Source organism: Limanda limanda, chromosome 18 (assembly GCF_963576545.1).
Source record: "Limanda limanda chromosome 18, fLimLim1.1, whole genome shotgun sequence".
NCBI lineage: Eukaryota > Metazoa > Chordata > Actinopteri > Pleuronectiformes > Pleuronectidae > Limanda > Limanda limanda.
Genome location: NC_083653.1, coordinates 15748713 through 15870202, shown reverse-complemented (window position 1 = coordinate 15870202; position 121490 = coordinate 15748713). Strand labels below are relative to the sequence as shown.

Below are 121490 nucleotides of genomic sequence, written 5' to 3'. Positions count from 1 at the left end.
CAGCACAACAGCATTTCTACAAGTCTTCCCCACCTAACTTATTTTTGTGCAGTGAAACATTTTCCTTGGCCCGACGCTTTGTAAATATTTGCAGTCTAAAACAAGAACATGCTTCTTGAGTTGCAGCGCATGTTACAGAATCCTTAGGGAAAGGCTGTGCACGTGTGTCACACACACACACACACACACAAACACACACACTCACACACTCACACACTCTCTCTCTCACACACACACACACACACACACACACACACACACACACACACACACACACACACACACTCCTTTCAGAGATTTAATCAAACATGTGACCCATGCAGTTTTATACTAATTATACTCAGAACTATTCAACAACAGTTTTTCTCAATGATTGTATATGTTTGATCATATCATTGGCAATGATATGCTGTATATAAGGATTAGTGGAGGACTTGATACTGAGTATTTTGCAAAAAATATTTAAGGTTATGTAAACACATTTTTAATGTTACCGCAAATGGATGCTTTCTTGTCAAAAGCGTTCAACTTTAGGACAGAGTGCAGCACCACTGTCTGTTCTGCTGAGTCACAGTAGATTACATTCAGTTTGATGGGAATATAAATAGCACATTGCGATTGAATCGAATACATGGAATGAAAAAATAAAGCATAAATGTCAAAACCAAACTTGTATGGCAGGAAACATAACGTCTTGGGTGGCATGGCATGTGATAAACAAAAATCTCAGCTATGATGATGTTGTAGTCTCAGATATCTCTGCATGAGTTCTTCAAGAGGTTGCTAAGATTGTAACTACAAGGGGTGAGTGATGTTTTTCCCTGTGATGCAGTAACAAAGTTTGGTTAGAGTTGCCCAAATATTGTTTAATTCACCCGACTGCTGCAGGTCAGCAGTTCAACCACCTTAAGAAAACCACAAAACTTTTCCATCACTGAAACTTTGACCACAACTTCTGATCCTGTCTATAAGTCAGTCTAAAGCCCCTGATCTCAAACGCTAAACTTAACCCGAAATTAAAGGTTTTGATTTTGTTTTCTAGAGTATAATATTTTTGGGAAATTTGGCAAGGGTATTTTTACAAAGCTATGCTAAATAAACTACCATTTTATTTATCATCCCTTTAAAGTTAGACATATGGATCCCCACACTCGTTCTCAACAACACATGGCCATTTACAAACCCTACATGCACAATGAACTGTGTAAAACTGCATCGGATACCATTCTCCTCATAGTTGGAATAAACTTCAGGACTCAATTAGGCTAGATCATTTTTTATCTATCTATCTATCTATCTATCTATCTATCTATCTATCTATCTATCTATCTATCTATCTATCTATCTATCTATCTATCTATCTATCTATCTATCTATCTATCTATCTATCTATCTATCTATCTATCTATCTATCTATCTATCTATCTATCTATCTATCTATCTATCTATCTATCTATCTATCTATCTATCTATCTATCTCTCTATCTATCTAAAGATTATATTGTGACAGTAGCTGATTATGTTGTATGTATATAGTTTTGGCCAGCCTCCAGATAGTTAAAGCTTCAAATAATTATTCTTCTTAGACGGGTACAGGCTGAAAGGGGTTCAGGCTGCTGGGACCAGGTAACAGGACGAGTGAGACGGAAGAAGTTGCACTGAGGAAGATAGGCCTTGCACTGTCATGTTCCAAAATCACATTAACATAGAATAGAATTGAAATGGACAGAAAGCTAATACGATATAGTCTCTGACTTTTGTTTAAGTTTCTAGTGTTGGCAGACAATGCTGTGGCACATTTCTGAATTCTTGTTAGTGTTAGCTCGAAAAAAGAACTTCTTTTAAGTTAGGGTTGGGAAGTTGTTGCTCCAGCACTTCATATTTGTTGAAATGCTCTTCATGTCCCCAAAACAAGGCCGATCTGTGGCTCTTTAACACAATAAAACACACAATAAACAATGAAACATACAGCTGAGTCCTGAGAATCGCTCAGAATAATTTACTATAATGTAGCTTGATAATATATATTAAATTACATTACATGTCATTTAGCTGATGCTTTTGTCCAAAGCGACTTACATTTTTAATACACTCAACATTTATACATTACATTATATATATATATATATATATTAACAAAAAGAAAAAACTGTCAGATATTCATATTGAACAGTCAACTCTGATTAGTCTTAGTTACAGACCCACTATGTGTATTTAGAGTGGAGGGAGTTCCATAAAACATCCCATGGAAAGAAAAAACACTTGAGGGAGGTACTGCCAGCTTCTTCATTTTGCTGTAGAGACAATTTTGTAATATATGTACAGTTGTACTGCTGTCATAAAAAGCCTTTATGTGAATGTAATGATGTTAAAGGCTGGAATATGATGTGGAATATAATATTTCATTCATTACGGCCTCTCCACCGGTGGCCGTATACTTGCTGTACTTGAGTGTGTGTGTTTGTGTGTGTGTGTGTGTGTGTGTGTGTGTGTGTGTGTGTAGCTGAGGAGCTTGGCCATACTCTGAGCTCTGGCCAAGGTCTGCCCCGAGGACTGTGGTCGATGGCCCACCCTGCCAGACACTTTCTCTCTCCTACCACTCAGGACCACACACCTTCACATGGAATCACTTTTGTTATCACAAGCTCTCATACAAACATAATAGAGGTATCATGTGTTGGAACATAATTCAAATTATACATGCTATTAACACAGTGTGTGCGTATGTGTGAAACGAAGTGCTGCTACAGTACGGCGGACTACTTCCCTGCTTTGTCGCAGCCGATGAAGTTCACACTCGACTGTGTATTTCAGGAGTATTTCAGGAGAAATATTGGTGGATAATGACACCTAAGATGAGTTAAAATTAAATCAGACTGAGGCTGTCTGTGTTCGTCTCCTGGCGTAAGCTAAAAATGAGGTGACATAATTAGACCGGAGCAGACATTACACACGTAGAGGTATTACAGTATTAGAAAAGGAAGGGCTTATTAATAGCCCTTTTGGCTTGTGTTGTGTACTCTTTCTGGCGAGGCATCAGAACGGCCCAGCCGGGCAAACAGGCAGGTACAGTGATTCACTTTAACAGGCGACATCTGTAAAACGCCAAGGTAGTTTACACTGCGGCCGAGCCCGAATTAACGTGCTTTCATTGGAAACAAACACCACTTGCAATCAGCTTCTGTTGGCCGCCGTGCTGCATGGTGTGAACGTAAATATCTCTTTACAGCACTACCGAGGCAGGACGGTGACCTGGAGCCGTACAATCAAGCGAGAGGCATGGAGAAGTTCACTCCGAAACTCACAGAGTTGCAGAAACTTAATCTACGACGTCTAGTCGCCAAGAGGATGTTGATGTTGCATGTGAATTGTTTGGTAATGTACTGTAGGGTATGATCTTAATGAAAAGTAGATATTTTTCTTCTGGACTCCAGCAGTGGGATCGACATCTTCCAGCAACTTCAGGTCCTTTCTTGTGGTGTCTGGACAGCTGCTTTTGGAGTCACAGCTTTGAGGGAAAATAAAGTTGGTCTTTAAGTAATAAGGGGAAATGTTTAATATCGAATGGCGGGCGCACAACCTAAACACACATTAAAAATAACTCTCGGAGTTGTGATCACATAAAATAAAAAAAAAATAAAAAAGGGAAAGTCAGATCATTGGTGGAGGCTGCGACAAGGAGGCTGTGGCTGACCACTGAGAGACGGAGACGGTTCTTTTTTCCCCCATTCCTCATTTTAATCAAGGGCCCAGTCCAGCATAAACAGTGCCTACCTACCTACACTGCAGTTCAAACAGCCAGGCCCGCTGAGACCCAAGCGATGATTTCTAAATGTTCACTGACAAGCTGGTTTAATTTGTGTGCTAAGTAGATGGAGGTGGACTTATATATATCTTTCGGACTTGGCATGCATACTGCTCTCCCGCTATGTCTCAACCTCAGTGAAACACTATGGCACTTCTCCTTATAAGAAGTATACTGGCCCTCCGCAGCTCCGGCTGTCTGGTTTATATACGACATGCTGTGTTAAAGGTGAGGACAGGTCCGGCCGCTGAGACCTGAGCGGAGACCTAACAGCGGCTCCTTCATACCCAAAACTCCCAGACCATGACTGAGGACCTCGGAGAAGTTCCAGCTTCAACTCTATCTCGGCTCTGACTCACTTAAGCATGAGTACAGTGAGGTCGGTACAGTATAACCACTGGAAACCCTGTCATTGTGTGGTCAGTCGTCAACAGCTGAGAGACTTCACAATAGCTGCTCGGGACCGAGGTCGACAGAGTTCAATTGGCTGAACTGCTAAGTCAGCATTATAATCAAATTGCACTGATGATACAGCAACGCAGCGTCACATGACGCCCCCCCTGGTCACATGATGCCGTCACCCTGAGTAAATGTCAATAACACAGATGACTGTGTGTCAGGGATACAGCAAGCGTGAGGAGGAATACGTTAGCATGCGCTGGCCGTGACTCAGATATCGGGGTCACGACAGCCAATCGCAACCTGAATGAGCTTACACATAGGCGGCCCATTATGTGTCTCAGAAACTCGGTTTACTCGCTGTCGAGAACAAAGTGTGACTGATAAAGGCAGACGGCTCGCTGGAGAAACAAGCCATTATGAGGAGGAGTTCGGCACTGTGTCACTGACAATGGGGCAAACAAAAGGCTCTGTTGTCCCTTCCAGCCGGTGGGTTATTTTTTTTCTGTGGGGCTTTTGTGATGGATAATTGCCCTCCTCACATGATTTCATAATGCTGTGACTCTTCTTTCAGTCCCTGTGTAACACAATAACAAGATAAAAAAAGGAGGGGGGAATCTAAATCTGAATTTTTGACATTGTTTAGAAGTGGCCGCTTTTCTTCATTGTGGTGTATAATTTTAGAAAGATGTACGAGCTAGGACGCTGACTTGAACCAGTCATAATAGAGCCTGAAGCGCAGGCAGGCAGGCGGGCCAGCTCCCAGAGTTCACTGGCTGTATTGTCTCAGGATAATCATTTAAAAGTGCTCACACAACTGCACCATAGTTTTACGGCTTTATATCTTATTGCTGTCTGAATATCAAATTCAAATCAGACGAGAGTACTTCAAGCAAATCCAGATTTATACTGGAAAAATAGGAATTGCCATACTTCTTTTTGTAAATCATAGTAAAACTATATTACATCTGACATTTATACTGATCGGATTAATTTCAACTCTAAAACTTCCAAACTGCAGATGAGATTTTTCACCTGCACCTCTTTTTGTTGCGTACAGGAGTCTGCAGAAACACAGCACAAATCAGTCTGTGTTGCCACCCCAAAGTCTGGGCTGAACTGTAAACATATTGTTCTCCGCTCAAAGTCGTCTGCACATGTACTGAACGTGCACAAGAGTAACCCCGGGGGCATTGTCTATTAGATGCTCGGTAGGTATGCAATCTTTCCTCTGAGTCAGCAGAGATCAATCCGGGACAAGCCAGCCGAGGAATGTATTTACTCCTTGCAGGAAAAAAAAAACACTTGACTTGAAACAGAGAGCACCTATCTTTTTATAAAATATGCTGGAATTTGACTAATCCAACAGCATATTGGCACATAGGAATGCATACATTACAAGACGCCGGTGAGGTAGCACTTGCAAACACGTTCTTAAAAAGACCCTGCATTCCTCGCCGCGCCGGTAAAACATGCAAGCGGATTAAATAAGCTTGTAAAAAAATTAGAGGCTTACTGTGCTGCTGGGAGTGAGTTTAAAGTGAGAGCAGGACACTCAGAAGCCCGGTTAGAGAGAGGTGGGTGTTCTGTGCTGCGGCAAAATACAGCACGGGAGAAATTTTGAATTTGCATGCATACCTGAATTAAATTTTATAAACCTTGTGACTGTCTGATCACTGGAGCCTATCCTTAAATCAAAGTTTATAGAGTTCTGATGTAAAAAAAAAGGCTCCATTACAAGTTGAAGTCCTGTAGGAAAACTGAAAGCCTAAAATGATATCAAGCTCAACATTTTAACATCAGTCGATATCGATAATTATTCAAAGTGTCAGAGTAATATTTCTTTTAAGTTTATTAAAATCTGCTATAGATGGAAGTTATATTAATCGTTTAATTGAACAATACTAATCACAAGAACAAAAAGTCTAAGTAATTTAAATGTAAATGTAGTGAATACTGAGGTATAATATACTCCAGCTCCAACACTGGGTTTCTTTGTCTCATCAGTTTTTTCCAACCAAATCTTCTGCAGTCATATCACAAAAACAGGTATTGCTGAATAAAGGTATTCTCCAGATTAAATAACACCAACTACAGTTATGTGAAAACAATTAGTGACTGAATGTAATATATATTTGTATGTAATATACTTAAACCTGCATTGAGGCACTTTCATGTTGATAAAGTCTTACAATGATGATGATGATGATCTATTTAAATCCAAATTAAACCAAACTAAACCTTAAACTTAAAAACTTAAATATATTTTTTGGCTGGCCTATAATAACAATTAATTTACTGCTACAGCATAATATCTAGCACATGTCTTTTAATGTTTTTTAAATGTATTTGTGAATGACCGTCTGCTGAATACAGCTTGAAATCATTCTTGGCCTGTAATGTAGTAGCTTTGACTTATTTTATAAGCGTTTGTCTCACTGTAGTAAGAGTAGGAGTTTTATTTCCCAACAAGGTACAGAATTAGACACTTTTGGTCTGTTTTATTACAAGAGATCTCAACCGTTCCAGAAAGAAAATGAAAGGAGTGCAGCTGCAGTTAAATGCGGCTTTTAATACGTCTTCCTTTGAATGGTACACTCACATATTGTTGCTGTTCCAACACTATTTCACAGATGGTGGTTTTGGGATGTGTATTTGTGAATTACAATGACTCCTTTTTTTGCTTCTAAAAACATTCCAGCAGCCTTCAAGATGAAATGCTGGAATCCGAGGCATGATGCTAATTTGAGGACAGAATAAATCTATAAATCTGACTTAGTCTCTCGCCCGGGGATATAGAGCCATGATAATTACAGGTTGACTTTACAGACATGCAGACATCTCTCATCTGTATTGCTAATAGTATAACCAGCAGGCTGCTACGTGCTTACTCAATGTCTAGGAGTAGGGGTGAGCAGAGGTAAGCTGCAACAATGATATCATTATAAAGAAGAAATCAGTCTTCTCAAATTGCATGTTGTTATGACAAAGATTTACTTCAGTCAGAAAAAATGATCTGTTTGTGGTTACACCGTGTCAGATGTAGGATTATCCATTAATTAGCCCATCATTCATAAATAATTCTGAAATCAGAAATGGAAATAGCATTTGCAGAACTGCAAAGCCAGATGTTCAGCGAGTGCCATGGCATTAGCTGGCCGCCAGAATCAAAACGGATTTGTGAGCACTTTGCAACCCTGTGATTGTCCTTGACAAACAAACAGGCTTCCCGTTCCACTGGCAGCACCACTATCTGAGGAGGATCTAACACAAAACATAACGGATGATCTGGGAGGACAGTGCTGCATCTGGTTGTAGTTAAATCCTTGTTTTGCTGTGTCCTTCAGACTTGGTACCATAGGCCCTACTGCTCAAGCAAGTAGAGTTCATATGGACACAAAACCAACATGTGGTGCCTTGAAGACTCCCCACAGAGGTCAGCTCTGGGACTCACTGGCCCAGGAGACAACGGATCAGGGCACGGTGGGTTGTATCGCTGGTGCAGGCCATGAAGCGAACACTGCAGAAACTCAAGACATTAAATAGAGCGTCGGCCACATGGGGAGCTTTATTGAGCTAGAATTTGAGAGACAAGGAAAAATGAAGCCCTGCTCAGATTTAATCTGCACTGTGAAAAAAACATCTCTGTTTCCTGTTTCGTATTTAATTTCGCCATGAAGTTCTGACTTCCCTCGGCTGAGTGGGTGGGCTGGATGAATGCCACATTGGTGTCCATTCAGAACAGGTGAGTCTTCCGTCCAAATCAATCAAAGCCACTAGTTCTCTTATACGTGACGAATTTCTATGCGCAATGCTAACTTGGCCTGTCAGCTGACAACAGTTGCACACCCTGGATTGGTCGGTGTTTCTGCCTCTCCTCCTGCGTTCATAGGAGTTCATCAGAGGTAGTAATATTATTTTTGCACGGTCAGAGTTTTCCGGGTATTTTTGCGGCCTCCTGTTTGCACACCTGCCGGAATTGTGAAAGTTTGTCTTGGGTCATGTGTGTTTACACACCCCGGGCCCCAAAGGTGACCCCATCACGCCACCGACAGAGAGGCCAGCGCTTGCGTGTGGCGATTTCCAAAGTGGACAGGCTTGGAGAAGGGCCACGCTGCCTGTGCTGCCTTTCTGCGATCTGGCCCCACTCTGGCTGCGCTGGGAGGAGAGAGGGTGCGGTGGTGTGGGGGGTGGCGGGGACTTGTTGGCAGGGGCCTGCAATGTTTTGAGAAGCACAGACTTCTGGCAGCATCGCTCAATATGATGGAGAAAAATGCCTGCTGCTAATGAAAGCCAGCAGTGTCTCTCCAATTGGACTACAACCCAAAAGGCATTATGTAACTGAGATACCATAAACATTTCAAATTTGTCTCTCAACAAATTATCAGTGTTTATTTTTTCCACATTATATCTGATATTTTTGAAACAGTTTGTAATTGAAGGAACTGCTCAGAATCGAGGCTACATTTCTTTTTGAAACCAAGGACATTTTGTCTGCTATTATTTTTCCATTTCTCTATCAAATGGTCCTTTGGCCAACAAGTTTCAAGTTGGCAAGTACCAGCATGTTGAGATGATCTTTTGATAAATCATCAATAAATAATGAAAATGAAAAGTTCGAGTTTGTGGTTGAAGGTCACCATCAGATGTTTTATTTAGACAGGGTTAATTTGAAGTCTATCAAAATCTAAATCCTGCTTATCTGAGGTGTGCAAACACTACATGTGCAATAATCAGCGACTGCTGAATGCTCCTCTTTCACTCCTGTTTTGATAGCGGTGTGTTTGGCCTGAGCCCAGTACTGCACTACACTACGTATTAGACAAATATTTATCTTGTTCAGAAATACATGGCTATATTGAGATGGGAATAGGGTAAAAAGATTTAATGGGCACACCAGAGAGCCTGCTTAGGTGCCAAAGTTTTGCAATTTTGGTGGTCCTCTCTCGCAGATCAGACACCCAAAGGGTCGTTTAGGGAGACCACGAGATGCCATGATTCAAGACCCACTGAGGGGACATGAAAGTGTGCAGAAGATGGAGGGGTCTGCATGGCAATTACTGCTCATCAAGGCAAATTTCAAAGGGTGACTAAATTGTTGAAAGTCTTGCATATGATAGATTTACAGTTTTTCCTTGTGGTGTCTTCCCTAAAGAGTTTAGGCTGTGGAAGCATCAATTTTATGTTCTCACAGTCTTCATCACTGCATAATAAACTATAAGCTCTTCATCGCTGGAAGAGATTTTTTTCCTACCCTTCTGGGGTTAATTGAGACTTACATTTGAAATGTGGACACATTCAAGCCTGTCCAACGTACATATTTGCTGTAGTGTTTACTGACTGCTGCTCAAGCAAAGTACAGCATAACCATTTGATCCCGATAAAATAACAGAAACGAGACTTTAAAGACAGAATCTGTCTCCGTCTTTATTTGGAATTCTAAATCTTCCTCGCTTTGACTTTTATGCTGCAGACCAGCATAGAAAATGTGATTTTCCAGTATGTTTAACGAACCGACTTTCACTCAAAATAGATTGGAGGAACATTTCATCCTGAAAGACGTTTCCTCTGGACGATTACTTGCCATATTTGAGAACTGAAGAAATTTCGAACTTATACATTGCACTTCATATATCATTGTTAATGTCAACTGTCATATATTTAAAATAATATTTGTCTAGTGTTATTTTCCCTATGTCATGATATTTGATGAAATGTTCTAAAGTGTCTTTTTGTGTTGTTCTTTGGACAACCAGCCACAGGAATAGATATTTCCAGAAGGCACGACTAAGGTTACAGCATGAGGGGAATGAATCAATACACCAGAGTTCTGTTTTTTCACTTTAAAATGTTGTAACACATAACCACTATAAAAGTCATGGTTTAAAAGTATTTTCAAAAGTACTTGTGAATGGTATTTATTAACTAATAATGATAAGTATATCATTGGTTTAATGTCGTAATTTGGAGCCAGATAAATGTTTCCCCTCCTAGAAATACTTAACACATGCATTCGTTCTTCTCTTTAGGACCTAATCATTAATCCATCCATCTATTATCAGTTCTGCTTATCCCAACTGACATTGTATCACGGCACCAACATACAGAGACAAACAACCATTTACACTCACATTCACATTTAAATAAGATCAGATAATCCACCTAACATCAATCTGCCTTTCTTGGACTATGGAAGGAAACTGGAGCTTTTTAGGATTATTGTTATGATGTCTAGTGCAACATCTTTAGTGAAGTATTTAATTTACGATTGCCAACTGTAACCTCACAGAACGACAGTGGCAATGACATGAGAAAACCAGCGGGAGGCAGCCATGGGCAAAGTTATGCTTAGTCGGAAAAAATAAGGAGAAGAAGAAAGAAAATTGCAGCAGGAATTGTCAACACCAGTATGTGCAAGCGAATTGTCTTTGAAAAAAAGCAGATATTACGTGTAGGCAGTCTGCAGACTATTGCGATAGGTCATCTGTGCAGCAGCTTGTTACAACCCACAGCTATGTTAAACAGTTAGGCAACCTCTACCTCTACCACTTATTATAACAGGAGCAAAGAAAAGAGCCAGGTATAAATAGTATAATAGTAAAATCATTGTACAAAGAGCAACGAAGTCCACGTTAAAAGAAGTTTGTGGTTGCTTAGATGGATGATTAGCTATGGATGGTATTGCTGAATGTAACTGCATATGTAGCTCAAACTTGAACCGCTACTACATTATTTTGGAATCGCTACCAAGCCTAGCTTAAGCTCGTCCTTCATAGGAGGAAGTACTACTACCGCATTTAGGAAACTGGCTAATTCCTCTTAACGCTTTTACTTTTGCCGTTCTTTGCTCGTGTGTTTGGTCAAGAAAAGACATAGCCAAGCATTTTGATTATCATCCGTAAACGTTTCGTAACATAGGAGAAACTTGGGTGGCCTTGATAAATGACATTTGACATTTAGAACTGCTTGCATTCATAACAGTCATTACATCAGTGTTCTCTAATGGTGGTTCTTATTTTAACGGGCAGGAATATGTGAAAGGCCATGACGTTTATATTGAATCTGTTGCACCTAATTAGAGTGGAATGGTGGGATGGAAGCGGCTGCTTATTCACAGGCACAATCCACCCGTCCAGATTCCCAAACGTAACGCAACCGCAATTCGTACATGTTGTTTCAGGTACAGTATCTCCATGTTTCATTATACTCAGCAAACCTCAAAATTAATTAAGTACATGTCATATTATTCAAGCATTAAGTCAAATTTGGCGAGAAATGAAATCCTCTTACATGCTTTCATTTTCCACAATACAACAAGGCCTCTGGGTGTTCAGGTTACACAGCATCAAGGCTCTAAAAGGTGGCATTAACTTTTGTTGTAAGACCTCAAACGCCACAGGGGAGCCACGGGAGGCCCAGTGTGAACCGCTCCACAAGCAGCGGCAGCTATCTGTGTTGACCTTCTCGTATAACCACCATCGGGTTTCCCTAAATCATACCTTAAAGTTAATCTTGAATTTCCCTATGAGTTTAAATGCAAACATGATCTCAGCGCAAATTGTTTTTAAGGAGCTTCACGGGGCCAAGTGTCCTCCCGCCACTGGTGCGTTTATATCAAACAAGGCTAAATGGTTTACACAGAAAATATATAAACCATAACTGCAGCTTCACAAAACAGTTTCATCAGATAGCTCACTCTTCATGCAAAAACACGCCTCAAGGGAATTGGCTGACTGTTTCCACCCACTCATTTTCTCAGTTGGAAAGAACAGACAGGGAGTCGCAGATGCTGTGTGTGTGTGTGTGTGTCATATAACTGCCTGAATGTGTCCGTATGATATACTAGTGACTCATCTCTTTCTAACAAATGCCTTCATTTTAATTTCAATTTTTTGTCATGACAGCTGAAGATAAAATATCACCAGAGCAGATATCAACTGCTCGCAGAGCCGCATCAGAAGACACGATGACTCCCCACCTATTGATGGCATGACTAAATCTCAGGGATGATGCCAAGGGAGGGGGGGGATCCCCTGCACAAACAATATGATATCACATAATCCCGCTCCTATTCCCCGAGCAGCCAAGCCCACATCAGCTTTCCACTCAATAGTGACGACCTGGCCCTCTGATGAAAGCAAGCACAGGCCCATTAAAGCTCATCGACTCATCTGAGTAATGTGGAAAAGACACACAGCTGGGGGAGTGGGTGAAGAAGAGGGGCAAAAACGCACAAGTACTTGGAATAAAAATAAATAAATATATATGTTCTGGTTCAACTTATTTTTAAAGAGATTGTATAGACAGTATATCATTGGTGTTTGGCTGGTACTGTAAGTAACCCCCTTATGTGTGTACTGTAATTTGATTGGTGCAATATTTGATTTAATTAACTTTGGTAATTACTAAATGTTTCACAATTCATATTGCTGCATCTTTTGGCTGGGACTTTGACTATTTGGTTTACTGGTAAGTTCAGTCTGCTGCTGATACAAACTGTTACTCTTACTTCAGAAACAAGACCAATACGAGCTTTCTCTATAGGTGAATAGCTCAGCATACACAATGTTTTAGTCGATTTTATGGTCTTATACTAGACTTATACTAGACTTTTCATGTTAAAGATTAATTTTCACATGTACTCATCACACCAACTGCTACTTAATGACAATGGGTCTACACCTGCTCCCACTTTGCAAAAATTAAGCAAAACTATCCCGCATGTGGCTGCTGCCATTGTGTGCCAGTTTCATCATTATGTGCCGGTCTCACAAATCTGCGGGACCAATCGTGAGTCAATCTCAATTGTCATTCAAAATGCTTCACTGCCTTACAGACCTAAATTTGCTATAACAAAAAAAAAAAGATTATTTGTTATGTTATTTGACTTTTTTTACTTTGGTCCATTTCCCTTCTGAAAGAAGATGGGTTTTACGACCTATACTTGTGCCAACCACTAGGGGGACAATCAAGATGCTTTGACTTCACTTTCGGGGAGCTGCTTTTTCAGTTTTTTCCATTCCTTTTAGTGTGATCTAGTTTTTAAGTGTATGTTAAAGGTTTGCAAAAATGTAGTAAAGGTTAAAGTCTGTGGTAAACAGACTTCCTCGCCCCGACATAAATGTCTGCAGCTGAAGCTCCTGCAAGGCCTCGTCAGTAATCAGGCTGCTACTTCTTATACCTCTGCATTTGCATAATGCAGCACAAGCGGCTAGTCTGGCACACACCCTGACAAAGAAAGGTAAAGCAAGAGTGGAAGCTGGAAGTGGTTGACCGATCACAACATGGTGAGCCAGCTGGCCAATCCAAGCAGACTGGGATTTGTCAGGGGGGTGGCCTTAAAGAGACAGGAGCTAAAACCAAGCGTTTCAGACAGTGGCTGAAAAGAGGAGCCGCAGCAATGGGACATTATGAGAAAATTGATGTTTTTTCTGAACATTAAATAAAAATAAAAAAATAAAATAAAATGATAAATCTGAATTTAAGCATTTATGTCTTGTTCAATGGAAAATGTTGTAAATGGTCATGTGAACAAGTGTTCTTGTTTAAATGTTCATAGGCTGTACCGGGTAATAAAAAAAGCTGCAGTTAATAACACACAAAAGGAGTTGACAGCGTATTTCCTCACATTAGTTTTCAGAGGGCAGTCTCTGCCATAGAAAACGGCCACACAGAGATGTATAGACGCTGTTTCCACAGTTTTGTACATAAATGGCTTTGTCCTCTATTGGTAAATGTAAAACATAACAGAAGTGTGAGGCTCCCTGGTGGCCAAGGAGTTGGGGCGCCAACGGCAATGTCCCTGGTTCGTGTCCAACTTTGTTTTATGCCTTCGTTTAATTCACGTCTTTTGTCAATCATCACCATCAAATAATGGCATGGCACGCAGAAAAAATAGATGCAGTAAAATAAAATTTGTGACTAAATCAGAAAAGACCTTTCTCTGACAAACCTTGAGAAATTACACTTCTTGACTTCTCAGTGGTATCGGCTTTATTGAAACTCCAAATGTGCAGTACAGAGCATCTACTGTGGCTCATTTAAAAGTTGAAAGACTTGGTTCCGCCTGCAGTTTCTCCAACTTCCGGACTATATAGGTCAGGGAAACCTGCCAAAAGGCTTCCTACATATTGGGCACATGTGTTTCTGCCACACATCACTGGATGACATTTGATGTTTTCTGCCTCTCCACTTCCACTCCTCCCATCCCTCCCTCAGCCTGTTCAGGCTCCTCTCACCTCTCTGTCTTGCTCTCCTCTCCCGCTTCGTGCCTCCGCTTCTTGTCTTCGTATCCTCTTCCCCGGGATAGTGATTGTGATGGAGAGGTTAATCCGGCAGGCATATGGTTGCCATCGGTGGCAGATCTCCCCATAATGGTGGATGGACAGTGCAGGCTAATCACGATCTTTGATCTTCCATGAAACCCTCAACTTGCGTGGCTCTGATTTCCCTGCATCGCTGCCACGCTGAAATGAGGAGGCCCTGCTGCTCTGGAAGTCATTTTGGGCTTATTACTTAAGCCTCGTCGTATCCCCATTGTCTTTGCGAGCATTGGAAATGACTCGAGGCTGTGCTTCTGTGCAGTGAGCGGTGCGGGTAGCTCCTCTAACTGGGCTGTGCTGTGCGCCAACTTTGTGCCTTCTCGCCCTCTTTCCAAGGCAGCCAACTTTTGATGAGAGCTTTAATTTGATGTTGTTAAGGTTGTATGGTTTCAACTTTGCCATTTCTTTGGCTTATAATAGTCGAGGTTTTTTTTCCCATGTGAACTCATAGCCTGTTAGGCGACGTCCTAAAATGGCCTCCAGATTTATTGGTGAGTTGTTTAGTTTTTGGCCTTTGAGCCAAAGAAGGAACATTACTCAGCAGCAATTACTTCAGCAGTTGACAGGGTCGCCGCTCGCCACGACCTACGCACATCCGAACGTCAAGGTGTGCAGTGATTGAGTAATACAGCACTTTTGAAAATACACAATTACAGCTTAGGGCCTTGGGTTTTGTGACAGTGTCATCTTGGCAGGGCTGAAACAGCACACCGGCTGAGCTCGGGATTGTCACCAGGGCCATCACAGACACCTCAGCAGTAATTAGAGTAAGACTTAGAGAGGGCATCAGTCACGTACCCGCTTCAGTGACTCATGACCCCCTTAGTGGAGCTGTTGCACACGCATACACACACACACACACACACGCGCACACACACAAACACACTCACACACACACCTCAGTGCCGCCTGTGCACACGTGGAACCAGTCAGCGGACACTGAGCCTGGGCTGGTCTTAAGTAAAACGTAGAGCCTTTGAATGGATGATCTGTTTACAGGGAGAAGAAAGGCAGGCTATCAGGTTGCCAGATCTGGAACACATTGATGTTGATGCTACTCCCATTGTCAGATGAAATTGTGGATCTGTTTCATAGACAACAGATGATTTACAGAATATATAAATACTTTGACAGGCGACAGGAAGATCTGTGAAATGTGAATGAGCGTAAGGTAGCATCTGCAATATTCAGCAACTGCCTCCACATGCTCGATTTCATTGCATCCATTACGTTTATTTCAAAGTGGCACCGCTAATTACAGGACCAATTTCACGTCAATATTTAGACGATAAATTCAGCATCAAACAAACCCCAACAAACACAGAGAACTGAGTGACTGTTTTTTCTTATGAGGTGAAGTTTTCCGTCAAGATTGAACCAAAAGTTACAGCTTTGGTCCAAGTCACAACTCCGAACAGCTCCCCAAAAGACGCCAACAAGAACTGGCAGATCCTCTCACCCATAAGAACCAGAAACGGGAGGGAAGTTTGCCGCAGCCGGTGTGTCGGCGTGTCAGCTTTTCTATTTGAGCCGGTTTGAGGCACACCTTTGTGTGTTGCAGTGAAGTAAATGGATATTTTCCTCAAGGATTCCTCGCAGCAGAGTTTGTGTGTTCACCGGGTGCTTTCAGTGCGTGGTTGGAAGACAGACTACACTGCAGACAGATCTCTGGTTTAGCTCCGGCCTTGCCTTCTCCCCCTGATCCTGGCCAAAACTATGCAGATGAAAGTTTGGAGTGTAACAAAGTAATTAACAGCGGTACGGCATGAATGGCTGAGGTTTGCCGTATTTTTCCTGCTGGGTGGTAACCTAATGGCCACATTAACATTAATTTGATTTTCTCCCATCCTGTATTTTCAGATTGGTGCTTCATTATGGCGGGGACATTCCTGACTTTTACAACACGGAGTGGGAAAACAGCAGACTGCTGCCGGTTAGAGAAGAAAACATTTGAAAACATCACAGCGACACAGCAAAGTTTCCCAGGAAATGGGTGGCTGCTCTGTGACTCTTTGTCTTTTCCTTTTTTTATCAAACAGAAGCTGTGTTTTATTTTTAAGAGCTGTTTGTGCACATTTTCAAAATGAGAAATGCAGACCATATCCTGTTATTGAAGGCCCGGGTGTCTTTATTGCCTGGTGAGGAAGCAGCAGTGTCCCTCTCTGCATATCAGGGTAGCTTGGTGAAGGGGCAGCATGTTTAGTCATACATTAGGGCGAAGGACATTTAAGTGCTACCTGATGTTAGCAGGAGTACATGTGGACACAGTGGGGTTTTTTGGGCGTGCCTCAGAAAGTATGCACAATAATTTTGCCATTTACTGCGGTCTTGTGATGGTGCACTGCCGCTGTTATATTGGTTTGGAATGTACCATTCTATTTTTGCGCGAGCCCACTCGGTGGGTTGTGGGCCACTATGGCCACTGCCCCACTCGTGACTTTTACAACAAAGCCTGGGGATTGGGCCCAAAGCTGCCTTTTTGACGCAGGACATTTTTGAGGCGATTGTGTCAACATTTCAACACTGCAACATCCTTTATAAAGATATATGACTGACAGAGTAGACGCTGAATTTTACCGCAGTGTTTTCCAACAAATTGCCCTGTTGGGATTTCCAAGGTTTCCAGCTCAGTCCTGAAATTTGCAAGCAGATAATGATGCAAATTGGATGACTAATATGATGAGGAAAATGCCTTCTGATTGCAATTTCACCGCAATTTGTTATAGATCTTAAGGATGTGTACGTCTAAAGAACAATCCTTGTTCTGTGGCTGTCTGTCCCATTCATCTGCGTGAATGGAGCTTGTAATTACAGCCCACAGCAGTTGTGTTTAAAACGGCAATACAGTTTGCAGTTTTTCACATAAACTGTCAGAAGCTTGAATCTGAAACAAAGCAAAATAAGCAATATTTCTGTGGAGAGCCGCTGCCAATAGCGCGAACAAAATAACAACTCCCCAATCCGGGCCAACTGCTGTGGCGGCCCTGTTTATTTTTCTGGACAGAGTTCATCGATGGAACTTCGGAATTAACTGACAGACTTAAAAATATTTATTAGAGGGCACCATAGCAAAAAATGAACATCGGGGAAAAAAAGAATCTAAAAGCATCCATCATCACCGGGCGAGTATATGACCGTGGTACGGCTGTCATTTCATTTCCACTTGCGCTAGATTAAATAAAGAGTGAGCTGGAAAAAAGTCCCTCTGTACTCCGGAGTTCCAAGCCCTCTGGCACTCCATTTGACTGACCACTTGTCAAACTGAGGATGAAAAAAAGGTACTCTGTAATTATGACTTGCCACAAAACTGAGCAGTTATAAATGAAAATAAAATATATTAGCCTATATTTTATCTCACTGGAGCCTAATTAGCACAGAAATGCAAACATATCATTGATATCTGAGTTATCAGTTGCCAGAGGACGACTGTGCCGGTAATTCGGTACGATTGTAATCATGCTTTAATATTGATCCATCATGCAGCGTTGGTAATAGTAGCTGCAGTAGTTGCACTAGTGGTATCGTTAAGCTTCAAACCTCAAAAGCATTTCATATGTGTGCTGGCTTTGATTTGGAGCTCGGATGGGGAAATAATGGGAGGCAGACAAGTTGGGGAGTGCAGCCACACAAAGGCACCGTGCCTCTCTGAGGGGTCTGGCTGACTGGCGGTCTCGGGGCTTAGGTTGAGGCTGAGGCTGAAGCTCTAAGACTGGGGGTTTCACAGAAGACAGAGCCGCTCGGGGGGGTTTGGTAATGAGAGGCCTGGATGGATGAGGAGAGTCAGAGGCGTGTCATCCTCTCCTGCAGCCTGACCCTCACCTTGCAGATTAGTTCATCGCTTGAGCAGAGGGTAGACCAGGGTTCCACGGGGACGGGCTGGGTTGCGATGGGACGTCGGGCAGGGTGGGGCGTCTAAGGGGGTTGCGGTGGCTCCTTTCTAAACATCGCTCCTAAAAATAGATCCTTCCACTATTTAAGCATCCAGTCATGAAAGGATGAAAGGCTTTTCTTTATAAATCAACTTAAGCAAAGCAAATCTTGAATTTTATGCAAGATTAAACTTTAGTGAATGTACGAAAAGTGGAAACATGGAATTTTCCACCTCTTCTGCAGCAACGCGGCTTGACAAGGAACTCGCTGTTGTACCTTCAGCGTGCCTGAACAGTCAAACAGGAGCTCTAATAGAGAAATAAAAGAATATCTGCAGTAAGTTTGAGGGGAATGACGCAGCCTAATACAGCTGCAATAAAGTTAGAACGTCAACTACGTCTGATTTATTTGAAGTGGAAGGGAAGTGTTTAATACGAGACACATGGTTTCAATAGATAGCTTCAGTTTCAAGCCACGGATTGCAGAAAGATGTAAAACGGACTGAACAGGGATCGGTCAGTGATAAGTACATGATATAAGACAGACACAGATTGATGCCATAAGAGCTCATACTTAAAATGACTATCCACTTTAATTTTAGTTTACTAAAGTCTAGGGTGATCTAATGCTATTCAGATGTTTTATAGTTCTATTGGCGTTGCATTTAAAGAGTTTTTCACTACATTGCAAAACTCTTCTTAAGTTGTTCTCCCATCTAGACACTTGCATCTTTCTTGGTTATATCTACACAGACAGACAGGTACAAACAAACACACACCACGCTGGGCTCCAGGGCCTCTACTGCACACAAGCGTGGATGTCCAAATATACTGAGGCCCACACCAAATCGGCTTTCGCAGTCTTTGTTCATGTGTCTTGCACTAACACTTGGTGCCTGCGTTGCCCAAAAAAATAAACACTATCACTCAGGACGGGGACACAAATTTGAAACGGTGTCTGGCACAGGCGGAAATGCTCAAGTGCAAATCCAAACATTTTAGAGTGAATTCTTGAGAATTGTGCTGATTATGTACATTCATCTGGGATTAGGAGATTTATAAAATATACCTGAAGAGTCTGGAGTCAAATAGGATCCGGACTTTTCATTTTTGGCCAATGTTTAATTTGACTTAAAATTTAGTTTAATCATTCACTATCGGTTTTAGTCTTAAGTATTCAAGTGTTTTTTCAGTACAGGTTAAGTCCCATGTGCTTTGTGTTGTGTTGAAATTGTAATTTTTCATGTTTTGAGGCTACAGCTGTATTTTCTTATTATATTAACCGTGGTTACATATTTTCTTGTTGTTTACTCATTCATGTCATTTAACATTACCCAGTAAATATATGACATCACCTCATGACAGTTCTTGCAACAATATTAGCTCCATAAAAGTTGTTTTTAATTATAGTTCTTATTTCAGTTACTGCATTATATCCACAAATGTTCTACTGAAATCCCTATTTTTGAACAAAATAAAAGATACAAAACTTAATTCCAGTTTGAAATGTTTATACATTAAAGTTTTCTGACCTTTTTGTGTTAATGTCAACATGCTGGTTACCCTTAGTCATTTTATCAAGTGAGTGAATCAGCAGGTACATTGAATAATTCCTAAAGCAGTTATTAGTCAAAGTTACTAAATTATCACCTAGTTTTAATTCATTGAAATAATGTTTGAAACAGCTGGAGCGGATGGTGGGACGAGGGTTGAAAACCGTGAACAACAGCTCTCCCAACCCCTTGAGCAACTCTCTGGTCACAAATCAGCTTCTCTTAACTTCTTCTGCTCACAGTTTAAATGACCGACGAGACGCTAAATCAAACGCTTCTTTCTTGCTGCTCAGCATTACGTTGTGGCGCTGAGGCTTTATTTCAGGGACTTTTAATGGATGTTTTTTTGGTGCTTGTTTATGGGCATGGCTGTATTTTTTTGTGAGTGGAGAGAGAGAAGAATCCAAGAGGGAGGCAGAGAGAGAGAGAGAGAGTGGGAGTCCTCAGATGAAACCATTAAACGCTGACATGGAGTTTCCTTATGGTGCAGAAACGGCCCGTGAGTTCGGAGGCGTTGTTGAGACTACAGAAAAACGCTTTCCTCATTTTTGCTGCGGAGGAACTGACTGATCAGTGGCCAGTCTGCTTGGTTTTTCGAAAGGCCGTTGTCTCTGTAGTTTCCTGATCCGGACCAAAGCCCTTTGTGACTAAACAAATGGAATAAATTACCCAACTGGAGTGAATTATAGATTTTCCCTCAAGAAGTTGCTGGCATTTATTATATTACAAATGCCTTTATGTTAGGAACAGAAATTAAATGGGGAAGTCGTAAAAGTGCACTCCCAGACTTATGGCAACAGCCTCCATTATTCTGTTGAACAGAAAGGCTCCTCTGGAAGGGTCAAACATTTATACTTCTGTATATGTTTATATCATTTTGAAGATCTCGGTTATTAGTTCAACCTGGTGACCTCACAGACGCTTTGCCTTCTGTCAGAGACGACATTTCCTACAGTGTCAGATGGGCTCCAGGCGTGAGCCTTTGAATTTGGCTGCTACATCTGCTCTACATATTCATCCCAGGGCCTCTTTAATTCTCGCCCTGCGCCCACACACGCTCTCTCTCTCGAGCACACACAAACAGAAAGCACACACCTACCTACATGCACTGTACATGCACAGATGTGTGCACATGCACGCTCAGGATTGACCACACATATAAACATGTACTGTGATTAAGGAAGTGCAAAAAAACAGTTTATTTATTATGCCAAGATTGAAAAGGACAGGAGTTAGCGATCTTCAAGCGAATAGTTCTTAATAAGCTGTGACTATTTTGGTCTAGAGATGAAAATACAATCTCATTTCAAACATGCCCACATGTAAATACATGAAGTGACTGGCAGTAGAACTAAATGGATGCAACATCCACAAATACAACTGTGATTAAGCAAAGTTTAATTAAATGCTCAGGACCATCTATAACCCAATGTTTAATTTGAATGGAGCCTCCTATACATATAACGATTGTCTTTATGTGGAACACATACCTATGTTATCTTAGTGGCTTCACTCTTGGCAAGTGTATCCTTAAAGGCTCAAAGAACTGCAGTGTAGTGCGGCAACAACTAATCAATTTAATCAATTATTATCGATTACAAAATTTGTTGGCGACTAATTTAGTATTCCATTAGTTGGGTCTGTTATAGGGTTATCAAAAAAAATGATTCTCAGATACTAATCGATTCTAAAAACACAGCACCGCTGCAGACAGGCAGGCTCGCAGCCCCTCCCCTCACTGGTAGTTTAACACATGAACACTAGTTTAAGTTAACAACACTGGCTGGTGTCGCCAGCATAGAACTAACTTAACATGGCAAGTTCTGCTGCTGAAGGGCCTTCGCGACCAGTTTTAGTTGAAAATGAAAAAAAGCAAATGTGGCATTTGGAAGTATTTTGTATGCTGCTGGAAGAGTAATTTGTAAATACAGACTTGAATTCAGGTCAGTGCAGCTTGTCTGCTGTGAGAGACAGGCACACCTCTGTGTCTCAGACACACTCACCACAACAAGACCTTTTTACTTTTCTTAGCCAAGTTTGACAATAAAGGATTAACTTTACAGTATTAATGTCATTTTGACTTTTGCTGTTACTAGTGATAACTTTTCTAAAAGATATATATATATATATATATATATATATATATATATATATATATAAATAAACCATAATTTCGACTTCAGAGCAATATCTTTAATTTTACTATTTGAAAATATCTGTATAAACCATAGACTGTATGGTATTTACATAGTAAGATTACTTTCATTCATGTGTGTGTGGTTTCTTATTATAGAAATCTACAATTTAGTTATTACACATTTATTATATTATATTCTTATTTTTAATTCAGTTAATGAGATCCACAACACCACACTGACAAGTTGTAACTTAATTTAAGGATCTTGAATTAAGGCAATTTTTATCTTGAACTTGGAATATGACTAGGGTTGCAAAGGGGCGGAAACTTTCCATGGGAAGTTTAGCTCGGGAATTTTGGGAATTTAAAAAAAAAAAATACGCAAATTAAAAGCTGAGCAATAAAAACACCAATCAAAACTCTATTTTCCCTCCACCGTGCATTCTTTCATCACATGCACAGATAATTCCCAGCATCCTGCACACTACAGCACTATTGAGGCGTGCTGTAGTGTGCAGGACTAGTCAGGTAAGTTTCGATGATATTACTGGGGAAAATATATAAGCATGCTGATTGAGGATTGTTCATCTGTTCATCTAGCCTATTTCCATTTATTTATCCATCAATTGTAAAATATGTTTACAGACGATTCCAATTGTTTGGCTAACTATTTATATCTCTGGCATTGCATTAGTGTTTTTTTACAAACTTTTTTCTCATCTTATTCTACAGAACAATGCCATGTGCACTATCTCATGTGTGGAGACATTTCCCCCCATCCAATGTAGAAGGAAAGGCTGTGTACATTTGCAAATACTGTGCAAAGACCTATGTTAAGAATGACACAAAGATGCAGAAGCATATAGTCAAGTGCCCAAGGTTTCCTCAGGGCTCAAATCAGACAAAACTAAATGTTTATATTTATGTTTGTATATGACAAGTAAATACAGTTTGTATAAATTACCCACAACATTTCCAGTTTATTCCCGTATATTCCCGTTTATTCCCGTTAGTTCCCGTATATTCCCGTTAATTCCCATGGAAAGTTTCCAACTTTGAATATTCCCGGAATTTTGCAACCCTAAATATGACTGATCAAAATTAAATTGTAGGTATCTGGAATTATCATCATAATTAGGTTGCAGATGTCTGTAATATATAAACAAACACATTTTACAAGAAGATGACGTTGAACATGTATTCTTCTTCGTCCTTAGATAAGTTAGAGCAATAGTTGGCAACTGGCGACCTGCAAGCAATGATATCTGTCCTGTCAGATCATTTTGCTAATTTGATCATTTTATTACCCTATATCGGACCGTATGCGTGAAAACAACGGTTGAATCCTTATTTTAGGAAGAAGTCACCAAACTGTTGAAAAAATTGTGCAAGTGTGGTGATCTCCTCATTCATTAAGATCAGCACCTGATCTTAGTGTGACATAACTATCCGGCTGCGTGGCCAAGATGGATGCAAAGTGGGGGATTTTCCTATTAGGTCTTTGTGTTTGACCAAGACATTAATGCCGCTTTTACAAAAAAATAAACAAGTATACAAGTTAGTTTTTTAAACACTGCCTAGCCTTTGAGTCCTTTCCCATCGCCAGGAGAGCGTGTCTGTCTATGTTTCCTCAGTGAGTCATGTGCAACAACATGAACATGCCAGAAACTGAGAAGCTCTCCCGACTTGCTCTCTTGCCATTATTGCATTTTGCACAATATGAAAAAGAAAAAATGCTGTTGCACCTCGTTCCCAAGATGTCAAAAACAATAAGTCCCCAACCTTCCTGAAAACTTCAACAAATCAATGCCAGGAAGTTCAAGGCACGTCAATATGTTGCGTCAGGAAGGAGATAAAAGTGCAGTGACTACTGCAGAGTCATTGACCAGAGAGTGAATGTGGATTGTGTCCATTCCCACTGCAGAAAAACACCAGATGTTAGTGGGTGTTCGTGGGTTTTTGACCAGTGGAAAAGGGACTTTAAAGTTTAGTCCAAAAAATTAAATGAAGTATGTTCCTTTACTTACTCATTTATGCCCATTACCTAAAGCATGACTATTCTCCAAATAATAACTTATCATTAAACACTGAGAATCTGTCGGCCATGTTGATTCGCCAATGAGGCCAATGTCGGCATCAAGGGGCAAATGATTAAGTAAATGGGATTTGGAATTCAATATTGGTGTTTGCATCCTAATATAAACACTGGAGATGTGAGTTTGTCCACAAATAGGTTTTGAAGAAAAAAGATAATGTAAAAGAATTTAATTTTAGAATTAATAAAGAGGAGAAATGTGCAGCAGATGTCCATAATCAGATTGAGGCTATAGTAGAGCAATAAAACAGCAAGCAGCCATGAGAAAAAATATTTACTCTCCATATGCATGCTGCTTAACAGCTCTTAATATGGAAAATATAGACAAGATCAGGGAAGGAATGTCGCCGGCTGCAGCGAGAAACACCATAAACATGCAGCCAGTGGCAGCATTGACAGAAGGGATTCTGCAAATGAGGAGTGAACTAGCAGTATAGCAGAGCAAGAATGCAAGTAGAGTATGTTTTGTATAAGTTGAGCATACTCGAGTTATCAATCTGAACTAGTTCGCAGGTTTCAGTCCATTTGATCTAAGTTTGTAATTAAAATGAGCTGCACCGTCTTTGGGAAAAACATGCACATTCCGGCCATCTGGACCACAAAAGAAAAAAAAATCACATGAAAAAGGATTATGGCAAATTAGATCCATACCACATTTGGAGGTGGTTTTGAAATTTGATTCCCATCTGATCTCAAGAGATATGTCTCAGTCTGGACTCTCACATCGGATTTCAAAGTTTCTTTGCAACACGACACTTAGCATCTTTAAATCCAGAACAAAGCTTTTAAAGGCCTGTTGCACACAAACTAGTGCATCTCGACATTCTGACCTTTGGGGTAACAGAAATATCAAAGTCCGAAACAGAGAGAGCTATCGTACCTATCTATCGTCTATCTATCACCAAGCTTCAAATGCCGCCTTTGTCAGGAAACATAAAATAATGATCTGGTTACATATTAATCGAGTCGAATATAATATTAGCAACATTATATTGGGCCCTTGAGTCTTCTCAGTGTTGATGTTGGCGTCATGGTTTGTTAACAAGTTTCTGACTATCTGACTAAGAAGCAAATAATCAACAATTAATAAACAAAAGCTCCTTACATGTGAGTTTGTTGTGTGTTATTTTAAGTGTTTTAGTATAAAAGGGAATAGCTCGATAAATGGCCAGAGCCTGAGGGACCTTCAGGTTTGAATCTGTGAGATAAATTTCTTCTGGTAAACGATGAAGGAACCCAGTGATCATATAAATGAGTGACACCAAAGGACAATGATCGGTTTTGCCTTCAAAACAAGTCTCTAGCTCTCTGATGTGTCGACCAATCTTTGTCTCTATCGCCTGCCGATCTTGTCTCTGTTACACCCCAACGTTCCCACTGAGTCATATTATTTCCATATTTATGTCGGCAGCAGCAGCCCCTCACTTTGATCTCCAGCCTTGTTCAGAGGCTGATCCTGTTATGGCTTGTTTCTGTAAATACTTTGAAGTGCTCCAGGATTAGACGATTGTGGATCCAATGAAAAGACAAACAGCTCTTTACGCAGATTCATTTATGAGGCCCCCTTAAAACACACACACAGAAGAAAAAAAATCATTTGGTAACAGTAGATGGAAGTTTACTCTGTAATTGTTGGTAATTGTGAAGCCACTGTTTACAGGCTCTGACAGAGTAAGATTGTGAGTGATTGAATTTGGAGTGTATTCCTGCCACACACAGCATTTAGCCTTTGAAATGTTACAGCAGCTGGGGTTTCCACACTCAAACCATCTATCCGGTGACCGTTTGCTCCATGTGGGTTAGAAACTTAAGTGAGCAGGATAACACTGAGCATATGTATAATGGTCCGAGCTTGACAATAACAAGATGGGGTCATGACAGCGGCTTTGTCAGTGCACAATAGTGCTAGAAGCTACAAGCTAACTCATGTAATTTAGCATGTATGCTTAATAACATTAGCTAATGAGTATGAAACATTAAAATATGAGCTGAGACTGATGGGTGCACCATTAGTTTTGCATTGAAATATTCATCTTGTTGGGGAATTTGAGTCAGAGATGAGGTGCAGACCAATCAGGTGTTTATATCACATATTTAAAAAAAACATGATAAAATCAATAAAACATAAAATTGTTTGCAAGAAATACACAGGCATGTGATCCACCGGCACAAACTACAACCCTCACAGCAGTTCAGAGAGGTCTGAGCCGAAACTTCAAATCAGAGCTACAAAAAAACATGACAGACGTAAAAATGTAATCGATCCGATAGATCTTCAAACTGTTCCAGCTGAGAGGTGCCTGTCTATTTACTAAGCCCAGAAATCCATTCGTTTGAACTTTATTTTTTGTCTGCTTCACACTTGGCATGTGTATTGTTAGGAAACCAAGGAAGTGAAGTGTAGAATTCCGTGCAATGTGGACTTACGCTCAGTTCAATATTAATAAACTTTGGATAAACAGACGACCAGCGCTCTGTAGCAGAGGCGGCTGGGACTCATCCTCAGCGAGGTTCACAACAACAACAACACATTGTGACAACAACAAGTGATTGTCCAGTCCAGGATTCAGGGTTCTGTGGTGTGAATCCAGCTGTTGGTCTTTACTTGCCAAAGCTAAACTACTGCAGGTCACTTTTTCAGAGAGAAAACTGCAAGCAGCATCACCACAGGTCAGGCAAACAGCCCATTCTAAACCTGCCTGTTTGGACTAGTCTACTAAACACATCATACCACACACACCACATCATGTGGACAACAAATACTCAAAATATACTTATGACCTAAAAGTTTTTGCAATTATTTCCAACCCAAAGTTATGTCTTCAAATTGATTTAGTGCAAATATAGGATGAGTTTCCACTGGGAGCACTGTTACTGAAAAGGACATCTATTGCAGGCCACCTGATGATGGCAAAACCACAAATGTCCACTAAGCACGAGGTTAGCACGAGGAGAAAATCACCAGGATCACCAAAGTCATTACAGTTCATCATCTGCGAATCTCTGCAAAATGTTGAGCCCGTGGTGCTAGTGCTGTTCTGATATTTCCAGGTAAGTAAAATGTGCTGATAGTGCTGAAGGAAAAAGGGAATTTATTCAGGTTGGTCCTCTGTTTCCACAGTCGCCAAGTGCTTGCTCTTTGTGGGAACCAAGGGATGGCGTCTGAGAAGAGCAGGGTGGTAGAGACTGTTGTTTATAGTTTTCTGCCCAGTGGACGTCGCTGTGAGCAGGTGCGAAGTTTTCCTTTGTTTCAGTTCTCTGAATCAACCAGTCATCTCAACGATCCAAAATTCCCACAGAACAAAGACACTCTGGTCCTTTTAAGTAACAGAAAGGCGAAAATAAAAACAGAAAGCCGAGTTAAAGAGGAATGTGTGGTGGCGATGGCTGCTCCACATCCCCTTGTAGTTGTCAAGATATGTAAAGCGTTTCTTCTCGTCCCCATTTTATGAAAGCCTGTTAACTGTCGCGCAAATAGTGACCGCAGCTGTTTCGTGACACTTATTTTCTTGTCGTTTCCCCCCCCCAACATTCTTTAATTGGCTTCTGTTTGGGTCCTCCTCTCATGTGGTCTCTCTACACTCAGCTTAAATCAATGGACGCCCGAGCTCAGTTCGAGGAGGGAAAAAACAGTCGAGTGTAAGTTTTTCATCCTTGTAAGGTCGCAGAAATTATTATCTTTAATTCCGGGGCGGCGAGTCTCTTGATATGGGTTGCTGCGTGTGGGTGACCTCATCCACTTCATAGCACATTTCATCAGATATTTCCTGTCCTTTTGCCACTTGGTCTGTGGTCTATCGCCCTTCATCGTGTGGTCTCCAGAATCTGACCAAATCACCAAGCTGTGTAAATTGCACATTGGGAAAGACAAAAAAAAACCCAGTAGGGTATCATTTCGACTACTGTATGCTGCAGCGCAGGGTAAAATGAATGACGTGTACTTAACCATATGAAGGACACACACGCTGCCTGTTCAGTTTGCATATTTAATCTCCCTCTGAAGTGCCTCCAGTGCTTTGATATTCGAGAGCGTGTCTTTTTACGTCATGACAGCTTGTCAAAATGACCTCTGCTTCGCTGCTCTTCAGAGTAATCTTTGAGAATTACCTCTATTACGCCTGGATAACTTACAAAATCGTTCACCCCACACTCAACTTTACTTCCAGTACATCTCTAAATCTCATTTACATCATCATTTTCAAATTTATTATAAAACGTATAAAATCTGTTTTGTCGTAAAAAAAAAAAGAAAGACAACTGAAAACACAGTGGTGGCTGAACGCAGAGGCACACACTGTAGATATCTACCACAGCAAACCACAGAAGCTAACTGTTTTTTATAGTAGCTTTGTGAATAATCTAGATAAAGGGATAACTCATAGTCCAGAGGTTACGCATACAAAGTGTAACAAGCATGGACCTTATTGTGTTCTTTGGAAATGTGTGACTACACATTCCAACTCGCAACCCGAGGCTTGTAAAGATAGTATAACGACAAACACAGACAGCAACTGGAATAAAAACAAACCTCCTTAAAACTCAGACACACGCACACACATGCAGACACACACTTACTGGAAGAGTGACAGAGCACTGCAACGCGAGAAACAACACGGAGAAAAACAAGCGGGCAAAACCACTTTGGGAGAGAAACACCCTATATTATCAGGGGTGGAGATCTGCCACAAGCACATTCCTGATTGAATACTCACTTCATCCTATTTCAATATTGGTAAATACTGTAGTAGATCCACAGGCAAGGGACTGAACTGCGTTAACACTACGCAGGGCGAGACACTTTGGTTGTACTGGAAAACAGGAGCCGAGTAACTGTAGAAACATTTAAATAATCATATCTATCCATCCATCTATTTATCTATCTACCTCTACCTCCTCAGAGGCAGGGGCGAGGCGGGCATAAGCCTGAGTTGAAATTTAATTGGCCCCTTTATAATACAAACACAAAAAGCATTGAAAAACAAAACTAACAATAAATAAACATGTTAAGAATTTTTATTTTCAAAGCTTTTTTGAAGTACCCAATGTGTACAAGGAACGCTTTTTATGTGTTTTAACATAGTCAATAATGTGTGGCTTGGAATCAAAGCTGTATAGAGCTAGCAGCAAACATGGACTTAAATGTGCACAATACTGAATAATGATTTGTGCATGGGTGTTGGACATATAATTGGTCCCTCTGTTTAAATTGTGGCCCCCTCTTTACGGCCCCCCGATTTAGAAAATCCTACCACAGCTATCCATCTATCTATCTATCTAAAATCGTTCTTCCTTCTTCTTAGGTCTTGCCGAGAGGAAATTGAACCACAGACATTAATTTGACGTCAGTTTGTGGTGGTCATTTAGCAGCTTAAAAGAATAATTTGAAATTTTGGGGTTAGATAAGAAGATCAGGACCACTCTCGTATCTGTACGGTAAATTAAAGACTACAGTTTGCGTGCCAAATAGCTTAGCATCGGAAGTCATAGTTTAGAAATTAAACCACTATGTATCATTTTTACCATGACATTAAGCAAAACAGATAAAAATGTGTTGATTGTCGAGCTTTATTCCCTGGTCTTTATGCTAAGCTATATGCTAACCAACTGCTTCATTTTTAACATACAGATATAAATTCCATCTAACTTTCAGCAAGATTGCTCTAATCCATTACTACGCCATTGGACTGATAACCTGCATAAACACAACCCAGACAAAATAAACAGAAAACTGGGTGGGTCAGGTGGTTCCTAGGAACTCCATTCTGAGAGCAATTAAACATTACACCATGCACAACCCATGACGTGTGACTGCATTGTGTATTTGCAAAGCTTCTGAAGAAAAGAAAAACAGTAATTTTCCCAGCCTGTAGAATGCACCTCTGGGAGTCTGTCTAGCCAAAATAAGAGCTGAATACATCTTTGATTAAACTGCAGGGGGGGAAAAAGTATTTAAATAGAAAACTAATCTGTGACCAAAGAGCCCAAAGTGAAATAGGCAGAAAGACAGAGCATCATTAAGTGGTATAGGGAGGAGGAGGAGAAGAGTGCTGGGGAGAGAAAAGCGAGAGTCCAACATGCTGAGGGGGTGAAAGGTCAACACCCTGACACGTGTAGCTAGTTGAACCTTTAACTTTTAGCAGAGGTCACCGACGGGAGGCTTGGAGGGGAAGCCCTTTATTGTTCTGGGTTACGAGCTCTTCACCAGCGCTGTTAGGAGCTCCTAAATCACACACACACACACAGCCACACACACACACATCCACAGACGAACACACTGCAGGTCATTCAGGGCTGCCTGAGCCAGATACTGCTTGCTTCTTGGCCTAAGCAGATTTTTCCCCTGGTAAAGTCTTTATCCGAGACGCCTCACCAGTCTATTCCTAGAGGCTGCCGAAATGGAAAAGACGAAGAGGGTTTTATTTCAGCCCGTTTTATGATATGAACTAATGTATATGAAAAGACATCACCTCATAAACCAATAGAGTTCCCCAGCTCGTGCACCTCCTTTAATGCATCAGGCAGAATATTTCACGTGAAACACGAGAGCTGCTGAATCTATTCAAGTAACGAGTTGAACGGTGAATACGAAACGATGGTTTGTGCGACTATATTAAGAGAGCAAAACCACTTAGTTGAATAATTGATTATTGATGACAAGGAATGAAGATTCTTTGGTTCTTTAAGTTGCGAATTTACTGTGTCTTTGTCTTCTACAACACTAAGTGATTATCTTGGGTTATTCTTAACCCAAAATTATTATTTAATTATTTCACTTTTTGCTGGTATTGAATATAATCAGATAAAATAATATATTAACCTAGACTGATAAACTGGTAACAATGTAGATAATCCGATATTTGATCAACAAAAAAGCAACATTACATTCAATTCTATAATTATATTTTTAGTGGTAGAAAGCAATTATATGTAAATGTTAATTTACACAAATACTGTGCTATCATGTTACTAGTTTTCAGATACTAGTAGTTGAGTATTTCTACAGCACCACATTTATTATCTGATATTCAATGGCCCCTTTTAAATCTATAAAATGTATGAGTACAATGCATAATATAGATTTAAAAAACATTATGTGGTCCACCATGAGAAATTTGACACTTTAAATAATTTGGATACTGTTCGGTTGATTAATACTTTTGAATTTTCTTATAAATATGAGCATTTCTACTTATAAGATTTTTCCTTATGTCCTGAAATAAAATTAATAAAATGATCAAATAACCTGGACAATAATCAGCAGATTTACAGATTATAAATATGTGATAGTTGCAGCGGCAAACATTATATTCAATAAAATAATCACATTTTCAGTGGTTGAATGTAACTATATGTAGGTTTATTTACTTAAATACTGTCGTATAAGATAAGATAAGATAAAACTGTATTCATCTCACACCGGGGATATTTCCTTGTTACAGCAAACAAGTCAGAATGAGGTCAACAAGAGAAAATAAAAAATATGACACAAGTCAAAACAATACAAAAATATTCAGAATATTGTTTGTATGGAAAAAATGTGCAGCGTAGTGGTACAGGATGATTGCACAAGAATGTAAAGCATAAGATGATACTTTCAAATATTTAGAATTTTCTATCATTAATACTATTTTTCTACTTAAACAGTATATTTGTGCAGGACCTTAATAATAATAATAATGGCTTATATTCATATACTGCCTTTCACGGGACCTTGACTTGTGATGATAGATTCTGACTCTATGGAAAGAATTTGAGTATTTCTACCACCACTGCATATTATACACACTGTTTTGCATGTTTTACTTAATACAATTAACAGAAATGTGATTGGTTCACATTTAAATGTATAGTTTCGGTACTTCTGATCAACTCACTTGAACTTGAGTTCGACAAACCTTGCAAGCGATGTGGTGCTCTAGTGTCCAATCCAAAGCTATAAAGCCAGATTCAAATCTGATTTGGCCATAATCTGTGTCTGAACGGTAGGTGTTCCTCACTGATTTATTGTAAACTCTGGTGAGTGTCAGTGTGAGAGGTAGCAGAGAGGAGTTGTGATGATGATAACCTCAAATGAATTCTCCTCTCTCCACCCTCCTCCAGAGTTTATTAGTTTAGGCCAGAGGCCACTTGTAGCCTTGCAGAGTGGACGGTAATTGTGTGCGTGCTCCTTAAGCACCGACCGCAGCAATAATAGACTGAATTATACAATAAATTCCCTCCAGATGTGCTCCCTCCGCTCCCACCCACCCACCCACTCCACTTTGACAGTTTGCACACCCACAATCTGCGCAAGGAGGCCTCCGTCCACGCGCGCACAAACGTGCACTCATTCACCCATGCACACAATTACAAATGTACATACACACACACGTGGAGGCTAAGTTGCAGTGTTTGCATTGTCAGATTGTTTCCATACTGGTGTTAGCTTGCTGCGTTTCCTCACTGCCCGTGTAATTACAGGTCGTATTAGCTGATAGTGTTTTGCTAACCTCCTAATAGATGTCCTCTTGCCTCGGAAACCTCACAGAGAGTCCATTCAATAATGAGCAGCCTTTCCAATACCTAATACCATTAGACACACACGCGCACGCACACACACACACACAGTCTGATGTTTAGTCCCATACACATGTCCCATTTGTTCAAAGCCAAAAAACGAAGCACAGCTCTACATATGATGTGGAATTTTCTATAAATTTTTGATTAGAATAATAAATGCAGCACTTGGAGGAGAAAATGCAGTGAAAGTACATCCTGAATAAAAACCAGAGCCACCCTGAGTTGGAATCTAACCATCTATTTCTGTCTTATAGCGGAGGCCAGAGAGCAGGACAATCTGGACAAGAGGAAGAGAAGGGAGGAAAAGAGTGGTCAGACTAATTATTATGTACATTTCTGCTGAAATGTGGCGAGTTCTTTCGGGGGGGTTATTTCTTTCAAAATGTTGTAATACCGGGTCTTTGCATACTCCAGTTCATACTGTCGTAGAAACAGGGTTTCATATTTTCTCATGGCTAAGTATTGCCCAGCTCCCAGCCGGCGTTGTGCTGATGCAGGAGGATGGAGAGAGAGAGAGAGAGAGAGAGAGAGAGAGAGAGAGAGAGAGAGAGAGAGAGAGAGAGAGAGGACCCCCAGTTTTGACTGCTACACTTTCTCTCAATCTTCAAGTTTTGTTACCCTGCTTTGCTATCAAGCTGTCAGCATCAGCCTACACAGTGCCACCCAGTGTTCAACCATGGGGCTTTACTCGCAGCACAGGAGATCAGATACACACATCAGATAAACAAAGGTAATTGTGCACAATAGTGTCAGTGGTGTAAAAAGTATTATCAACATTTATTTTAGTAAAAACTCCTACGCTACTTCAATACAAATTTAAATTTTTGCATTATTTACTAGTATTATTATCAAAATAAAAACTTAATATGTACAATGGCCCGGGTGACTAATAAATAACTCTTTATATTATTGAAGCACAACATGTATACAGTGTACTTGTATTTAGAGCATTGAATGTTTTATAAACAAATGCATTTAGAGTACTTACGATTACTGCTTTAAAAAAAATACAAGAGTAGTGTCCTTTCTTTGTGTACTGAACTTGTGTTTTGCTTTCAACAACTGGTAATTAAAAATTTAAAATGTTTTTGTTGTGATGAATTTAGAGCACATTCCTCCTGTTTCTTGAAGCAGAGAATGACAGAAGAGAAGAGAAAATAAAAGCAATAATATGAAGTGCAGGTCTTTGAATTAACATTAACAAATATAATGTAAAATTATACTAACAAAAATAAGAGCACAAAGGCATATTTTATTATTCCTAATAGGCTTGTCCTACCAAAATTAAAAACTTCAATCATTCCAAATTAATGTGTGTTAATAAACCAAGAAAACAAAATCAAAAACTATCATATTTATGTCCATAATAATAAAGCAATGATCTAATAAGCTGAGAAATGCACAGACATTGTGAGGTATATAGTGTGAATAGCTCTGTTGTATTATCTATAAGGTGGAGTTTAATTCTTGGTTAATGAAGGCTTTTAATTAATTATGTAATCCAGCTAATGGAAATCCGTCACTAGACTAGCACTAATAATAATATTAATCTTGATGTGATGGAAAAACAAGCGTGTTTGACTTATTTTAACTGACAGTGTTACCTGTGTTACACTGTCACATGGTGATATTGTGTTTGCCAGCAGGGAGACTGGCCGCACTAATGAGTAAAGGCAGAGTAATTTGCCTGCAGACATGTTCCAGAGCAAAGAAGAAAAAAAAACCTCCCCTGGTGCTTTGCTCAACCTGCTGCTCCCAGGTGGCTGCAATGCTTGAATGCCCCTTTTACCTGCTTCAAACAACATGGCCAGAGGAGAAAAAAGGAAAAGAGAATAATTAAAAAAGAAAAGAAAAGAAAAAACACGTCATAACAGGAAACAGGAACAGGAAAGAGAGTTGGCGGACACTGCAGAGACCAGGTGCAGACTCTGGCTCCACTCCCCCCCCCCCTTTCTGCTCTCTGCCTTGTGCAGGCAGGAGGGTGGCTACTGGTAGCGGAGGTCTTTTCATCGCCAAGCTTCTTTATCAAACCCCTGGGTCTAGTTTGTTCTCCTGTTGCTGCTGCTGCTTGGTGGGTTGCCGTTATAAATTAGACTGCAGGAGATGTGGGGAGCTCCCTGGTGGATCCCTGCCTTCACACGGAAGGTCAAATGAAATATCAGCTACACCGTTGCTTCTTTAAATTACAAGACGCCAACTCGTAAAATCAGCCTCATGGGCCAGGGTGGTACAATTTTCTTTAAACTCCCTTACCGCTTGCTGTACGTCTTTCCCAAGTTGCTTTTCTCAGGGATCCTTAATCACAATGTTGAAGGGAAAAAGATGGTCTATGTAAAAGCTACATCAGTTTACTTAACACCTTCAAAGGAGACACCCTCGCTAATGATCCCTAGCAACATATATTCTCTTCATCCTTTCCGAGCTTTCTCCTGGAAATTTACTGCTCGAGTTCACTGTCTGTGCAGCGAAGGGAACAAATTAATTTACAGTCACACTGACTAGTTTAGAACATGATGACGTTTGGGGGAAAGAATTACTTTCGGCTTGTCCCTGAAAGCCGCACAGTAAAACAGCGTGAAAGGGATGAAATTAGATACTAAAATTGCAATTTCCAAAAATCGCCAACCTCCACATTAGGGATATTAGCTCTGACAAACATGTACAATCAGTTATTTGCATAAACAGGGAGAAGAGAGCGTTGTTTTTTGCTTATTTTTCTTTAAGCGGTCGTCGGCTAAGTTCGTCATTCAGAGTTCCTGTGGCCTCCTGGGTGGTCGCGCCGTGTGCCAAAGATGCCCCTGCCATGTTTAATCGCTGACATTTATTTGTTTGCTTTTTGAATGAATATGCAAGCTGGAAAACACCTATTACATCTAGTGTGTCCTCTTCACAGGGGGCCGTTCATTCTGCCAGACTGTGGTTGGTCAGGTCCAGACACCGCCGCCTGGCAACCTTGCCTTTAAGCCCCCGCTCACTACCAGCCAGTGTCCAGATCGGACCTTGCGACTGTTGGCACAGCGAAGGTTGGCGTAAAGCAGCGCTGGAATCACAGCAGCATGGAACCTCGAACTAAGTTGAGGTTTAAATCAACATTTTCAAAATCCCAAAAACTTAAACTCTCAATGAACCACCTCCATCAGACGTGGGCAGTGATGCCTTTTAAATATTTACTTTTTTTATTTGCACATTTGTTGTTGTCTTTCATAACAGTTCCAGCGGCCGTGTGCTTGTTTGTATATGCATGTGTTCTTTTTTCATTCCTCCTCTATAGCATCCACTTGGCTTTTAAGAGCCGGCCTCACCTCATCTGGCAGCCATTACCTGCACACATGCTCCTGTCTGAAGGTTGATCTGCCGGGTTAAACAAATCCAGGCGGTGCAGCGTGGCCCGCCAGGAATCAGCTCCATACATCAGCTGTGGAACAGCCAACATGACAGGGTTAGAGCTGGCTACCGTTAGCCGCGTACTATCACTGATCTCCCAACGCCAAAAATGCTCGAAAACGACAAACTCACTTTGGTTCAGGTGCTGGATGTGGCAATCAAATATACTGAGATGTGCAGCTTCTGCTGAGGGGCTTTAGAGGAGGGTAAGGCTCCTGAGTTTCCCTCTGGAAAGACGTGACACGGATCATTTCTTATGTACCAAGTTCCAAACTAAACAGTTACAGGCATATAGTCTCGGTATTGAATGTGGAATTTGGTAATTATCTGCAGCAATACGCTTTATCCAGCATTTTAGTGCGAGACGGGGCATAAATGCATAACTGTCTCTCAGCGGGGATGGCACGGCATTGACAATTCGACCAAGTTTGCGGAGTCTGATTCGATTCCGCTCCCAATCAAAAGCGCTTGAGATTCCATTTATGTTTATTACATTTCCTGTTTCTCACTTCATCACATCGGAATTGAAACTGACAGGGTAATTATCATTTCATCCTAAATTGATCCCAAGCCATGTGGGCTGGCTCCATACACAGAGACACGAGAGGGGGAAAAAGAGAGACGGAGGAGAAAAAAAACACATTTTGGGAGCATTTGGCGATGGTTCAGTCATCTGCAAGACGTATCGCTTGAAGGGTGGGGAAGGATGGAGAGAGGGAGAGAAGCAGAGAGGGAGAAAAAAGGAAGGGGAGACTTTTGGAGATTGCATTGCGGGTGTTCCCTTGATGTCCCCCTGACAGGAACCAGATTGGGAGCCGCGCGGCGTCGGCGCTTTGGCTTTTTATTCGTCTGGCTCCGCCGGGTTTTTCCTGGCCTGAGCAAGCCGGGTTCGGAGACGCTGTGGCCCAATCGTGGAGCCAGCCTGTAGTTTAAGTGAGAATAACAAATGCTAGAAAAAATAATGGGCCTAAAAAAGAGAGGAGCAGCACAATTCGACTATTGTTCATGGTAGCTGGGCAGAAAGTGCAGTCTTAGGGACATTTTACTGGCTCTAATAAAGAGTGTGTGGTCCCTGTTGTGGAGAGCCCCTGCCAGACTGACAGATACGCTCTACAGTTGTATTGGATGGTTCCGTATCATGTATTTTGAGTTGTGTTACTTGGCACCGCTCAGACGAGTCCTGTCATTCATCATGCGTTTTGCCGAGCTGAGAGTAGTGGTCCGAGTTGCTTATGATGGCACGGTGTGTAATATGTTGAATAAGTAGTCATAAAGGCGCTTGCGGAGGGTGGCAAACTGGGAGAATTCACCTCCGTCTCTAAGAACTCACACATGAAATGACAAAATCCTCCGATCTGACTGACATGTTTTCACTAAAAGCAACAGTATATGAGCAGAAACAATATTTGCACATGTCAGCGAGAAATTAAGTTGCAAGTTATTTCAAGAAGAGAGACAAAGAGTATTCTGAATTAAAGGTTTTACTGATTATGTGTAATATGTGGGTCCACCCTATGGGGTATAACGTGAATATCTTTGTAAGGTTATGAATATGTCAAAGAAAGTCGAGGGAATAATATAAGATCTTTGTGTGTTTTCATGGAATTAAACAAATTCATTTCCTTCGTCAAATAAATGCAAAGAAGAAACTAGCATTTGAGATTATCGTTGAATAATTTTCAGCGTTAACTCCACCACACACACACACACACACACACACACACACACACACACACACACACACACACACACACACACACACACACACACACACACACACAGACGTCCCTGGCTTCTACTGTGTGGGGTACAGAAACACAGTTCGGTCTGTGCTTAATCAGCTCTGTTTTTAAGTGTTCGCTGCTTGGTTTTCCAGCGCAGCCCCTGTGAAAGAAAAACGTCTGGTCGTGGGTGGCTTCGCTGGGTCACTGAGCCCACAGAGTAGAGCATTTCATAAGAAAGAGCCCACTTAATTCTGGGCCATACATCGCATTAGCTGATTTACATGCGGACAGCTATCATTTTGTCAGGAGTCTGACATTGATAAATGAGGTGTTTTACCTAATAGGTAATAAAAACAAATTACAGGTCTTAAGAGAAAGGATGTTCTTCATTTGGCTCTGTTTTCTGTCTCTTGGAGGGCAAGGGCCAGATTGTTTCCATATGATTGTAGCCTTCATTTGTTAAAACTGGAGACAGAGATTAATAACGGCTTTTTCTGATGACCGATCCGTATTTCACCTTAAAGAGGAAAGAAAGTCTGGGCAACTGCACAAGAAGGCTGACTTACTATTTTTATCTAAAAGGAGCAGAATTGTAAGTCAAATATTATTAGTAAGTATTTTACTGTCATTTAGTGTTATTTCACTCTCTGTGATTCTCCTTCTCCAATAGCCTTTAACATTGTTTGGACAAATTAATCTTTATTAATTACAGGAAACTAAAATCTCTTACTACCACTATAAAATTTGAAATGAACACATTACTGATATTTATATCCCTCCTGCTCTATGTTGAGAGCAATACACATTTCTATGATTAGCAGGACACAAATAATACCACGCTTAAAAAAAACATGATGTTTTCACTGTGAGACTGTTAATTATGGAGGGCATAAATGCCTCATTGCAGTGATTATGTGGCGGCTGCCCTCGTCCACGATCCATCAAATACCCTAAAATCAAATTAGTGAAACCATAAACATCTACTTATGGTCAGCGGGGATTCACATTTCTTGGAGGGTGAAATGCTGACATACATCGTGAGATGACAAATGAATGTCCAGAGACAGGAACAAATCAGTGCTCTGACCAGGGAGGGCTTTTTTCTAAAGAGAAAATATTAGCCCAAACAGTACTTAGTAGGTGAGGGTGTGTTATTCTTTACCGGTTTCAATCACTACTGGACTCTGCGGGTCCCACAGAGCTCGTATATAAGCTCTCTCAAGTTCCTTCAGCTAGGCGTGAAAAGGCTTTCCTTCTGGTGTAATGCAAGTCTGACAGAGGACAAGTCCGCCTCTATTCCCCTCATCTCAGCGCTGTCAAACACAAGCTGAGAGGATGAAGCAGCCACTCCACAGTTTTCCACGATCCCAAAAGATCCTGACATTGTGGAAGCTGTTCAGTCAGGTGGGATTCCCCACTGACAGATTGCAATAAATCAGCATGTTGCACTAAATGACATCAAACATACTTGAATATTTTATCAAAACCTCCCCTCAGGTGCAGGTACAGTATGATATGAAATAAATACATTGAATGTCTGCCATGCTCTCAAATTGAAAGTCCATATGTGCGTGTTGAGTTTGAAAGGCCGGAGACGTCGCTTTTTAACCCTGAAATTGGAGAGTAATGTTTTGTCAGTATCCTGCAATCATCATATAGAGAAACAAAGACGATACTTTCCCTGCGAATTGAATTTTGCCATTCTGGCTTGCTTGTAAATGATGCAGGCGTCCGTAATGACTGTACAGTCAGACAGAGGTAATTTTAAGTGCCACGTCCAATCATCGCTATCACCACAAAGCATCACAGCTCGGAGCGCCGTCGTTCTCTGCGCAGGGCCCTCAACTGAGGTGATACCCCATCGCTGAAACCCAGTCAAAGTTACAGATACAGAGCAAAAATAATGGGTGAGGAAAGAGAGGGGGGGGGCAAGACGGATCAGGGGTGTGCGGAGGTGGTGAGGGGGTGAAAGAGTCTTGGATCCTGTGGTAAGTGCCAGAGGGACACATTTCGTTGGAACACAGGGTGTGCTGAGTGATGGGAGAACGGCAACAGCAGTGTTTAGAAACACCAGTCGGCCAGTCTATTGCCTAGGAGCCTGGGTGTCTGCGCTGAGCTCTCCCCCCCACCACTCTAAGTAGGATGGTACATGCAGCCTCACTGCATACCGCTCCTGCACGCCGCTAAAATTAGCCCCCCTGGAACCAGATGGAATTCTAAACAGAATAAACTTTTCTTGACTTGATTATATTGAGCCTTTCCAAGCTCCGACATTAAAAAGAAAAGAGAGAAGGCAAAGATCCGAGGGGGAACCTTAGAAGCTAATTGCCGTGGGTCTGGCGTGCACATTGGGCATTGTGTTGAGTCGAGGCACTGTAGTAATGCCAGAACCTTTTCCCCGGGCCGTGTCTCCCAAAGGGGGAACTGTCACATCTTCCATGCGTTTGCGGTGGGCCTGCAGCTCCACACGGACTGCATGTGAAGCCGCTAATTAAAAGCAAGTGATCCGTAACTGTCTGGCTCATGAGTCCGTGCTCATCCATGTGGCCCCCACATCGGCTTCCATAGACCCCCTGGCCCCTGACAATGGGTGCTAGGCCATTGCATCGGAGGGATTTTAAGAAAAAATAAAACATGTCTCCATTATAACGCAAAACTGGTAGTTGTGCAGTGCATTTATGATGTTCAATTAGAAGTCACTGACTTTACCTAAGTTGGCATATGAAACATTTATTAGGTTGAACTAAGAGATATTACATCTGGTATGAAGCAAATTCATGTAACTTTACCATTTTCATCATATTGTGATTGAAAAATAGTGACACTATGTTAGAATGTTTTTAATAAAACAATTTATTTTCCGATAAGAATACATTTTTTATATTGTTTTCTTTAAGACTTCAAGTGACATCTATCGTTAGCCAGACAAGGTTTAACACAACAGAAAACACTTGAGCTGAGCAGCCACTTTGTCAGAAATACAACAGCAGAGCAACTGGTGGATCTGCTTAGAGCGCAAACAAACAAAGTCACATTTGAACAGAAACGTTGGTCACTGAAGTGTGCGGTCTGTTGCTTGCAGCTCTGAGCTCACTCCGGCTGCTTTTTCTTATTCCATTACTCCCTTGTAAAAAAAATAAATAAAAAAGGTTAAATGGAGCCGATGACAATAAATGCCCCAATAAAACTTGTTTGGATAATCGATTACGGTAAGTGGTAACCTATGTGCATCGCATTTCCTGTTACCGCTACACAATAAACGTCACCCTTTATTTCACCATCTGAACGTATTAAATGTGAAGTGGCAGTAACTTTAACAGCTCTGATAATACACCAGTATCAATAATACAGCTGTTACACTGAACAGGGAGGATGATATTAATTGGATACAATTAAAAACAGTGATGCTGGATTATATGGCATTTGTCAAGTCCTCCGTCACGTGAAGGAAATTTTTATTCAGCATGGGAATACTAACTCACTTACCCACTAAAAATATTAACTAGACAGAGTGAAATTACACATTGTAGATACATTGAAGGGCCCTGACCATGAATGGTATTAAAAAAGGGGTTTGATTTCATTGATCGAAGATTTAAACTCAAAGGAAAGAGTCTTTAAATGGTCAAAATGAAAGTATTGTTTGTACTTTTTACACGATACCACAGTAATAGCGTAAGCAGCCAATTCATGGGAGCTTTAAAAAGGGCTTTAAAGAAAATAACAAGGAATTATAATGCCAACAATAGCTGGAGAATAACAGATATGTGTAAACAAAGGAACCTATAGAGCACTTAGAGTAGGCTACAATACAAATTCCTATAACAAAACAGCCCATGGTTTGTAGACGAGAGGGAATGGGACTCTGACTAGCTCCAAACAGCGACTTTGATTACAAAGATTTGTTTGTTTCTACAAAATGACAGCTAAAACCCCAAGTCCTTCTCTAAACCAAAGTCTCACTACACTACAAACTGGGCCTAGTGGTTGGCCACCTACAGAACAGTGAAAACAAGTAAGGCGAGGGGGAAAACCCCTTTGTATCAAAGGCTATCTGCTGGTGACTCCCTGGCTGGTGTTTATCGAACACTGATTTTAATGCTCCATTTTTATCATGGCGACTTAGCATTGTTTAGTAATCAGTCAAACCGAGACTTCCCCTTGTCCGTGCCGAGTGTAAACACTTGTCTTCTCAGAAGAGATTCATTTGGATAAAGAAAGGACAGAAAATGTCTCTGTGAATGTGATGGTATGTTTTTTTTTGTTGCATTGTTTGCTAAAGCAGAAGCGCATGATGCAATGCCAATGTTTACATGGGGAAAAGCAGTAATTGTAGTATCAGTCCCATGTGAGCCATGACAGTACGACCACCATGAATCAGCCTTTTCTCTCTCTGAAATCTGTTCCATCCCATTATAATTTGACCTACCATTCTCTAGCTTTAGCTCTCTGTCACCAATTTGATATGATCCATTTTTCCCCTCAAAAACCTCTGTTTGCTTTGATAACCTTTGTACCGATTGTGTCCTAGTTAGCACTGGTGCCTCACCCTTCTTGAATCCCAATACGGCCTTGGTCTTTCAGTGGGGACTTAGCATATTCTCCCTGTGTCTGCGTGGGTTTTCCCCGGGTACTCTCGCTTTCTCCCACAGTCCAACAACATGCAGAGTGGGGTTAGGTTAATTTAAGACTTCAAATTGGCCGTAGGTGTGAATGTGAGTGTTAATGGTTGTTTGTCTCTGTAGCTTGGCCACCTGTCTGAGTGTACCCTCACCAGTGTTTGCTGGGACTGGCTTCAGCTCCCCCCACAACCCTCAAGAGTAAAGATAATGGATAGAATGTTGGATGGTGGTTGGCTGGATGGATGGTGGATGGATGGATGGATGGATTGATGGATGGATGGATGGAAAGATTGTTGGATGGTTGAATGGTTGGATGGATGGTTGGTTTGGTGGATGGTTGGATTGTTGGATAGATGGTAGGTTGGGTGGTTGGTGGATGGCTGGATGGTTGGTTGGTTGGAGGGTTGTATATGTGGCTGGTTGGATGGATGATTGGACAGATGGATGGTATGTTGCATGGTTGGTTGGATGGTGAGACACTGAGAAGTGCAGGAGCAGCTCATATAAACAGGGCCTGAAGAGTTTCCTCAACAGTAGGAAGTATAACCTTTTGGGGGGAGGTTGGGTGGGCGGGGGTGGGTGGGGGTGGATGTAAGTAAAGCGAGGGAGAGAGTGAGGGAGCAACCCAGACGGTGTCTTGGCTGGGGTCAGGTGTAAACACATGCACAGCTGGCAGACAGATGTGCTCAGACAAGAGCCAGTGACCATGTCTATGTTTCCTTCCTCTTTATTCACCTGATGTTCGGCTAGTTCAGCAAGAAGAAACAAAGAGTAAGCGTACACATATAAAATAGTGTGCAGGCATCCACAAAATACACACAAGGGTCTTGCAATGAAAAAATTCCGAGGGGGGACAAAAAAATCAAAAGCTCTGGTTACTCCAGAAGTGGCCTCTGCTCCTTTGTTACTTAGCTAGTCGAACGAGTGTGTGGTCGATGAGAGAGCAAGTATAACATTTCCCATTTTCTACTTTACTGGAGTGGTCTGGGAGACTCATCGGATGGGATTTTAAAAAGACTTCTCTGTGTGCTAACGTCCATGAACGCACCATGATTACATTCCTTTCACCCAGCGCTTTCTCTTTTTTTCCTGTCTTTATTCAGCGTGTGCCAGGCCAAAAAGGACGGACAATTTTGTGCATTTCTGTGGATTTTCTGAGATCTCTAATCAAACCGTTCAAACAAATGATCTCATGATGTAATGGACTGGAGAGATGCAGGCAACAGCAAAACAATCTCTCCACTGCTGCGAGTGCTATAACCAAAAGTTTACACCCCGGCAAACACTTTAAATATTTACCAGCCTTAGTAAAACAGTCTGGGATTATCCTGTATTGTTATAAAACCGGGAAAAGATTCTCATACTTTCCATATTTCCGAGTGCTTCCATCGGGCTGAAAACACGGAGGGGGATCAGATTGAAATCTCTTTGTACATAAACTACCCATTGACTCACTGTCTTCCTGTCGGAAGGAGCAATTAGCTCTCAGAGACAAAGATCTCAGACATGTTAAATGGCTGAAAATAAATAAATGTGGGTATTTGCCGTTAGACTTTAGGCCCTGTTTCAATTAGAGCAGTGGCCGTGGTCTGTGTCTCTCACTGAGCTGCTGGCTCCGTCGAGCTCTGCTTCTTTGGGGACTTTTTAATTGCTATGACTTAGCTGAGAGGGAAACAGAGAGGGGAAATGTACTGTATTCATCTTGGCCTCCCACTATGCTTCACTCATGAAGGCCTGGGGTGATTTGTCTCTTTAACGCGGACCGCTGTACAGTGAAGTATAGTGCTGCTCAGACAATGCATTCATTCTTCCCGTCATGAATGGAGATTTTCTTCCACAGGTCTTTTTCCCCCCTTCGTTGCAGTGGATTGATTTATGTGACATAATTTATTATGACCAGCTACCCAAGCTCCTTCAATTTCTGGAGGTAAAATGATCTAGAGATTTGCTAAAATCACAACACCTTCTATTTAAAAGCTTTTGACAAAGTCTGCACTTGATATTCATCATTAGATTAGTGGTTGGCATCTGTTGAGCCTTATATAACTGATAAAAGTAGTCTGTGGCTCTTATTTTAAGGATTGCATTCCTTTTCAAACATTCCACACAATCTGCTGAAGTTGGTGATACTTTCGAAGGAGCATAAGATTTCAAACTCCTGTCTTTTCGTTCTTTTTTTTGGTTTTTCCATATCCAGCTGATGGCAGCCATGTCAACTATCAAAAAGCAGCGTCTGCTTCCTGAGATGACTGATGAGCGATGGTAGCCAGATCTGTGCTTGTGCGTCGGCATCCAGGCATGTGGGTCAGAGAGAGTTGGAGTCGGAGACCAGATACACACCTCCTGATCTCTGCTGTCAGATCAACACTTTCTGTCAGCATCTCTCTGTCTCTCTCTCTCTCAGTGTGCCGCTCTCACACTCTCTATCCATCCTGTCTATTCACTGTCCTCAGGCATCCCATCAATCATCCTCGTTCCGAGCTGCACAACCCCAGAATTCTCCTTGTGTGAATGTTTAAAGGTCTCTTTGTCCCTGTGAGAGCGGTAGCAACGCAAATTCCCTTTCAGATGCGATAATATGATGACGGTTACGCTATTTTCAGGGACGCCGGGCTCTCTTCTCCCGACTATCAACACCCATAATAAGCAGCGTGTGCCTTCCGCAGGGACGGTTATACCTTTCACCCTTCCCTCGCTCCGTGAATTGCGTGATTACACGCAGACAGACTGTTTGAGTTTGAGCCCTGCCGCCACGCGCTAATATCAGACATGCTTTGAATTTATCTCACATCTTAATGGACGACAGTGCAGACAGGCAGTTTGCACACTGCACAACCGTTTCTCTCACCCTATGTTTATTACCCTATTTATTTGACTGGATCCAAGGAATGTGGCAAATTGGCCCCTGTGAGAAAGAGAGCAAGAAAGTGAGAGGGGTAAAAGCTCCACGATGAAAAGATGTGTATTTGACTGTTGCGGTCATGAGAGCTGTCTAACGTTTGTATGTCTGATAATGAACTTCATTATGAAATGATCCCAAACAGTCAAACCATTCTCTTCCATTTCCTCTTGGACGGCACATGCCGGTCCCTCAGGTACTGAAGTATCTTCAGGCCTCTGGCTATTTCGGAATCAAAGCATTTTTTCCAGGAAAACAAGTTGATTAACGATTTTCAACATCCTCCGGCTTCTGTTAAAGAACATCTTCACACATTGACTTGAGCTCAAAGGCCACGGGAACACACTGAGATACTTGTGGTCATTTTTTATTTTTATGCAGGGCATCTGCAGTAGTTGCGGTATCGTATTTCACTACAGTGGCCCACTCACTTACTGAAAGATAAACTCCTTTTGTTGATGCAAAGTGGTTTGCTTACGCTTCATCAACTGGTCGGTCGGTCAAGCGGCAGTTTTTGGAGGGAGAGGCGCGGGCGAACAGCTCAGCAGAAGTGGCAGGGGGAACAAAGACTGGTTTATGGCGTGTGGCCATCAGACAGGCTACATCAACACTGTTCGTCAGGGCCCAAGAATAGTGTGGAGGGCTGAGTCAGCCTAGCTGCAGCTACCCACAGCAAGAGGAAGAGAGGCAGAAAATGTGTGTAAACTTGCGAGAATGCCAGATGCAAAGGGAGCGGAGAGAGGAAAAAAAGGGGGAAGAAAGAAAACAACCCAAGGTTCTTGTTAAAACGAAATTGTCAAGGATCCCTGCTGTGGGATTTACTCTTTAGCCGTTCACCATTTGACTCCCCGACTCCACTCTTGACCTCGTAGCACACAAACACAAATGGGGAACTTGGCCTCCGTAATGGCCCTGTTTACTGGAAATGCTGCTCACCAGGGACAATAAAGACTTATGATGCATAAAAGGCTGCTGCCGACCTGTTGTGTTCTAATGTAACTCCCATACACACAAACGGTAATCACACGTACAGGAAAAAGAGGAGGGACGGTAAACAACAAACACATGTCATACTACATTGAAGGACTGCTTCGTTTTAAGGTAAACCATGAATATGATGCAAAGGGATCAATTAAAACCCTACATTAAACATTCTGGAGATTAATGAGATTAGGTGTGCACATTTGGATAGATTACAGCGGATTAAGGTGTAGATAAAGCATCAACATGCAAACACATAATTTATGAAGCTACTGTTTATAGCAACAGGGCCCAGTGTTGTCATCGACCTAACACTTGGGGTGTTGTGCGGTGGGGGAAGAGCTGTTTATTTTGTTTATCGCTCTACTCTATCGCCTGCATGTGGCGTGCGTGTGTGCGAGCAAGGGAGTGTGTGTGAGTGTGTGCGCATGCATTTTCATTTGGAAGTGATCTCCTGTGTTTTTCCTGTTGCAGAGCACAGAAGCGTGTGGTGTGGAAGCTCAAAGCTCTCGCCCACATCAAGAGAAACCATCCGGCCTTACAGCCACAAGCCCTCCCTCTCCTCCCCCCTCTCAGCCGTAATAACAGAGCCATCAAATAGCCATATTTATAATCTCTGAACGGGCCAATTTTAAAGTGGTCAACTCCAGAGGTATAGGAATTGTTGAGAGCAATTTGCGGTTTTCATTCTTAAAGAGGCACCATCCCAGTGGCAAATGAAATAAAGTCGGTTTCCTTTTTTCCCCCATTTGTCAATATGAAACCTGGGTCCAATTACATCTCTGGCTTTATTTGCGCTATCACTTCAAAATGATTAATTTAATTAGGGTTGGGGAAAAATATATTTATCATAATTTGGCTCCATGATTGTGTGCCACAGAAATTAGAGCATTAATTGATTTCAATAATGTGGTGAGATTGTGCCAGCCTGATAAAGCATGCTTGGCGTGACATTCAGATGAAAGCAATTACTGTGTATCTTCAGTAGCAAGAACTTTTTGCAACGTTTGTTATCGCTTGTCTTAAGTTTACTCAGATGAAATAAATCAAATTATCATAAGGGCTTCTGCTCTGCTCAGCTGCACGTTTGTGTTGTTCAACAGCACTGAAACACCAGTCTTCTGCCGTTGAACAAAGGGAAGTTAAAGGCAAGCAAATAGCATCTGGTTTAGCAGCATATTGTGAGCCGGACCAGCCGTACATCAGCATATATGAATACATTTCGTGTTCGTTACTTTGCACTTATGGAGCCAAGCGCTCCTGCTAGTTTCCAGGTTCCTGTCACTTGCCGGTATCTGACACTGATGAAAATTGCAGCATGTTTCGATCACCACAACATTACCATTCCGTTTTCTCTATATGTTGAGATCCGATGACTCCCATGTGTTGATTTAGTATGATAAATGTAGTTCTGGGTAAAAACAACTTTTTTGTTTAGTCTGTATTAAGCCTTTTAAACTCTTCAGAGTAGATGTGTTACTGAGGTCAATCACTTAACACTGGGCCAGATTAACCCACTCAGAGGCCCCAGAGCTAAAAAATGGCAATGGGCTCCCTTAATTAGTTGGTGAATGGTCACGATAACTTGATAACAAGCAAACTGTTTTAGGGATCTGAAAAATATAATGAGCGCTTACGGTATATTCTTTCTGACAGAGCATCATTTTAGGAGACAGGGTATGAAGATAAGGTAGAACACAACACTACTGTTAGGTTTATGCCTGACATGATTTGGCATCCACACTACACCGGAGTTTTCAAGCCCCTTAAACTCAGTATAGTTTGAAAATGCTGCTGGCCCCGTTCACTTTGAAAACTCCTGGCCTGCATGTTGGAAGGACAAAAGCAGATGTTCGGAAACAATTACAGAGTCCCCCTTACTATCCTCCTGATTGGTTGTTATCAGTGAGGACTTGACTAGCGATGATTGCAAAACTTTGATAACACCTCGTCAAAATGTTTGCTAGCAGCGTTTTTCATTTGTAGTATTTTCTGCAACTAAGCAATCAGCTGTAGAGAAGAAAAACATGCACATGTACATGTCCAATTTATGTGAAGTGAGTTTTCAGGAACGTTTTTTTAGACAATGATACAGAGCTTGTCTGGACAGATATCGTATATATTAAAATGCCATTTTATAACTTCAACATAATGCTATGTAGCCTAAGGCTCTTAACAATTCAGTTTATATGGTGTTTTATGCCACGAGTATATTTCAACTACACATCCTTTGTTTCTTGGGAAGTTTGGTTATGCACATCCACAAAAATGTGTATTTGCATGATAAAATACAGGCCCATGGGTAGAGAATCAGAAAGTAAGGTCAGCAGCAGTTTTTGATCACCACAACAATGTCAGTAACTATTAGTAGCAGCTATAGCACAATAATATTCCATAAAAAAATAATAAGTTATATCTATCATATAAGTCCAGAAATCTGCTTCTCTCCATCTGTCTGAAAGTGGCTCGCGTATCTTGAGAATTGAATAGTCTCTACACTGGGCATGCGTATTGTTAAGAACCCAAAGAAGTGCAGTGTAGAATTATATGTGATTTGGACACACGATTCAATATTAATGAACTTGAATAAAGAGGTGAGCACTGGTCTGTAGCAGTGGTGGCTGGGACTCATCAAGGTTAGTGACGTTGTTGATCAGGACAAGACAACAGTAACGACAACTGAGTCAAGCTTCACTGAACTTCGAAAAAAAAAATGTTTGTGCAGCAGCGGTCGGGCGGCTTCATGGATCTGTTGACTGCAGCTTACTTACAAAGAAACGTTCATCAATTTTATAATAATAAAGGATGTGTCTGGCTAAATACCACTGTGCAGCATAGCTACAATACATTATCGATTAATAGCAGCACATAACCACAGAGACAATATTTCTACTGGGGGCCTGTTTTGAAAGTCATATCCACCTCCCTATGTTTCCTTCCAGCCTCAATATCGACTTCCCAATAAAGAAAACACGAGGACAAGTATCTGTCTAATATTCATGATGAGAGAGACTATGTGAGGCCCTGATGAATAAACAGTTCAGATAATATAGTCTTACAATCTAACAATCAAAAACTATCAACAAATGTGTTTTTACATTTCTCTTCCAGCTAAAATCTCATATTGAACTGTTTTGGAAAATAACTCAGCCAGTATATTTTTATAAACACAAACATCTGCAGTTTCAAACTACACCAACACCAGAATCTCAAAACTCCAGTCCACATGAAAAGGAAACAGTTGCAGTTGACCCGAGGGTCAATTATTCAACTCATTTTACCTTGACGTGAAAATGACAGAACTACTGAATATTGCAACCGTCTGAATCCCATTGTTTACCGATGCCGAGTCCTTTCAGGCCCCTGTTGGTCTCGACCGTGTGATATGCAATACCAGAGCCATGACTATTAACTCAAACCTTCTTTCATCTTTCTGTCCTTTCTTTTTTGGCTCTCTGGCGCTGAAGGGTTGTGCTCACGCATGCCACCCTCATAATCAGCCATTCTGATATTCAAATCGCTACGGAAAAGCATCATTCGCACATGTGCAGTCGACGACCTGAATACATCAAGGGACAGCTGGCATGAAAATGGCCTCTCGTTTTTCCCTTCTTTGTAAAACTGTAGATTATAATGCATCGATGTGAGGCATAAGGAAAAAATATGGGGGGGGGACAAACAGAGAGAACTGTAGAGCTGTTAAAACAGCCAAATGCAGCACTGTCTGAGCAGGAAGGAAACCGGGCTTTATACACTCCTCAATAACTTCCTGTTTAACATCCGCAAATCACAAACTCACAAAAGGATCACAAAGAGAGTAGACCAGGGACCAAGTGTCATCTAAACACTGCCTGTGTATTTATGTGACTCCACTTGTACGAAGCTGACCACCGCCGGGCTCCAGCGAGTGTATGAGCGCATGTGCTCGGTTGGTATGTGTGTGTTATGTAGAGGAGGATGTTATCAGCATTGCAGTGATGAGAGATGAATGGCGTCCCTGGGGACCGGCCTAAGCCCCTGCACATGTGCACGGCACTACCGCTCGCTAAAAATATGACTCCTGGATACTTTTCCGACTTCCAGCTCTGTCCATAAATCAGCCGCCGGACAGCGAGGCTCGGACTTGGCAGTGTATCAAACGTGCCTCCTGTGACTTGGCCTGTCCGTCATCCTGCCACTGCTGCCTGGAGCTGCTTAATTAATGTAGCAATTGAACACTGCATATCATAATGAACACACAGCCCCTCTATCTGAGCCTTCCTGGGCTTGTTATTCTTGGTCCCGGTTAAGGATACGTCCCTGTGTATGTTCGGATATTTATAGGTAATGGAGCTATTAAAATGCATGAGAACGAATTAAAAAACAAATAAATGCAAAGGTGCTCAAACGAGCCTGGAATGTTTGGAAAAGGGATTTTCGGTTTGATGTGTTTTCACAGCGTAGCTGTCGAATTTATCACTTTCACTTTTGTTGGTGTTACTCTGTCGCCTCATTTCATCATTGAGAACACACACAGGCCGTTTCTGCTCCAGAGATTTTTCATTTTCATGAGGATTCCTACTCGCTGCAGTGTAAAATATGCTCAGGAAGCGGACCGAGAGGAGTTGAGTGGCCTCGTCCAACAGCTCTTTTCAAAGAGAAGAAATACAAGGTTCACTTTCTCCAACCAAGCGATGACAGAGACGTGCATATGGGTCTTTTTCCACCGTCGACTTGACAGAATATCTAAACTTTATGGACGGTTATAACTACTGAAGCTCATTGCTCAGGTTCAGATGGTCGTTTTTCAACCTATGCTATGATGATGAATTGAAAAAAAGTTTCTATCAGGAGATATTGATAACTTTTGAACATTTAAAAATAATATTGTTATTATGGAGAATTTTTCTTATTCAAATACTTTATTTTGAAGTTAACCACTCATGGAGGCACACTCGTCATCGTTTTTATGTTAACACAATGAAAAAAGCCCCCAAAAAGTGTTACAAAAACAAATAAATAATATAACATGGTGAGCTGACCTGTCCTCTTTGTAAACAATTTCTAAACCGGCTGCACAAATTTTCTTATTTTCACACACTTCTGTTTGCGTATCACTCATAGCATGCTCACAATCTTATTGCTATTGATTGAAGTGTCGATCATTGATGGTTATCGCTATTATTTTATCCCTCAGGTCTAAGGGCAACCATACAAATCTGGATGTCAAAGGTCGAAGTGAACTCCTCTCTATTTGTAGCTCTTAACTATGCACATTGCCAACTCCCCTGGGTTTTAAGACTTCATCTATCATGTGCATCCATTATCTGCGCCTCTCAGACTAAGGACAAGCTAATTTACGACTACAACTTCTGCCAGACTTCTCATCCGTTATCCTCCTTTATTGCCCCCTCTCTCTAAACTGAAGCTGCTATTCTCTCAGGTCTCTTTCTCGCTCTCTCCCCTCCAGGTGCCTGGACTCTGAATTAGCACCACACTAGCCAACCATCACATACACACACAGGGAAAGGATCTTCTTTCAGGTTGGGCTAATAGGATGTGACATCATTTATGGCTCAATGGGGGGAAAAGTGTGACATGTCGACTCTACAGCGGGAGGTTTTTCAGTGAAATTTGTCAAACCTGCCATAATGTACATTATTAAATGGAGTCAAGCAAAAATAGTGAACAGGGCCTTGAAGCAGGGAAGCAGGCCGGAGAGCAAGCCCTGTGATTGGGGTTCATCTCTTGCAGGCGGTTGATAGACGAGAATCTCCCTCCATAATAAATCAGGCATTTTGATTGGTTTGACCCAGCACCTAAGCGAGGGAAGAGGGCTTGAATATAAATCTGGCGATGTTCCCTCTGAATTATGACCCAGGGATTTTGATGGCAACGTAGCTGCATGCACATGATGCACTTTCCAGATAACCGGAAAAAAATCAACATGCTGCACGTCAGATTCCACACTTGAGAGGCTTTTAGAGGGCCTAATCTGTAAATTTGAGGTACCTGCTGAGATTATAAACCTTTCCAATAGTATAAACCTCTTCCTCCTTTTACAGATTTCTACTCTAGTGATGGGTCTAAAACTCGGTATGTTTTCTTGTCTTTGACAATATGCCAATTCTCAAGCTTCACGACTCTCGTTGTACTAGGATGACCTTCAGTGAGCCGACTTTGAACCCCAATCCAATTCTCTGTGCAACTCAAAACCATAAAGAGTAATTTTTAAAGAGTCTTTGTTTTGGTCATTGAAGAAAGGAAGCAGTCTTTCTTGGATATGTTTGTACTCAAAATAGTGGACCCTTTGTTTTAAAAAGGCTTTCATTTGTTATGGCTCCATGTCTCTGTTTCTGCTGTGGAGTGGGGTAAAATGAAGTCTCGGTTGGCCTTTGAACGTGCGTGCAAATCTGTGTTTCTTTGTACATTTGCACGTCACTGACAAGCCTACAGGCTTAATCCTTTAGTCGTCTATGTTACAGTGGAGAGAAGGGGGCCACCCCAATAATCTTGTTTGACAGCTGGGAGCAGTGGCAGCGCAGCAATGGTGTCCCACAATGCACGTGTAAAAACAAACAGTGGGTGATGAGTGTGTGCATAAGGGGTGGGATACCAAATCATGAAGCAACGTACTGTATGTCTACACCCATATACTCTACATATTGTGTACCTGTAGGCCATGCGTGTTTCTCTTTGATCCTGTTCACTTCATACATTCGCGTTTTGACAAGCACAACCTCTCGCTTTCCCAATTGCTCTGTTGTTCTTTCAGAGCATGTTGAGGGGTTTTAATCCTGTTTAAACCTGTCAGGACTAATACAACGCCAGGTCAAACCACCGATGCCACACCAAGAACAGTGGTGTTGACACAGGAGAAAAGAGCGACTGTGTTGGCCTCTTTCGTGGTTAGAGTCAAACCATCACAGACCATTCCTGACAAAACAGAGAAAGAAGGAACTTCGACTGAGGCACCAAGATTCACATTTCTTCTCTATCCAGATGGCATTATCTGGCATTCATCACCTATTGAAATCTGTGCTCTTTTCATTGTAACAGAAAGTAACCTTCTCCAACCAACGATTATTACCCGCTTTCCACTGGCTTGATAGTTTAAAAAAAAGAAAAAAACATTCAGACTGTTTCTTTACACTGCACATCAGAAAAGAATGGACTTTTTGAGCACAAGATTTTGGTCTATTATTTTTCTTTGGCAGTATATTCAAACCTATTTTCATTCATCTAAACATTCCAGTGATTTCAAATCTGTGTGGGCTCGTATTGATGAGTCTCTATTGCGCAATGCATCAAAAGCAAAGACTGTTTTGTACATTGATTTCACACTTGCCTCTCTAGTGTTCAGCTTAGTGGTCAAGCTTCACCGCAGTGAGCAGCCATGGCCCTGTTTGGCCTAGTTTAACAAACCTCATTATTAGACAAGGGAATCTCTTTATGACGGCTACTTTTAACCAATGGCTCACTCCTCAGACTGGCTGGACACATAATGCTTTCAACAGCAGTGAACCAGCACTGCCCATCCTTGTGCTTATGAGCTGTTGAACAGACACAACTCACACAAAGTGCATATATGCGTGTGGTCATGTACTGTATTCAGGTCTGCCCTGCTGTTATAGGATCTGCAGGCACCGTATGTTGACCCATGGGACGGGGGGTTCACACTAATGCACACGCTATGGCACACAAACACACGCTGTGGTTTCCTCCTCATCCCCGTGGGATCACACAGCGTCGCTTGGCACTCATATCCTTGGCTGTGGGCAGAGAGCTAGCAGGTGGGGCTGAAGCAGGGGGACACGCAGAGGGCAAGGGGAGAAATCTGAGAGGAGGATTTATTAAGGAGGAAAGAAAAAAGGTGGATATGAAGAGGCAAGGGAAAGAGGAAAAGATGGAGGGGAGGTCTGAGGGGGTTGCATATCACATACTTTATCATATACAAAAGTGTGCCTGTCATCCTGGAGACGGAGGTAGGGCTGAGGGCTGAAGAGTAAACGTCTGTATGCTGATGGAGATGAGGCGATAGTGACATTTACATGGTCAATGTATGAAAGCTTCAGGGGAGTTTTCCTACATTTATGTTGATGCCGCCATGTAAATTGTATAAATTAAACAACATCTAAGCTGTATATTCCTGATTTAAAAAATCCAAAGTTTGTTCTGTGCTTGCTGACCTATTATAGGCCCCACAAAATGTGCTTGTTTGCAAAGTTTTTCTATGAAAACTATTACTCAGGAAAAAAAATCTCTGTGATTCAGCTTTGTCCACTATTGTTCTGGGCTCCCATCAAGGGAAAGAAAAGGCTGTGTCATCATGGGGTGAAGATGTGGAGGGACGGGAGGGTTTTAAAGTGGGAAATCTGGCTGGTTCCCAGGCTTCTGCCCTCTAGGCCCACTAATGCCTTCTCTTCCTGGACACACATCAGCACATCTAGGGTGTGAGAACCGAGGGAGAGGAGGAGGCAGAGAGGGGATGGAGAAAGGGACACATTGAGGGAGTAAAGAGATGGAAAGATAGTGAGAAAAGCAGTCTGTGAGGAGGTCAGAGGAAGAGAAGCTTTGCTCAGCAACAAGTCTGACTTCCCCCAGCATCCTCTGCTCATAGCAACGCCCTGCCAGCCCCACATAAACAACAGTGAACCCGTGGAAAGTTTCTCTCCACTCTGGTGGGTCCCCTTCTCTCCTCACTTATTGTATTTCTTTCTATCTGGCCTTGAACTTTTCTTTTCTTGTTTTAGGGAAAATTCCGTTGGTGGTGGTGGTGTGGGCCCCTTGCAGCCTTAACGTCTTCCATTGAGGCAAATTTCCAGTTTGTGTTTGTTTTAGACAAACAGATCAGTTGCCACTTCATCTATCCTAAGTTTACCGCTCTGGTTCTGGAAATTGAAGTTCTACCAGACACTCGCGTGGGCGTAGAGGCTCAAAAATGTGGCCACACCTCAGCGCAAAACTTCCCACCACCCCCACTGAAACCCGCTGCCACCCTCCCACTTTCTTTTCAACATCATGATACAAAATCTTTGTTATCAAGCTCGAGGCCAACAGGAAATGGGGATGGAGACAGGGTGATATTTTCGCATAGGCTTGGTAAAGGTCACCAATTAGGAAAAAGGCCTTTCACATGTTGGGCTTTTCCACTGTATGATCTCAAATCAGGTCAACACCACCATCTTCAGGAGAAGAGCAGGATTGAAAGTAATGAAAAAAAAGTCCTACCTTTAACATAATAACCCATTTACTACAAAATGAGGAACATTCAATTTTTTGACACCAGCAGGCTCCAGTTTGGTCCTGACACCTACAGTGTAAGGACATGTTTACATAAAGGTCTTGCTACCTGGCCTCCCCTGCTGCAGGTGGCGCCCTGAGCCCGTCCTCCATTCATGACTGCGGTAGAAGCTGGATGATGGCCTTGTTTGTTTAGCTGAAAAGTGTTGACGCCCACCCACAGGTGCCAAAGGTACGGTGAGCGCCATGCCAGCTGTTTGCAAGCCACAGCAGCCCCTGCACTCCTTGGCTTCACCCTGCCCAACTGCCTGATCTCACAGGAAGGAGAGGAAGTGGTTGAGTTACCCAGCAGCAAATTTGAGGTTTATAAAAGGGAGAAAACCATAAAAAAAAAATCCACCAAGTGCAGTTTCCTTTAACTCAGCAGCTCGCCGGAGTGAGGCACCCCATCCTAATGTGTCATTTTTACATTGTCATTAGTCAGTGTAAGGGTTTCTCTCAACACATGGTTAGAGATAGCACTGAAGAAATTTAAACCGTTTTTATTGCTATAATTTAGTGGCATATTTAAAAAGAGAGACTCTAAATTCCGTGGAGCCTTGTAAAGTCTAATTCATCACACTATTAATCTGTTTTTACCTGTGTCACAACAGGGAACCACCCGCAGTGACCACAAACAGGCAACACATGCTTAGTGTGAGACCAGCAATCACAGAACGTTGCTCACAATATCAGTCATCAACCTTATAAGCTAGAATAGCAGCGTCCAACTGCAGGAGGGATATTGCTTTTGCATTTCTCATGATAGCATAATGGCACATTTTACTTGAGATGTGAAAAGAGTTGAGCATGTCTACCATTTAGATTTCATAAAGACTTACCTTAGCATTGGACCTGCCTTTGCCAAGAAGTAATGGGAGTGTGGGGGGGTAAAATCGAGAGCGCTGGGAGCTTTGCCTTGCTTATTATTGCCAATACAACGAAGCTCAGTTCACACTCAGCTGTGGCATATTTGGAAAACTTCAAGCAAAGCGGCAAAGAAAAAAAAAAATGCTTTTAAATCGGTTCCACTCTTCAGTAAATTACAACCCTGCATTTTTAATTTCCTCTCTCCATACAATGTTATTCATTGGCATCCAAGCCAAACATGGGCCCCTGCAGCCTGCATAGCTCCAGCAGGACAAACTGTCCTCTCATGCAGTCGATACCTGTCAGGAGCGCAGGGGCGTTACTAAAAAAATGCATTCCTTGATGGAGAGCTGAGAGGTGTGTGAGAGTGAGGAAAAAAAACGGAAAAGGAAACATGCTTAGTTGCACAGAATTTGCTCCGTGTTTACATCAAGGGCTCGTCCAAATCTAACCGATAGCGGCCATTGGTTTTTAAGGTTTCTCCAAATTAATCCTCATGACGATGTCTGGAATATTTAAGAAGATCCAGACGCCCAGCAAAATTAAACTACAAATTGAATTGCAACAGAGGCCTTGTGACATACTGAAGATACACAGCGTCCGTTGCCATGACGAAAGCTGGATTTGTGGACATTGCATACCAATATTTCATGGCAATAGTATCGCAATTACACGCTAAGAGAATGTGCAAACCCAAACGGGCTTAGTCCAGGCCTCAGGAAACTGTCTAAGCTCGTCCAACCACTAGAAAGAGACAGAACTGGCTGCTGAAATAACATTAAGAGCCAGTTACTATAATAGCAAAGCCTCATTTGTTAGCATTACATATCTAAATACCATCTGAAAGCCATAGCTCAATCTGATTAAGAAGGGACTTGTAGACGTGTAACGTTTCAGTTTTGTATCCACTCTTGTGTGTCGGCCACTTTACTATAGGGGCTATCTGCTGTTTAACAACCAAGCACCCTCTTGCTTGGAGGTACGTTTCATGCTGCATTGAGCAGATGACTTATAAAAAGGACTTTGTTTCATCCGAACCCTCTAAAGCGGAAAGTCTGGGGTTGTCACATTATCATCACGCAACAGAAATATCATCTAAAACAGTGTATCTAGTGTATCTGCTTTTGTCATCAGGGTCCTGAATACTGTCGGACTGTTTGACAGAGATGTCGAACAGGCTTCAAACATGAAAGAGGATATGATCTCAATTAGTTCACCAGACCAACGTTCGCCAAGGTTCTGCTAATTCAGCTGTTTGTGTGCCACACAGGGCGATAGGATAAAGCACCTGGCTTTTGCTTAGACAGGCCTTGCATGTCTACGTAATCCGGACAGACAGCGAGGCCAGGGGCTCGAACTTCTCCTCAGATTTAGCCCAGAACACAACAACATAATCATGTCACGGCCCTTGGGCCTTTCTGCCTCATTGTTGTTGCGGGTGGGAGACACCGGATTTGATTTCAGCAGACTTAGCTGACCTCTGCTTCACGAACCCACCAGAACGGGGAAACTGCAGCGGGGCCGTCCTCCACACTGGCACTCAGCCTAGCCAAACATTTTAACCTTCACAGACAAAAACAAAACCGTTTCGCCTCTCTTGCTCCCCATTTCTTCCAGTCCTAAAATATATTTTTTTCTAAAGCATTGAGCGGACATGTTTCTACTAACATTTTGGTCTTGCAATTTTATGCTGCTGTTGCAAAATTCTGCCAGAAATTCCTCCGCACACCCCCTCCATCTTTCTGCTCCACTGTTGATTATTTAGCTTTTTGTCTTTTCTTTCCTCCCAAATGTGTTATTCATCCTGTTCTGTGTGTCTCCAGGCACACTTCAGAACTGCATATAAAATAAACAGTCAAGTTTTCGCCCCCTGTCGCTAGGCCTTGACTGCATATACCTGGAACAATAAACAGCTGGATTTCTGGGCTTGTTTATACTCATCTCTAGCCGTCTGAGGACAGAAGCACAACAGGAACTAGACTGTGTATGTATTTGCTCGGCAGACGCCCACTTCGAAGCATCGGGTTGGTGGAAGCTACTAGACCATGATAGAGCGGAGGCTGCTGGCAGGTAGTGTGCACTGTGTCTGGCAGAGCAGAGGTTTACCTTGGAGTGACACCAACCATCTGCAGGCTATATGGACTAAATTGCCAGCTTGATGTCCAGCAAGCGAGACAAAACCGTTCCACATACATGGGAGTGTGTTTGTGTGGCTTTGTGTATATATGTGTATGGTGGTATAAGAGAACCAGACAGAAAAAATGCAAAGTCAGAGACACTACATATTGGCATCCATCGTTTAAGTTAAAGCAGCTCCAATAGTAATTATTCTTATATTAACAACAAATTGAATTACTCTCCAGTTTCAACTCAGCTCTATGGAGCCTTTTACTGCCTTTCAGCTCGTTGTTTTTGGTTTCACAGACAGCAATCTCGAAAAAACATATGTTTCCACTCTTCGCAGTGTCATTTCAAGACACAACATGCGGCAGTTTACAGCCAAAAAGCTCTGATAGACGCTGTAAACGCTACCTGCTCAGCACCAAAAGACAGAGACACTTATAAGCACTAAAGCATAATGGAGGAATAAGCAGTTGAACTGCCACATATTCCCCTCGGTAGTTGTTGTGTTTACTGTTTTATGTGATGCATACAGCTTGCTAAATAAATCAACGAATGCAGGTTTTAGTGAGATATCAGGAGTTAAAAGACTTAAAAGAAGTATTTTTAAAGCTGTATCTCGCATACGTCTGTTGTTCACACAGGTAACGCGTCTGCTGCATTTCTGTATTTCCTATAATAAAAGGAGTTATATTTACGCTGCGCATCTTCCACTCCTGCAAATATTTCTAGATAAAAACCTTTTTAAAACAAACGAATGATTCAGTCAACAGAAACACTAGAGTGTTTTTACTTTGAGACAGATACAGAAGGTGATGCAAATATTTAGGTGACATATTCAACAGATAAACATTGAAACTGTGGTGAAAGATCATTTTCACTGTCTATTCTGCTGTGAACTGCACGTGGTCAGAAAGGTGAGACCGTGACTCTCTGGAAGAGCAGTGCGGCTGCTCTAACCTGATATCGGCGCCCTAATGAAAAGCAAGATCTTCCACAACCGGACACACAGCGCTCTTGCAGCCAGTGTAGTAATAGTAGCTCTAATAGTATTGGGTAGTTATCCATCTCTCACAAAGTATTAAAAAGTAAATGTAAAAATGTAAACACAGTTATCTTATACAGCACTAAAAATCAAAGCCTGTGTTGAAGTTATATGTCTCCTGATTGCCGCTTGTATTGACTCTAAATCGACCGGTATGACTTGACTTCTTTTATACAGTGTGTCTTGTACTAGGCTCAGGCACATGAGATCTGCTGGTTGCTCCCCTCCCTCGTTATGTTTCTTCCTTCTCTGTTCAACCAGTGAGTAAAAACGTAAACTGTGGACAGACTCACGACATGGGAACACTGATGAGTATCTTTCAGTAGGCAATGAAAGCGCAGTTACGAGCTGACAAAGGAGGGTTGTAGTAAGGTAACCTTGAAAATTGGCAGTTTGTGCTATATAGTATGCAGCTGTAGAAATTCACTAAATCTAGTCGGGATTATGGGTTGGCCCACACACATAACCATCATGGTCTAGTCAGGTATGCAGTGAAAGTTTCATAAATAATCTTCCCGGCGTCTCAAGACACAACACGCCGGACAGACGCCTTTAATTCAGCTGACAAGAAAATTAAAAGCCTTCATTACCCTAAAGTCATCGAGGGGAAACAAACTTTAACAACTCAGACAATCACAGTATGAGCGCTGTTTGACCAATCCCCTGCCAGCTCTGGGGCTCTGATTGGTTTTCCAGAAGGATGTGGGACTCCAAAGTGTGGCAGCTGCTTAAAATAAAGTGACAATTTTTAATGGGGTTTCAAACCTCAGCGAGTCACTGCATCCTGCCAAGCCCCAAGTGATGGCGCATGTCCAAACCCTGGTTTTATCGAACAGGACACGGAGGAGTGAGCTTGTTCTCTCAGCTCAGCGCCATTAGGAGGCCTGGGTGCAGTCAACCGTTTTCAAGAGCCGCATTTCTCATCAGCAGGAGCTTTTTTATAAGTCCCATGTGTGTACATACGCTCATACACGGTGCTTTCAAATGCAGTTTTTGAGGTAAAGGTTCTCCTGAAAATCGATGGCATCAAAAAAAAAATGTAGGCGGAGTTAAACCTAATAGGGCTGGGTCAAGTTGTGAGGTCTGGGAAAAGTCGGATTCATGATGCTGATAAAATCCATAATGAAAAGCATACTCTCAAGGTGTTTGCTTAATGTGGGAGTTGAGGGTAAAGTGTGCATTATTGTTCCGTTTCATTTCAGGTCAGTCTAATCTGTATGCTTAAGGTCAGGTCAGCTCTCTCTCTCTTCCTCTCCCTCTCTCTCTAACACACACACACACACACACATACACACACACACACACACAAGCAGAGAGAGTCAGGGACTTACAGGAAATGCAATTACTGTCTGTCTGGATGCAGCATTCCTCAACTCTTTGGCCAATTTCACAGCAATTTCAGTGAGTCAACAGGTTGTAAGTAATCATTATAAGCACCTTAATGTTTTCACACGGAGCAGAGCAACCCTTTATGGTTTTATCTCTCGGCCATTTGATCCGTCTAAATCATCTACAAGCTATTTAAATTGTACACAGGAGCTGCGAGCTCATACACGTCCCAAGAGGAGGCTCGCTGCCTCTGTGTTTGTAGAATACTGTCGTTTTAACACTGTGTCAACAGGTATTCGGTTCCCTGCTCGCTTTCTGTTTTTGTGCAAAGGCTGGCAGTGCACAGTTAACGTGGACACTGCGCTGACAATTTGCTGTCAGGTCCTCAAGTCGATGTTTTACGCTGGCGGTCATTATGCCACCACGCTTCTCAAGTTGCTTCTGACAAGGTTGGAGGTAGACTTTTGCGGAGTGACTGTACTGTAAGTAACAGCTTTAAAAATAAAGGTTTGCTGCAGGGTAGATACTGTAAGTCTGAAGTGTTGCCCGTCCTATCACTTGATCAAACAGCCATCCACAGTGAGGGAAATAAGATCGGGCATCAATGGCTTAAAGGATTTCTTAGACAATTGCCGTACAGCTGCTACTTTGTTGTAAACTACCCACATATGAATGCTGGTCACTGGATCCGTTTAAAGAGTCTCTAACAAGAAACACATTTTTCTAATGCAGGATTGCAGCATCATAGCTCCAGGGATAGCAATCTGTCCATCGGTCAGTTGCCTCTACCATTACTTTGGTCCAGACTCAATAATTAGCCCAGTCCAATAATTATTGCAATAAAATTCAAAATACTAATATATATGTAAAAGCTCAAGATTCTGTGACATACATTTGGACATTAATGTCCAGTATTTCAAACTCACAGTACCAGATCAGGTTAATGTCACATATCTGACCCACAACATTATTTATAGATTCTACTGTCCTGTTTATATATTGCCTGCCAAAACAATACTACAAACCCCAACATGCACTGCAACGTCCTGCACTATTAATACTGCAAAACACCTGCATGACTCCAACACCTCCGCCTGACGAACTTTCAGCATCCGAGCTTCCATCAACACTATTATTAGCTAGCTAGCTTGTTAGCAGGCCAGCGAAAAACAAATCCAAAACAATCGATTGCTGAGTGTGCTCAGTCGTGATCGGGGATGGAGCCACGCTAACGAGGTCTTGCCAATACACACGCTCAACCAATCGAGAGTGGTTTTTAACAGCATCAAATAACTAAATAAAACCAAAGTTAATGGAAAAAAACTTGAACATACATCAGTGTAATAATAACTACCTAAAATGACAAAAAGCATCATTGGGAAAAATGTATTTGATGTGTGCTTTACTTTTTGGTTTTGTCCATGTCCCATTAGCTAATATGGATGAGGTAGGATTTATGACCTTCCCTTTTGGGAAACTGTAATGTTGTTGATCTTTATATACAGTCTACAGACAAAACAAAAAATGGAAAATAAGTGTTTTCCAAGAGGTTTTTATTCAGTCACATCTATTTTTTATGTTTCAACACACTATATATATATTTTGGACCATGGAATTGGTTTTATTAGTTGGATTTGTTTGGTTGTGATGTGAAAGTAAAAAACAAGTCTGACTGTACAATAAAGCACCTGCAGGTGTTTGGCTACGGAGTTTACCCAGAGATTGCCTTTAGACCAAGAGGCCAGTGGGCTACAACTGCGGAGCATCTCACTCGGACATTTGTGTTCACACATGCACCCCCTCTGGAGAAAATACAGAGGAACTGCGGAGTTCAGTGCACGTCTGAAAGCAGTTTAAGTTACCCCTACAAAAAGAAGCAAAGCTATGACTCTTCATGTCAGTGTCATCTCTAATCATTTTGATTTTGATATCCTTGTTTTATTTTATGCAAAGACTTTATTAATAGATGAATGTAGTTGATATATTTGTGTTTGAAATACTTTTTACACTGGGCAAAGAATGACTGCCTTGGATTGAAAGTGTTTTATAAATACAGGCTCCACATGGCCCTCAGATTGGTTGTCATTTTTTTAACATGGGCCCTTTAGTGATTGAGTTTGACATGCCTGTTCTAGACTTTTCCTCTAGTTCGACTGTGACATTTGTAGCTTTGAGTGAAATGTCTCAACAAATCTTAGATGCATTGCCATGAAATTTGGTACAAACATTCATGTACACTGGAGTGATTCTTTGACTTCTCTTCTGACGCCGTCATCAGGTTTAAAGTTACATTTTCAACTTAAATGTAAAACTATTGGCATTCCCATCATGCCCAGCTGTTTTGTTAGTGTGCGTGTTGACACACTTAACCAAGATGGACATTATACTAGTGTAACAAGCAATTAGCGGAAAACAGCACTGTGCCAAAGTATAGGATAAAAGAGTCGTTAACTGTAGACTCTTAGTCCTGTTGAGCTGTTCTCCTAACCATGTCCCATTCATGAACTTGGATGACCTGACAGCTCCCAAAAAGTCAAGCAAAACCATCTTGAACGCCAACTGATGACTGGCTGGCATAACCAACTCCTCCGTATTAGTGGATGAGATATGTAACAAATTTAAAAGTCAAAGAACATGGCAGATCACTTTGTATCCAAATACTCATTTAAGGTGATTTTCATCACATTGATGTATGTTCACATGCTTTTTTTTCAGGTTAGTTTGGTTTTAATTAGTTAATTGATTCTGTAATATGGAGTTAAAGGTCTTGATTGACATTTGAGACTGACTCTTGATTGGTCTTGCTAGCAGAACCTAAATAATTGCTAATCAACTCCTCTATAACTACTGCATACGCTCTGACTACAAATTACATCAATAGTGCAAAGATGACGGCGCCAGTCTATAGCCACGATCCACGAAAGGATCTGGAATCTTATCAACCATGTCAGCGCTATATTTTCCTTTTTCTCAGATAAAATTTGAGAAAAAAATATTGAAAAAGATAGAGAAAAAAGCAGCTGCATGCACACACAAACACACACACACAAACACACACACACACACACAACTGTATCGACAGAAGAGACACATTCACATACGCACACTTACAGTACAATGACACCACACAAGCAGCGTCTGTGGGTTCAAGTTGTGCGTGCATATGGCTGTCAGGGCCAAAATGATTAAACAAATACCCCCTTTGTGCGCAGCAGCCCTGATTAAGCTGAGCTCCATGTATCGCTCTGAGAAAGAAATACAGAAAAGTGCTTTCGGTGGTGCCAGAATTCACTTGCCCTGTTAAAACATTGCTGCTGTCAAGGTTGTTTTTACTCTCTCACATGGAAACTGGATTTATCAGGCCTCTACTGAGCCTTTAAAAGAGAATGAGTGTGATTATTTATGTGAAAAGTATATATTGAAACTTTACCTGCATTAGTGGTCACAGAATGCTGACACCAATAAATTTCAACAGATTATTTACAGTGCCTCCATAGTATTGGAAAAAGGATTGTTGCGGCGCACCTAATAGATTTCGGTATTAACTTCATACCGACCAAACCATGGTGATAAGAATATCAGTAATTATACACTTTTTTTATTTATCATGTAATATTAATATATTTACATACAATGATAAAGGTATATGCTCTGATAAGGGTAACTGTCCACAGCTAGAATCATCTTCCCTGTTTAAAGATTCAACAGCTCTGTATGTAATTTCCCCAACATTTATCTTTATGTCAGACTGATCCATCTGAATAAAGGAGCAGATGATAGTTAGGCCAATGTTCAATCTCTTAGAGTGTATAACTTGAATAATTCAGCAATATCATGGTGGAAACTTGTACATGATCAAGTAGGATGAGTGAACACACTAAATAAAATGAGCAATCCTGCTCTCTAGTGGTGATACCCTGACATGTTTTAAAGGTTTATTAATTCATCGTTTCCCTCCATGGTCTGTAGTGAAGCTTTGGGTAGAAACAATCGACAGGAAATGAGACCGATACTATTTCAACCGAGAAATAATTTTGAAGACAAAAGTGCAGTAGATCTGGCTTCTCATTTGTATTTCTCACGTAAGTATGTAAGTTTAGGTCTGAAGATTTGATGAAAATTAAATCTTTCAGAAATCTTTTAGCTCAAATGTATGAAAAGTGAGAAGAAAGTCAAACGCTTGCAGTTGCTGAATGTTGCACACCTGATTTGGACTTCAGCCTCTTTGTATTACTCGAAAGTTCAACAAAAAAAACGTAGCTCCTACAAAACAGGAGCTTGTTTTTTGTAATATCTCAAAAAGCTAATCATGTCACCTAACACTAGAATTTATAGACATCCATATAAGCAGCAGCCTTGTGCTATTTATCACTGAGACACCCAGACTACAGCTATCCCCGCCTCACTGTTTCTGTTTGAGATGACAGGTCACTGAATAATGAATGACCCTCCATTACAACTCTTTTGATTTCGTATTCTTATAATGACTTCCACTTTCCACACGCAGCAGAGAGCGGAGAATGCATTATACCCAAACCTCCTGAAGAAGCTGCATTATTGAAATGTGGTTTCATTCAAATCCATGTTCTCTGCTGCTCGAGAAATATTTAGCAGGGACGATTGGGCGTCATCGAACATAACTAGGCTTTGTGATAAATGTCTTAAATGTATAATTCACAAGGATTGCTTGTTAGGAGAGGTATTGCTGCTATACCTGTCCTTATTGCTTCTATTCTTATTACCTGTTAAGACTGAGATGACACTTTTTCTCCTTTTGAGTTGGGGCAGATATTATTGAAGAAACAGATAAATACATGAGATAACATATCATCAACGGCACTTGGACACACTAGGGTCTCTTGTCCATAGAAGATGACCTCATCAACAAGGGAACTAAGTTGGAATTTAGCATTTAGCAGTTTATCTAAAATAAACACATGTACTTAGATTCTCACCTCATGTGTTGGTCTAAGAGCCACTTGAGAAGCCAACGCTGTTGAGCCTGCGAAAAGAGGAAAAACGGTGTCATCATGAATGATGAATTCTCGTCTGCCATGTCAGTTTAATTCCCTATGACAGTTCTTACTCAATATTGCCTGTAGCTTGTCCATGTTGGTGCCATGAGTATACGGTTCATTGATTGCCAAAAAAGTGTTTACTCCCAGGCTGAAGGGACCAGGTTTAAGTCTTTTCAGATTACCTGGAACCAAACTTCATCAGCACTGGCACCGTGAGGCTGAGGTATATTAGAGTCTGAGTAAACATTAAAGAGATATTGCACACCTAAATGTGTTTTTGAGCTGTAAACAAACAGATATAACTTGACTGTGACAAAAATCATTAATGGTGTTGTTCATATCATATTTCTTAAACTTGTTTTTTTTTTTTAAATCTCCATTTTATGGCTTGAACATGGCTCATAATGCCACCTAGTGTTTCAAACCATCTTAGACCTGCAAGGCAAATGCTGATACAGTTTGAGACGTCAGTCATGAAATACTTATCAGATTCAGTATCTTTACCTTTGGCACCTCCATACGAAACACATTCTCAAAGAAGGGTTTCACACCTGAAATTCTGGACTATGGTCCAAAACAAGCTTCAAGTGTTTGTTACATTGTTTAAATTTGATCTGGTTAGTTTTAGTGTCATGTTGTGATTTAAAGAGTGCACTAAACACATCTACCTGTACTTGACATTGAATACTCGGTAGGACGTGCATGATTAGACATCAAGGGGTTGTTGATTAGGGCTATTGTATTTTCGTACGTTTTGAAAATCTGAATATTTAATTAAAGTTCTTTTCCCATTCTTTTCTTTCTAATATTTTTTCTGCCCCAACTTTTTGCAATTAATCAGAAAGTCTAAACTATAACAAAAATGGTGTCACACAACAAACCAAACAATGGTTCAGTTTGATCTGCTACGAGAGCACCTCTTTTGGTCAAAATAAATTAGGTCCAGACCGTGGTCTAGGGGACTATTTACGCCTGAGGGAGAAGGTTACAGCTGCACCCACACAGGCACCTGGCTGAAGTATATGATTGGTCGGGATGGCAGTGTATTGCTCTTGATTTGTAACATTTACAATTACATAGCTTTACAACTTCAAAATGTTTCCTAATATCAAGCTAACATTCCGTCTCCACTCAGAGACTGCACCCATCCTCTTTTGCACATGCGTTGCCTGAGACATTTGGGCATAACTGAGGCTAAAGCCATGGCTGGATCTGATGCAGCTCAGGACAACTATGGTCCTTCAACACACTCATTCCCACCTCAAGGGATTCTGATAGGGAAAAAATATAGGCACTGCAGTACTTGAACTAAATAGAATCAATTATGGTTTATTTCCCACATGATTTACAGCATAACCATGATGTATATTGCATAGCTTTGACCCTCAGGTAAATAATTAACATGAGTAAATTGGTATTTAGATAATTGATTTAGTTTCAGATCGGTTCAGAGAACAATAGTTCTTAATCCATCGTACAAGATGAGCAAGTGCTAATTGACCCAATACTGATGACTGATGACTGATCCATTCAAATAATGATAAGCCACTGCTTCTTATAAACCTGATGCACTCCTTCCCTCTTCAATAAAGTTAGATGTACTCGATGGAAGCCTCACAGCAGGAAATCTTGATACAACTTCTAACTGTAAATTAGCTGTGTTTAAATATACCAAGACTGACTTCTGTCGCTCTGACTTTCAATCTCAATTAAAATCAATTCTTGATTCACCTTTTTATTCAGGTTAATACATATGAATTATTGATGAATTGGCTGATGGACTGATGAATGTGCAGCTGTATATACATGCTCTGATCACTGCTCCCTTTTCACACCTGTCATTCCTGTTATTGATCCCAGTCCGTTTTACCATTTTTCATACACCTCTCTAGTATAGACTGACAGGACTGACTTTTGCTTATAGCCTGTTTCATGCCTCGTCAAACAACCCATCATTTTTCTTTTCCTTTTTACGCCACATGACAACTTGTATTATAATCAACTCCCATAACTATGAAATTAAATAAAAAAGGCAAATGGATGTCAAATTAAAATCAAAAAGATTAATTATTGTACCTTTTCCATTACTTTCAACATAGGAGCAATAAACAGACAATGTGCACTATGATACAACTACATATTATTTCAGGTGTGAGCTGATGCTATGATTAACATACAACGTTTTTTTGCCGTGGTTTTGGTGGTAAAACTGAACCGATATTGATCATCGATACTCCCCATGACAGCATTAACCTTTGGCAATGATCTGTAAAATCTGAGGTTAATCAATACTGCTAAGTTTTTCTTAATCAGTGGTTCTCCAATTATTTTCTAGAATCACAAGATGTGCTGTTTTTAAAGTGCATATCTATAGACAGATATGTCTAATAAACAACCACTTCGGCCTACACCAGCTTTGTACCAATAGACGGTGACAGGGGACCAAAATGTTGTTCACTTGTGTTCTTGGATTATCTACAATACTTCCATTATGTTCCAACCCAGAGAAATCATTATATCATTTGATGTATTCATTTTAAATGACATCGTACTAATTTGTGTCTTGTCTATGATGTTCTATTCTTGTTTATTAATGTCCTTTTTGTAACGGTTGTTTAGAGAAGGTGCTAATTACAAATAAAATCATTTTTGTTATATTTAGATTTGTTTGTTGCCATTTGCTGCATCAGATAAATACAAATTTAATAAATTACCTTATCTGTTAACATGATTTAAGCCAGAATCAGGTCGATTTTCATTCGCAATGGTGGTGAAGACAACTCCCATGATCCCACTCTGCTTCACAATGTCATCAAACTAAATCTTCGTTAATGTTGTTATTGAGAGACCCCTAGCGTCCGAAGTTTCCTATTGTAAGTTGAAGTGATGTCTTATTACAAAACAGTAAGAGACACACTTAATTGCACAAGCACTTCAGCAACCTTTTAATTGTGGGAAAGCTGTGCCACTGTCAAATGAGACTATGAGGTGGATAGTTGAAGAGCTCTGGCTGACATTTAACAGCAGGATATCGACAAATTCTGTTGCAGGAGAATACATTTCAGGCAGCAATCTCTGATGGTGGCAGAATCAGAAAAAGATTTTTCAAAATCCAAAATGATGGTAGCCTGGACTGCAGTGCACAACATGCAAACATTCATTTTATGCAAAAATATGTTGGAGGAAAAGCATCTGTTTAAACAACTGAATAAAGATGGAAGGCTGTTTGATTTCCTCCAGCTGTCTTCACTGTCAAAGGGATTAAAATATCGCTTTGCATTCAAACCCCTATGGACCTGATAGCAGTATGAATATCAGCAAAGAACCCTCTGTTATTCTCCTGAGAGATTCAATCTCCTTATGGCTGAGTGTGTCTTCTTATAAACCAGGACATTCATTTCGCCATGAAAAATTTACATAATTTAATACACTACTGACATGATGCTGATACCTCTCTGCATGATTATATTAATAGTTGCAGTGCATAAGGATATTTATTGAAGGCCATTTATCATGCTGAGAGCAGGGACCTCAAATTAAATGGAGTTATTTGGCAGGAGAGAGAGAGAGAGAATTTCTTTCCCGACTCATCTATGAGCTTTTGAATACTGGTCAATAATAGCTATAATTACACCTGACATGAAAACATGCTGCCGTCATCATCATCCTCACTGTCGGTTTCATTCATTGAGAACATTTTAATTAGCTATTCTGTAGGCTCAGTGGTGCCTAGTTACGATTATACTGACATTTGAGTGAAGCATGTTAGCATGCAACCATTTGCTGATTAGCACTAAACACATAGTACATCTGAGGCTGATGTGAACTATCCCTTGAACAACATTTTCTAATGTCCCACAGTGTATGCCAAACTTAAGCTGCTTTAAAAGGGATCTTCAAAAATCATCAGCCCCATATAACTGCAATCAATAATGCTGTTTTACCAATTTGTATAGCATGTCATATTCAGGAGATGAAAGAAAACTGAAACATGCAACATTCCCTCCTTTCTCCCTCCATTAGCAAAGCCTGGTATTATATGTCATGCTATATAACTGCTTTTAACACAATGACAGAATGAGCATTATGAGCTCTACTTGAAATTTACACTGCACAGAAGCTTCCGGAGTTCTTGGAAAAGGAGCCTTGAACACAGTATGTTTCATACAGCTTACTGAAACAAACGGAGAAAGACATTTTCTCGCTCGTCACTCTTCTACTAATGGCACAGACCTGCATGACACCTTCAAGTTGAAAGGCGACAGATGAACACATAGGACAATATGTTGATGGTATTTGATAATAGCAGCTGCACCCTGATCTGACATTTTCCCTGGCCTCTTCACACATAAAGAGGTGCAAAAATGTGTAGAAGGTGCAAGGTACAGACACGCTGCAGGCTACATTAGGCGGGGTCAATGGTTCAGTCCTTGGAGTAAGCAAGGCAGTACTAGAAAGTGTACACCTCTGCTTAGACCCAAAAGTCCACTTTAATTGAATTAAGCTGCAACAAATTTCATACAACCACAGATTAAAATTTTCCTAAACACGCCTGAATTTTTTTCATCAAGATCCACAAGACATTCTCTGAAGAACGCCTTATCTCGCAATGTTAAAGAAAATGAAATAATTCTGATTCTCAACTTACAAATTGCACTTCGTTATTTCTATGCGAGTGAAAGTGAGCTTTCACTGTGGTCAAATAATATTTGAATTTATATCAGCATGGCGGTGGAAAGTGTCTCACTGAAGCCCCCTTCACGTGAATGGATGCTGTGTGTTACCTGGCAGCAGTGTTTGGTTTTGGGTGAAAACAACATGTTTTGAATCAATTGTTTGATTTTTGCAAGACTAGTCAAAGGTTTTGTGTGTGTGGCTTGAAATTTGGATTTTGTGTTTATTGTTTTGAGAAAAGCAGCGGAAGTCTCAAGAAAGGCATTTAAGCAATTCAGAAAAACTGTCAAAATTCTAGGTCAGGGATTACCTTAAAACGCAGCTCACTCCATCATAGACCATGCTTGTTTCACTCTTCTTCTTCTTGCCAATAAAAATTGACCTGTACAACACAGGTCGTTTTTTATGTATGTAGGTATGTAATGTAAACATTATAATCATTGGCAGACACAGTGACCTGATTAGCCCAATAAATCCTCCCGACTAAGATATCAATCCCATTATTTTTCTCCTTTTATTCAATCTTCAATCTAAAACACCATACAACATGAAGCCTACATCTTCCTTTTCATTCAAGCTACAAAATGGTGTTATGAGCAGAGTTGATCATTTATTTCAGTAACTTGCAGTTTTACATATTAATTAACATAAAGGTTTAAAGCAAATTTATGTTTTTAATTATTTGCTTTTTCCATACTTTGCTAGAGCCAAGGTCATGTCGTGTAATTACAAATTTTGAGTGTGTGTGTGCATGTGGAGTATTTTTTCATGGATGAGCGAAACATACAGTGAAGTGATTGTTGTTAGTAATTATAATCTGCATTAGCAGCGTGTCTGTGTGTGGAGGGGGGGTTTGCAGTTGGTATATAGCAGGATTGAAGGGCTTCAGGAGTTGGTGCATGTGTTTTAGGTGTCAGACGGAATATGAAGAGGCAGGAAGCAGCACACTCAGGCTTCTAGAATTTTCATGCGGTTGGATACAGACTAGGTTTTAATTTGTATCCGTGGGTTTTTACTTTACCACTGACTGGTCTAGCATGGAGGATAGATACACGTCCAAACTGTCACCTACTGTTGATTTCTGGGCGGGGATGTATCTGGTCATAATTGGTAAGTACAGTGCTTATTTAATTTAATGTAAATGTGTGTTGACTGTAGCGGGAAGTGACACAGGCATGGACCTGATAGCGACTAATGAGAAATATTTACTTAAATAAGCCTCTAGAGAGTGTTGGTTTGCTTGCGCTTGTCACAGGATGTCAGAATATAAAATCTTGAGGTATGATATCAGTTCACAATTTGCCTGTTGTGATCGTATGAGCTGCTATGAATGTAATATATTTGTATTTGCGTGATATTTTGTTTCTATAACATTAAAACTGAAAAGAAACTCAGTTTAATGGTTTGGCTATGGTATGTTTCTTTTAGATGACACAGTCTCTACAACAAACACATTAAATCATTGAATCATCACTTCAAACAGTGACATACTTTAAAGATTTTCTAAATGCTCTGTATTTATAGTGTTTTTCTAGTCTCAATGTCCACTCAATGCTTTTCTTAGTACAGTTTTGCCATTCATCTATTCACACACACATTCCCACAGGGCATCGATGTGCAGCACTCTTTCTAATCACACAGTAGTGTTACAGACGACAGGGACAGTTTTGCATTCAGTGTCTTGCCCAAGGACACTTCAGGACCCATAATGGGGGTGACTGAGATCGAATCACCGACCCACTCTACCTCCTACCAAGCCATTATGTTTGTCTCAAGGTAACGATGTTTGAAATGAAATAGTGACTTTGAGCTGCCTGAAGATGTATGTGCGGAAATACAGTAGGTGGATATACACACACAAGCAGGCACGTGCACAGACATTTTGGGGGGCAGGTGCTCAAACCAAAAAAAAAGGGCAACCATTGCCAAAATTATTTACAATAATAATAAATTAAAAAAAACTTACTGATTCTCCCTCATTTGTTTTACTAGTTGATGGCCTGATCCAATATAAAAGAGAGCTGCTACCCTGAGCTGCTTGTTGCAGTTCCCTGTCCTTCTGCTTTTAGAATCTCTCTTTTCTTGGCATTATGATGCAAATTTTGTAAATGAAATAAATCAATGTTGTGCATAATAATTAAGAGTGACTAACATAATCTCTATAAAGCTGACAACACAGTACACACACATTTTTGTTTACTGTTTTCTGACAGAGTGAAAGTATAAGCAGCATTACACTAATAATATACCACAATATACCTCAACAGACTGTCATGTAGCTCAACTTAAGACCTACCTTTCATTTCAATAATTACGATTTTAAATGAAACAAACTAGTGAACTTGTCTAATTTGTAGAACATTAAAACTGCCTTTAATTCTCTGCCTGCCTGCCTGTCTGTCTGTCTGCCTGCCTTTCTGCCTGTCTGCCTGCCTGTCTGTCTGTCTGCTTGTATCTCTCTCCCTTCATTAAACATAACAAACGTCAGTAAACAGCTGGACAAGGCTTTGAAATCACGGATTTCTTGAGTTTTTATTTTTTTTATTTTTAATGAAACGTCGGACCAGTTGCGACGTAATGTTTTCAGCGGCGCTAATGTTGTGGTTAATTTATCACCAAACAACGTCAGGGGATTGCACACACAGCGTCATTACCTGTTTGTCTGATGCTGCGGGTCAGAGGAGAGGTGGCTGCAGACGTTTGGCCCTCAGCTGCATGAGGAGGAGGAGGGAGGGGCCAGCGGGGGCTTGGGACCGCCGCTGAGCATGTCCGGGCGAAATTCTCACAAGAACTCAAATAAATGCCCCGTCAGACATCAAAACACATTTGGGGGGAATTGATGAGAGAAATTAATGAATGAAAAATTGGGCTCCAGCAGAAGGGCACTTTTCTCATCCAGGGCAAAAGGGCTGGTGCTTGAGCACCAGTAGGGGTCTATCTGTGCACGTGCCTGCACACAAGTATCCTGGATATTATCTGGGTTTCGAAGCCTCCCTGTTCTATTTTTGAACACATCCTAATTTCTGTGATTATATCCTTGCTTCTGAGACCTGCATGAGCCTGTTTCAAGAATCCTGGATATGGTGGCTTAAGTGCGCTTAAAAAAAAAATGAAGAAGAGGGATACTATGCAGTTTAAACGTCTGATCATTCTGTGGAAGTGAAGTGGTTAGTCAGTAAGACAAATACATTCGATGGTTAGGGATGATCAACAAGATGAAACTGAGAGAAAGTCTGTCCTCAGAAAGACACTTGCGATTAGATTTGAATACTGCTCTTGCTTATGCAGCCTTCAGATGGACAACTTAGCAGAATGTGCATGAATGGTTTGAACTGTTGAACTTTTTGAGTGGCTCAGTCGACACACACTTAGGGGAAGGGGAAACATGGATGTTATCATGATCGTGTGTGTGTGTATGTGTGTGTGTGTGTGTGTGTGTGTGTGTGTGTGTGTGTGGTTTATTGACCTCAAAATGACGATCCATCACCTCAGTTCCTCTGCTACTGGTGTCTCTTTGTTTTCCTTGAACGGCTCATGACTCTTCACGTTTACACTCCAATCAATGTCGTTCCACTTCCCTCAGTTTTGTCACGAGCTAAATCACATTAAATGACCCGGCGCCATAGCGAAAGCATCGGTCCACTACCGGCTTTGTGATCTGGAGTGAAAGGTAAAAGAAAATCAACTAAAGATTGCGATTGACCCCCTGGCCAGTTAATTTCCTATTTTCAAATGCTTGAAGTACACCTATATGCACAGCCGGCGACTACATTAAAAAGCCTGTATCCTTCAACCATATATTACACTGCACTTCAAGCTGTGAAGGAAATTTACAGATTTTCTTTCCTTTCAGAAAAAAAGAATTACTTGCACATGTGGTCCTCATGAATTTTAATGTAGATGTATTTCATGCAGAGCAGTAGAGCAAAATTCAGACCGCACACGAATAAAAGGAGAACTTTAGGTTATAGAGGGTTTAGAGAACTGGTACTTGTTTTTCAATCCAAGCAGCGGTAGAGAGGCCAAGGTAAATCATGTAAATCTCACAACGTTATGCTAATATGATATGACTGCTGTCCAAAATAAATAAGTAGCAGTTAAACAGGCTAATATTGCTCAATAAATACTGAAATCGACATTATAATAAATAAATTCCATATATATTTCCAATATATTAAACAAAATAATGCAACAACAAAAACCTTTGAAAATAAACAAATAAGCAGCCATCAAATATGCTAATATTGATCAATGAACACAGAAATTTACATTTGAACTCCCAATATATTTAACATATTCAATAACTTAAATAGTATCACAAAATATTAGTAAAGCTGGATTGCAATGTTTTAGAAAATAAATCATAATTATTTTTACGTTATGATAGAGTAGGCTAAAGCGTACATACATGAACATATACTACACAAACTAATGCAACAAGTAAAAACGGTATCACAAAATATTAGCCAACCTAAATCTGCATACTGTGTAATTATGTATAGACTCACACTAATAAAACTAGCCAGAAACCACACAACCTACACAACAACTACTAGCTAGCTAATAGTTTAGCTTCAGTTTACCATTAGCTAGTTACCCTGTGGTCAGCACAGATAGCATTTTAAAGTTAGCTGTAAAACCTGATTACTTCACAAAACACGAACCCTATCATAGACTAAAAGTGTCACTTAACAACTCTTTAATTCATTTAATTGATTAATAAAACGGATTCATACCTGAAAACAGTGGGATTCATTTACTACAATGACGCAAACAGTTCTCTGCTTGTAGCGTGTGACGCAGCTGGAGCTCATTAAACTCCCCCTACTGGAGGCATCTGGGAACGACCCTTAGTTCACCACTGTAGTACAGTGAATATTTGAATGCATAAAGTGTAGCCACTAGCCAGCACAAAAATACTGTAAATTTACAGACAAAGAATGTTACACCACTCAATTGGGTCTCACTCAACGCAAATCAAATCAAATATACATACAATATATTTTTTGTTGGATCTGTACATCAGCCGCAAATCACTATAGTATGTGAAAATCCGCATTTACCAGAGGCAAGACAGGGCAGTTTTATTTATAAAGCACATTTCATACACTTTAAATTCAATGTGCTGTACAGGGACATTAAACAACACAGAGACAAAATTAAGGTTTGAAGCTAATTTTAAACAAAATAGAAAAGATTTTGATGAGCAGAACAAGAGAGATGGAGAGAGGTGATATAAATAAAAAGGATAAATCTATATACAAATTTACAAAGAAATAAGTTGAAGGACTTGAATAATACAAGTTAAATAGAGAGAAATTGCCAAAAAATTTAACAAAATAATGATTTGGCTTTGGATTTTGTAAAATAGTTTAGTTACAGGCATTTAAACAAATGCAATGGAAACTGGTTCCAGTGCTGTGCTGCTTCTCCTTATTAAGATTTTACCCTGGCTGCCAGTAGCTGACCATCTCTTTTGAAGGTTTTGTTCAGCTGAAGATCCATACAATATGGTGCAGAAGCAATATCTGATTTAGTAATGGAGTTGTATTCATCAGCTGGTCAGACAAATCACTCATGATGTGCAAGATATTGCGTACAGGCTTGCCTTTTGTTTGTGTATCTATGGGCTTGTAGTGATCTGATTTTGTTCTTGTAGTGCAGCTGGTAACCAGAACGATCGTGCATTTTGTGATAAAAGCATGAAATTTGGTACACTTATAGCCAAAGGCATTCTCAAAAGATTTGGATATGGAGCCACCATGAATTTTCAAAATGGCGCCCATGGCAGCCATCTTTCAAAATGGCTGTCAGTAACAACTGTTCGCTTATGAATGATGGACATAATATGATGTGTCAGGCTTATTTACCATACATAGTACTTGGTAAATGTCTTTTGGATAATCTAAATTTGTCATTAAATATTCAAGATGGCTGACATCTTCAAGATTGCAGCCATCACTTTTATGACTGTCTGATATGGGTGATCTCGGTGTCAAACCAGTATTATTTTTTATTTCCTTTTCTTTGTGCAGAATTCAAATTTGGAACTTTACAATTGGCCAGAAGCTTCCTTCTAACTCAGAAATGGTGACCACAATAGTCACACTTGGTGACCACTGGTCACCTACAACAAGATGGCAGCCATATTTCTGAAATTAAATCTATAATTTCAAGTACACTATCATCTATTTTATTGTAATTGAAATGTTACCCAATGAAAAAAAAAAAAAGAAAAAAAAAAAAGTAATAGAGTGGATGTTGAAGCACAACCAGGGCACACTGGTGACACCACTGCTGTGAAACTCAGCATGGGGTTCAGTGCCAGCTAAACACACTCCTCTTATGGGTTTCCCAAAGGAAAAAAGCACGTACTTAGCCTACGCACGTGCCCATGCATCACAATGGGCACAAAGCACGTGCGTAGGCTAAGAACATGCTTTTTTCCTTTGGAAAACCCATCCATTGCCCTTATCTGTATTTAATGTGCTAGTTGTGGTGTAAGTTAAGTGGTAGTGTAGTTTAGTTTCCTAAATGCTATCTAATTCTAGGCCCACATCTGCTTAGCTTACAGAGTTAGATGTAGTTAGATAGCCGCACCTGAATGGACAGGATGTGCCAGCGCGGGAGAGCCGAGCCAAGGGTAACGGGGCTTTATATGATTTTCATATAGTTACCCGGATGGTGTACAGATCGCACAGGAATTAAATGGTACTGGATGAACGATCGGGCTAGGTGTAGGGTAATGTTATCTGAACCTAGTTGTATCCCATACTTGAATGTGTTTCCCTGTAGTAAAAGGTGGTAAAAGGATAACCCCTCTGCCTTTACTGCAGACATTGTTTTTCTTACCTGACAAAATGTCGAAGAAGTTCCAGCTTGTGAATTTTGATGGTCAAGGACCATCAACATCTTGCACAGCCAAGACTGACTGGAATCTCTGCATTATATGCCAAGAGCACACGGCAGAGGCATTGAGATGTCCTTTGCAGTCCACGCAAGCAGACAAGGGGAGTGGATACACTTCACTTGCGGAGCAGTTAATCCAGTTTCATGAACTTGGTCAGCTCTCTTCAACGTTGTCAATTGGAAGACTGGATGAGGGCCATGGTATTGAAGCTGCCATGATTGCAAACAAAGCACAATACCATCACAATGCAGGCTGAAGTACAACGAAACCAAGTTGCAAAGAGCAAAAAAGCGAGCTTCGGGTGAATGTCCTGATCAACAGTCAGAATCGAAACTCAGAAGGTCCCAACCGATCCGGACTCCTGAAATGAGACAGGAAGACATCTGTTTTTTTGTAAACAGCCTGCTGGCAATGAAGGCCTTCATGAGGCTGCAACCTTCCAATTGGACAATCGGGTGCGCGCTGGGGCTGGTCAAAGTCACCTGAGGGGGACTATGAACCCTTCTGGACATGCCTACCAGATGCAGGCCAGTCAAGTTATGAACTTGTCTCATGCAAATGCAAGAAAGGTTGTGTTGGGCAGTGTAAATGCAAAAAATCCCACTTACAGTGCACAGCCCTTTGTGTCTGTGAAGGCGAGTGTGACTGGTCTTCCCTGTGATAGACCCTAGGTTTCCCTTGCTTAACATGAGTATTTTGAGATAGAAAGAAGATTCTTAGAAATTCCAAAGTTCCCAAATCAAATTCTGCATCAAGATAAATGTATAATTATACATAGAGATCATCCATATCTAACCAGTTGGCGGCCATTTTGAATTTTCAATGAAAATGTTCCACTATCCAAACACATTTACCAAGTAGTATGAATGGTAAATAAGTCTGAAATATCATATTAAATCCATCATTCATAAGAAAACAGTTGTTGCTGGCAGACATTTTGAAAAATGGCTGCCATGGGCGCCATGTTGAAAATTCATGATGGCTCCACATCCAAATCTTTTGAGAGTGCCTTTGGCTATAAGTGTACCAAATTTCATGCTTTTATCACAAAATGCACAATTCCTTTATATTTTGGAACTAACCTCTTGTACTATTGTAGTGTGCAAGAAAACCAACAAATTTTTTCTCAGTGCATTTTCTATTTGATTAATTAATCTGCCTGTAAAAATCATGCAGATTCATGTCTAATCCTTGAAATCTGGTTTTAATTTGTTTTTGTTTGATGTTATATACATTATGTAATGTTGTGTAAATCCCCAATGCAGCTGGAGTGCAGCAGGGTAGCGTGAGAGTGTCATCAGTCCAGGTGGCAGCTGTCTGGGAGGTACAGAAGCAGGGCCGATGAAAGAGCACTCCATCAACTGAGGAGATGCAGTCGGATTAAAGAAAGTATAGAGCTGCAGACATGTGAATAGAAATGTAAGCTCTTGTCTGACATCACATCAAATACCTCAAATACGACAACAGTAGATAGGCTGTCATTATTTTCCTTATCTTTACGTGTGAGGTTGAATGCACTGTAACGAATGTGTCACCGCTGGTTCCCACAGTGCAACAGCCGTCACTGTGACAACTTCTTTCACATCAGCTGCGATAACAAAAAGGAGCAAAATGTTGAAATATCGACATGCACAAGAAACAGATTCATCATATTCAGCAATCACCGTCAAAGTATTTATTTATGTCATCATATTCCTGCTCTTATTGTGTTATTGATGTGTAGGTCATGAATAAGCTATGAATGACACATTTCTATTGGTTCCTCCAAGAGGACAAACATCTCATACGCTTTTTCACAGATTAAAAGGACTATTTAAAAAGGAACACCTGCCAGAACAATATTGCATGTTGTATCAATCAAATTCCCATCAGCTTATGTCAGAGAGAGGTATTATGGGTTGAACCCAGAGCACACGGACCAATCTCTCTAATGGAATGGACAGCCGCAGTAATTTTGTAATTAATGGTCCCATACTGTTCCTATTTTTAGAGTCCCATCCACTGTATGCACTCTGCTGCACATTAATAAAATAAACCACTTTCCGGACTTGTAATCTATTACATTTCATTTGTAATCGGCTTAAAACTGAAGAAGAGATTCAGTATAAACTTGTGGAACCCAGTAACCTAATCAGACTTCATATTTTTGAATAACAGCATTGTTACAACCACCCTGTTTGCCTATTTCAGTGTGGATTATACATAGCACAAAATTATACATTATTATACAAGTGTCTCTTGTGGTATGGGGCCAGCCATGGTAAAAGGTAAACAGCAGAACATTCATTATCGCTGGTTGTACCAGTCTCAATATCTCAGAAGCAGCCAGCCTCGTCGCACCACTCAGAGCTTGACAGTGTTTGGAGTTGACCGAGCGTGGTGTGACAACGAAGGGAGGAGGATAAGCCCACAGCGGCTGAGGTCGGCAGAATAGCAAAAGATGTTACACAAGTGTTGTAAAAGCGGCTCAGTCCGACAGTGCTGTGAAGAATATAGGATATAATATATATCTAGCAGAACCAAGGTTCGTCGTCTGTTGTCTACAGGTGTAATATTTATGAAGGACGGGATTAAACCATAAATAAAATCCTTGAGACAGGGAATCAGTTTTTATTGTTTTTTACCGTGAATCACCTTGTTTTAATCCTGACTGGTCTCTGCGGCATAGAACTGCTGCCGTATTGGCTTCATAGGTTTCTTTTCTGTGGGTGCCTCATGGCTCAAGGACCCACAGAGGATGCCCAGCACCCACATGTGCCAGCATACAGTCCAGACTTTTTTCTCTGTCAGCAAATGTACACACATTCTTCAGTTAAGTAGAAATACAGGTACTTGGGCAAAAAAAAGGAGTAGTACTGATTCAACCTCTTTACCCAAGTATAAAAGCACAGACTCTGAAATGTACTAGATGTATACGTATATACAAAGCAACCTGAGACTCAAATTAGTAAGGTGTAAAGACTATTAAATTCAAAACCACTACTTCAAATAAAAAACAACGAACTAAAAACAGGTTAAAACAAGACATTTTTGATAACATGATCATTGTATTGCTGCAAAATAAAAAAAAGAGAATTCTCCCTCAAAACAAAAAAAAAATGCCTGTTTTGAAAATGTGAGGAGTAGAAAATACAGATATTTGTGTTGAAATGCTGGAAGTAGAAGTGCAGTAACAAAGTATTTGTGTTTTTTAACTTCCCATCTCTGTCAGTCACCTGTTCCAAACCCTAACAACCATTCAGTGTCATGACAGATCGTCCAATCTCGCACCTTTACGAAGGAAACAACAATCTTGAGTGAAACTAACCCAATTGGAATATCTAGTAGTTGTTGTGGCCCATGGATAGCGTTAAGATTTGGAGGTTGTGTGGTCAACTGTGAAGAGCACCCACTGGCAGTAACATATATCTGCACCCAAAATGGAAGTTATTATTGACAGCAAAGACACTCCGTACACGATATCCCTATTGAAGGTGTCTCAGTCGATCACATTACTGAAGCACATTCGCTTCACGTTATTAGGATTATTGAATCACTTGTTCCATGCGATGGCTGACTAGAGCAGTGACCTTTGCTGAGAGGAAAGGCGAGAACGGGATCACATAGTTACAGGAAGCAGATGTGGAGCCATTATTGCTAATGATGCTGTTGGCATTCAGATCTGATATAACTGTTATCAATAATCACATGGAATTGGTTGCTGATTGGTGACAGTGTGAGAAGCGATCGTTGGCTTTCTACGAGCGTGACCTAGAGCGGTCTTTCTGGTGATGATGGATCCAACTGGGAATAATTGAATAACAATGATTTTTATTTGATATCTTGGCAGCTGTGCTATCCATCGTGGGGAACGCCGCCGTCCTGGTCAGCGTGGCGCGTCGCCTCACTTTAATCAAAGCTCCTGAGCTGCTGACGGTGAACTTAGCCATCACGGACATTGGCATGGCCCTCAGCATGTATCCTCTGTCCATCGCATCTGCCTTTAACCACGCCTGGATCGGTGGCGACGCCTCCTGCCTCTACTACGGCCTGATGGGCATGATCTTCAGTATAACCAGCATCATGACACTGGCTATGATGGGGATGGTCAGGTATCTGGTGACAGGAAGTCCACCCGAGACAGGTAGCGCAATCTCAGACAGGCTCTCGGGGGGGGGAGTTGATTACCATTTGGCATTCTTACTTCAAAAGTATAAGGAAATAGTCAATTCATTCAAAGGTCACAGGGATTTACCTCTGATGGAAACCTGGAGATCAACAGGTGAATAAAGCCTTTTCATTTGTGAACCCAAAAACCTTCGCTGATGCTAATCCTTCATGATCTTTCATCGAGCATCGTCAAGGATTACCACGATTACCACTGAGAATATGTTATCATTAAGACTGAACAAATTACATCAGAATCTTGGGTGACTGTCCTTAAGACCCTCTGGGCTTTGTTTCTCTCAGGCAGTAATTGACATTTAAAGTGATGCTTATTGGCTTTGCATACCAAGCATGCAACATATTCAATGCTCAGACCTGGGGTACATGCAGAAAAGAATGTTATTGTCAGATTGAATATCCTTGTATCTCACCATAGAGAGAACTGCATATATATCGTTTTGTAACTAAGGAGAATCAGTAAAGAAAAATCTAGTTTGTTATCTCACAAATTTGACAAACCTCTGTCTCAGTATCGGGTTATTTATGCAGCATCATGGTTGTACAGCCTCCCACCTCACCTCTCAGCTATGGTATTGTTGATTTAACGCTCTGTGTTTGTGTGAGGATTAGCCCCTCCTCCATTCTCACTGCTGGAGGATTCTGTTCTCTGATAAGTGTCTGACTGAATTATACTGCTTCGGATTCCACTAACACATGCAGATTCCTTGTTTATGTGCAGTGCCAATGGAAGAGGTGTTGAACACAATTGATACCGGCTGTATTTGCTGTTTATGCTTTATGAGAGTTAAACAGTATCTGTACAAATGATAAAGCCGTGTAGTTAATATGCTGAAGATAAGATAAGATAAAATGAAATAGTGTTTAATAACTGATAACTATCTAAGAAAATAATAATTAACCAGGGAAGTAATAACTTAGTAAAAACACAACTTAAACACAAGGAAGTATAAATTGAAATAAATAGGTACAAAGAAAAGAAAAGAAAACAGTAATTCATATAGATGATATTGAAATTATACAGATGGCAAATGATTATCGCACAGTTAAATCGGTTGAAAAACTGAGTGAGATATATTTAAGGTGCATGTGGTCTAGTGGGAGCTGTGCTGGTTGTATAGCATTGAAGTTAAAACATGTCTCTGGTCCCTGTACAGGTATCAAGTTCCAGAGGCGGACAGTGTACATGGTGATCAGTGGGATCTGGCTGTACGCTGGCCTGTGGGCCTTGTTGCCTTTGCTCGGCTGGGGAAGCTACGGCCCAGAGCCGTTTGGACTCGCCTGCTCCATCGACTGGACCGGCTACAGGAGTTCCCTAAACCATTCCACCTTCATCGTGACTCTGTCTGTTCTCTGCACATTCCTCCCCTCTCTGGTCATCATCTTCACCTATTTCGGTATCGCCTGGAAGTTGCACAGAGCCTACCAATCTATCCGGAGCAATGATTTTCAACACGGTAATGTTGAGAAGAAAATCACCCTGGTAAGTATCAGATGATCAGATTCAGTTTTCTGTCTGGAATAACCTCAAGTCTTTGTAAGAGTAACGCAGTTTTTTTTTACTTCTATCACTTGTAAATACTTGTTAAGTGTGCTTAGTCAGTAGTTGTAAATAAAGACAACAGGCATGCATGTGTAATAAGTTCCAGCGCTTTATAATTGTAAAAGGATAATTCACAGAAAAATGAAAATGCACCCATTATCGCCTGCCCACTATGCCGAAGAAGGGGTGAGTGAAGTGTTTGAGTCCACAAAACACTTTTAGAGTTACAGGGTTAAACAGCGTTGTAGCCAAATCCACTACAATTGAAGTAACTGGTGATCATGTCTTCAACCAAAAAGGAAAGAAAAACTACTTGTGTGTTGTCATCCAAGTGTGCGTAAGCCCCGACAGTCAAATTGGACTCGAAACAGCGTCTTTTCCACAGCGTTTGCTGCCTAAAGGTCTGATATCCTCCTACCGGATGTAATGAAATAATTTTTCATTTTTGAGTGAACTATCCCTTTAAACATATTCCAGGTCACACGTAATATAGCTAGGGATGGGTATCGTTTGGTTTTTATCCGATACCGGTTCCTAACCGATACTTTTAAAACGATACCGGTGCCTAAACGGTGCCTGAACCGATAATTTTTTCAAAAAAGTGCACAAAACGATACTTGACTAAGAAAGGCTTTTTTATTGCCAAATATATTAACTGTATAAAGTAGATTATAAATATGAATAAATACAAAACCCTTTTGAACTTAAAACTATGAATAACATATGAACTGTTAACAAAAGTTTACACTATACTTAAATAAATAAAAATAAATACAAAACACACACACTCTGACTCGTGACTCTGACTTCGGTGCCTGAGCCAAATGAAGACTGAGGGTCGCTTTTCCATCACTCAGAGACCCCCGTGTCTCCGCGGCTGGGGATGTCGCAGGCAGGCTTCGGCCCGCCTTCGTCCCCCTAAAATGCGGTCGCTTTTATGAAACATTTCTCGGCGTGGTCTTCGTTCCTCCCGCCCGGAGCCGGTCCCGGGACGAGGAGATCCCCCCCCCCCACCACCACCTGCACGGGAGCCTATCCTGTCAGGAGTCTGTCCACCGGCAGCCGCGCCCGCGGGGGCCCGGCGGGAGCCGCCGCTACCCGTGAAGGAAGGAGTGGAAGTGTGAGGAGGCGGGACGAGCGGGGACCTCAGTCTTCCATTGGCTCAGGCACCGAAATGAGGCACCGAAATCTCCGTTGCATTTCGGTCCGGGTAGGTACCGGTTGTATTGGAACCGGTTCCATATTGGAACCGGTTCTCGGTACCCAACCCTAAATATAGCATCTTCTTTTACAGTGTAACAAGATTTTTATGTTGTTATTTAACAAATAATAGATATGTTTTTTTTATTTTTACAATACTTGTTTGCTAATGGAAGACCAGTGTGGCTGTTTGGCTCATTTATGTATCTTGTAATATGGGGACTACAGCAGAGGTCTGTGACACAGAGGATGAGCCACACATGCTGCTGCACACAGATTACTTGATAGTAGGATGCTCTCTTGGTTAGTATGGATCTTATCGGCTAAATTCCATTAGTTGAGGTGATATGTGGAATGTTAATGATGATAAGTTAATGTCATCTGTAAGCCCCGAAAGTACACCTCATATAAGCAGTTATGTTTATAGTAACACACACTTTTTACTCAAATTCATTTGAAGCTGTGACTATTAATTAATAATTAAGACTGAAGTAGTATGTTGCTGTTGTCTAAATGCGATGCTGGATATGCTGTGGATGATTGAAGCTGTCAAGATGAAAATCAATTGATTAATACAAACTTGATTTTTAAAGTCTTTATAAAACTCTAGTTGCAGCTTGATCAGGCTGCAGGGAAATGTTACTGCAGGGAAATCAACATGCTCAGCACAGCACTAAAGGTCAGAGGATCAATGTTATTGTTTCCTCTTAACACAGGTTTGATTGTGTAGCGGCAAATGCCCTGAGGATACAAATGAAAAAAACATATCTGTAACTGTGCCATTGACTTTTACCAGGTTCCCTTTGATCACAGATCTTTCAGCTGAATTGAATGCTCCACATAAAGGGATATGGAGTACTAAGTGCTTTTTGATTGGCAGCTTTCACTTAAGGAACCACTTGAGAAAAGAAAATTAAAGCTTTTTATAGGTCTGTTTCGCTCTATTGCTCTTTCCTCCCAGATCACTCAAGGAAACTTGAACCTATAGCTGTTCCGCTCTGATCTGACCAAGACTATTCTATAGCCACTGTGTGCCTACTCATAGTTATATAAACTGAAGCTTCCATGCTACTGCAGCACCATCTCCCGATCGCCTCGCTGGCTCTAAATTACGTCTTCATAGCAAGATGTCATCATTCCTTTCCCAGATATTTTGGCTTAATTTCTGTATAGAGGAAGTTAGTGGAGATGAGTCATCCATTTTTATATACAATCTATTGGAGAAACTGAATACCTTCTTAAAATTTCGATAGAATTTTACAATTTTGATAGTTAGTCAAGTGTATAACATGTGGAAATATCACTGACAAATATTTTGGATATGAATGCTGACATCTTGCACCTTTGGACGGGGGTGGAGCCACAGTATCAAGGTCCCGCTAATACACACACTCAACAAATCATGAGTAAGTCTCAGCTGTCAATCATGACATTTCACCCCATTTATTTAAGATGTAATAAATAATTAAAACCTAAATTCAGGAAGAGCACTCAAACATACATCAGTGTGATAAGAACCGACGAAAACGACGGAAATAATCTTTGAGCAAAATGTATAGTTTATTTGACTTTTTAGTTTGGTTAATGTTCTACTCAAGTGACATGGAGGAGGTTTGAGTTATGACAGGTACCCAAAGATACCTAGACATAAAGATGCTTTGGCTTCACTTTATGGAAGCTGCTATGTCATCCATATTTATATGCAGTAGCAACAAAGGTGGCTCCCAAAGAGGTTAGCATGGATATTGCTTGTATATTATTTACTGAAAAAACTAGCAAAGAGCGATGAAAGAAGGTTTTTGTCGCTGCAAAAGATGTTTTCGCTCTCCTGCTAACGGCCTTTGGTAAACCCACACTAGAAGGTCATAGATGGTTAATCCAATCACCTGCCAAGGATATTATTGAAAGTATATGCCCTTTTCCAACAAATTCCAACAAAGCCTCCTCAGATGGTTGTGTGTAACAAACCATCTGGTCAGGTTGGAAAGTAATCATTTCATCTCATTCATATTCCTTGATGTAAAGATGAAGATACTGATGACGTGGAATATTCAAAGAAGGAACTCCTTAATCTTTGTAAAGTGTAATGATGAACAGGGAAATACCAAGTGCAGGCTAGCAGCCTGTTAGGTTATCATAGCATAAAGAAAGAGATTTTTTGACTCCGTCCGATTAATGTTTAGATTTTTGTTCAGATTGAAAAGAGAAAACTGAACACTTCAATGTGTTTTTTTGAGCTCTTGAAATTCTTACAATTTAGATGAAACACCCTTGTGAAAACATCACAAGGATTATTTGATATTCAATTTCTGCCAATGCATCCCTTTAACCTTAATCTTACACACTGAACCCTTTAAAGTATTTAATATTACATTTATTATCAATTTAATTAAACTACATTTATGGGTTAAAATGCCACCCAGTGTATTAACCGTCTTGGTCCAAGACAGTTTTTCTCCACCTAACCTAGAGTCAACCATTTGAGATGCTGCTACTTCACGATATTTCAATATATTTGAAAAGTTTATCATCCTCTAATCAAGGGGGGGGGGGGGGGGGCTGCCTGCCACCATTGACTGTGAGTGGAAATCTAGAACCTGCCCTCATTTTAAAATCCTTGCTGAAAATAAACCTCTAAATCATCACATCTTCTACCATTCAGAGCTCATCCTCTCGAAGACGGCCAAGACCACAGCAATCTCAGCTTGAGACGAATGTGGTCTTGGCCGTCAGATAACTCCAGAGGCATGAAGCCTCTTATTAATTAATTGGGAGACAATCCAGTCAGAACTTAGGGGTGAAGTAACACTTTCAACTGTTCTCTCTTGTGCTCTTCTTATCTCAGATGGGTGTGTCTATCAGCCTGGGTTTCCTGATTGCCTGGACCCCATACGTGGCTGTGAGTTACTGGAGCATGTTTCACTCCCAGGAGCAGAGCCAGATGACTCCTTTCATCACCCTGTTGCCCTGCCTCTTCGCCAAGAGCTCCACCATGTACAACCCTTTCATATACTTCATCTTCAGGCGTGCCGTCTGGCAAGAGCCCCTGCGCCTCCAGAGGCTGTGGTTTTGCTGCACCCATCAGGCCAGTTCGTCTAGCATGGGGGCGGAAACGGAAATCACAGCTCTGAATGGATCAGACTGCACCGTTTTGGGAGATAGGGTGGTTGCAAACTGTATCAGTCTGATGGAAGCTCCTCACAGACAAAGTGAGATACTGACTTTAGGCTAATAGAGCGTGTGATTAAGTTATTATTTCACCCTTTTCACCCTTTTTATTCAGTCATCATTCAAGGAATATGTAGTTCAAGAGTTTTGGGAATTATTTTTTTTATTTTTTTGACCAGAGCTATGTGAATTTTTTTTCATATGTATGTATATGTAGCATTAGAACATGTACCTTGCTCAGTGGAAATCAGGGGGTCCCCCCTACCTATTGCTCTAGTGTTGTGTTGAAGAATCCCCCCCCCCCAAGTGAATAAATAAATCCAAATAAAAATAACTATAGTGATGATTTTGTTTTGAATATTTTGATTGCTCTCCACAGTAATGTCTGTCTTTTCACACAAACTCACCATCAAATGTATTTAGTTATTAAACGACGGTGTCGGATCATGAATCAGGATCGTTCTGGTCCCTTTTGTTTTCCTCAAACTCAGCTTCCATCGGCATCCTCATCCTCCTCGCCCTCCAGCTTTTGACACCATTAACCATTCCACACTCATCACAAGCCTCAAAACCACCCATGGCATTACTGGCACATCAATTCATCGCAATCAAAACTGCAAATCCATCACAGTTCCTCTCACACATGATGTCCCCCAGGGTTCTGTGCTTGGTCCTCTCCTATTCATCATCTACATGCTAGCACTTGGACAGATCCTCCACCACCATGGCCTCCAGTTCCACTGATAAGCTGACGATATTGACGAAAAGAATCAACCTCAATAAATCAGAAATCGTAATCATTGGCCCAGACTCCCACTCTGGAATCCAAACTCGATATTGATGGCTCCATTGTCGCCCCCCCTACACCCAAATCTGCAATCTTGGAGTCATCCTCGACTCCACCCCGCCCGCCATCGACCCCCACTTTCACCTACTGCTGCAGAAACACTCGTGTAACATCCAGACTCGACTACTGTACCACAAAGTGCTTGATACTGACCTTCCATCGGCCACTAAACAGCAATTAGACGAGTTTCACAGCAGAGCTTAACTTACTTTGACCCGGGACATCTCTACTCCTTTCCCAACGAGTCCTCTGAGAACATCTCAGGCCTCTTCTCAGGGTCACCAGGAGCCAAGCATCAACGTTCTCCACATCAGTGTTGACCTCACTCATATGCATCCAATGGCTATCCACCATGACGTTGCTCCCCTTCCTGTTAGAGTTGGGAGCCACCTCCATGTCCACAAACAGAACTCCACATCAGAGACTGAAGGCATCTGAGAAGGAAAGGCATTCTTTTCCACCACAACAACAGTAAAGCACAACTAATGGAAGCATACTATTCACTTGTTCAATAAGGTAAAATAATGTTATTTTTTTCTTTTTGTGCATTTGTTGTTTTTATAAAGACCACAAAACTGCCCTTAACATAACACTATCTCTCTATATTTCAGGCTTATATATGGTGCATGTGATCAGTGCAACAAGGATCCGATAGACAATTCTTCCACGTGAATTTGGCCATAGGGGCTTGTTGTCGACAGTTAAGCAAAATCACACATTAAAAGATTCCATTTGTCTTTCAGATTATGCTGGTTGAAGCCTGAAAAAGAAAAAAAACAGGACAGGGCATGTCTATGTTAACATATGAGAAGAAGAAGAAGAAGAAGAAGAAGAAGAAGAAGAAGAAGAAGAAGAAGAAGAAGAAGAAGAAGAAGAAGAAGAAGAAGAAGAAGAAGAAGAAGAAGAAGAAGAAGAAGAAGAAGAAGAAGAAGAAGAAGTCTAGGCTGAAGGGAAGATTACGTGATATCTGTTTTACACAAAGAATCAGAGATTTACAGAGCTCAAATAAGGATGATTGACAGGTTTATACTTTGTGGAGCGAGGTGAAACCAACTGCCCTTCTTTTGTACAATTGAGAGTAAACTTTACAGACACTATATTTGTGTTTTTATTCAGCTTGTAGTGGTCATAATTGGTTGTGGAGCAGTTGTTCACCAAGGAAAAATACAAAACTAAAAAGAAGTCAATACTTGTTCGGAATCTAGTCTAGTCAAAATTCCTTCTTGATCTATGGTCAACATGAGGTAATTCAGTCAAATAGAAATCCATTAGAATTCATTTAATCACATAGATATAATTTATTCTATGTTTCAAAACAAACAAACTCTGGGAATATCTGCAAATTAATTCAGAGAGTGTATCAATTGTTGTTAATTTATCCATGTCTTTATTTGTAAATTATTATCAGGCTTAGTGTGCATACATTTTTCAGCCTGGGAACGTTGCGATTTCACACTTTAACTGCAGTTTCTTCTTCTTGTATATGACCATTGTCACAGTGATGTGTTATCTTTGTGTTACTTAGCACAATGCCTATGACTGCTTCTTTTATTTCTTGTCATGCTGTCTGTCTGCTGATTTTAGGATTGTAGTTACTTAGATTGTAGTGACGTTGCTTCAAAATGCTGCATGCTATGCTTTTATCAGATAACTAAATGGATGAGTCACTCTGTGGAGATATGACTGGAAAAAGATCTGACTTCCTAAGATAAATGTGTGTAACTGTTAAAGTTTCTGCTTCGCTTGGTTTTTCATCTTTTGATTTAAAATGTAAATTGTCCTTTAAAATAAAAAGGAAGCAGCTCAGTCTGAAAGTAATGAAATCTCTTGCGTCTTTATCCTGGTAATGATTTGTATTATTTACCCAGAGAATACATCAAGATATCTATTCACAAGAAACATTACTGCAGGCAATCACCAATTTCTTTATTTAATGGAAGATACAGAAGATCTTGGAACAACATCTTTCCTGTAACATTTTACATCACTCTGGTAAACTTTTAATGGCATCAGTTGCATTTTATTTTCCTTTACCCCAGCTTGTATGTGAGCTTGTATGAATTACCATTAATGGGGTGCAGGGTTAAGAGACCTTTATGTGAAGACTCTAAGCTTTTATCTACATGGAGCACATGGTTCCTGGAAGATGTTAGACTCAATGAACATAAGAACGTGTTCCATTATCAGAGGTACATGAAATTGGGGCTAAAAGGTCAGCTTACAAGTATTTTATTTTCTGTTGAGAGATAGGGGGAAGGGGCTAGCTGATTATGTGTTTGTGTGAGAAACACACAAAGCAATGGGTGCATTTCAGGTATAAATAGATTATGTTGCAGGACTCCTTTGAAACGTGTGAATGGATGTTTTCATACCTATTCTCTGCCAATGAACAACAACAAATACCACAGACAATTGTTATATGGACTGTCATGCATACAAAACACATTCACAGGCACATTGCAAGTAAACAGGAATTCATTATTTAATTATTATATTTGTCCATATTCTTAATAATATATAATATAATATAATGCTTTATATTTTACTTACTTTAACTGCCTTATGGACCTTTTTCATGGCAGCCATTTTGACATGTAGTAGTATTGCAGGTAATGTGTTATTTGGAGCCTTAGTAAATGTGATTAAAATGGCTGTTGACTGTTAGAGACAAATGATAGAGTCGCTTTTTCATATCACAAATAAACAGAGAAATTCTATTAAATAAAATACTGACTTTTATTAATCTACATAAACGTGACACCTGTTCCATGGTACTGTGTCTGAGAGGGGGGGGCTTTAACAGCCTGGGATATTTCAAATAATGAGGATTTATTCATATATTTTTACTATTGTAGGACAATTGCTTTTTTCAATAGGTAGTTATGAAAAACAATATCAGGAAAGTGCTATTACATTGTGGGTAATTCTAATAATTGTCTCTAAAACTATAAAGAAATAATTTTAATGTATTTCTCCAGGCTACATAATGTAATTAAGTATTCTAAAATAAATATATATTCCTCCACAAACTATTCCAGATTTTTGACCGGTTGTCCTCGTCTGTGAATGTGCAGATATCTCACCTCTAACAGCTAAAAATAACGAGTCACAGCTTGTTACCATTCTGTTCCATCATGTCTCACTTGAAAGCTTTTACATGTACAGAAAGTGACGGCTGAAAAACACCCAAACATCACAGCCCAACCACCCAACTTTATAACTTCACACCTCAGTTGCAGAGTGAACAAGAGAACGTGGCAAACAAAAGTGAGTTTCCTGTTCCCCCCCTCCCCCCCCATCAATACATATGGTTATAATATCACATGTTCAAAGGGCACAGGGAGATCTTTTCTTTTGAATTCTGATTGAAATCAAAAGAAAAGATCAGTTTGTCAAAACTGATTAGTCAGGACTAAACTAACCACAACAGGAAGTCATCTGATATGAACGAAATGTCAGTACTGAAGTGAAATTAGGAGAATCTGATTATAAAGCTAAGCCTTCGCCAATTCGTCAGACTGCGATCACAAGAGCCACTTTTGGTAGTATATAGCCACCATTAGCCTTTGGCCTTCGGTTTAGAACACAGCAAGGATAATCAATTAGTGTTATTAACCCGGTTGTCTTTGCCAACAGCTGTTGAGCAGTCAAACGATGCTCTTTACGGTGACACAACTGTTTAGGAGCTATGATTTAAACAAACTACAACCATTCCCAAGTCAAGTGGGATGCACACATACAGTAAGTGAGTGATAATGTGATAATGCATTTTCAGGCGTGTTAGTATGGACAGGGGAATAAAACTGACGCAGAGCTAAAACAATCATGTGGACAGAGATCTTTTTATTAAAGAAATGTCGTTTTCAAACAAAAACTAAATTGTATGTATGACACACAGGGTACCTTAAACCATGAAAAAAATATATATAAACCTCTTCTGTGGAGGTACTGTGTTATTTGGACCTCACACTAACTGGAATGAGAATTATAGTGACCTCCACACAATTGACGAGGCCAGTCGTTAGCACTTTTTTCAGAAAAAATCAGCACCATTATTAGGCTGTCAACACCACACCTAATTACATGTGGCCTTTTAGTTCCACCGCACCTCCTCATACCCCGGCTGCTGCTGCCATTAGTCACATGATTCCTCACATATTTTGTCCAGTTGTTTTGCTGGATTCAGGATAGAGTGGGATGCTCGTTCACAAAAAAAGATACAGATGAAAAAGATGAGGAATATTTCTTCCAATTCAGTTCTCTGAACACACAATGGCTTTTGTGTAGTTGCTTTGGCTCTGCCAACACTGACTGAAATTATAAATGCACATTCACTGTGCTTTCAAAAAAAGTGATTGCTATTGCACAACGGTGAAAAGGTGGCAGGGAATATAAATTTAAAAAACAGAATGAACCAGTGATGCTCTTCCGCCTATCAGATTGTGCTGTTGTCAAATTGAGAAAAAAAAGGATGTATGTTGCAATCACCTACATCTTGAGCTGTGCACAAAGGAGTCCTTTCCATTTTCAACATTAGCATGTTGCGGAGGAGGAGAGGACCCTTGAGTTCTTGAGTGCTAACACCATGGGAAGAGAGACAAACAAGCTGTCAACAGGTATTTTTAAAGGTGAACAACAACTCTCTTCACTCAATTTTAAAGACAGAGATGTTTAATTATCACATTACATAAAGACCAAAAAAACATATTCTAAGGGATTGCTTGATGTCTCAAAGGGTGATGTTTTTTTGTCAGATGAGGGGTTAACGTCAGTCAGTTAGTGTCATCAACAATGGTATAGTTCGATTTTTTTCACTAGAGGCTGCCTCAGACTGTTAGGTAATGAGGTTTGGTGAAAACAAACAACTACTGGTCAAAAAAATACTCTGTAATACATAAAGTAGACAATAGATTATATTATCCTAGTGTCCTTAGCTCTTATTTCAAGTCCTTGGCTCCAGCTCATCTTTGTAAATAATGTTAAATTTAATAATATTTCCAAAATACACCCTCCTGTTATCTTCTCATTTACTAACATTGTGTATACATATGGTCTATGAGAAAATAAGTGAATCAAAATAAAATCAATTGACCTAAAATTGGAAATAGAGATGTTTTTTTTGTGTTATTTCTCAGGACATTTGGAGAGTTACAAAAATATCTGTGTTCAAGTAAGGTAACATATATTATATTTGGGATAATTTTCAGACATTTAGAAATATCTTGTTTTTAAAATAGAATACCAGTATAACAGTCCTTTATTTCCAAGGGTATATTTGAGCTCTGATAAAGGACAATCGCTGAACCCAATCATCCCCTACATTCTGTATTGCTGCAGGTTAATCATGGTCTTGTCAGACCTGCCTTGTTTCTCTGTCATCAAAGTGTGTGACAGGAGAGAAAACGTTGAATGGCTTATAGGCATCGACAACAGAATGGTTATTGGTTGAGTGTGTGTGAGTGTCAGCACTTGAACGAAGCCTGAGTTTCCCATTCTCTTCATCTGAATCCTGCAAACTGAAGGAGGTGTCAGACATGGCGTGCCCTTTCCTTGAGAAGCCAGTTGATATTGAAGCACATATACTCCGATCAGACCCCATTTGTTTATCATTCCCTGATGATAATCTGTGTGTGAGTAACCTTTTTGCTGCACAATCTATCATTTATTCGAACAAAATTCTCAGCCCTCAAATCACTCGTATGACACATCGTTGGCATGTTCTCAGTTCGGAACAAAGTTTTTGTGTTGCCCTTAGTTTTATGCAAAGGTAATAGTCAGGTCATGGGTGGGAGAGCCCTTCCCTCAAGATTGATTTTCAGGGCGTGTGCAGACATCCGCTGAGAGATGTCAGTCAGACAGTCAGAGATTCGTAATGCTACCTGTGTTTCAGGTTGGGGAAAAGAGAGAATTGGCTGGGTGTCATCTGCGTAGCTGTGGTAGGAAAAGCCATGTGAGTCAATGACAGAGCTGAGAGAGTTGGTGTACAGAGAGAAAAGCAGTAAATGATGATTCCATAGAGTCTTCACAATACAGCTACTGCAGCTAATTTATGTTCTGTACTGTGAAGATCATATGTGTTTAAGCCTATTCATCCCATATCATCAGCCAACATGGACTCAGGATCTACCCGGAAAAGGCTTATGATATCATTATGGCATACTCCATGTGATTCCCCTCAACATTGCCAATTAGAGGAGAACAATGTCCTACTCAACTAGACGACGATCCTGATAATGTGCCTGACCACCCTGACGCCAAAGAGGTGGAGTCAGAGACACAATATGTCACCATCATTTCTGATTGACCCATCACCTCCCCCGTGTCAAATAAAGACAATAGGCCTTTCTTTTTGATGAAGTCTTCTTTATTTTCGGCAAGTACAAATGCAGTAGAGTAGTTCATATTTCATGTTTGTCAAACAATCTTTCGAGCACCTCACCCACCTTTAACTGATGGTCCAGTAGTTCGCAGGGGGCTACAGCTACCCAAATAAATTGACATTTAATTTCACAGCGCCTGGCCTACAATGTTTCGTTGTGAGTCATAGGCCAATGCTTAATGACATTCTTTTTGTGCTGTGGAAGTGGATTGACCCTCATCCTCATTGTAATTTCCAGCACTTCTCTCTTAGAGAAAAAGAAGGTGCAACCGGTCAAGGGCAGCCGCCTAATTACTGCTTTGAGGGGACTGTTGGGTTTCTCTATACATTTTAAGGTCTTGACCCTATTATGTTATGATTTAGAACTTAAATTTGAACTGGATTGAATACCTTTTCATTACAAATGATTTCTTTTTTTTTTTTGCCATGGATTTTTTTTGAAGCAGTTTGTAACCTTTTTTAGATAAGTGCTTTAGAAATAAAGTTATAATTATTATTATTTTAATAAGTGTTATTATGGTACAACACTATCATCAACTGTTAGATGTTATTTTTAAGGTGTGAACCTCAGGCCTCTCTATCTGCCCTCTCAGCTGACAATAATACTAATAATAACCTTTATTTATATTGCACTTTTCAAAAACTAATTTACAGAGTGAATCTAATTGAACGCCATATTCTAAAAATGAGTCTTTGAATTAGATTTATAAGAAGCAAAGTTTACTCCTGTAATGACAATTTACTTTGAGTTCTTCTTGAACCCATTTTGAGAAATCTGTGAAGTATTAAGGATAGTATTAAGAATACTTAGTGTATTAACCCTGCGAAGGATGTGTACGTACATATGTACTTATAATAACGAACCTCTTATGTAGGCCCTTGTGGCTTGGGGGGTGGTTTGGTCAGGTGAGCTTCCTCCAGGGAGGCCTGCAGCCACAGGTCGCCCACTGTTTTGACGGAGGTCATTCTTTACTGCCTGTGTGAGTGGTGGCGGTGGTCGTTGACCCTCACCTGTTTTTCAGGTTTTTCAGATTTTGGTTACCTTTTTTTTTGCTTAGAAATTTCACTAACTGTTACATGTTGAATAATGCCACTAACACAAGCAGCACAAAACCTACTTGGCAGCAGCTGAAGATGAAATGTAAAGAACCTAAATTCTTCAAATTTCATCTTCAGCTGCTGCCAAGTAGGTTTTGTGCCTGTTTGGTTGCACCTAAGATTACACTTACGTACACACACACACACACACATATATATATTAATAAATGTTGAATAAGCAGAACACTCAAGATAAAACTTGTATTTTTCAAAATAACACTCAGTTTGAAATTTCCTCCCAAGCCAGCTCACGTTCTTCTGCTGCTGCTACTGTATTGCTTTGGGTCTCCTAAATTTATACTCATAATCTGAATAAGCATGCATTAGTATTTGTAACTCAACTGAGGAGAAGTAGGAGGATCAATTTCCTCCTGATGCCACGATGAATCTGCATTCCATTTTCTCAGGGTTTATTTAACTCGGAGTCTGATCGTCTTTACATAGAGTCCTTATATTCTAACAATTGGTCGGATATTTTGGCTTCACTTCTGTACAACAACAGAAAGTGGATACCCATCATCCATCTTTATTCAAAGTCACTGGTTGACACCTTGTAATTTCATCCACTGATGAGGGCAGTTGTGGCCTCAGGCCCGGCTGTAAGAGGCAGTGGCACTTGCTCTTATGGAGTGTAGCTGTAAGAGAGGAGAAGAAGAAGAAGAAGAGTGTATGTAAAGCCTGCGAGTGTCAGCACAGTCAGAAAAGATTTATGAGATGGGGGATCCATTCATCACAGGCCTGAAGGATAAAAACAGTGCTTGATTGGAAAATGTTGAATGTAAACAACACTGCATTTGTTTACAGTGCACAAGGTACCTTAAATAGCACATGCTTGGGGTCAGTCTATTACAGTGGCCTGAGCCGCCCGGATGTTTCCATCACATTGAGCTATTTAGCATCGTAAACACACTGTTTGACAAAGAGTTCAGTTGCTAAATTCTCTTTGGAACCGTCACCATAATTGTGCCACACTTCTCTTGGTCACCTGACTGCCTGGAGCATTAGCAAACAGACTTTGATAAGGTTGTGGACTGAAATTGGAGCTTTACCACTGTTATTTATCAGGTACTTAAGGCGCTTCCTGCTAGGAAAAATGACCAGCACATAAAATAATTACCTGATATCCATCAACTCGAGGAAAATATTTTGTCAGGTCTATGGTGGCATAGCTGTTAACATCTAAACATGTGATGTTACACAGTTTTTATATGTGGGCATTTTGTTGTATAAATCAGTTTTTTTTTCTCCTGTTCTTTGTCTGGATGTGTATGTGTATATGTATAATTGTTAATGGCGGCTGTGGCTGATGGGTAGGGCGGTCGTCCTCCAATCAGAAGGTCAGCAGTTCATTCCCATCTGTATGCTAAAGTGTCCTTGAGGAGGATGCTCTAGCCTGACTTGAACCTCAGAAAAGAACATGCTCCAAACAGATGCACTGTATGTGCGTGTGAATGATTGAAGGGCAAACTGGACTGTAAAAAGCTTTGAGAGGTCACCAAGACTAGAAAATCACTTTATAAATACAGATTATGTAATGTATTTTTTTTTTTTTCATTTTTCACCTTTTACTTGGTTTAAGATGTCTTTTCTTTCTTCACTATTCCAGGTCAATTCGATAAACCCCTTGTTAACAAACATTTGTGAGGGTTTTGTCTAATGTAAAAAACCTCAATTAAAATGCCAGAAAATAAATGCATATTTATTCATTGAATAGGCCGTGTTGTGTTTATGTTTAGGTGTTGCACTATATCTCTTTATGTATCTATATTGTATGGTTGCAGCAGAATGACCCTGTAGGTGTTGTGTAGGGTATGTCTGAGCTGTGTGTTTGCAGCTGCTTGTTAATCACGGGCATCTTCTATGACAGGCCATCTCGACAGTGTGGGTCAATGAGTCAGACACTCATGATAGATTTGAGGGCTGGTGTGTGATTCAGAAAAATTTTCTTCAGGTTTAGTTCAGGGTTTTCAGTCCTACGAAACAAATTTGTATCAGAGATAATCACCATGGTAACTTATGCTGAACAGCTAACCTGTTCCGGAGCAGGTTTAGTTGGAGATAAGAGATCAACTTGTAGAAAAGCTCTGCCCACTAAACAATCATCACCTTGAAACATGACGTCACCACTCTTAGACGACCCTGTGGAGCAAAAATAAATAAACAAATAAAACAAAAGGATCCTGTGGAGCTGTGTGTAGATTGTGAGTCTCTGAAGAGGACGGGGGTCTCCAGAGACAAAATCCCTTTACCTACTCTGTAGATAGAAGAGTTTTGATACTTCAAGTAGGTTTATCTGGAGAAATTGGGTATTTATTTAAAATGTAGATAGATAGATAGGTTATAGATTTACCTTGTGAAAGCCCCCATCCCTCCCCCATCACTCTCTCTGAGACAGTCAACCCTCACCGAAATGACACTGCATTGTTGCTCGCTCAGTTCATTTTAGAGGCTTCATCAAGAGGTCTCATCCAAGAGGGTTCTTCAATTCAGTTCCACATGTCTTGTTAGTAAAGAACTGATTCATATCTAGTGGCCACGAATGATTTATTTCATAAGATGAAGAGCGCACTTCATCGTCACAGTGTAACACCAAGTCAGTTCAACGTCAGGAATATCAATGTGTCTATTTAGGAAGAAATGATTGTGAATCAATTTTTCCTGCTTAGGTGCAAATTAAAATTACTCATGGTGTGATGGAAAGAAAAAACCAAGACATCCCCCGAAAGGGAATGGTTTTACATGTGGTGGTCACTAGCAATTGATCCCATTTTATCTATTCTCTAGTTTTGTGTTCTACTAGTGTCCTTGTGACTACTGGTAGAATGAGGCAGTACCTGAGGCTGCTGTTAGGTACCGGGAAGAAATCCTCAGAGTGATTGTCAGAACTTACACTGGTGCATTGGGCCCTAGAATCCTTGTGGTGCAAGTCAACGGCCAGCCTCATGTGGCCAGAATGGTTAGGTAGTTCCATGATGACAAATTAATTGATTTCATTGACTGGCTCTCACATTCCCCTGACCTAAATCCAATTGAGCACCTATGGGATGATATGTTTGGGTGATTCTGACCGGCCAAGTACAGCCACAGACTTTCCAGGAGCTTTCTGATGCCCTGATCCAGGTCTGGGAGGAGATCTCCCAGGACACCATCCACTGGCTCATCAGGGGCATGCCCAGACATTGTCTGGAGTGCATACAGGCACATGAGGCCATACACACTGAATCACATGATGAGTTGCAGTGATGAAATTGATGCAAGTTGGATCAACCTGTGATTCCATTGTTTTACTTTGAATCCAGCCTTAAATGGGTTAATGATTTTGGTTCCATTGAAGCATTGTTACATTATCAACTCGAAAAACCTGTTAAGTGATGTGTGATTTAAGTGTTCCCTCAATCATTTTAAGCATTATATATTTTTTCCTACATGTCACGAGGGGGCTCCGTAACTTACACATTCACACAATCAGGGATTTTTTAACTTCATGCATTTAGCAGCTGTAACTGTGTTTATTACAGACTGGATATAATGCTTTTGCTCTCCTCCTATTTAACAGTTTGTTCCTTGCTGTCAATTCACTTGTCCATGTCTGTGATTGGTCATGCACAGTAAACACTGATGCTTTTATGTGCACGTGCTCAGATCTTGATGATGCAAATCTAGGTTGATTTAAGGAGTTGATAAGCTTTGTGTGACCGCTTAGCCAGATTGCATTTGTTCAGTTAAGATCACTTGGATATCGGAAAGATCTCTTGGGTATGTTGAACTCGCTTGTGTAGTACTTCCCCAGGTCCCTTTTATGCATGACTAAAGAAGGGTCATGATTGCACAATGCACTGGGGCCATATAAACCACAAGAAAGCAGCATATGAATCAGGGGCGTTTCTAGGATTGAAAGAAAGGGGGGGCTTAGCCCCTAAGGATGCTGAATGTTTGCGCTCGCAGCGCGCGCCAATTTTTTTTGGGCTCATTTGGGGCTGCGGATATCCATTGGTTCAGACAGTTCATAGATTGGATCAGAAAGAGTGTGATTTTCTCTGTATCTTTGCTTGCATTCATTCAGTATAAAATAACAGAAGTTATCTGTCACCTCTGCTAAAGAATCTTCTAATATCCATCTGGTCAATGAATTGGATGATATACCGGTACAATAGCGTTATGACGGACACTATGACATTTAGTTTTCACTAGCATTAACTGATTATAAACAACAACATTCTATAGGCACTGATATTATTGTTTTAAAATACTAGAGATAGATATTAATGCAAAGAATAGAGAGCTGTCGATAGTTTTTTCTTACATTTCAAATTTGCTCGTTCACACTCTTGCTCACTGGAGACATTTTCTAACAAAATAGCTAGCTAGCTAGCTTAGTGTTAACATAGCTCATTACAATATTCCCTTTCATTTGCCTCAAGTAAACCTAAATTTAAGCAGGTAACAATCGTTAACAACCACAGATAGCCACATTCTGTAACCACCTGTACTTACAATTTCACTGTGCATCATTTACTATGAGCTAAACTCCTTTGCTGTAATCCTGCTGTCTTGATGAGAGACGTTACTTGGCAGAGTGAGAAAGCCAGCGCAGCAGCGATGAAGACTCCCCAAAGTCCTAGTGCCCTGTCTTTTATTGTTAAGTATGATGAGAGGCTGTTGGATTGTAATTTGAAGTGGGAGAAAACATACAAAGCAGAAACGCACTCACATATGTAGCATGTTGGAGTTATAAATAACTTGTCCATGTGTAAAACAATAGTTTAATTAAAAAAAAAAAAAATTAAATTTTTTTTTTTTTTTAAATCCCAAAAATGATTTGGGGGGGCTGAAGAACATTTTAGGGGGGGTTCAGGCCTAACGACGCCCCTGATATGAATCCATATCAATTAATTCATACTCTTAATGATGTATTTGAATATGGTGGTTGAGATGATTAATTTGTGATTGGACATGGAGCCTGTCAGTGGGTGAGCTCCCTTTGCTGCCTTTTCTCTCACTTGAAAGAGCGGATGTCAGTCAGTCATATAACAAGCAGCAGGCATGCAGGGCAGCCCTCAGAAAATCACACACACACACACACACACACACACACACACACACACACACACACACACACACACACACACACACACACACACACACACACACACACACACACACATTCGCCGCCAAGTGATAAGACGAGCCAGATGACGCACCGGACACTGACTGGCTATGAGCTGTGTTTAGCTCGAGCAGAGGAGCTGAGGCTGCTCGTGCCTTCTCCCTACTCGAGGACAGATGGATGTGACACCTGGACACATGGCACACGGACCCCCCCCCCCCTCCACCCAATGAAGACAGGTCACTAGTTGTCTGTTAAACCAGGTTCTTCACCTTCACGATGGATATCTACGCCTCCACTTTATCACCAGCGCTGGACGTCGGTGTAGGCTGTTACCTACTGGTTTTGGGTAAGTTGAAAGCCGCGCGTAAATAATGAAATGCGATATGTATTATTCTACTGCTCCACTGGTTTCGGTGTGAATGGATTCATTTAATCTATATGACTTAAAAAACAAACCAAACAACAAGCGGATGTTTCTACTTGTCCAAAATCCATTTTACGCACATGAATTCGCCCTCGCTGATGAATATTGGATGAAGAATATATTCATAAATGATCATGAGGTGGATGAACGTTTCTTTCACGCGTAAAGACGCTACAGCCGAGACAGATCTTTTATTTGCAAGTGCCCACTCGGTTCCAACAAGTGTATTCAAGATGCGTAAACTTCATCCAATTCAGCACCACAGTCAGGATATGGAGAAGAAACATCAAAAAAAACCTCGTGTTGTCTGTGAAGAGCAAGCTGATGTTATGCGACTACCATGGCTGGCTTACACTTAAATGCTGTGCAACATTGTTGCTTTGATATCTTATGTTTAAAAGCCACATTCTGTTCCATATCACACTGAATGCCTGACAGTAAATCCAGGTGCAATCTTCTACAGTTATTGCTTTCCAAATACTCACATCCATGTCTCTATATGAGTGCTCTCACTAGATTGATGCTATGTAGCAGGCACCTGAGATAATAGGAACTGCAGCCTACTGAACCATAACCCTATTTCACACATGATAGCTGTCTTCAACTTAAGGCAGAACAATGAGGTGGAGGTGGATTTACAGTGGAATGAAAGATAGATGGTGTGCGTTATTTTTCTTTCATATTGTACATTTTGTGTGGAAGCCTGAGTCCTACATGTTCACAATATGGTACAGTATAGTGAATCTTGAATCCTGACCAGTGGCTCTGGCAAAGTAGAACGTGTTTAAGAGGGTGACAAGCAGGGAGAGAGCTGGGTCTTGATGCTGCATCTGTAGGGCAGAGTAGTAAAGGTTAATTATACATCATGTAATACATTTGTTTTCATGATGTGGTCAGTTGAGTGTCAACATTCAAATGACATCTGATGTAAATCCCTGCTGATTCCTCCAATAGCCACAAGGACGATGTGGTAGAAGCTGATAGAAAGCACTGACAAGAAATCTATAAATTGAGTCAGTATTTTACAATTTGAGAGATTAAATCTCTAGTAAGTTGAAATTATACAATGTATGTACGTATACTGTATATGTATATATAGCACAAAGCATTTTATACACATATTCATCTTGTATACCATTCCTGCCTATACTATTTATATATTTAACAGTCTACATATGCATATATACTGTATATATACATCGATTTCAATGTCTCCTTATACAGCGTACCAGTATATATCCTCATGCAGTCACCCTGTGACACTACAGTTATTTTCAGTATGTCTCTCTAAAACTAATAGTTACCTCTGTAGTAGGTGTATATGATGCATACATTCTTAATACTTTAATTTCTATTTTCAAATATTTTTTTATTTCCTGTTTTTATTCTTTTCTCTTGCGTATCTACTGCTGAGGGAGTTAATTTCCCTGCTGTATCAATAAAGTTGATATTATCTCATCTCAACAAATGTAGCAGGACAGTGTTTTACAGCACCGATGGGAGATATTTCTATTGATTCAGGGGAATAGATGAAAATAAATGTGTCCGTTTACCCCCTTGGCACTATGATAGGAAATCCAAATGTTCTCATACGTCTCAATATTTCCATAATACTCTCAACAGTTACTGAGGCGTGTTAGTTGTTTCACACCTTGTTAGGGCTCTGCCAGTCATATATAGGCATAACCTACTTTTTTAAATTAAGGAAACTGATATAAAGAATCCCTGGCTCCCTATTATAAGGTCTCTGATAATATAACATGCTATTTAAGTCATATCCATTTAAATTACTTTTCTTTAACATGTCATAATTAAGTGAAATACCTATATTTCCCCCCTCCACCCTGGTTTGGACTGGCACACACCCTCCTCCAACCACTGAACATTTGAACATTTGCACTAGACTGTTACTTTTTTTACTACTGTATTATCCCGCCTATAGTGTATTCATATTTATATATATTTATCCTGCTCATAGTGTATTCATTGTTCTTATATCATACAATTACTCTTAATACTGTAATATTCCATATATATTTCTTGCTGTACAGATCTTATTTATTTAAATATTCACTTTAAATATGCACAATACTCTGCACTTTTACTGCCTTTTTTGCACTTCTGGTTAGATGCTAAACTGCAAGTACTTGTACTGTGCAATGACAATAAAGTTGAATCTAATCTAATCTAATCTATACATACTGTATAAATACCACAAGTTACAGTGAAATAACAGTAGGCTGGGCTGTAAGAACAGGATTTGTGTGTTATAATGAGCCTTCAGGAAGGTTATGTCGTTACATACCTCACCTCCTTCCAATCCTCTGCTGCCCACAGAGACATTAATGCATAACAGTTACTCTCTCATTAGTGCGGAGCTACAGTCTGATGTCGATGCTGTAATGTGACTACTCCGATCCAGGTCATTAGGATGAGGCAGACCCCTCTTCACTGTGTTATCACAAATGAGACAGGGGTTAGTTATAATGATTGAACCAATGCTCTGATCAGGGGTGACCGAATTAGCATGCTGGGTGTCATGAGATTCATGCACTGTAAAAAAGAAAAAGTTGAGAAAACGTAAAATATCAAGGCAACATGATGCAAGAGATTTTTGAGTTTTCTCAACTTTTGCCTGCTGTTGTTGACTTCAAGTTCTGCAAAGAGTTCTGCCAACTTGGATCTTCTTGTTCACCTAATTAGGATAATCATGTGAGACTAATAAAGAAATTCTTGCTTGAATGCCATGTATTTCTACCTTCACTAAACGCAGATTTTTTTGTTGAATTAATAAACAATTATGCCCCTCAATGTCATGCATTTGTACCTCCTTTAAACGTAGGTATTCTTGTTGAATAAACATACATTTATCCCTTCAATGGCATATATTCCTAGATGCACCAAACACAAATATTCTTGTTGAATAAACATACATTTTATCTGTATAAATAATCAGATAATAAATAAAACACAGTACAGCTGAATGTTATCTGAAATATTTCTTTATATTTTTTTATTTATTTTGAACAGGCACCTTTGTAAAACAACATTCTTCTCAAATTAGTTCGCAACATCAAATTGAATGACTAACCATTTTTGCATACACATACAACAATGTGTATATTTAGACACATACACATTGTGTATGTGTATTCAAACACATACACATACAACAATGTGTATATTTAAACACATACACATACAACAATGTGTATATTTAAACACATACACATACAACAAGGTGTATATTTAAACACATACACATACACAATGTGTATTTAAACACATACACATACAACAATGTGTATATTTAAACACATACACATACAACAATGTGTATATTTAAACACATACAAAAATATGTATATTTAAACACATACACATAAACAATGTGTATTCAAACACATACACATACACAATGTGTATTAAAAATAAAAGTTTCGTTTTCAAAGATCTTGTGCGCTGGGAGCACCGAGAGCCACCAAGCTCAAAAAAGATAGTCTGGATGGCTTCAAATGTATACCTCAACTGTTTGGGGTAATTTATATTGAGGGCATATAGAAGGCCAAAGAGGTAGGCGAACGCAGAGGAGAGGTTTTCCATTTCATGCAGCACGATGCCCCCTTCCAAAACAACTGCATGGTCTCGAGCATGTGAGATGTCGGCTTCGTCATCTAGGATGGTGAGGATGGCCACAGACGCCCCTTCCAGCACTGGTGCCAAAATGTCAGTGTCCTGAGGAAAAATAACAGATGCATTTGAGCCTTGACAAACTAGAAAGAGCATTTTCTGAAGAAAATGTGTGTGAATGCTGAGAAGGTCCGTGCTAAAGCTGAAAAGTATAATTTGTAGGCTGAGATATGATTGGCTTCATAACGGCTAAAAACAGTTGAAATGTTAAAAAGGCAGAAGAAAATGGGCAGCTATACACTGGAACCTGACAGCCAAAGAAAATTGATGAAGCAATGGCAACATAGCTGACGTAATAGCTGAAAATAGATTTAGTAGTTTAGAAGTAGAACTTGTGAAAAGGAGGTTGATTTACATGAATTGTAAAAAAGTTAGTGTGAACAATGTATGAAAATATGAACAAATCAGAGAAATATGATTACTGCACTGATAAACTGCACTGGGGAGGTGTATATTTCCATTTTGGATGAACTACTACTTTAAAACATCTCATGAGAATGAGGAATTAGCTACATGGCCTGAAGTATTTATCTTTTTGCTACAGTTACTAGTACTTACCAAGCACTTCATGAAAAACTTTTTGGTATCTTCGCGGAGGAAAATGGGCAAGCCTCTCAGTGCTGCTGTCTTTCGGTGTGTAACAATGTCAGATGTCTAAAGAGTATCCAGTGGAAAATAAGTATTTCAATAAGTATAGTACTGTACTGAACATACACATAATGCAAAATCAGAAATCTTTTATAGTACTGAAGATGAAGCACACACAACTTTACTTTAACAAATTAAAATACTGTTAAACCAAATGCCACCAAAACACAAAGGAAGGACTGCGGACATCCATTTTTACTGAAGCATATCCACTAAGGTAGTTTTTACAGCAGCCAACATCTTTTTCTGTGTCTGTTATAAGAAAGTATATTCATGCTCTTCTAAAAATGCCAGGCAAAGGAGCACTTCACTCACCTGATCATCGAGTTTATCAAGGAGGTCTTCCATTTCTTGGCCAAAACCACCCTTCTTAGTCCGGTAGAGTTTTAGCAGGCCAGGTCCAAATCTTTCAAGAGATGCATTAAAAGTCCCCAGGAGGTCTTTGCTGGTGATACGCCGAAATTCTTCAGATATCTAAACAAGACAATCAACAAAATATTGTAATTAATTGTAATTGCAATTTCAATTAAGCATGGGGATTTTTTTTTCTTTAACTGGAAGAAATGGGCTTCCATAGGAGTGAGATGGTTAGGGTAAGAAAATTAGGACAGGTCACAGAATCAAATGGATCATAGATTTAAATGTAACACTGGCAAGACAGAATTGACACATTTCCCCAGTAGATACTGTTCTTCTTCAAGAAAAGCCAATGTAGTTGTATAAGACAATTGCTAAATAAATTAGGACATCCTTACCTCCTGAGACGAAAACAGCGCAGGCCACCTCTCTTGGACCTCAGATACCATAGGCTGACGCTCCACGACTTCTCTCCGCCTTAGGGAAAACGTCAGCTCCATCTTCTGCTGTATCAATGTCATGTTCCTTTTCTTCTTTTTCATTTCATCAACCAGAGCAACTCTTTCCTCTTCAAGTGTAGAATCATCATGGTGTTGTGGATAATCTGGCACATGATTGACCTCTCCACATTTGGGCTTCTTCAGGGTGAACGGGCTGTCATCTTCACCCCCCTCTTTTCTTTTCCTTTTCACATTTACCTCATTGCATCCTGCCTGGCGAAGCTTTGATCTGTAGTTTCCAAGTTTGTACTTGATACTTGTTTTCCATCCCTCATAGCCTGTGATGCCACTTGGCTCCTTCAGGCATGGATACTTATGAACCAGCGCAGCGGCAACTGACTCAAGCTCATCTTTCTCGGGGTAGCTTTTGATTTCAAAAATTGCCTGTGCAATTTTATCCAGTATCTCCATTTTCATGTCTCTTGTCACTGCAAGGCCCTTCTTTGACTTTTCATATGTGTCATTGGCCTTACACAATTTCAGTTCCACATCATATGCAAACTTAGGGATAGGAAATGGAGATGGCCACTCTGCGACTTGCCTTAAATTCCTCTGGATAGAATCAGTCCAACTAGGCCTAAAATCTTCAGAGTGAACACTGAGTATGTCCTGAGAGGAGACTGAACTAGTTGATTGGTCAAGTGGACATGAATCACTGATCCACATTATATGCAAGACTGCACGCTCAGCTGGTAATTCAGACATTTCTGTTAAGTTGCAGAGTGCATTTCCAAACTCTGGATCCTCAAACTGTAGTGAGAAATCACCTTGAAGTTCAAGTCTCTCTTTCAGTATATCAATAAATTGCCCCACAGATGTTGGGACTTCAGGAAGCTGGATTTGCCGGGCTTCTCTGGTAGAAAGAACGACCCGAATTAACAAAGTCTGAAAAGAGGAGAGAGATTTATCAGCTGATTATGTTTGATTAACAAATAATTTAGTGTCCAAATGAGAAGAGAAGAAAAGCAAGAGGAAAGGAAAGAGGGGAGCAGAGGACAGGAGAAGAGAGTTGGCGAGGAGAGGAGAGACAGAGGGTGGTGAGAGAGGAGAAGAGGGGAGAGAGTGAGCAGATGAGAGACAGAGGGGGAGGAGAGAGAAGAGAGAGTGAGGAGAGGAGACACAGAGGAGGAGGAGAGCAGAGGAGAGGGGAAAGAACATACCATTTTGAATAGCTTTAATGGAGAATGAACTTCCTTGGGGTCACCATAAGCTTTCCACCAACTGTGTATGCTGCTAGAGGGTGGTAATCCGTCAGCACATCTGGATCCAGAAGAAGAAGGTCTGCACTGGTGTGATATTCAAGCTCATAGGACCTGAAATGTTCAACGTACCAGGAAGACAGTCTTTTACAAATGAATGCCACATCCTTTGCAATGACAAGAATGCTCACAATCTTATGGAATTCCGGGAGGCCACTGATTTTAAAATCACACAATTCACACTGAAATGTAAAATTTTCATGGGATTTCACTGTTGAGTGTGATCTTGAGATGTGTGATCGTAACGCTCCAGGTGTTTTAAATACACAAACACAGTCTGTATGAATGCAAGGCCAGTGTGCACCTTGTCCGTGTTGAAGCCGCAAATGCTTGAGAAGAGTCTCTTGGCTGGAGCTTTCAAATTTGCAAAATTTACAGTGCATGAAATCCACCTCTGAAACACAAGAGACACATATAACACAAAGTCAGTTTTGCTACAATCACTTTCACAACAGTCTCTGTAATTTATAACACAACTACAGATGTCAAACTTGAATCCTTTTAGGGATTCAAATCTTTCTGAGTCACTAAACAGATCCAGATCTTACGAGTCATTTGTCCATGAGCATATAAATTCTACCAGTGAAACAGGGCCCGTCTGTCTTAGACTATAAACAGGATAAATACATTCAAATTTGAGAGCTAGGCTATTATACGAGGAGGGCAGTCTGCTGTTTGTGCATTTGAAATTTTGATGCAGGAAATAAAACTTTGCATTTTCATCTTATTAAAAATTCTCTGACATTAATTATGAGGCTGTTAGTAGTTCACAATGTTTTTATTTAGCTGCATTATATTCAACAGACACAAATACAGTATTATATTCTCATAACTCACAGTCAGCATCACTCATTCAACTGTAAATACAGTAAATGACATCATAGAAATGTGGAAATATAACTCCATAATTATTGACCGATTCTGATAACACATAATGCTGCAGAGAATAAAATGCTCGTCTGTGTTTAGTCTGTATTAGCCTCTAAAATCTGTATTAGCCTCTAAAATTCGTCCGGAGGGGACGTCCCCGGGGACGTCCCGGTCCCGGTCCGGGTGCACCTGGAGGTGCTCCGGGACCCGGAGGGTACGTCCCCGGGGACGTCCCGGTCCCGGTCCGGGACCCGGAGCGGGACGTCTCCGAGACCTGCACCTCGGACCTGCACCCGGAGGAGCACCTGCACCCGACCTGCACCCGGAGGAGCACCTCCCGGTCCCCGGGGACGTCTCCCCCGGGGACGTCCCGGTCCCGGTCCGGGTGCACCTGGAGGTGCTCCGGGACCCGGAGGGTACGTCCCCGGGGACGTCCCGGTCCCGGTCCGGGACCCGGAGCGGGACGTCTCCGAGACCTGCACCTCGGACCTGCACCCGGAGGAGCACCTGCACCCGACCTGCACCCGGAGGAGCACCTCCCGAACTGATTTTGGGCCATCTGGCGAGCTTGTCTCTGAAGGCCTTTTGAACAAGGAAAGGGTTTCCGTATCTCTCATGTAGTACTTTCCAGGCGCCTGTATATGCGTCCTCAGAGTTCCTATAGAAGAACCCTTCCACTGCTCTGCGGGCTTCTCCGACGAGGTAGATCTTTAGATAATACATCTTCTCGCTTGGTGAGAGAGGTTTCTGATCGATAAGGGTTGTAAAAGACATCTTCCAATCAGTGAACTTCAAAGGATCGCCATTAAATGTTTCTGGCTCAGGTACAGGCAAGCGATTTATGCTTAGTGCGCTTGCTATTGCTTGGGCCAGAGAGACAGTATCTTCAGATGTTGTTGCTCGCAAAGGTGCTAGTCGAGGTTGAGATGGTAACTCATTTGAATTTAGCCGAGCTTCATATCTGGTCTCCTGGTGAGCAGCGACTGATTCATGGTTCATCCCATCTTGGTGGACATCTTCGAAACTGTTATATGCTCTTACTCTAGCAGCTGCTACCTGGACTTCCTTCTCTGCCTTAAGCTGCTGCAGGTTCCTTCTTTCCTCTTCTAGCTTTGATTGTCTCTCTGTCCTTTTCCGCTCCAATTCAGTCAACATGGCCGCCTCTTCAAGTTTCCATTCATCTTCCAGTATTCTGAGCTTGGATTGCTGAGCTAGAATGTCTTTTGTTGCCTTTACCTCCGCTTGCTTGGCTGCGAGTTCTGCTTCTGCATCTTGTCGTTTGCTAGAGCTTGTGGAAATTGCATTTGATTGGTCTGAGTTCTGTGATGTTTCTGAAAATGCGGTTTCAGTATTGGTAAGTCCAAAGATGGAGCCATGCTCTTCCTTACTCAGCACTATTCTCACTCTCTCCTTCTCAATTCGTTCGTTATAGTTGCTATCGATGATGTCTCTGCGATTACTCACAAGAGCAAGGATTTCTTCGGTCAGAGCAGAGCAGGTGTCCATTTTACCAACGATATCTGAAGTGGAGGTTTGGTTGCGTACGAGTGGCTCATAGTGATGATGCACCGCGTCACGTTTTGTGGTAATGTTGTGTTGGATTTTGTCGAGGTCATCTGGAGAGCAGTAGTTTTTCAATTCAGTCCGAACTTCTCTTGCTGACAATTTCCAGGACTCATAGGCCTTATAAAAAGTATTTTCATGCGGCTCTCGGATGTTCTCAGGAATTATTTTTTGCCGTGAGCCTGGTCTGTCTTGATGCATGGGAACTGATTTACTTGTTGCTGCTGCTTTAAGTGACATTTTATTTTACTTGCGTTGTTAATTTGACTTTCGGACCTTAATCTTTAGGTGTGATGTGCAGTGTGCCTGAATCGAACCTCTGCCAGTAGTCGCTTTAATTTAGTAACTGCTATTTCTTTGACCAGACATTTACAAACAGTTGAATACTCAAGAGTTTCAGTACAAAACGGATGCAACATAAATATTATAAGCAAAGGAAAAAAGGCTTGACAGGCACAAACAAAAGAGGATGCGTTATAAATATGCTGAGCAAGCTATCCTAGGCAATTTAAACAGTGATTACGCTCCTCAAACAAACAATAAATAATGTTGCAACATGACACATATTTACCATTGGTTGTTATAATCATCATCATTATTATTTCGTGATCAGTTTTGACACAGCAGGAAAGTCCACAACATTTTTGTATTTACATGTGAAAAGCTTCATTCAACTTCCATACACATGTCTCTCAGAGCATCTATAGTGCGTGCGCTGTGATGCGCAATCCGGTCTTGCCTGACGGTCGATGTGTAAGTTTTGTGTCTTCGGGTGACGACACGAGTCAGGAAGACGTTTCGGTGTAGCCACGAGTTTTACTGTAACGGCCCCCCGCTTCTCCACACAAACTTCTGAGTCTCTTGACTGATGTACACGGCTCTTTATTTTTGCATCTGGCTTGCCGTAGTAGCACCGTAAAACTGTAATGACAGTTGCAAGTTACAAAGATTTTAATCATTAAAACCAAATACGAACATTAAAATACAATGAACAAACAAATCGCCACGTGAGACACATCTGACTCGTTAGAGTGACAGCGACTCCCTTCCGCACTACCCGCAGCAAAGTGAATGGGACCAGCTTCCTTACCTCGTTCCGCTTGGCGAGGGGTGTTAAGCTATTGGTGTTTGGATGGTTCTTAGGTCCGAGAAGTTCCACGAAGCTGGCGTCCGGTTTGGTTTCCGCTCCTATCTGTTCCGGGCTCACGGCAGGTATTTTATTGCACTGGGGCGGAAACGAGGGATCAGGTGTGTCGAATAAAACCGTCCGCTCCTTTGCTGCAGGTAATTATGCGAGGGGAGTCGCTACGTGTAAAAGACGACGAAATAAAACTGAAATAACCCAAACCGTAGTTGAACATAAGAACAATATATATCCCAACCCTAAAATAAAAGAATAAAACAGTCTGCATAAACTGGCCGGTTTTGCTGACAGTTACAGGGACTATGTGTAATACAGTTCAGTACAGATCAATACAACCATCATACAGACAGTTTATATGGCACTTTTATAAAGTAAAGGTCCAGTAAATGATGTTCTCATGATAAAGCTATTTATGTGACTATTGATTATATTTCAAAGGTAGGCTGTAATAAAATCTGAAAAACAGCAAATGAAAGGATCTCTTGCCCCCTTAAGGGCTCAGTCGTTTTCATACAATCCCTCAGGTCTAATATTATATAGTGTCTACAGTACAACCAAAGGGAGACAAGTATAAAAAGTCCCTGTTTTCCAGCCACCGTGGAGCCAATTAATCAATCATAAACGGATAAATAAATTCATCTGATTGGAAGTGGGACTGCTTGTGCTCCCGCTGTTATTGCTGCCTGGTTTGTCATGATGCTGAATGAATTAGATGTCACATAAAGATGGTTTGGCCGTTCACTAAAATAACACTTCCTATGAATCACATGTCCTCTGTCTTACATATAATCATGCACACATGTCTTGGGTAGACAAGAAGCGTCAGAATTGTCCGCTTCCTAACTGAGAGGGTAATTATGCTATTTGAAGGCTTGACTGCAGAGACACAAAAAGAGCTGCCTTATTTAAATGTACTTCAATGAGAGTAATTAACTTACTTCACTGTGGAGAGCATGTGGTGACAGATAAAGGACACAAGGACAAAACTACAAGAAAGCAGAGGGAGAAGTCAGAAAGTGACAAAAATAAAATAAATAGGAAACATTTACATTGTCTAATAAGGATTCTCCCTTCTGCTTTCCACTGTGACCCATTCAAACATACAAAACACTACTGAAAGGAAGTAACTAACTGAGGATTTGGTTAGTTTGCTGAGAGAGTTGAACAAGATACATTTCTGTTTGAGGACGTGAGGTGGGAACAAGACGTTGCTGCAGAAATTGAAGATGGAAACTGGCAAATGAAGCTTCATTTGTTCAGCTCGAACTATTGTTGAACCAGCAGAGGAGCATCTACCACCACCCGGCCGAAGAATCCTACACAAGATGTCTGGTTCCTCCAGTGGAAATAAAGAAGAACAAAGGAAGTGGTCTGATAACCTGAATGGAGCGACGCTTGTGAGTTACTTCAGGAAGTCAAATTGAGCTGCGCTGCTCTATAACGGTCATTTTAAACGTGAAATGTCTCACTGAAATGATCACTTTATCATAAAACCATAGCCCTAAATATTGGACATGAATACTTATGTAACATACAGTATATTTCACTCTTCAACGTGTATCTGCTCAGGGGAAGAAAAAAACTGGACACAATTACATATCGCCTTATGCCACGAAAAATGTATAAAAACATTGAAAAATGCCACAATAAACAATGTTTGGGGTAAACCGCATCAAAATGTTATGACTTCTTCACAGGCTTTGGTATCATCGATTAACCAGGATTGTTGGAAATCAGTTTGGTAGTTCTTGTGTTATCCTTCTAACAAAAAACTCATACACATTTATAAGAGGGTTCTGCAAAATTGAATGGGCTATTTCTTCTTAATTATCGCAGCATGCAACATGGCTGTTCACTGAAACTACTGTACTTTGTGTCCCACTCTTCCGCTCCTCTCCCAGCTGTGTTCTCCATCTTTGGGAATCTTCTTGTCCTCATCATGGCGTTCAAAAGGTCATCACGGATGAAGCCGCCGGAGCTGCTGAGCGTGAATCTGGCAGTGACCGACCTGGGAGCGGCTGTCACCATGTATCCCCTGGCAGTGGCCTCCGCCTGGAGCCACCACTGGATCGGGGGAGACGTTGCCTGTGGTTATTACGCCCTGGCAGGATTCTTCTTTGGCGTCGCCAGCATCATGAACCTGACCGTCTTGGCCATCGTGCGCTGTGTTGTCTCCCTCAACCTGCAGACTCACAGTGAGTAGTTCAAAACACACAATTTTTTTCTGTTAAGATTCATCATTGGAGAGCGTGGTTACCATGCAAATTTATGCAGGAACCTTTCTTGGATTAATCATTTTCACATTCTCTGCGCTCTGAAAGAGAAAAAAACTAATGGCAAAGAAGGATTTTCACATTAATGAAGCACCTTTTAGCATTAAAATACAATTCTGCCTTGTACAACTTCATGGTAACTAGCTGTATAAACAGCCTCACAAAGGTTTTTAATATTTATATATGCATTAAAGGTCAGCGGGATTCTCTTGCACATAAGACACATGGAAGTTGCATAATCATTTTTTTTCTTTTAATGTAAAAACTGTTTGATCAACGTCAGCTAATCATGTCGGCCAGCTGCCTCTCTGAGGGACTTTTTTTCATCCTGCTCGTCAAATGTTTCTGTTCTGTGCAATTCTGTTTAAACCGACAAATGTATTTAAATAGGGATTTTTGTGATTTTTCTACTAGATTGGAGACATTTGACTCTCCACAGCAGAACAAATGCTGATCTATTCCAATGGGTTTAGATGTTGCAGACTGTCTGAATAGATTATAAGTCCTGTTCGATAAACAATTGGTCTGTGTCGCTGGCTAGTAGCTCACTAACTTCCTTCTCTCATCGTTTTGACTATTGGTATTTTGATGAAATTGACATTGAGTTTGACATTTTGGAAATACTGTATACACAGGGTTTCTATAGGTTTGTTAAAATTAAGATTTGAGGATCAATTTCAGACCATAAGGAATACATTTTAAGACCTATCAGATGATGGAATATTGGAGTCCTGAGTAACATTTATTAAACTCAATGTTATCTCGCTATGAACTATTAACATGATAGAACTATTAACAGTGGGTATTCAATGACTGTGTGGTTATCAGTTCCACACTGGTCTCATTTGTCGCTTTATTTAATTGTGCTAATATCTGTACAATGACACAACTATAATGAATGCCGGCATTTTGTTACAAATTCTAAAGTGATAGGTATTGTTAAATACTTAACTTATAATGAGCACCAAAAAATATTCAATACCTAGTACATAATATTTTTTCAAATATAAAAAAAAAAAATATATATATGCTCTTACTGTCTGGAAAAAACATGTAATTGAAAAACAAGGTGGCAGCTCTGTGCCTGAGGCAAACGGAGCGAGACTGCACACAGGGGATGCAGGAGAAGATGAAAAGAGTGGAAAGGTTTAGCCTGTTGACTCTGGGCATATCAGGAAGGGGTGTCAAGTGTGTGTAGCCATGTTCAACTGTCATGTCGTGAAGTGTGCCCCGCACACTGGAACATTGTGTGCTGCTCTTTACGTGCAAAAAATGTAGATTCAGTTTGTACGCACAAGATAATTGAATGTCTGAGATAATAAAACTATTATCAGTTTACTACAGGTGGATGGGAATTGCAATTAATAAGAAGTGTATCAAACGCCATGCAAAGGGCTCGGAATTAACATACAATCATACTGTATATAGAGCACACATATGCACCCACATGCATAAGTAGATGTAAGCATATACAGTGCATATATTAACGTATAAAAAACGTCCGAAAATCATCCACGACAGCCTGCTCACATAACAAGAAGTTGAATTTGCATGCAAGAGCTAATTCAAAGAGCGTGTAATTCCACGAGGACGAGGCTCACATCCACACAGGGCTGTATGTAGTGATAGCAATAACACATGACACCAAACCAGACACAGCTCCTCAAAAGCTCCCTCTGAATGTCGAATAAAAAATGATATGCCATCAAGTCCATGTCACATGAGAGACATATTGGAGACCTGTTTTGGAAAAATCCATAGATACTAGTGAGCAGCGATAAGTCATGTGCTGCCGAACAATCCCTCATCGTCCTTTCTGTGCTGTCCAACACAATAAGAATGTGGTGAAGACCTGGTCTGAATGTGTATGGATTTTTCCCCCAATATCATTATTATATCTACAGTAGATAGCCTACAAGAGATGTTGTTCCTCACTCTTCTAAACCCAACATACCATGTGTGCCCAGCTTTCCAGAGATGAGCAGCTTTATTGATACTTCAGAAGGTCAAAGAAGATGAAATATATATGTCACATTGCACTTATTGTAAAGATTGTGGTTTTAAAACCCTTCTTAATGAGCGGAGAACAACAAATATATAGACAGGTCTAAACCCAAAGCTAATGTCAGAGCCTTCACCAAAGATCCTTCAACAGTTCCAGTCAGGAGCCGGATCCTGTTAAAAGAGTCCTAAGTAGATAGTTTGGTGCACAGGAATTTGTGAAATATGCAAAGATAAATATACTAAATAATATGAATAACGAATGGAGCAGTTTCTCTGACTTGACATTTAGATATATTTGTATAATCAGTTCAAATATATAAATATACTGTGTTTTTTTCATCTTGACTGTTTGAGTGTTCCTGCAAACATTCTTGCAGTTATGATAACTGCATATCTCTGTGTTCTGCAATATTGCCTACAATGTGCAGCCTGACAAAAACAGGAAACCACTCCTCGTTTTCTTTTTGCAGAGGAGAAAATCGGCTGGAAGAAGGTGAAGATGCTGTGCATGTGGTGCTGGCTGTGGGCACTGATCTGGGCTCTGTTCCCTCTACTGGGCTGGGGTCGATACGGCCCGGAGCCCTTCGGACTGTCCTGCTCCCTTGCCTGGGGACAGATGAAATACGAGGGCTTCTCTTTCGTCATCTCCATGTTCACCACCAACCTCCTCTTGCCTACCATCATCATCGTTTCCTGCTACTTTGGCATCGCCATCAAGCTCTACTGCATCTACAGAAAGTCCGAGAACACCAACCAGGTCCAAAATTTAGTCAAGCTGCATCGGAGGCTGTTGATAGTAAGTGATTATTTATGATGAGTAATATCAATTACTACATGCCTGGGGACTCAAAGTGTCTCCTCAGCAAGATATTGAAGGGACAGTGGTTTGTTACTTAAGATATTCCATGTTGCTATATACAGCAAAGTCTCAATTCCTTGTTGTTATCGTACAGTTGCTTAAAAAAAGTCCACATTCCTATGAAACCACATTTGAATGCACTTTACCCAGATTTGATTTGGACCTGCACAATTTTATTTCAAGATCCACAAATTATTCCCTGGAAACGTAAGAAACAGCCCTATCTGGCAATGCTATATATAAATATATATAAAATGTCTGGATCTGTTCAGTAGTTTTAAAGGAATCCTCATGACAAACAAGCTAAGCCCGGATCCCTCAACTAGAACCTGACTGAGGTGGATTTTTCAGGGCCGATGCTGATACCAATATTAGGGAGCAAAAGATTTCTGATACCGTTATATTGTTATATTTGTATATACATTTATACAGGGCTGGACTGGGAGAACAAAACGGCCCGGGCATTTTTTGGCTCAGACCGGCCCACATAATTAGCCGAGCACATCTGCCATTAAATTGACGTAACTTATGTCTTCTAAATGTCTTAAAGTAGCTCATATTAAAAGTACTTAAGTATCAAAAGTATCTGGTGTTGAAATGTACTTAAGTATCAAAAGTACAAGAACTAAAATTAAAAATGCAAAGTGCTTTTTACAGTAGGTCTATGCAGACACAAAACAACCCAAAATATTTCTCCTCAAGATTTATCTCAACTGACTGAAAAATTACAACAACAATATGCATATAATGTATAATTTTACCAATTTTGAACCCTAGATGCTGAGGTTCAAATAGTAATGGACCAGTGCATCTGAACTTCTAATTAACTATAAACAAGTGCCTCTTGTGTCTGCCCAAGAACATTAATAAACCACAGTATAACCACTATACTATAGGCACACAAAATAAGACACTATCTCTTATCCTATTCTAGAGGAAGTAAAAGTCGTAACAAGATTTCTGAAGGTGAACCTGCGGAGGGATAGACCAACCTCTCGCGCTGCACCCCCCCCCCCCCCCCCCCCCCAACGGCAAACACGCCACCGGACCTGCACATCTCAGGAGGGAGGGGGCAGCGAGTGAGAGAGTGAGAGAGTGAGAGAGAGAGAGAGAGAGAGAGAGAGAGAGAGAGAGAGAGAGAGAGAGAGAGAGAGAGAGAGAGAGAGAGGGGGGGGGGGGGGGCGCCGTGGGTAGAGGCGTGCGACGCCAACCTCCGCTGCTCAAGTAACGAGCCAGTTTTGAGAATGTATTGAAAATTGAAAATGCGCGCTCACATGTCTGCCTCCACTCGCTCATCATTGTCGAGTCCTCCTCGCTCGTCTCCCGGCGCACCTGCTGCTGCTGGGCTGGTGAACCCGGCACCACATAGGTCCGTCAGTTTGGCACATTTAGCAGCCTCCACCTCCAGAGACTTCAGCTTTTTTTCCCGATGCTTCTCAGCGCCACCCGGGCGTTTTTTTACTCTTATTATCCATTAAGTTAAGTTTCTGTCTCAGCAGCAGCCCGTCCCGCGACTCCCCCCGCCAATGCCATGAGGTCCCGCCCCCCCCGCCCCCGGTTTGTGTGTTGTGATTGACAGCACTGTCAGGGCTCTCTGAGCCTGTCAGCCCATGATTGATTGACAATGACAAACAATAGACCAATAATATGTGTCGATGCTGGCAACACACTGCTAGCCCTCTGTAGCCAATTGGCCGGCCCAATTGGAGGGAATTTAGAGAGGAAGAAGAGAAAAAAAACAAAACAACAACATAGCGGACCAGACCGGCCCACATTGGGTCAACGGCCCACCGGGATTATGCCCGGTATGCCAGATGGCCAGTCCACCCCTGCATTTATATGTTTTAAAACATTTCCATTGTCAATGTGAATGTGATCAATGTAATTGAGGTTTTATATTGTACTGGTTTACCATAAACAATATCTTAAATATTCATTAATAAAAAGAAAACACAAAGACAACCGAATAACTTTGACTTATACTGCCCAGCCAATATATCTGTCAGACTCTAGCTTTGACTAGACTCCAGTTCTATTAGCTATCTATTCCAACGAGTACTCATAAGTTATCTTTAGCATTATTTACCTTTTACTGTTTGCTACTTCAGTTGGTTTATCCACGACATAAACTATTTATAAATATATCTCACCCATTAGTATATTTAGCCATTACCCTTTACTTTAAGGTTTCCAACTCGCTATACATTACTGTACTTTACTGAACTTTACTGTTCTCCTGCAGATCGCTGTCCTGATCAGCTTGGGCTTCATAGTCTGTTGGACACCCTACGGCATTGTGAGCCTGTGGTCTGTTATCTACGACAGCAGCAGCATCCCACCTGAGATCAGCCTTCTTCCCTGCATGTTTGCGAAGAGCTCCACTGTGTACAATCCCCTGATTTACTACATGTTCAGCAAAAGCTTCAAAAGAGAGGTAAAGCAGCTGCGGGGGCTGTGCCTCAGCTTTAACTCGTGCCCCAGTGCCGACACCATCAATGAAACAACCATTTACATGGTCAGTGCCGACCTCAGGCCCAAAATAGCAGCGCAGTCTGAGCTGACAGAGCAAAGTGTGACTCTGGGTTGAAATACTTTCCTGCTCTAAACTGAGGAAACATCAGATGGTCTCACAATGTGTTCTTTCACAAAAAAATATCAAGAAACCTCTCTTTTCAGTTCAACTAGGGCTATCCTGACATAGAAAGCAGGGTACTTCTGGTCTCCATTTAGTGTGTGGCCAGTATTTTTGCGCAAAAAAGCTGTGAAAGTCAACCAGCAACGCTACAAAGTAAAGCTAACTAACACTCTGTTGATTACACCTGATACTGAAGAAGTTACTGTGGTGAACTGCTTTGAGTTTTGTCATTCCCAGGTCCTGCACATGTTTACTCGACTACACAGCACATTGAAAACGAGACAGCCACACAGTCTTCAAGAAAACAAACAACAAACCAAAGGTTGTTCAGCATAAAATACTTATTTTAGATCAATCTCAAAGTTACATCTGCAGCTCCTTTGTTCTAATAGTTGCTTTTCGATGATTTTGTGACACAAAACCAAAAATTTCAATGAAAACTAAAACAGCTAAAATTTTTCATAAATCTGCCTCAAAGAAAACAAATATATTGCATGTTGTTGGGTTCTTGGAAGACGGCAGTATGACACAGGTAATTGTTATTGTGTGTCATAAGAGTATGAGACATATTTGCACTTTTAGTATGTAAGGCTTCATCTGTAATGTGAGCATCTGTTATATGAAAGGATAAGACTGACATTTATTTTATTATTATCATTCAAAGATTCAAAGTCACAAGGACAAAGAGCTCCTTGTGACGGAGTGTGTCGTCCAAATGCAAAAAGGTCGATCTATTTTTTCTTTGTTTCTGTGAATCGAAGTCAAAACAGCATAATGCTAATCTAGCATAAGGACTATTAACAAATCCATCATGACATGTTGTTACGAATTCAACATAACACAGCAAAAGAGCCATATCATGCTTTTACAGTTTTTCGTGTGTCATATTTGTTTATTATGAATGTAGAAGGTCTACAAAGTTAAAAAGCCTTAGGTTGCAGTACAGGGAGCTCCTGACAGACAGGCTGAGAACACGTGCTTTTCAGCTGCTGCAGCTATGGACAGTTAAATATATCAAACCTTTTAAATTATCCAAGTTAAAATTATGAACCTGAATATGAGCATTACATGTCACCTTTAGTTATAGAGGTACTGGCAGGCGGATTGTGTTATCAGTTTGTTTTGAGCTTTCTTTACAAAAATTGCTGAACATCTGCAGAGTTAAGCTTGACTTGTTCATTAGTGAAGTTTGGGAACAACCAGTTGACAACCAGTCCCAACCCAAGGTTCACTACCCTGCTTGTTCTGGAGCTTGTGACCGTATCACAGTCCTCATTAGCCAACAGATCCATTTACAGTCTGCTCAGTCAACATAGAGAAGAGGTCCCATAGGTGCCAACAGTCATAGAACGTTTGAAAATACTCTGCTAATAAGGACTGTACGATATGGTTGGAAGCACCAGAACTCATTATTAAGGAAAGGCACAGTTTTGGAGTTCTAAGGCACAGATAAATTAGCCGTATTAGACTCGGACCAAAGTGTGTACTTGTTAGGAGGATAAATGGATTACTGTGTTTGACATTTCATGGGATTTGTTAATAATAAAAAGAAAAACTGACATTTTTATCCTTCTTGATCCTTGTTCAACTGTTGTGAACTTTCCCCATCACTGTCTGCACTCACAGCTGCAGAGCAGCAGTATTCTGTTGTAAACAACACAGCCTAAAAAAATATTTTTCCTCATATTTTATCACCTGAAATTCCATTTTTTTTGTTGTGTTATTTTATTTTCAATTGTATCACTGTTGTGTTAAATTATTTTTAAAGTCTGTAAATGTTGAGCTATAAACCTTAAATAAATGTATGTGTGCACATTTCATTGGGTATGTATGAGAATAAACACTGATTGAATACAGTTTATTAGCATAAAGACCATGATTGGATAATAATGTGTCACTTCAAACATCTATGATAACACAGAGCAGTGGCTGTTTTTAATGTACAAACTATGCTAATTGTGAATTCCAGTCACACAAATGTATCCGTCACTCATGTGAACATCATTTATCTATGGTATGCTAATTAAAATCCATTCAGCCAGAGCTCAGGGCGCAAAGAAGAGAAGCATCAGTCGATTTGTGTATAAATCGATCAAAAACGTGTCAAATGCCCAAGTCAACATTTGCATAAATTTCACATAATTGCTCTTCTCGCACACAAGTTTCAGAAATGTCTTA

At 40.6% G+C, this 121490-nt stretch overlaps 2 protein-coding genes across 2 annotated transcripts; both read left to right on the top strand.

The window, feature by feature from the left end:
* Positions 1-71704: 71704 nt before the first annotated feature.
* Positions 71705-87716, top strand: opn8a (opsin 8, group member a). Its single transcript, XM_061092112.1, has 4 exons — positions 71705-71777; positions 81407-81700; positions 82899-83224; positions 87330-87716. Exons 1-4 carry the CDS (start codon positions 71705-71707, stop codon positions 87714-87716), a joined length of 1080 nt encoding a protein of 359 aa, XP_060948095.1.
* A 13646-nt stretch (positions 87717-101362) lies between these two features.
* opn8b (opsin 8, group member b) lies at positions 101363-119264 on the top strand. Its single transcript, XM_061092066.1, has 4 exons — positions 101363-101432; positions 113443-113736; positions 116289-116614; positions 118920-119264. The coding sequence occupies exons 1-4, from the start codon at positions 101363-101365 to the stop codon at positions 119262-119264; spliced, it is 1035 nt and encodes a 344-aa protein (XP_060948049.1).
* Positions 119265-121490: the final 2226 nt, after the last annotated feature.

Bases quoted from the DNA above. Each gene is read 5' to 3' on its own strand.
- opn8a (XM_061092112.1), top strand. From the start codon at position 71,705: ATGGAGGATAGATACACGTCCAAACTGTCACCTACTGTTGATTTCTGG. The intron at 71,778-81,406 runs GTAAGTACAGTG...ATATCTTGGCAG, and splicing joins GATGTATCTGGTCATAATTG to CTGTGCTATCCATCGTGGGG. The intron at 83,225-87,329 runs GTAAGTATCAGA...TTCTTATCTCAG, and splicing joins TTGAGAAGAAAATCACCCTG to ATGGGTGTGTCTATCAGCCT.
- opn8b (XM_061092066.1), top strand. From the start codon at position 101,363: ATGGATATCTACGCCTCCACTTTATCACCAGCGCTGGACGTCGGTGTA. The intron at 101,433-113,442 runs GTAAGTTGAAAG...CTCCTCTCCCAG, and splicing joins CTGTTACCTACTGGTTTTGG to CTGTGTTCTCCATCTTTGGG. The intron at 113,737-116,288 runs GTGAGTAGTTCA...TTCTTTTTGCAG, and splicing joins CCTCAACCTGCAGACTCACA to AGGAGAAAATCGGCTGGAAG.